Raw genomic sequence first — 121,896 nt, forward strand, 5'->3', positions numbered from 1 at the left:
ACATTTTATTTTTGGCTATAAGGAAAGGGCCTCTGATTTGACTCTTTACAAAAATAGAAGCCAAAGTTTAGGCTTAAAGTAGTTCCGTGCCTGGGTTAAGGAGGCCGGCATTTACCTGGCATGCATCTTTGCCTCCGGTGTTGAACCCGGCACAGATCATATTCTTAGTGATATATCCAGCATACGAAGCTGAGCTGTTGCACTTCCGAGTAGCAATGATGGGGAGGCGGACACTGCGCAGGGTGTCGGAGGTCCTCCCCCCAACGGGGGTGGTGTAGCCCCAGCCAGAGACTTGGCAGAGGCGACCATCTCTTACTGTAGTTCCTTGCTGGGGAAGAGGCACAATGGAGACAGAGGAGCTGTAGGATACTGGCTTGTTCAACTGTTTTGAGGAAGCAAAACAGGAAGGACAGATTTCAGTAATATAATTAAATTCTGGCACTCCTTGGACAGAAAAGAGTTTGCCTTGATCAACAAGGCCTTTAGAACAATTAACTTTTGGTCTCTGGCCCAAAAGCTGTCCAGCTGTACTGAAGAAAGGCCTTCTCGGCTTTGGCCCCAGCCTGATGCAATTTTGCAGGACCTGTAAGACAGAGCTGTTCTGCTAGGCCAGTGATGGCGAACCTATGGCACGGGTGCCAGAGGTGGCACTCCGAGCCCTCTCTGGGGGCATGCACAGAGTTCATCGTGTGGGGGGAAATCGCCCCCTCCACACACACATCTAGGCTGGCCTGGGCTGCTGGGCTCGATTATTAGCATTAAACCTAAGGCCTAGTTTTGAGGAAGCAGTATAGGTAACCCTGTTAAGCACTGTTAAGCCCCACTGATTTTCATGCAAAGAACTAAAGCATGATCCTTTACCTTGGAGTAAGCTGACAATGTGCTGGCAATGTGGCTTGCTTCTGAGTAAACCCTCCTAGGGTCATGATTCACTCGTTCAAAGAATTGCATGGTTGCTTCAAAGCAAAGCCAACAACTACCACCAAGCTTACTCCCGAGTAACACACGCCTCAGAGCCAACCATTTTTTCTTAACTAAAACCTCAGTATTCAGGTTAAATTGCCGTGTTGGCACTTTGCGACAAATAAGTGGGTTTTGGGTTGCAGTTTGGGCACTCGGTCTCAAAAAGGTTCGCCATCACTGTGCTAGGCATATGGTTGATAAAAGCCACAATATCCCTCTAACTGTCCTCTTTCCCCCTTCTCGTCCTTTCCCTCTTCCTCTCCCCACCCCCTTCTTTCCCCTTTTTCCTTCCCTCTATTTGTATGAATGTGGTTTTTAAGGGCCAGTGCTCAATTTTAGTGGTATCCCTTAGGATTAATGGCACCAGGATATATTGTGGAATTTTATTGACTTCTGGATGTTTTCATTGGGGAAGGGAAGCCTATAAAATGAACAAACAAATAAAATATAACAAATTTTGGGCAGGATGCACAGTGAAGACATTTTGGGGCTTCTGTTGCCTCCCCCCCCCCAAAAAAAACCCCTTGCCTGAATAACAACGATCAAGAATTCATCCCTGCAGTATACTGTTTTGCTCCTAATTGAGCCTGAGGCCCTTTATTGTTGTGCTGTTTCCTGTTTCTTTATATTCGTTTTGTTGTCATAAAATGCACAAGTTTTTACAGTTCTTCTCCCCCCCCCCCCCCCGCACTTCCTGTTTCCTGTGAAAATAAAAACCAAACAGCAAAGTTCCTCAGGACTCCTCGCTCATTGCTTTTCACAAATTGAACAGAGTGAAACCTGTTGTCTGTTGCAGTGTAGATAGTTGAGGACATTTTGCAAGAACACACTTCTTCCGCTGCTATTCTTTGGGCTCTGGTTTACCCAGGATTAATAAAGGGAAGGATTCCAGTTCTGCGTCTCAAAGTGCACCATGAAGACAAGTCAGTAGGCACAGAAAGAAATTAGACAGGAAAATCCAGAAGGTTAGCAAAACCTATAGCCTGCAGCTTAGGCCCCTTCTGCACATAATGCACTTTCAATCCACTTTCAATCCACTTTGCAGCTGTGTGGAATAGTCAAATTCACTTGCAAACAATTATGGAAGTTGATTGAAAGTGCGTTATTCTGCATGTGTAGAAGGAGCCTGAGAGATGATCACAAGTTTTTCTAGGGATAAATAAATGCATGTAAAGGAAGACCCACATATTTATAGCCTGAAATAACAAGAAGAGTCAAGGTCGGTAAAGGAAAGGCTAACATGGAATCAACTTGGAGATCCCTATGAAAAAGTAATGCCAAGAAGAAGAAGAAGAAGAAGGAGGAGGAGGAGGAGGAGGAGGAGGAGGAGGAGAAGGAGAAGGAGGAGGAGGAGGAGGAGGAGGAGGAGTTTGGATTTATATCCCCCCTTTCTCTCCTGCAGGAGACTCAAAGGGGCTTTCAATCTCCTTGCCCTTCCCCCCTCACAACAAACACCCTGTGAGGTAGGTGGGGCTAAGAGAGCTCCGAGAAGCTGTGACTAGCCCAAGGTCACCCAGCTGGCATGTGTGGGAGTGTACAGGCTAACCTGAATTCCCCAGATAAGCCTCCACAGCTCAGGCGGCAGAGCTGGGAATCAAACCCGGTTCCTCCAGACTAGATACATGAGCTCTTAACCTCCTCCTATAGATGACTTCTTTTCTTCTGCTTTCTTTGGTAATGTCTTTGACCTGAGAAGACGTTCTGAGCATATCCTCGGCAGCTCAGACTCAGTCACTTCCTTCCTTTGAGTCTTGAGTCCCTTCTTTCTGTAAGAGATGGACAGTTTTATTACCTTAAGAAGCATGATGTCTGCATTTTTGGACGTGGCACTGTAATCAGGGTGCACCACCATCCGGGCGGGCCGGAATATCTGTTCCGTGCCTTCGTAAGTGGAAAGAGAATATTCCCCAGCGACGATCAACATCTGGTTGATCCTGAAAGAAAAAGTCAGAGGAGAGATAAAGCAGCTTTAAAAACAACAATAATTGTTTTTGCATGTATTTAAAACCTTGTCAATAAAATTACCTGAGGCTGTTTTGCAATAAATAAATAAAAGCAAGAGGCCTTCCCTGTTTTCTTTTGAGAATTTTTCACTGTAAATTTATACAAATGGGTGCAAACCACTCTTATGCTTATTTATGAGGAAAGCTGGGATAAACATATTATAAACCAACATTTCTCACAATTTGGAATTTATACAGTGTCTCCTGCTAGAGTTCCCAGTTTACTTCCTATTTTAAGTTTTCCAGTGAATCTGGCTTATTCCCACATATGTTGTGATCTTTTGGGGGGGCCTTACCCAGTTCTGCAGTGTGCCGCAGTGAGGACCCATCTGCGACTGACCAGCGCTCCCCCACAGAAATGGGAGCCGGTATTCCTCTTAAGAGACACGAGGTACTTGGAAGAGCGGGGGGCGACGATGTATCCCCCAATGATGCGCTGGACATCACTCTCTCCATCTGCAAAGTGCAGAGAACGGTCATAGAACAGCTACCAGATCTAGCAAGGGCAAAACCATAGAATCATAGAGTTGGAAGAGACCACAAGGGCTATCAAGTCCAATCCCCTGCCATGTAGGAACACACAATCCAAGCACACAAATCAAATGCTACATGGTGGGTCAGGGCCATGCAAGAATGGGATCCCACAGGTCAGACAAGTTAAGGCTTTGTACATGTAACCTGTTTCCTATTTCCTTTGGTTCCCACCCAAGAAGCAACATGAAAGGGATAACTGTGATCTGGGAATGGAAGATTATCCACAGTTCTGTTGTCAGACTATTCATTCTCTGGCAAGTTTTAGACTTACAGGAACTCAGAGCTTCTGCTGAGGTGGAGGACCAGTCAGGAGAATCATTCTCTGAAGGTTGATGGATCCTGAAGATCTCTTTGTCCTCAGGAAGTTTCCCAATGGCATGGCTGACACTTTCGTTGAAGTCTTGGTTGAGCACTAGAACACAGATTTCGTAGGTGACACATTGTACTAAGACATCTGTAGTCACTGATGAGAGAGAAATTCACTCATTGGGTAACAGGGTGGGGGCATTGTGGTGAATAGGGTTGCCAACCTCCAGGTGAGGCCTAGAAATCTTCCCACTGATCTCCAGACTGCAAAGATCAGACCCCATGGGGAAAATGGCTCCCTTGAAGGATAAAACAATCAGCATTATGCCCTGTTGTGGCCCCTCCACAAACTCTGACCATTCCAGGTTCCACTCCCAAATTTGCAGGAATTTTCCAGCCCAGAGTTGACAACCCAGTAGTGGCTAGAGAAACTCTCAACGCAAGCACACTTTTTTATTATTATTGCTGAGATCATGAGAGTTAGCAATATCAAAACAAATCTTTATTGTGGTCATAGACCAGCATAGCAATATGAGATGCCAGGATGTCCAAGTGAAATATAATTCTATGTTTAGCCAGTCTCTCCATGAGCTAACCTGCATTTCCAAAGGGCCAGGCTTCATCTAACTGTTCTTTGCTGATGTTATGGGCACTAGCCAATCATCCTTTATGTGTAATGGACTGCCTTTTGGTTCTGACACTCCTATCATTGAAATAATTTCCCTGGGCATGAATGAACTTGCAAGGTCTACAGTTGTGTACCATGTGAGCTCACTTACACAGCTGGTTACCTCAGATTAGCTGACATGACTAAAACCCAGAAAACATTTGTGGGACCGGGGAGGGGTGTTCCTGCCACCTGGAGTTGAAGGTCCCTGGTTTCTAGGTTGCACCGTTGGCCAAGGTGGCTGGGCAGAGATGGATATTTTAGTTCAAAAGTTTTGCCTGCAGTTTTTTTGGTGTGTGTGTGTGTGTTTGCTATGGATTTTCTGTCATTTAATGCAGTTGCCTGTCTGTTCTGCTGCTTAGGGCAATTGTTAAACTAGGACCAATTTCAGTCCTCTATGTGTCAGATAAAAAGCTTAATTTCTTGAGTAACAAAGCCTTTGTGTTCACAGCAGGGGCGGGATTCGGATGAGACTTTTATGTACACTCATGAATGCCTTGGCTCTTTTCGCTAAGAAGGAAAGAAAGAAAGAAAGAAAGAAAGAAAGAAAGAAAGAAAGAAAGAAAGAAAGAAAGAAAGAAAGAAAGAAAGAAAGAAAGAAAGAAAGAAAGAAAGAAAGAAAGAAAGAAAGAAAGAAAGAAAGAAAGAAAGAAAGAAAGAAAGAAAGAAAGAAGGCAGCAGAAATTTGGTAATCAGATGTCCCATTTTTTGTTTTAATTTCAAATCAGCTTTGGGGAGGGGAAGGCAACTCAGGTGAGGTCACTGTGCTATATCTTGCCTTAATCTGTATCCTGTATGAGTGGTGTATCCTCCCTGCACTCAGATGCGATTTGCATAAGAAGGGACGTATAGGTTACATACAGCATGATGTTGTATTTCAAGTCTCGGATTACGATCTGGGAGATCCTGGTTCAAATCTCTACTCTGCTGTGAAAGATCACTGGATGCCCTTGGGCCAGTTGCTACTTCTCACCCTACCTTGCAGGGTTGTTGTGAGGATACAACTGAGCGGTGTGAATGCTATTGGAAGCTGCTTTGGGGCTGTATTGGGAAGAGAAAGCGGGATACAAATATCTAAATAAATAACATATCATATCTCTACCTCACTCTTTCTCTACAGAGTTCAAGGCAGTGCAATCCCCACCCCTCTGAATCCACGCAGCAGCCCTCTGATGAAGGTTAGACCAGATCATGACCGCACAGCCCAGAAAATCCTCAACAGCTAGTTGATTTCGGCCGTCAAAGCCTTCAACAATACATTTCTGGCATCCCTTTGGCCCGAAGCATGATTTGACCCTGGCCACCCAATCCCTGCCTGATGCTGAAACCACTTTTCCATCTTGCTCATTAAAGCAGCCATTTCCAAACTGAAGACGCTATGTCTTTTTCAAAGCCCGTTAGAATTTTTTTCAAGAACCATTTTCAAAGAAAAATGACTGCAAATTGTCAACGGTGGCTGACAAGAGTTGAGAACAAGCAAATTAATGTTCCCTTAAGTGCAGATAAGTATTCTGTTATGCAGTGCTATTTTCTTCGGGAAGATTTTTTTAAAAAGTCTTCTCTAATGTTCGTGGTGACTTGCAGTTCTGATTTGCATGTTCTTTTAGGGCGCAGATGAGAGATGCCCTTGAACATGTACTCTGGGAGCAAGTCTAAAAGCAGCATTAGGCAGTATTCAGTGTTGGACTCGGCTCGGGGATACCTATGTTCAAATCCTGCATCCAAAGAGAGCCAGCGTGGTGGTGTGGTTAAGAGTAAGTTGATTCTAATCTAGAGAACTGGGATTGATTCCCCACTCCTCCATCTGAGTAGCAGAGGCTTATCTGGTGAACCAGATGTGTTTCCACACTCCTACGTTCCTGCTGGCTGACCTTGGGCAAGTCACAGTTTTCTCAGAACTCTCTCAGCCCCACCTACCTCACAAGGTGTCTGTTGTGGGTAGAGGAAGGGAAAAAAGCTTGTAAGCCACCTTTAGTCTGGTTCTGGTGGGTTTTCCGGGCTGTGTGGCCGTGGTCTGGTGGATCTTATTCCTAATGTTTTACTTGCATCTGTGGCTGGCATCTTCAGAGGTGTATCACAGAGGGAAGTCTGTTACACACTGTGTCCCAGTGCAGGCAAAACATTAGGAACAAGATCCACCAGACCACAGCCACACAGCCCGGAAAACCCACCAGAACCAGTTGAATCCGGCTGTGAAAGTCTTCAACAATACACCTTGAGTCTCTTTACAGGAGAGAAAGGTGGGGCATAAATCCAAACCCTTCTACTCTTCTTCTTCATACCCACTCCTCTATGAAGTTCACTGGGTGACCGTAGGCTCCTGTTTCATTTTATCTTCACAACACCCCTGTGATGTAGGTAAGGCTGAGAGACAGAGAATTATTCAGCCAATGAACCCCTGCAGAGAAAGCTCTGACCTTTGGCCTGTTCAGTAAACAGGGGAAAAGCTTATCAGGGCCATGAAGAATGTAATATCCAGGCTGGCTGATGTCCAGGTTGCAAAATCCAGGGTTTTTTGGCAGAGAATCTGGGTCACCTTGGAGAATCTGGGTCACACACACCCTCCACTCCCCCCCAAGATTACACTGTTCAGGATGCGGCATTTTCTTGTAAGCAATTAGCCTTTGTGTCCCAGTCATAAATTCTGGACTTCCTTTACGTCACCTGTTGGAAGCCGGAGAGAGGGGGGCAGATTCAAAGGGCTCTCCTCCCTGCTGTTAGAGTAAACACTCCAAGCATTCCCCGTTCCTCCACCACCAAGCAAGAGGGACAGGAGTGGTGGTGGATGGGTCTTTGGGGACAGACTCTAATTGATCTGATACTCTATTATCATCTTCTCCCTGACATTACCAGGATGAGAGTCATAGATTATTCATGGAGCTCTAGACACGATTTCTCCAGGGGTCATAAAGGAATGAGCAATGGAGAATCTAATTGTTTTTCACGGGGATTTTAATTACTTGATGCCAGAGCAAAGGGACAATAAGCCGTAGAATTATTGAGGCTGCAGAGGATACAGAGGGCCGCTCCTGTCCGGTCCTGCAGTCCTAAGCATTGGTTCCCCGCCCCCACCCTATCGACTTGAAGCCCATTCATTTTGCTCCCAGAATTTCAACAGACATCCAAACAGCAGAGATTGTTCTTCCAAAGACAATGGCTGCTATGGGATGTGGGGACTCTCTAGTACAGTGGTGGCGAACCTTTGGCACTCCAGATGTTATGGACTACAATTCCCATCAGCCCCTGCCAGGACGGCCAATTGGCCGTGCTGGCAGGGGCTGATGGGAATTGTAGTCCATAACATCTGGAGTGTCAAAGGTTCGTCATCATGGCTCTAGTAAAATACTGTGGTAAGGTCCCTCATCTCCCCAAAACCCATCTGTCCCAGACTCCATGGCCTGTTGTGTTCCCCACTCCACAAAGTCCTCCCTCCTCAGGCTCCACCCCCAAATCTCCAGAATTTCCCAACCCAGAGTTGGTAATCTTACCTAGAAGCACATCTGGAAACAGTATTAGTGAACCTTTGGTCTGATCACAGGAGGCTCTTCCTCTTCTGTCCTGCCATTAGTGTCTATCAGGTTAATAGGGTTGTTAAGTCCACATTAGGAAATTCCTGGAGATTTGGGCATGAGACCCTTTACGATTTGACATCCCTCTGCCCCTTCAGCTCATAAATTCTGCATCAAAGCTGTACGGTGTACGTCCACAACACAAGCAAAGCTAGCAAAGTAATAGTTAAAAGAGGAGAACCAAAATAGTTGCCGAAAAAGATAAAGGGATATGAAAGGGAACACAATCAGGAAAATTCACTAATCTCTAGGTTACAGACACATTCCGTGCTGAAGAGTTCTGCAAACTGCAAACATAAATCCCGCAATTAGAATAATTTATGCAGATGGAGCCCTAGTGAAAATATCAACCAGAAAACAAAGTTTTGTTCAAAAAGTCACATTTTCTCCATGGGATAAGAGCAGGCAAACAAACTTGAAACATCACCAGTGGTTGGATACTCACCAATCCCGGGAAGGAGATTTAGAATAAGCAGAAGTCTGTGGTTGCAATGCTCCATCCTGCATTTGCTTTCTATTCCTGTTTGCTCCAGATATTTCTGTTTGCTCCAGATGAAGGACAGCTGCCCTGGGGATGAAGTCTGGCTGAATCGTCTTCTCCCCTCATGCCCGGGTCTCCTGGTTCTCCTTTCCGTTGCTATGACAACCCAAACCCCAGAGAGAACAGTCGGTTATTCACCAATGCCCTTCAGGACACCACTGCCCGGCGGCTTCCTCCTCACCTTGCGTTCTCAACTTCCACGTCAGGATGGGTCACAGGTTGTAACCGCCACCCCTCACAAACTTGGACGACGGCTTCTCAAGTTTCTTGGCCGCTTCTGTGGGCCAACGGCATGAGCATCTTCCTGAATGGGCCTCGTCTCTCACCTCTTCGTGCAGGGCATCAGTCGCATAGCGAAAGGCCCCAACTGGGCAGGATGCCCGAGCCGATCATTCGTAACCTCCAACGGGAGAGGATCCAGCTTCACGATGCAGCAGCCACATCAAATCCTCAGGGCAATCCCTGAAGAGAAAAAGCACTCTTTGCTACCTTGCTCTGGACAAAGCTGACCTGTTGCTTTTGTTATATCTAGAAGAGGTTGCTCCTTATTGGTACACTTGAAGATACCTTCAACTGAGTTAGACCACTACTCAAGGCCACTACTGTCTACTCTGGCAAGCCATGGCTCTGCAGGGCCTCAAAAAGAGGTCTCTCGCATCATAGAATCATAGAGTTGGAAGAGACCCCAAGGACCATCAATTCCAACCAGTGGCGTATCTGCCTAGGGACAAGGGGTACCCCTGGTCCCCGGGCGCCACTCTTCTGGTCACATGGGGGCGCAAAATCGGCCCCCCACGTGACCAGGAAGTCCAGCTGTCTCGTTATTTTTATGTGCCTCGACCCCATCTGAGCGCCCTCAACCCCACCCTGGACTCCCACCTCTCTTCAGAAGAGACTTCAGGCTGCTGGCTGGGAACCCAGCCAGCAGGGGAGTGGGGGGGAGGTGGGCACCCTAGACCTTGCCCATGTCCATGGTGACATGGGCAGGGTTGAGGTCAGTGGGGGTGGAGCCTGGGGGCATCAGGGGTGGAGCTAGGGTGGTGGGGGCAGAGCCTGGGGGTCATCCTGGAGACAATTTGTCTCTGGGCGCCATTTGCCCCTGGTACGCTTCTGATTCCAACCCCCTGCCATGCAGGAACACACAAGCAAAGCACTCCCAACATACGCTCATCCAGTCTCTGTTTAAAAACCTCCAAAGAAGGAGACTCCACCACTCTCCAAAGCAATAAATTCCACCATTGAACAGCCCTGACAGTCAGAAAGTTCTTCCTAATGTTCAGGTGGAATCTCTTTTCCTGCACCTTGAATCCATAACTCCGTGTCCTAGTCTCTGAGGCAGCAGAAAACAAGCTTGCTCCCTCTTTGACATACTCAAGCCATTTCCACATGATCCAAATATCCTGGGAGGGGCAAGTAAAATATTCCAGTTTGTGCAAGTTTTCTGCACAGGCCTTCCCCGGTGTTGCCCTGAGATATTTCCCTTTGCCTGGGATTTCCAAAAATCGCCAAATTGGTGATTCTTTTCAAATATCCTGGGGTGACCCTGGTGCCATGCAAACACTGCAGGAGCAGAACCTGCAGGTTTATTTTTCCTGCCTCACCGCTCTTGACCAATCAAGAGGCTTGTGCATGAGGGGATGCACTTGTGGTCATGCACGTAGGTAAGGGGGGGGGGTTCTCGGGTTTGAACCCCCCCATTCATGTCCGAAGCTCCGCCCACCCATTTGTGGGTTTTAAAAACATTTAATGCTTTTTAGGTTCTTGGCCTGCAGGGGGCGCATTGTTTGGGCTAGCAGCACCAAACTTTCAGGGATTGTTTGGGGGACTCTCCTGATGATACTACCCAGGTTTGGTGAGGTTTGGTTCAGGGGGTCCAAAGTTATGGACTCCCAAAGGGGGTGCCCCATCCTCCATTGTTTCCAATGGGAGCTAATAGAAGATGGGGGCTAGAACTTTGGGGGCCATAACTTTGGACACCCTGAACCAAACTTCACCAAACCTGGGATGTATTATCAGGAGAGTCTCTTATTGATACCACCCAGGTTTTGTGAAGTTTGGTCCAGGGGTCCAAAGCTATGGACTCCCAAAGGGAGTGCCCCCATTGTTTCCAATGGGAGCTAAGAGAAGCTGGGGGCTAAACCTTTGAGGGTCCATAACTTTGGATCCCCTGAACCAAACTTCACCAAACCTGGGTGCTATCATTAGAAGAGGCTCCTAAAGATACCCTGAAAGTTTGGTGCTTCTAGCTTAACAATTGCACCCCTGACAGCAGGCACCCCCCAAATTTTTCCAGATTCTCATTTTAAATCCACCCTCTTCGGCATGGATTTAAAGGGAGAATCTGAGGTCCTCAGTTTAGAAGAAGAAGAGTTTGGATTTATATCCTCCCTTTCTCTCCTGTAGGAGACTCAAAGGGGCTTACAATCTCCTTGCCCTTGCTCCCACAACAAACACCCTGTGAGATGGGTGGGGCTGAGAGAGCTCCGAAAAGCTGTGACTAGCCCAAGGTCACCCAGCTGGCATGTGTGGGAATGCACAGGCTAATCTGAATTCCCCAGATAAGTCTTCACAGTTCAAGTGGCAGAGCAGGGAAACTCGGTTCCTCCAGATTAGAATGCACCTGCTCTTAACCACTACGCCACATTGAAAGTGATGCTGTTTCAGGGTGGGGGTAATCCACCCCAAAACAGCATCACTTTCAATGTTGTTTAACTAGGGGTCCCAGATTCTCCCTTTAAGGTGGATTTAAAAGGAGAATTTGGGCTGTCTAGTTTAAATGCCATTGAAAGTGATGCTGTTTGGGGGTGGATTCCAGCATCGCAGCAGCTGCCCGGGGGGGGGGGGGGGCACAAAACTCAAATTTTGCACCAGGCTCCATTTTCCCTCTATGCCTCTGCTCAGAGGGGAGGGGCAGGCAGGGCAGGGCAGGGGAGTCTGCCATCCCCGACCTCGGAGAGCTGCTTTTATAAGCGCTAGGCCAGGGGCGGGGCTTGGGGAGGCGTGGCCATGCATTAGGGGCGGGTGGGGGTGTGGCCCCACCCCCGAACCCCCCCCCCATAAAAAATCTATACCTACGTCCCTGCTTGTGGTGTAAATACAAAAAGACCTGGGCTTGTACAGAACAAACTGGAGTATTACCTCCCAGTCCTAACTTGGCTCCTTTAAAGAAGCAGGCGGCCATGCAGGGGGAGAAACCAGGATAAAATAGACCCAGGTTAAAAAAACCAGTGGTACACAGGTATAATTTTACATGTGGAAACAACCTCAGTTGGAAGGGGGGAAATGCATTGCTTGCACTTGGCTGCTGTTTCTTTTGCCAGCTTCACTGATTCACTGTTCCGCACAAGATCTTTTTTGCAAGCTGAGAACATGTGCACAAAATACAATGGACCCATGAAGGTCAGGGTTACTGACTCCCCTGCTTTCAGTCACCCACTCCTGCATGCATTGATTGCACATAGATTTTCAGGATGCGCTGAAATAAAATACACTACAGAATTGCTTATTGAAGGTACCATAGTTTGTAGCTTTCATGGTTTGTTGTTATATCGATTTTCACAGAAGTGTAAATGTTGTAAACCGCTCTGAGCTTGTTGGGACATGGAGAGGGGTCTAGAAATCTAATAAACAAACAAATAAATAGAGTAGAACTTTAATGGACCAAAGGTTTGGATGGTGCAACACAGCTTCATGGGGAATGCTGAGGATTGAAAGTGGAGCTTTTCGCAGGATTTCAACCCTGTCTCCAGCCCAACCCTCGCATCTGCTGAGGCTTGCCTTTGGGCAGACCTCTGGCCCTGCCTGGCATCTGCTGAGGCTATATGAAGGCTGCCATCTTCTCCAAGCTACTCCAGTGCTGGATCTTACACTTACACCTGGTGTCCTTTCTTGTTGCCCAGCTGTCTCAGTGGGGGGTGGGTTGCTGTGCCCCCTACAGGCAGCATCTCTGGAGAACAGGTTTCTGTGAAATTGATTCTTTGGTGCTATCAGTGCCATCTTATGTAGTGTTCTACCCAGGGATGTACCACCCAGGGGCACATATGAGGTCAAATGTCCCCGAGCTGCGGCCATTTAGTCACATGGGGGTGGAAAATTGCCCCCCACACCTCCTCCTCCTCCTCCCCGCATTTGTGAGTTGGGGCATGTTCTATAATGTGATGGTGACTTAGGTCGAATCCCCACTACCGTCTTAGCCAGGTTTCAGAACACAAGCTAACCAGGTTTGAGGGACGACTTCCCTGGTTGAATCCCCACTACCGTCTTAGCCAGGTTTCAGAACACAAACGACCTCAAACCTGGTTAGTTTGTGTTCTGCAACCTGGCTAAGACGGTAGTGGGGATTCGACCTTAAAGATGACCTGGTGCAAAAAAAGTTGTTTGGTCGTGGTGCGGGAGGGTGGATGCCCATACAAGGCTGGTGTGTGTGTGGAAAATTTAGATTTTGCACCATGCTACATTTTCCCAAGATACACCTCTGGTTCTACCCTTAAGGCGCCAACGCCCAGGTGGTGGCAGGAGATCTCCGACTGTTACAACTGATCTCCAGGTGACAGGGATCAGTTAACCTGGAGAAAATGGTCCCTTTTGCTGTGGTAACTGCTGCACCCAAGGCAACATTTCTTTTAAAAATCTGCCTAGTCAAATCAAATCCACAATAGTCAATTGACTAACTGGCCCTGGCCACCCCTAAAAACACTTTGTGAGCACCACAAAAACTGTCAGCAGGGTGTCATGGCACCCATGGGTGCCACATCGGGGACCCCTACTCTACAGAATCACAATCCTGCAGAGCTCCCTCCTCAACTTCTGCCTTCTTTCAGCTCTGCCCCCAAATCTCCAAGAATTTCCCACGGTGGAGCTGGCACCCCTACCTATTTTGCCTAGGTGGCAGGCATCTCAATTCAGACCAGAAAAAATGTTTGCTTCAACCTTGGGACTGCTGAAAGGGCTCACGTTTAAAATTCCCCTCACTGCACACAGCCGTTAAATGTTAAGGAGCCCTGACAAATCTCCGAGCTGTGGATGTTTCCAGTTGCAATTTAATTTAGGAAGAGCCTTTTTATGGCCCTCAGTAAAATATTGGCTGGCTGCTCGATCAATAAATCTTCTTTGGGAATAAGCAAACAATATCACAGCTACCAAGCAAAATCTTGATTTGTCCGGTGCTCCTGGTTTTGGACCAATGAGGAGACGCAGAGAGACAGACAGAGGACAGAAAGAATAGCGGGGTGGGTGAGTGGGTGGGAGCTAGAAATAGGAGTGTGGTATCTTTTAAAAGAAAAGGAGGACGGAGGAGGAGGGGTTTGGATTTATACCCTGCCCCACTCTCCTGTAAGGAGTCTGAAAGTGTAACCTCAGCTTGTGGGTTCTGTGGGGCAGTACTTGGAAGGAGTTGCAAAGAACCAAATTTTAAAAACACCAAAAAACAGCTTTACATTTTACATTTCAACAAAATAACACTTTTAAAACATTTAACATTTACACTTTGCAGTCCTGTTAAGTTTGCATTTTCAAGTCCTTATTTACAGTCTACTGATATTGCCAAGTCCAATTCTTCTTTGCTGGTGGTTGGTTTTGAAGACTTCTGAGGCTTGGTGAATGGGCTTCAAGATGATGAAGGTTCCCAGAAAACTCTCACCATTTACATACACAAAAACCCTGAAACAATAAATTCTAACATTTACAATATAGCAAAAAAATAAACTCCCTTCCCACTAGTTCCCCACAACATTGCAGTTACCTTAAACAAGGTGTTAAGGGCTTAATAAAATCAATCAAGGTCCCAGCCTGGTAGTCTCGCTTCCTCCAACCTCATGAGTTCTGCAGCATTCTACTTCATTTCAGACTCCACCCCTTTCTGGGTCATCCCATTCTGACACAGGGGTTACAAAAGCAGCTTACAATTCCTTCCTTTCCACTCTCCAGAGCAGACACCTTGTGAGGTAGGTGGGTCTGAAAGAGTTCTGAGTAAACTGTGACTAGCCCAAGGTCACCCAGTAGGCTTCGTGTGTAGGAGTGGGGAACAGGGCTGTATCTACTTAAAATGGTGCCCTTGGCAAGCCAAGCAACAGCACCACCTCCGCAGCTGCAGTCCAAAGCCGGCGAGCAGGGCTCGCCCCCATTCGCAATCTCCACATGAAGAAAACACTCTTTTGTATCTTTGTGAAAGTCATCTTCCCTTCTAGGGTTGCCAACTCTGGTTTAGGAAATCCCTGGAGATTTAAGAGTGGTGTTGTGGTTTAGAGTTATCAACTCCATATTAGGAAATTCCTAGAGATTTGGAGGCAGTGCCTGGGGAGGGCGGAGTTTGAGGAGGGAAGGAGCTCACCTGGAATGTGATGCCATAAAGTCCGCCCTCCAAAGCTGCCATTTTCTTCCAGGGAAATTGATCTATGTGGTCTGCAGATCAGACAAAGTTCTGGGAGAACTTCAGCTCCTGCCCGGTGGTTGGTAAACCTATTCCCATTGGACGATAAAACGGATGCTCTAAAACTTCTCATTCCTGTTCTTTCAACCAGAAAATCCCTGTTTTGATACTGTGGGACTCGAACCTGTGATTTAATAAAAATATATACAATTTTCTGTTTCCTGTGCAATATAAACATTTTTAATGCTACATTTCAACAATAATCCAGCTTTCTCATACTATGCACGCCTTTATCATTACAAATGTACACTGTACGTGTAAAATGGTAGCCACTTGAAGTCTAAGAAAACAAAGTGCAGTACAAATATTTTCAACAAACAGGATTCTTGTAGCATCTTCAAGTTTAACACATTTCTTAGGTGAGAAATTCTATCGATGGTTTGGCTGCCCCAGACTCAAAACTCTTACAGTTATCCCTGTGAAATCATAACAACAATATAAAAATCTCATGCACTACATAAACAGTCTTTTAAAATCCGCAAAGCCAGCAACAAAAAGCAGAAAATGTTGGGGGGAAACTACATACAAATACAGAAAGGGAACAAGATTTTGCACACCCTTCTACACCAGTCCTGGAGACATGAGCATGTCAGAACAGACATCAATCACGGGGCAGCCAGCCACAGGAGAAAGGTGGATGACTGCAGAATTCGTTGTAAGCCTCCCTTTTGGGTAGCCAAAGCACACCTGCAATCTCTCATATTTCTGGCACTGTGTCAACTCGTCTTCTCTGTCTGGAGATGTAGCTGCGCACAAGCAGCGCTATCCGTCCTGGCTCGCTGAGTGGTGCCATGGCAGGAATCCAAGCCTGGCTCAGTAATGAAGGGTACTTTGTTCTTCTCCTCTCAAGCCAAAAGAAGCCACCCCTGATCCATAAAGGGCCTTTGGCGCGAACAGGGAATGCAGGCACACAATCAGACTTTAGCTAAAAGGATTCTAGGCTAATCTATACCCAGACACACCTGCAGAGGTGTATCTACGGAAAATGTAGCCCGGTGCGGCCGCCTTCCTGCACCATGACCAAACAATTTTTTTTTTTGCACCAGGTCATCTCAAAGGAGGAGGGGTGTGAGGGCGATTTTCCGCCCTCCACGTGACTAAATGGCCACAGTCCAGGGACATTTGACCCCATGTGTCCCCTTGGGCCGTACGCCCCTGCACACCTGTTAGGAGAAGAGGGAGAATCATGCATGCTACCTAAACTTAGAGGGGGATGAAAAAAAGCTATGGGCATATTCTGAGCAAGAACAAAATTTCCTGTCCTCATTCTGAACTGACTTGGTACCATAGCCAAGTCTGGTCCCATCCTGGAATGGCAGTCTCCTGTTCACAAGTGCTTAGAGTAATTGCATTGCACAATCAGTCTGTATTGTCTATTATCAATTGCCATTGGCATGGTAGATAGAGGAAGAAGAAGAAGAGTTTGGATTTATATCCCCCCTTTCTCTCCTGTAGGAGACTCAAAGGGGCTTACAATCTCCTTACCCTTCCCCCCTCACAACAAACACCCTGTGAGGTGGGTGGGGCTGAGAGAGCTCCGAAAAGCTGTGACTAGCCCAAGGTCACCCAGCTGGCGTGTGTGGGAGTGCACAAGCTAATCTGAATTCCCCAGATAAGCCTCCACAGCTCAGGCGGCAGAGCTGGGAATCAAACCCGGTTCCTCCAGATTAGATACACGAGCTCTTAACCTCCTACGCCACTGCAGCCAGATAACCCTCCAGTTATCAAGATTCATACTTGAACATATGAATCTGCCTTATACTGAACCAGACTCTTGGTCCAGAGAGGTCAGTATTGTCCACTTGGCCTGGCAGTGGCTCTCCAGCATCTCCGGCAGTGGTCTTTTTCATCATTTTGCCCGGTCCTTTTAGCTGCAGATGCCTGGGATTGAACATAACAACTTCCGTATGCCAAGCTCTTCCACTGAGCAACGGCTTCTCCCCCGCAAAAATGCTAGCGTTTTTGCATTAGGTCTGAATATTTATTTGCACGGGAGAATATGAGAATTATCATCCATTTTTATGCGCTGCCTTTGTCAAAACCATAATTTTGTGCATTCTTGAACATGGTGCTTTGATACAAGAGCATTTATGCCAAAATGTATTTTTACCTTCAAACTTTCAAATGGATGGAGGAACAGGACTAGGTAGATACTAGGAACCAGGTGGAGCATTCTACAACAGAGGCCCTTTCCCCACTTTCCTTAAGCCCCGCGCTACTCTCCTCAAGTAGCGCGGGGTCCAGCTGCCTTCCCCACTTCAGGGGCGGTGAGAACGCAGCCGCCCCGACACTGCCTCTCTCCCGCCCCCTCGACGTGCGGAATTCCTGGCGCCTTTTGAAATGGCGCCTTTTGACGACCCCGCACAGAGCGCGGGGTCGTGGGGAAGCCAGGGGGCGCCAGGAATTGCCCGCAGCAACCCTCGGGCAAAGGTGAGTGGGGAAAGGGCCAAAGAAGGTTCTGCGTGGTTTGTTCTGTGGTGAATATACAGTCTACTTACATCTTTATGTGGAACAGAGTACAGTCTGTCACAATCACAGCCAGTTTTTGAAGAGGCTATATGGCCGATTTGTGGCTGTTCAGCTGTTTGCTTCAGCACCGTCCTTCCTCGCTGTACAGTGCAGCTCAGTTGGCTCTTTGTGCATCCATTTTCTTACCATCCAGATGGAGTCCGTCCGTCCGTCCGCCCCCCCCCCCCCCCGCAGTCCTAGCTGCATAACTCACTAAGCAACTGTTTAAACAGTCGGTTAAATCAGTCACAAATCAGATAAACCCATCAAAAACAAACACTGTCCTTAAGTCCTTCCAATTGGTGCATGGCAGATCTTAGCGATGTGAATGGCTGCCAATCTGAAATAATTTGGGCTGCATTGGCAGCATCCCTAATATACGATGCTTTGAATGCTCACCCCTCCTCACTTGATCCAGAACTTTTTCACAATGCCTCACAGTCCCAGGAATACGGCCAGGCATGCCCTATATAGAATGATCAGAGCTGGGGAAATTAAGCATATGAATCCCCTCCTAAGTCACGTCCCGAGTCATTTCCACTCCTAAGAGATGTTCAACATTTCAACTCTGCCCAATCAGATAACGCAATACAGTTGTTAGTCAGATGTAGGGTTTGCGTAGATAAATCAGAAGGGCGGTCGACTCCTAAAAACTAAAAAGTTGCTGATGCTTGCCATCTGGTGGTTAATCCATACTTCTGTATTTTACGCCTTTCATTTTTTCGGAACAGAAAAGCTTACTTCAGATGGAAGGTTGTCTCCACGGGTCCACCTGTAGTACCATGAGACGACGTTCGGGCTGTTGAGTTCGTAAATGGGAGCTGGTATATCTTTGTAGGTTCTTCAAATGCTGATCTTTAGAAAAGTGACCACTAACGGGGGGACATGGAAGAAGTTTAGAAAATTACCTTCTGTGCTATCTCTCGCTGCAAAATGTCCTTGAGGAGTGAAAATACCACATACTAAAAGGCTGGCTTAAGTACAGACCGTGGCCCATCAGCGTAACACTGGTGGCAGCGGAGCTGGGATGCTGGCGCAGTGTTCGTGTTCCAATGCCAGGGAAGGGGGTGGTGATTGCCGCCTGCTGGCAGGATTGCCCCTCCACCAGGGTAAGTGCTCCTGGAAGGGCAAATCTGCCGGCACGGCTATGCACCACTCCCTGAAGTGGATTTACACGCATACACACACACACACGGCATTTGGGCCCACACAGAACGCAGGCTAAAAATTTACAAGACAGAAGATACATTTGGCTCCAGTAAGCTCTTTATTATGTTTATTATGTTCTTGGTTGTTGAATTCGGTGTTGAATCATCGAATTATTCTGCTTTCATCCCCTTTTAAAAACTTTTTTACGTCGCTTTCTTCCCCCAGTGCATAATTTGCTTGATTTATTCTTCTGCAGGCATTCTCCCCCTTGGCCTACACAGCTTGCAATCTGTTGTTTTTTAATGAATTGGTTTATTTTGCTGTGGCAATGAATCATCTTGGACACAGACTGGACAGGCAGGGTATAAATATATTTTGGGGGGAAATGTAACAACAAAATGTCAAGATTCTGAGAATACTCAGATGTGGACTCTGGGTGAAAGAAAGAGAGGGAGGCAGGCAGCATTTATGGGCTGAGTTCAAACAGAGTCTTTGTAAAGCCCTAGAATGTATACTATGCCAATGAGTAGTCTATTGTGTACTAAAGAATTGGTTAATAACAGTAGTGGGTTGTTACTGGCAACACATAGCTAGACATGAACTAAATGCAGAAGGTCTCAAGTTCAGTCCCCAGTATCCCAGTTAAAAGCAGGAAGTGATGTGAAAGGCCTCCACCTGGGACCCTGGAAACCATCTGTCAGTCTGAGTAGACAATGCAGACCTTGATAGACCAAGCGTCCATGTGATTTAGTACCAGGCAACTTCATGTGTCTGATGTAACATGTAAATCGCCTTCAAAACTAGTCAGGACAAATTGTGTTGTTATGTTAGTCACTCTTAGCAGGTTCGCTTTGAAGACCCTGCATAGAAAAGAGGTGGCAAAGATTTAAATGGGTACAGCCGCCTGTACGACTTCAACAGGTGGGGGATGTCGTATTCTGGGATGCTCCCCTTTGTTAAAAACTCCCTGCAATGCAGAATGCGAGACTTCCCCCCCCCCCCTCTGCTGTAGTTTTCTGTTTGCATGGACTTTAAAAAAAAATAAATGCAAAGAGAGCCTTAACACTGAAACCCATCTCCAGCCGGTGTGAACCCATTCTCCTGCAGGTGTGAACTAGCTTGTCGCTCAAATAACAGTCCCCTCTCCATGCTCAACACTTCAGGGTGATTCTGAAAGCCCCCCCCCCCCCCGTCTCATGAGTTCATCCCTCTTCCTGAAACATTCATGCCAATTAAATGTATACATGTTTCTAGCGACATTCGCAGATATTTTTGCAAGCACTCCACAATAGCATGTCAGTGACCCCCACCTGCCATGCATCTTAAGGGGATTCTGTTATTCACCAATAAAAAACGCAGGCGCTGCAGATCCGTTCTTCTAGAGGCAGCTCATGACCAGCATTCTAAAAAGGCCTTTTTCAAGTTTTATGAGCAAAGAGCAAAAGCAATAACCTCCTTTCCCAAGCCGGAGTTCTGGTTCTAGCGGCCGGTTGTCCCTGCTCACCCAGATTCTGTTCTCTCCCCAAATATTATTGCCAATGCAGAGGGCAGAAGGACAGAGGCCAACAAGGGAAGCAACGGAGCGTATGAGGACAAACCGCCCACTGTTCTTGGCAGGTCAGAGAACCTTGGGTTCTGAGGGAGAGTGTAGGGGGAGGAAAGAATGCCTTGGACATTGTCCACCAATGGGCAGCTTGGATGGCTGAAGATCAAAGATCAGAAAACTTCATGCATGAAAAATTAACGAGGCTTTTTACAGAGAGAAGAGGAGGAGGAGGAGTTTGGATTTATACTTTGCTTTTCTCAGCTGTAAGGAGTCTCAAAGCAACTTACAAACTCCTTCCCTTCCTCTCCCTACAACAGACACCTTATGAGGTAGGTGGGGCTGAGAGGGTTCCAACAGAACTGTGACTAGACCAAGGTCACCCAGCGAGCTTCATATGGAGGAGTGGGGAACCAAATCCAGTTCACCAGATTAGAGTCCGCCACTCCTGCAGAGGCATGAGGAATCAAACCCAGCTCTCCAGATAAGAGTCCACTGCTCTTAACCACTACCCCACGTTGGCTGTGGCCCGCTTGCTGGTTCATGCATACTGCCACCCAGTCTGTGCGGCCATGTTAAGGAGGGTCACAGAGGTGACTGATTCTCAAGCTTACTGCCATGTTAGGAAGGTTTAATGGTGTTATTCCATACTCTAAAAGATCCTGCAGATGTGGTGCTAACAACCAACAATTTTCAGATTTGAGAGCTGACTTGATTTTTCCTTTGCTTACACCGAACTCTCCCTCTATAGAAGCCAAGTTTACTTGACTCCTAGTGAAGACGAACAAGGAATTTTCGGTGTGGCTAAATTTTCGGCAACCGTGACGAAATCTTGGAATTGAAATATTAAACTTTTCATTTCCTTTTCAGATTGGCACGGCTTGCTGGTTAAGACTTTTGTCCAAAAACAGTGATCAAGAAGGAGGAGGCATTTCACTGCCACGTAAACGTATTGAAGGGTGTGAGAGTCATCCTTTCTGTGCACATACTTCCTTCCTCCTGGTTTAGGGTCAAGACGCTATACAAGAACACACCCAAGTCTGAGAATGGCTGAAAAGCAACTCGGTTCCCCTCAGGACACTCATCCCGCTGGAAGCTCTTCCACAGTTCGATCCGATCAGATTCAGCGCCTCTTGGACGCGTGCAGGGTAGCGAAAAGCTTCGCCTACTGCCCTTACAGCAACTTCCCGGTGGGGGCCGCAGTCCTGACTTGGGATGGCAAGATTTTCTTGGGTAAGTGGAGGCATAAACTTCCAGACCCGGCAGTTGCACCAATGGGCTGTCATCTCTGACTTGGGAAATGCCTGGAAATTTGGAGGTCAAGAGGGTCAGCCTTGGGGAGGAGAGGAGCCTCAGTGGGGTAGACAGAATGCGGGGTAGAAAGCTGCCATTTCCTCCATTGTGGGCCAGGTAAGAAGAGACCTGAATCTGTGCTGATCTGTGCTCTTTTCAGGCTGCAATGTTGAAAATGCATGCTATAGCCTGGGTGTATGTGCCGAAAAAGCCGCCATCCAGAAGGCCGTGTCCGAAGGATATACAAAATTTCAAGCCATGGCTCTTACTAGGTGGGTATGCATTCTGTTTCCCCTATTTATAAGCCACTTTAAATGCTCTAAGGTAGGGGTGGCCAACCTTTGGTGCTTCAGATGTTCATGGACTACAATTCCTATCAACTCCCCGGCTTTGCTCCACTCCAACCCACAAAGTGGTGTTGGGCATTCCCCACAGCCACTCTAGGGAGCACCCATGCACAGAATCCAATCGCCCTGTCCCAGAATGCTGCACGTCGCCATGTTTTTTTTAGAAGGCTTGCTTTCTCTTTCCTCTTTCACTGCATTAGCATGCTTTACTGACTGGCTCCTGAACTCTGACTTGGTATTCTATCCCCATAGCAATAAGCAAGAAACGTACATCGTTCCCTGTGGATCTTGCAGACAAGTGCTGAGAGAGGTAAATGGTTTTGCTTGTCGGCTTTTCTTTTCTTTTCAGAACTTAAGCAACAACACTTGTCATTATTTTCTGACGGTTCTTTCGAGACTCGCAGTGCAAACATTTAAAAATCCCAAATATTTTTTAAATAAAACACGATCGTTATCAGACATTACTCGATATTAACAGCCGGAAGTTTGTCTACATAATTTGTTTTTTTCAGAAACTTAGGTCATCACATAGTCTTTTGCAAGTGGAGGGCAGACCAAAAATAATATTTCTTCAATTAGCTCATTATTCGTTTACAGAATTAACTGTTACAACACAGTGTTACCCTAAGGAGAAAGTCTCCTCTTTTGTTGGGGGAATTAGCTGAAAACAGAAAGCAAAAGGGGAATAACTGGGATCAATAACGTATGTATTCCAGGATAGTTCTGGTTAAAACCTCTTAAATGAGCAGGCGATTGTATAATCAAAATGAGTTTTATTAAGGAATAAAAATAGTAAAACAAGAAATATATTTTAATCAATGAGCACACACAAACAAAACATACATGAGTTGACTAAGGGAAAAGGAAGGAAGCCAGATAGTGGCCCTCTCCCCACTTACCTTAAGCCCCGCGCTACTCGAGGAGAGTAGCACGGGGTCCCTTGGCACTCCCCACTGAGAGGGGCAGCGTTAGCAGCTGCAGTCAGCCCCACAAGCCAAGCTGGCAGGTTGTCGCTTCCTCAGTGCGAGAGGCATTCCTGGCGCTTCTTCAAAGGGCGCTTTGATGACCTTCCGCCAGAGCGCTGGGGTCGGGGGGACGCCAAGGCGTATACCAGGGGATGCCGCTGGGCTTGGAATTATACAGAAAGCACAACCCTCGGAAAAGGGTAAGTGGGGAAAGGGCCAGTGTCTTGGGGGTGGGTGATAGTTAACAGTCTTGAAGGGATGTCCCAGGAAATCAGTGCTGATGAAGAAAATGACCAGCATTTCCAGGAACAAAGAGAAAAACCCACACATTCAGAATGCACTCAAACACTACAAACGGCCAAAGGACCGATATTTATACCCCAAAATGATGCTGAGGTGGTATGAGATAAGCTGGCAGGAAAGCCAGAGACAAAGAATTGATTGCTTTTCCAGGGTTCCAACCAAAAAGATAGGAGAGGCTTTATGAGGACTAAAGACCCAAGAGAATGCTGGGACTGTTCTCTTGAATAGTGATTGATTGCTAGGTTGGGTGCAGATAAGGTAAGCAATGGTCTGTTTGGAGCGCTCATTAAATCACCTTAGGGTGACACAATGGAGATTAGCTAGTCCCGTTGTCCAGCAAGGCAAACCCTTAGGGCCAGGGGGAACGTTCAGCTGGCAGCCTCCTTCCTGTCTAATCTTGGCACACAAGATGGATTCCAAAACTCTCTGAGAAGCATCCATTTGTGGGGAGCAATGTCTTGCAATGCAATGCAAGTCTTTGGCCCCATTTGCCTTCATGGCATCCTTAACAGGAAGAGAGGTCTGACTGCTCACCACAGGGCCATGTCCACTGTCTTAGAGACATTTTAAAAGGGGATTGGGCAGATTCTTTGAGGAGGAAAAGTCCACTAGTGGTTATGAAATCCCCATGGAACTTCCATATTCAGAGGCAGTATACCTTAAATGCCAACTGGTGTGAACATACAATGGGAGGGCTGTTGCCTTCATGCTGAACATGTAGGTGTTGCAAAAGTATCTGGCTGGAAGCAGGATGCTATACTAGGGGGACCTTAGATCTGATCTGGTCGGTAGAGGTTCCCAACCAGCTAGGTGGGGCCTGGTGAACTTCTGGAATGACAACTGACCTCCAAACTACACAGATCTGTTCCCCAGGAGAAAATAGCTGCTTCAAAGGGGGAATTCTATGGCATTATATCCTGCCAAAGTCCCTGCCATTCCTAAACCCAACCATTCCCAAAGTCCACCCCAAATCTCCAGGAATTTCCCAGTAATCTAGATCTGGCAGCCCTATTGGTAATGCTCTTTGTAGGGCCTTCATTGAAGTCCAAAGGTTGCATCAGCGAATGATTTACCAGCTGGCTACAGTTTAACAGGCAGCAAATAATTCCATGTGGCCAACAGTATAGTCCTAAGGAAAAGATCTTCAACAGAAGTCAATGGGTGTACAATGGCATATGTCTGCTTAGGACTGCACTTGAATCTTCATCATTTATTTATTTGTTGTCGAAGGCTTTCACGGCCAGACTCAACTGGTTGTTGTGGGCTTTCTAGGCTGTGTGGCTGTGGTCTGGTAGATCTTGTTCCTAACATGCCTGCATCTGTGGCTGGCATCTTCATAGGTGTATCACAGAGATAAGTGTGTAGTGTAAGTGTAACACACTTCTCTCCGTGATACTGAAGTTCCCAGCCACAGATGCAGGCAAATTGTTAGGAACGAGATGTACCAGACCACAGCCACGCAGCCCGGAAAGCCCACAACAACCAGTATTTATTTGTTTAAAATATTTACATCTGGTGTTTTCAGCAGCATAAGGTTCTCTAATACTAACTCTAGTGTATTTGAACATATCAAACCCCCAAACATGACAGCTAATACGATATTCTATTAATTTATATTTGATTATTTGCAATTTAAAATAAAAAAGTGGAACAGCAAAAGAGGCACACAGCCGGGGGAAATTTCAAGTACTGGAAAACACGAGGCATCAAAATGCCAAGCTTTGCAATCCCCAGCAGAAATCTGGCTCACTGCAGGGCAGACAAGCGTCGTTCAATTAAAACGGATGCACTCGAAAGATAATGAGATTATTGCAATTGTCTGATAGAATTCTCTTAGTGCAGATCTGAAGCATTGGTGAAAATCCTGATGTAGAAACCAAACCCATCTTCCCAGGTGGATTCATGTGGTCCATACGGTTGCCAACTCTTGGCGGAGAAATTCCTGGAGATTTGGGAGTGGAGCTGGGAAAGGTAGTGTTTGAGAAGGGATGGGATGCCACAGATTCCACCCAACACTCAGCATTTGTTTTGTCCTGAGCCACTGATCCTTTTTTAGGCTCCTTCCACACATGCAGAATAATACACTTTCAATCCAATTTCACAATTGTTTGCAAGTGGATTTTGCTATTCAGCACAGCTTCAAAGTGCATTGAAAGTGGACTGAAAGTGCATTATTCTCTAAAGATCTATTGTATTTCTGGAAGATCCTCAGGCCTACTTGGAGGCTGGCAACCCGATGCTGCTGCCTTGTAAAAAAATTTCTTCCAATAATCCGCGGTAATTTCACTTTAGAAGGGCAGATTTTTTACAAAGTTTGTCTCGTGTGATTCTCTTCTAGTTTGGCAAACAGTGGGACCTCTATTTGACCAAGTCTGATGGGACGTATATAGTGAAGACTTTAGAACAACTTCTTCCTTACTCTTTTGGACCGGAAGATCTGAAAACACTCTGAGGAGGGTGAGGGGGTTGCTTAGAAGCAGCGCTTCTAAGATTTATCTCTACTCCATTATTTCAAATTCTTTTTGTAATTCCTAAGCCAAACTGAGCAATGGATCCCTCCCTGAATTATTTCCCTATAAGTGGTGAAGTGCAATTAAGGAACAAATGTGCAAATCCTCTCCGTGCCCACCACCTAACATCCATACAGGCATAAAAATGGTATACTGCGGGGATAGGGCGGGATATAAATCAAATCAAATACATAAATAAAATAAATACAACCAATATCTGTGATGAAATCTGGAACTGCTTATGTGATCTGCCTATTTTTGTTTCGGACAAGCAATATGATCCCTCCGTTTTATCCTCACAACAACCGTGCAAAGTAGGATGGTGATGGAGAAGTGCCATCAAGTCACAAACAACTCACGGTAACCCTGCAGAAGTTTTGAGACAAGACACGAACAAGAAGTGGTTTGCCATTAAGCTGAGAGAATATGGCTGGCCCAAAGGCATGGTATGAGCTTCACAGATGAAACTCAGGTGCCCTCAGTCTTAGTTCAACACTCTATCCACTATGCCACATTGGCTGTACACCATGTATGCCCTGTTTTAATGCTGCATTTCCAGGAACACTGGAGTCACAGCAGGTATGCCAGGTGAGTAAAAAGGGCAGTTGCATTCTCCGTATCTGGCTTCTCTTCTAGTTCAGGCTTTTTTTCTGTTTCTTGCACAAGAAGAAAGCATTGCAGCATTATCCGTCCCAGGCGCAACATTCTCATGCTGATCACGGCGTTTGACTCAGTGAAATGCCATCCAGGACTATATACCATAAGCTAATTTCCCAGTAATTAAAGATTGCTATTTACGAGCTTGCTATTGGCACCTTAATTCCATTGCTCCGTTCCAATCAAAGGGGAATACCAATGATTGGTTCTTCCTCCTGATATGCTACAGATGAGGATAATGTTTGCACCAGAGAAATTCATTCTGACAAATTCGGCCGTATGGAACCAGCGGCTTCTGCAAGTCACGCAAAGACAAGGCGGGGGAACAATCTCTTCTTTATTATATAGATATTTCACAAACAATCCGATACACAAACCCAGCATACAAACACATAGAGCTACAGAAAACTGCACAATTAAGCAAACAACTCATAATTGTAATTCAGAAATCCTACAAGGGATTCTTTAACCCATCCCCTATCCCTATGTCTCAACTGGACAATTTCTGACAATTTTGGCAGGTTAGTTATTTTTGTTTATTTATTACATTTATATCCCGCCATATCTCCAAAGACTCAAGGCGACTCACAGTATTTTCTAGAATAAGGGCGATCCTATTATTATTGATGTGCGTGAAACGACCCAGGATCTTTGTAAATTTTTGTTTGTGATGCCTTGGAGAGTCTCAGTTGTTTTTAGAGCCCAAATTGTTTACACATTTTTTAATCAGGACGATCCAATAATATTATTGGCAGTTTGGGTACTTTCTAGAATAAGGGGGATCCTGTTATTATTTATGTGTGTGGAACGACCAAGGATCTTTCCAAGTTTTTGTTTATGATGTCTTGGGAAATCTGGGCTGCTTTTACAGCCCGGATTGTTTATACACTTTTATCAGGATAATGAAGGCAATCCCATAATATTATTGGCAGTTTGGCTATTTTCTAGAATAAGGACGATCCTATTGTTATTGATGTGCGTGGAACATCCAAGGATCTTTGCAAGTTTTTGTTTATGCCTTGGGAAGTCTGAGCTGTTTTTTGAGCCCGGATTGTTTCTACACTTTTGTTAGAGCCCAGATTATATCTTTTTATCGGGACAGTGAAGGCAATCCCATAATATTATTGGCAGTTTGGATATTTTCGACAATAAGGGCAATCCTATTATTATTATTGATGTACGTGGAACCACAGAGGATTTTTGTTTATGATGTCTTGGGAAGCCTGAGCTGCTATGAGAACCCGGATTGTTTGTGCACTTTTTTGCAGGATAATAAAGGCAATCCTATAATATTATCAGGACAATGAAAGCAATCCCATAACATTATTTCAATTTATGGATCGAGCTACGAAGAAAGCGAAGCGAAGGCAATTGCACTGTTGTGACTCTGCTAACCCGCACATGCACAATAGCGAGCGGTCACTCTGCGCAGGGTCGAGGGCACGGCCGGGGCAAAGCGTCCCACCGGCCGGGCCTGGCCGACCCCACCCACTCCGCTGTCAGCCTCGGCTCCGCCTGACCCGGCAGTTCGGCCGCCCGCGGGGGGGTGGCGTCACCGCGAGCCGCCGTCCACCGTCAGAAGCTCCGGCGGGGCCCGGCGCGGCGCGGCTGATCCAGAATGGCGCTGCGGCAGGCGCTGGGCCAGGGGCTGCGGCTGGCCCGGGGGCTGCTGTCGCGGTGCTTCGGCGCGGGGCCTCCCGTTCCTGGGCCTCCGCCGCCGCCGCCGCCGCTGCGACAGGCCGTTCTCCTCCGCCAGCCGGCGCCGTTCCGTGCGGGCTTCCTACGCGAGGCCGCGGGTCGGCTAGGCCTCAGGCGGGTGCCGTTTCGGCAAATCGCCACCCGCGTAGCGACGGGGCCTTATCACCGCCGCCGCCTCGGCTTGGCCTTCAGCCTGGGGCTGGCGTTGTTCGAGCCGGCGCTGGCTGTGCAGAGGCAGGCGGACGAGGCGTGCAAGGACATCCAGGTGCGGGAGGGCGAGCTAGGCCGCGTTGCCATGGCGACCAGGAAATACTGTGGGCATCCATGGGGGAAGCTTTCTTCCTTTTCTTGCACCCGTGGGGCTGAAATCCTCCCTTCTCCCCCCACCCCGCACCCCATAATTGGAGTGTCTTCCCAGTGAGGCGGGGGGGGGGGGACATATGAAAAGCCCCACTGGATCAGGTCATGAAGTCTGTCCAGCCTGCAAAATAAATATGATGGGTAGTAGCATCCTCTTTTACACAGGGGCTACCCAAAGGAATCCCAAAAGGAAGGCATGACCCTGGCCCTGTCTCAGTTACTTATGCCTTGTCATTTAAGTTGGCAAAGGTTGACTGCCTCTGAGCATGGCATCTTCATTTAACTTGTTGGCTAACAACTGTGGATCTGTCCCCCCATTGTGTATTATTACTGGATCATGCCATCTAGTCCACCAGTTATTGAGTGTCATCCCAAGGAGTGTCATCCCAATGAGGGGAGAAACATATACAAAAACCTCACTGGATCAGCCTATCCAGTATATCCAGTCTTCAAAAAAATATATACACAGGGGCTACCCAAAGGAATCCCAAAAGTAAGGCTACCCAAAGGAATCCCAAAAACAGTCCCGCCCCGTCTCAGTTATTTATGCCTTGCCGTTTGAGTAGGCAAAGGTTGACTGCCTCCAAGCATGGTATCTTCATTTCACTCTGTTGACAATAAACTGTTGGTCCTTAAGCATCTGGTTGGCTGGGATGTTGGAACCGATCATCCTGAGGTCTGATCCAGTTGGGATCTGACTATATATCTTGAAACTTCCTGCCCATAAGGTCTGGCAAGGAAGATACCAGTGGGACTTACTGCTGTTTCCCTTTAATATCAGCATTTTGTCAGCAGCACAGTATTTATTAATACTGTAAGCATAATTTTGTGACCTACGTTATCTGTTCCCCCCAGATGATATTTACCCGAAGGAACAGGATCCGGAAAGATCCTTCGGGCGTATTCCGCCAGCAGGGCTTCAAACTGGAAGAGTACTCCATTGGCCAGCCCCTCGGCAAAGGCTGCAGCGCTGCAGTATATGAAGCTGCCATACCTTCATCCGCCTCTTCCAAAGCAAGCAATGACCCAAACTCTGAAGATTGTAATCAGTATGAGCATGGTGATATCCAGGCTGCAGATTCTCACCAAGACCATGACTGGAAAGCTGGCTTCCCACTGGCTATCAAGATGATGTGGAACATTTCGGTGAGGATCCAGTCTTGGGTTTGCTACTTGGGGTTTTGTGTTTTTTTTTGGAGTGGAAGGTTTTCTTTAGGAGTCAGGTTTGCTTTTGTTTTTTTAACAGAAAGTTGAAAGAAACTGGAATCAAAACCTCAAAGCAGTCAAATTATGTTAGAGTGTGTGTGTGTGTGTGTGTGTGTGTGTGTGTGTATGAGAGAGAGAGAGAGAGAGAGAAGTGCTGTCAAGTCACAGCTGACTTATGGCAACTCCGTAGGGTTTTCAAGGCGAGAGGCATCCAGTCGAGAGGTGGTTTGCCATTGCGTGCCTCTGCAGGGGCTGAGAGAGTTCTAAGAAAATTACTGGCCCAAAGTCACCCAGCAGGCTTCATGTGGAGGAGTGGGGAATCGAACCTGGTTCTCTGGATTAGAGTCCACTGCTTTTAACCACTACACCATGCTGGTTGACACTCAGCTTGTGAAAGCCAAGCCAGTTTGCTTCTGGGGTGTGTATTGTTTGTCTGAGTGGTTTGGTGGTTTGAGAAGAAGAAAATACAAAGAGCACCTTGATGTGGTTAGAGTGTTGGACCTGGGAGGCCTACAATCAAATCTCCACTGAGTCATGGAAGTTTGCTGGGTGATTTTGGGTGAGTCATTTTCTCCCAGCCTAACCTACCTCACAGGGTTTTTGCGAAGACAAAATGGAGGAGGGGGGAATGATGTAAACGGTTTTGAATCCCCATTGGGGAGCAAGGCACACCTTCAGTTTTCAGGTGCTATTTATTTATTTTACCATAGTTTATCCTACTTCTGGGCTGCCAAATAGTTCCCTCAGCTGCTGACGTCAGTTAAAAATCAATGCAGGCGTTGCTCTAACTAAAGGAAAATGCTTGTAGAAGGGATTTAGAGCAGGGGCTCAGCCTGGGTATGGTAAATGGGATTTAGCAGAGGAATTTGAACTCGAAGAAACTAATTTTGTTTGTTCCGCCTATGCTTGCCTAGGCTGGTTCCTCAAGCGAAGGCATCCTCCACACCATGTCTCAGGAACTCGTTCCAGCCCGGAGCTCCGCTTTGTCTGGAGAATTTGGAGCACTCGCCTGCCCCAGGTAGGATGTATTGAACAATTGTACACTTATACCCCCCAAATCATTTAAGTTTTGCTTTGAGGAAAACAGAATCTTCAAAGAAAATGTCAACAGCTGCCCTCAGTGTTGTTTTGGTTCTGGTTTTTTTGGGGGGGAAAGATTCCTGTGACACTGTAAGGTAATTGGCAAAAAAGTGAAAAGAGGTAAAAAGCAAAAAAAAAACCCCAAAACCCCAAGATTCCCTGACGCTATTTAGACATGGAGCTGCAAACCAAAACAACCCTGTTTTATATATAGACCATTAAAATCATGAGTGGGACTTGCTACTGCCCCATATCTGACTTCTGTTACCTTTTCCAAGTTTTGATGGGCCTTTTCCAGAGGGCTTTACCCTGTCTCTGTTCTGTTCTTGAACTAGAGAAATTAGGAGCCTACCTCACAGGAGGGTTCAAGAGAACAAGCATAACAAAGACTATAAAAGCATTCTGCCAGGTGAACAAAATGCTGTCACAGTGATAAATGAACTATCTTTAAACAGGAAACTTGGCTTTGGGAAGAAGCAACTGAAACCTCACCCAAACATCATCCAGGTTCTCCGAGCATTCACCTCTCACGTCCCGCTTCTCCCTGGTGCAACAATAGACTACCCAGATGTTCTGCCTGCCACTCTGAATCCCTCTGGAATTGGACACAGCCGCACACTCTTCCTGGTGATGAAAAAGTAAGTCAAGAAGAGAGCAGGGTTGTAGTATTCAGCGTATTTGTTAGCTTCTAGCTTTCATGATTTTGAAGAACAGGTAGGCCTCTACTTCCAAGGTTGCATTTGGCTGCTGTAGGAGCTGATGCGGTTCTATTTACACCCCCATCTTCATTCCTGTAACAACACACTCCTAGACACCATATCCATTACATTCTACTCTTCCTAGAACCCTATGCTCCCTGCCTTCTCTGAGGAGGGAGGGAGGTGGTGCTGGACATGACACAGGAGCTAGGCAGTAAGAGCTGTGCACAGCTGTGAACTTCCTTTCTGCTTTCCCCACCCAGCTATCCATGTACTCTGCGCCAGTATCTCCGTGAGAGGATTCCCGATCCCCAGCTGGGCATCATGATGATTTTGCAGTTACTGGAGGGGGTGGACCACCTCGTCCAACAAGGAGTGGCTCACAGGGATTTGAAGTCAGACAACATCCTTGTCGAATTTGATCCTGGTATGGCCCAATTGCGCACTCCCTGAAATGATTCAGCCTGTTCTCCCCCCCTCCCCCCCCCCCGTCCTTTTCTGGGCAGCTCCCTCCCTGCACATTTATGTGGTTCAAAGCTTCCTGCCAAACTCTCCTTTAACTCCTTTTGCGTGAAGCTTTTGCCCATTCCCCCTCAGTCCTCTTCGGCATGCACTCACGTGAATCCCTCCCTTTCATTCTCTAGTTTCTCTTAGGCCTCCCTATTGTTTGTTTCACATTGGAAGCTTCTTGGGTCAGAATTGCTGTGATCTGACCTCTCATTCCAGCCTATAACAATGGCAGAATTTCTAGCTGGATTTTGTCCCGGTCCCTGATCTCTGCTGGTTATGGTTTTCCTGGCAGCACAGAGGCCCTGTTTTAAAAGTCCTACAGTGAAAATAGGCTAGTAACTCAGACCTTGTTAAGCATTCAGTGATAACTAGCAAAAAGAAATGGTCTTTTAGAGCCAAAAGCACACTCAAGTCTGATGGGCTTGAATGAACAGGCAACAATGAAGATACCGGCTGCTCTGCGGGCCTGCTTGAACATCTACTCTCTTCCCTATTGCTTGCAGTGGGACGTCCATGGCTGGTGATCACAGATTTCGGCTGCTGTTTGGCTGATGACAAAATTGGCTTGAGGCTGCCTTTTACCAGCTGGTACGTGGATCGTGGCGGCAACAGCTGCCTCATGGCACCAGAGGTAAATCCTGACTCTCTTCTGGGGCTGTTCTTACCTTCCATCTCTGCACGTCACCCTCCGGTGCAGTCTTCTAGAAACAAAACTGGTCTTGGTTGCAGTTCAGAAATGCAGGTGAATCGGAAACTTCAGAAAGAGCTGAGGTCGCACCTTGCCCACTTGAAGCATGATATTGTAAGCTACTTTGGGATCGCATTAGTGGGGTACCAATGACTAAATATGGAAAGTGGGGTACCAGTGACTAAATATGGCAACTTCAGAAGGGCCAAATTGACAGTGGGGAGGTTGGGATTTTGTCTGCTGGTTGCTTGATCCTCCTAAATAGGGAAGTTCCTTTTACTGGAGCTACAGATCCGTTGAGACCTCGAGATTTCCCAGACTCCATTTTTCCCAGGCACACGACAGCATCTTCTTCCAGTCCGGGTCATTGACGGGGCCAGTGCAGTTGATCTCACTCTGGGGAGCATGCAGACAGACCTGGGATTACATCAGCGCACACTTGGCCATGCTTAGCTCTCTTTGTACATCCCCTCTCCCTCGCCGTTCTCTCTGCAGGTGCTCACAGCTTCCCCCGGCCCTAGGGTGGTGATCAATTACACCAAAACAGATGCCTGGGCTGTCGGAGCAATCGCATACGAGATCCTTGGCTCACGTAACCCATTCTACGGCAGTGGGGGATCGTCCCTTGAAAGCAGGAGTTACAGGGAAGAGCAGCTGCCGCCCTTGCCAGAGGCTGCACCCCTGGAAGTGAAGAGGCTCGTCCGGGCGCTGCTTTGCCGATGTCCCAAGAAGGTGAGGATGCTTTTCCTGGGCGCTTCCAGGCTTTACCTTCCTCAACATGTGTTGGACCAACCCAGAAGTTAGTGACCTGCAAAAAGCACTCTGATTCTCAGGTAGTGTAATGGGCCAGAGCTGCCTGCTACTGTGTTTGCTGGTGCCTGCCTGCTCCTCCTCCACATTAGAAGGGGCTCCCAGTCAAAACCCAGAAAGCAGCACAGCAGAGGTCCCTGTCTGAATACTGTTATTAATGTTAAATGTAACATCCTTACATTTTTGCTGCAATCTTCCTCCCAGGAGCTCAGAAAAGCTTACATTGTTCTCCCCTCCCCTTTATCCTCACAGCAATGCCCCCCCTCCCCAAATGAAGCAGGCTAGGCTGAGATAGAGTGATTGGCCCAAGGCCACCCAGCAAACTGGACAGTCAAATGGGGAACTTGATTCTGGGTCTCCCCAACTGTGATCCAGCATCCTAATTCACCCTCCCACTCACAGTAGTTTCAGCTAGATCCATTTATTCCCCATTTCTCTTTCAGAGACTTTCGGCCAGAGTTGCGGCCAACATACTTCATCTGAGCTTGTGGGGTGAAGGCATACTCAGCCTCAAGGACCTGCGACTTGACAAGATGATTGGCTGGCTTCTTCACCAATCAGCGGCCACCTTACTGATGGATGGACTTGGAGATGGAAACCGCATCGAAACCAGGCTGAAGAAATGCTTTTTAGCAAACCTGGAGTATGAAGATCTCTGGGAGGCGGCGGCCCTCCTTTGCTCCTGGAGAAACGTGGCGGCAGGAAGAGCTCTGATCTGCGCCCCTTGAAACTTACAGTAGTATCTTCATGTTCCACTAAAAGCATTCACCTGGCCAAGCGTCTCTTTCTTTTGCAAACCTAGATATGTTTTAGAAGCAGCTTTCAAGAGATGAGTTGTTTTAGGTGCTGGTTAGGTTCACTCTCAGAAATTATCTCTGTGCCTTCTGTGTTTGGCTTTCAAGCAGGCTGGGTGATTTGTTTCTTACTGCTGCGTTGGAACCAGAATCTCACTGTTTATTTCCTTTTCAAGGTAAAGCCATCTTGTAAGACGTCTTTGTAGCAGGGGTGAAGATGGAGTTCTGTAGATGTGCTTTATTTCAATTTATTTTCATGAACGAAAAACCCTCCAAAGAGTCAGAGATCTCTTAGACATCTGAGTTTTGTCAATTCGTTTTGGTTCCAGTTACACACCAGGATTTTCCCCAGGACGTGTTTCCAAAGAATTGAGAGCCTGTTGAGCCGTACCCCATGTTTGATTTGATCAGCGTCCTGCGTGCAAGTTAATACCTTTCATAAAGTGAATCTCACCTTCCAAAATGCAGACCCTGCCTGAATTAGTGGATCTGCTGGCTTAGAAAGGATTGTTAGCAGCCAACGTGCTCATAAGTAGGTGCCGCATTCCAGTCCCAGCTCATGAATAGAGACCACTGACTAGGAAGGTTCCTTCCAACCGAAAAAGGGTTCTTCCTAGTCAGCCAGTTTGCACCCTGAAAAGAAAAAAGGACTGCAACGGCTGAAGGAAACATGAGAGGCAGAAGTCAGCTGGTCTACTTTTGAGTCATGGTTTTGCTTCATATAAAACTGACTGGGCTGTTCATTCAGTCTGTTTTTCGCAGGTGTGAGTGGCACACCCCCAAGGGATGGAAGGGGAAGTAGCTGTGGACGAGGAGTGGGACTAGCTTCATCACTCCTGGCTTTTGAAAAGAGAAACAGCTTGGTGCACTCATTGAGTGGTTAATATTTTTCGTCCATTTATATTTCTGAACGGAGCCCTTAGAGACATCAGAAATAACAAAAATGTTGAGCAGCCAAGAAAACCCAAGTTGCTCCACCCAGTTTCTGGGATGTAACACTGAGCGTTTGTCTTTCATGCACATGGGGAGTCAGTTGTGTTCTTCGAGGGGGGCATGTTGGCCCTTGGGATCCGTCCCATTTCAGCTGACAGCAGGAACAGATGCTTCAGAAGGGCTACAAGGGAAGAGGCAGAAAGAAAGAAACTGAGCCAGCGTTTGGCAGAGAATATTTCGCTAACCTTTGGCATTACTCCAAGCTAAAAGCATCATTTCTCATCTGGAGAGGATATCAAGGTGTTGATGTTCTACAGATGAGTTGCTTTGAGTTTTTAATTTAGCCCTCCAGGGATAGGGCGGTATAGCAAGTTTAATAAATAATAATAATAATAATAATTATTATTAGCCAGCAGGGAGTGTTTCTGACCACAATCTTATTAGAGCAGACTTTGTAGCTCATGAACTGTGAAGTGTGGTATGGTTAGTTATTGGGGAAGTTAATTATTTCAGCCTTTTGGCTCAATAAAATGTTGTCTTTCTGTTGCACTTGAGAGAATTTGAGCACTCGGTTCTGTTTTGGAATTAGAAATTTGTATCCTGAAGAAGAGCGATTTCTGGGGCACACCCTAGATGGAGCCACATCTCTAATCCACTTGGTCATAGACCGTCTTCTTCAGTAAATGGAGGACTGCCATAGACAGGGCAACAAAGAAAGGACTGGGAATTCAGTGACTTCCTGATGGAAAGTTCTAGAAGATTACTTCAGCTTTCTGTATTTTCCCATCTAAGATTTGTTAATGTGAAAAGCATGGAAGTTGAATTTTCCTTTGCATTGTTTTATTCAAACGCTTTGTGTGTTTCATTCGGAACTTTTTGCTTCCATAAAGACCATCCTCCGCAAATAAATAACTTCCTTAAGTTATTCCATACTCCTTTAGGTATAGTAATGAGGGAAGATCATTTAAGCATTGACAAATCTATCCGGAACCAAGAGGAATTTTGTGGCAGCAGAACTGGGCCGATCAAGGGATGGAGGCTGATGTTTGCCATTCCACTTTGGGGAGAAAGGATGTCACCCTGGCTTTAAAAGAGAACAAGAAATAAAAGAGTTTCACTAGTCACTAGGAATTAAAAATAAAACCAAGACCAAATGGACCAAAACAAAGCAAATATGTATTTTATTACTCAGTTGCAATTCCTTGCACATTTCACCCAAGAAGTTTCTGTGAGGGCATCTGTTAGTCTTGCAGCGATTCTCCATCAAGAGTATAAGATCAATAGCTACTTCTTTTTAATCTGCAGCCGCTGCATCACAAATTATAACTTATTTCTTTTGCTTGTTCAGGATTCTCAGGGCAAACCAGTACTTCAGGTTGCGGGTCACTGGTTCCACTGGGCCCACCTAAACTGTGACCTTATGGTTCATGGGAAGGGTCTGTTTTGGAGCTTCCATAGAGATGTTTCCAGTTGCTGGTAGCCTAATGTAAATGTTTGCACACACATCAGTTTCAGTTCTGGAGGACAGAATTCAGCTTCCTGAGAATGTCAGCTTTCATTGAAAATGAAGTTATTAATGCAAGAACTGAAAACTCTGGCCTATGCCTGATGAGAAGACAGGAACAAATCAAGATTTCTAGTGGGTTTTTTTTGTATAGTGTTACTGATCTCTTACTCATCTCTGCCCATCCTCAAGACCAGCAAAAGGAAGATAAACTTATCCAGGCTCAGGAGACATCTGAAGTCCTGATTTTTGTTATAAACATGGCAGAATTCAGATTACTTTGGCCATGGTCTTCGCTCAAGAGCCAAGCTGTAAATCGAACCCAGCTCGTCTTGGCTGTTTGGCACCAAACTCAGACATCAAGCTGAGCAATCGCTGTACCTGCACAGAAGGTGAAATTGATTTCCCCCATGGCCACATCATGGATGTACAAGTCAGTTAATTAAATGCAAGCTACAGTTGCAAAAAAATTAAGCAGTAGGTGTTGGCTGAGGATGGGTGGGGAGAAGTAGGCAATGGAGTGGATTGGAGCAAAGCAGAACAACAGCGGAATTAGGGGCTGGCGGGAGGGTGGATTTCCTGGTAAATCTTTATGCAGTCCCCCTTCCCACTATCCTACAGACAGCATAATTATAGTAAATAATTAACACTGGCCAAGGTAGAAGCAGAGTTCTCATGGTGCTGTGCCAGACTGTTTGTGTGCAAATAGCTGCAGATTTAGGCAAATCCACAGTTGTTACCATGGAATAGACCCAATTGAACAATATTTTCAATTAAAGTTCCTTCCTGTTCTTTTTTAGGCTGGGGGGGAAAGGCTTTGAGACCAGTGGCACCTTTAAGGCCAGCACAGTTTTATTCTCGGTATAAGCTTTTGTATACATGCAAACAAACAAAATAAACACCCACAGGAGAGCCAGTAGTGGTGTAGTGGTTAAGAGCAGGTGGATCCTAATTTTGAGAACCAGGTTTGATTCCATACTCCTCCACATGAGTGGCGGAGGCTTATCTGGTGAACCAGATGTGTTTCTGCACTCCTACGTTTCTGCTGGGTGACCTTGGGCTAGTCACAGTTCTCCAGAGCTCTCTCAGCCTCACCTACCTCACAAGCTGTCTGTTGTGGGGAGAGGAAGGGAAAGGAGCTTGTAAACCACCTTAAGTCTCCTTACAGGTGGGGTATAAATCTAAACTACTACTACTCTCTTCTTCTGAAACTTGGCTGGACTTAAAGGTGCCACTCTAACTTTGTCCTGATGCTTCATCCCAACAAAGCTACCCACCTGAATCTATTTTCTTGGGGGGAAATATGTCTAGAGGAGTTTCAGAAGGGAATCGTAAAGAAGAAAAAACAAACAATCCGTGCTTAACAGCCGGAAATCCTGGAGTTGGAAGTCCTAGTATAAAACTTTTTTTTTCTTTTGGCATACAAAGGTTTTGCCCTTTGAACTTGCCAAGGAGGAGAGAAGCAAGAATAGGCAGTGCTGGATTGGCTGGGCAGCATTTCCCACCTGGGACAGATGCCAGTGCATTTATACCTGACAACCAGACACTGCTTCACTTCATGATTGTATTACCACCCCGCAGAATGGAGGCTCTCTGTTTCTCTGGGTGCAAAGTCCAGTTTCTGGCTCTGGTTTGCAAAAATACCTCCTTTTTTGGCATTCGGAGGCTCTCTGGAATGTGCCTGATTGGCAAATTGACCTGCAGCCATACCAGCCTGCAAGTCCGGGTTGCGGCTGGTTCAGCCCGGCCTGCCTCCCTTCTCGGTGCTCTCAGCAGCTCTGGTTCAAAAAGCTTCTCCTCTGGGAGGTTTGCCCAACAGTGTTTTTACTCTGACTTCAACGTACCTCCCAGTGCTGAATTTGTGGCTCGGCCTGTGGGGATATGTTCTCTCTTCAAACTGCCCATCCGGACCTCAGCGGAGGGTCTCGATGCTGCTTTTGTGGGAATCCCCCTTGATACTGGCACTTCCAATCGTCCTGGGGCCAGGTAAGCATGGGTGTGCGTGTATTCTGGGCAAAGGGACATTCATGTTTGCTCAGAGAGCTGTGAACTCTGGGTTCCAGTGTGTGCTCCCCTGCTGAATCCACAGCAGAAAACACCTGTAAACAAGTGCTTGAATCCAGCAGGACAGATCTGCATGATTTCATATGTGCAGGTAATATGAAGAAGAGAAGAAGAGTTGTGGATTTATATCCCACCTTTCTGTCCTGTAAGGAGACTCAAGGTGGCCGACAAGCTCCTTTCCCTCCCTCTTGATAGGCACAGGGCAAGGCACTGTCCACAGAGTAAAGGCTCTGACCGGTTACAAAAATAACCACCCACAAGCTTCTTCAGTGTTCAGAGATTTATTGTTTCAATTCTGCGCAGAAGAGGGAACTCTCCTCTGTTAGCAACAGGGAGGAGGTTCAAAGGGGCTGTTGCTTGTGTAACATAATTTATACCCTCTTACAAACATCCCTCCTTGTCTTCTGACCATTGGCTAGATTTGGAATACGTACACATTTCCATTTGAATCTCCACTCCTCTCCAAAGCCCACCTTGCTTTCTACAATTGGGCGTGTATTCTCTATGTCATCTTGCCCCGTTCAGAGATCTCGGTTGCTATAGTACTTCACCCTTATCTCTGTGTTTGTGAGCTTCTGCTAATTCCTTATCTCCTTGGTGGGGCCCTGTTTTCCCAAATCAAAGCTCAGTGTCAGGCTGCTCTATGAGTTTCGTTTCTTCCAACGAAAGTAAGTTTTTGAAGTGATTGGTACCCAGTGAATTACACTCATATAACTTATATGATTAAATACAATGGCTTAAAACATTATAAACTATATGTTCATATCACTCTCCCCACACAACAGACACCTTGTGAGGTAGGTGGGGCTAGGAGAGTTCCGAAGAACTGTGACTGACCCAAGGTCACTCAGCAGGAACGTAGGAGTGCGGAAACGAATCTGGTTCACCAGGTAGGCCTCTGCCACTCAGGTGGAGGAGTGGGGAATCAAACCCGATTCTCCAGATTAGAATCCACCTGCTCTTAACCACTACACCACACTGGCTCTCTGAGTGTGGATCTGTGCCGTGGCCTTCCCCAAATCAGCAGGATGCAACAATTCAATGTGGCTGGAAGAGCTCATCCCATTTGTGAGTTATTTATTTCACATGGCCTGAGATGACAGAAGTCTGCAGCCCACGGCTCTAAAGAACCAAATACGGCTCTTTGAAAAGAAAGTGGAATGTCTTCATTTAGGCATATTGGAGAGGAAGATGAGATGCTATAATAACCAATAACGGCTATTTACCCCACTAAAGAAACTACATGAAGTGATGGCTTATGTGTGCCTTTTCCACAGGAAGACCAAACCTGGGGCATCGACCCTGCAATCGCATGCTTCCAGAGTCAGGTATCACAAGCAATTGAGCTGTTTTTCTTCCAGGTTTGGTCCTCGGCACATCAGAGCTGAATCAGTGATGGTGAGGAGATTTAACCCAAGCACCAGAACGGATCCTTATCATTCGCTCGTAGTCGCTGATATTGGGGATGTGGACGTCAACCTGTATGACTTGAAGGACAGCTGCGGGCGAATCCGAAAAGCCTTCCAGACGATCGTGGCAAATGGCTGCTTCCCCCTCACGATGGGTACGGATGCTGGCCAGAAATTGATTGGAAAGCAGTCTGGATACCTTGGGGACAAAACTGCCCGATTTAACAAGGACGCCATTCGAGTGGCCAACCAATTTATTTCCAGACAACAGAGATCAGTTTCCCTGGAGAAAATGGCCGCTTTGGGGGGGGGGGAGGTGTCTGTGGCAGTGTACCACGCTGGGGTCCCTCTTCTCCCCCCCCCAAACCCACCATCCTCAGGCTCCACCCTGTCCCCCAAATTTCTAATAGTTTCCCAACCCAAAGTTGGGAACACCCAACCCAAACCCTAGCAGAGCTGAATAAATAATCTATATTTGATTAGCTCAAATCAGTGCGAATATGAAGGGTTTTTTAAATGTTCAGATCCAAAACAGATGTGACATCTAATTCTTGGCCACCTCAAGGACATGGGGTCAATCACAGCTGCGGTGTCCCCATGGGGTGCCAAACGGGTCAGGTTTGTATTGAGACAATGGCATAAAGGGAGAAGGGAGTTCCGCTGACCCGGCACCGTTTTCCTGAGTCGAAACAGCAGCCAGCTGTACTCTTACTCCTTTGACTTGGGGTCTCTGTTGCCAGCAAAACAAGAATGCTGCCATAAGCAAGCCAAAACAAGAATGCTACCATAAGCTGTCCAGGAAGAGAGGCCTTGCTTGAGAGACTAGCATTTTCATGCCATCTGTTCCCTTGCAGGTGGAGACCACACAATAACGTACCCCATTCTTCAGGCCGTTGCAGAAAAGTGAGTCACAATGAGGGGCAGCCACTGTGTAGCTGTGGGCTTGAGATGCTCTGCGTTGCACGCCAAGGGGTGTGTGTGTGTGACATCTAATGTTTGCAAGCAGGAAACCCAGGGACTGAACCAACATATTGTATGTGTTCAGAGACTCAAGGTTGTTCAGTTGTGTGTTGCTATCTACTGCCGTCCCCTAGAAATTGAGTGTTATTCAGGAGTGGAATGAAGTTCAGTGGCTCGCTGTCTCTTACACGCCTGTGGCATCTCTTTCACCTTCTCTTAGGCATGGTCCTGTGGGGCTGGTGCATGTGGATGCCCACACAGACACGGGAGACCAAGCATTAGGAGAAAAGATCTACCATGGGACGCCGTTCCGGCGCTGCGTGGATGAAGGGCTCCTGGACTGCAAACGAGTTGCTCAGATTGGGATCCGAGGCTCCTCCTACTCACAAGATCCTTATCAATATTGCTGGGATCAGGTACCTGTCTCAGATCTTCCAGTTGAGACTGTCCTTAGCGCACTTATGTGCAGACTTATTTGAGGTGCCATCTGTTGGTGCTTAACCTTGCTGCAGCTCAGTGAGGCTCATTTTGAACTATTGATTATTTTGAACTATTAAGTCTACTATCATAACAAAAGTTATACTGAAGGTTAAATTCATGTTTAGGGGAAGCGAACTTTGCAGTGAAGGATGCAGATTCCAGGAGCCAACCATTAGGGGTGCCAGCTCAGGTTTGGGAAATATCTGGAGGTTTGGGGAGAGGGAAGAGGGCAGAGTTTGAGAAGGGGAGGGACCAAACGGATATAATGCCATGGAGTCCACTTTCCAAAGCCTCCATTTTCTCCAGGTGAAGTGGTCATGGTCACTTAGGCAGCAGTTGTAATCTCAGGCAATCTGCAGCCACCAACTGGAGTATGGCAACTCTACCCACGATCCTAGATGGGGAGAAAGCTTCCCTGCAATAAGCACATACAACACCTATTTCTGCCATAGCCTTCTGAGTAGGGATCATGTGCCAAATCTCATCCGCTGTGGGAAGAAATGGCAATTAACAGATGCTACAAGGAAGAGAGGGAAGACCTCATCCCTAAGACGCCAGATGGCCCTGAAGTTTCACTTCAAAAACTTTCGCTTTCTCTCTCTGAGAATATGCTACTGTTGCCAAAGCAGCCAAACTAACTAATCTTGTCAATCGATGCTCGAAACATGAATCTGATGAGAAATGGAATTCTTATTTTTTATATGTATCTGAATTGATTGTGTAAATATTAAGATAATTCAAGCATTAGAAATTAATAGTATCTTATAATTTGAGGAGCAAAATGTCAGGAAGGGTCTTCCTGACATCAAAGGGGTCTCTGTCACGTTAATGGATCTTTGTTTCCCTTTCTCACCTTTCCTTACTTTGTAACGTCCAGAGTTTGGCATTTGTTTACAGATCCAGGGCTTGACACAAAAATACTTTGGGCAAACAAATGACAAAGATTAGAAGATTTTATAAGGTCTCTCCAGTAATCAGAAAATGTTATACTGGGATTCCATTATGTAATATGTACTTAATATAATGGTTGTGCCGTAGCGTTTACTACTTTCTATTACTTTCTTTTTCCTTCTTCAGACCTGTTTAATATTTATTGGAAAATAATTTAAAATTTTTTGTAAAGCTTTCTCTTTCTCATCAGGGCTTCCGAATAGTCTTAGCAGAAGACTGCTGGATGAAGTCGCTGGTTCCTTTGATGGCGGAAGTGAGGGAGCAAATGGGAGACGGGCCTGTCTACATCAGCTTTGATATCGACGGAATCGATCCTGCCTATGCTCCAGGCACTGGGACCCCAGAAATTGCCGGCCTTACTCCTGCCCAGGTAAAAGAGAGACTGCCGTTGCAAATTGATAAGCAGGACATCCTCTGTATAAAAGGAACATCTCAAGGAGGAGAGGAGTTTGGATTTATACCTCACCTTTCTATCCTGTAAGGAGACACAAGGTGGCTTACAAGCTCCTTTCCCTCCTCTCCCCACAACAGCCCTCTTGTGAGGTAGGTGGAGCTGAGAGTTCAGAGAGAACTGTCACTAGCCCAAGGTCAACCAGGAGGAATGAAGGAGTGTGAAAACACATCTGGTTCACAAGATAAGCTTCTGCCACTCAGGTGGAGGAGTGGTTCTCCAGATTAGAATCCACCTGCTCTTAACCACTACACCAGATGTTGTTGAGGTTGCCTTCACAACTTTGAGACTAGACCACCACTGCTACCACCTCCTGTCCCTTCCCAATTTGATAACTTGTCTTCTGTTCCTTTCAAAATAGGCACTGGAGATCATTCGAGGCTGCCGAGGACTTAATATCATTGGTTGTGATCTTGTTGAAGTGGCTCCCATGTATGATCTTACTGGTGAGTGGATGGGTCAGAGTATTCTTCAGTTTCTCCCAACATAAGCATGTCACATATAAAATGTCCCCTCCTTCCCGCAGTAGATATTTATAGATATTTATTACGGCCTTTTGGCCAGCCAGTCCTTGATTGTGAGGGCGATCTAGCTGCGACATCTGTCGCCCCATTGATCGCCAGGGTTGATTCGGCTGATCTGGCTGGCTAGGTGAGTGTCCCCTACCTCCCTCACCGCTCCATGTGCGTCCCTCCCAAAGCTGCGCGCTCAATGGAAGAGGACGACCATCCCAGATAGAAGGAGTGTACCGTTCTTCGGTCAAGGGTATACGATAGCTGCGCTCCCCTGCTAGAACCTCCAAACAAGCTCAAGGTCCTTCCCGCAATCTTTGTGGTAGCACTAAGGGTGCTCAGTCAACACACTGAACTAGAACTTTAAAGGTAAACCGTTCCCCCAGTGATGATCCCTTGCTCCACCCACTTAGCACCAATGTTGGTGTTTTAAAATGCCATTTTGCTTCTATAAGCAAGCAGTTAAATGCTCTAAATCCAGTTTATTGGGGAGGGGGGAATGTCTCTCTTTCAAAGTCTTGCAGCTCTGAGTGGTAAGCTGCAGGAGTGCAGTCAAAGCTCTGCTCACACCCTGAGTTCAATCCCGACGGAAGTCAGTTTCAGGTAGCCAGTCCAAGGTTGACTCAGCCTTCCATTCCTCAAAGATTGGTAAAATACGTACCCAGCTTGCTGGAGTTAAAGTGTAGATGGTTGGGGAGGCATTGGCAAAATAAATATAGTCTGCCCAGTAAATGTTGTGATGTGATGTAACCTCATGGGTCATAATGACCCAGTGCTCACACAGGCTTTACCTTTTTCTTTCTATCTCTGCTCAAAGGTAACACAGCTCTCTTGGGAGCCAATCTGCTCTTCGAAATGTTGTGCGCCCTCCCTGGAGTGAAGTCGACATGAGTCATTCCAAAGAAGTTTCTCATTCATGTAGAGGATGCTGCCAGCATCCAGGTAGACATCTGCAGGGTAGCTGACCTTAGAACATCTCCTGATCCTTGTAACTTTCCTTTTGATAACAGCCGCCTCTTCAGACATCTATGACGTAAGCCCTGACAATCTCAGCTTTTCACAATGTGACTGTTTCTAGTCCTCATTGTTGCAGAGAGAGAAAAAAAAGTTGTGAGCAGCTAGCCTTGAGAAACCAGGTCTGGAGATCTCCAACAATTGCAACTTATCTCAAAGCTATTTTGGAGGGTGGACCATATGGCAATTATGTCACACAGAACTCCCTCCCTAAATTCCACTCTACAACAGCGGCAGGAATTTAGTTGGCAACCCTAATTTCATTTAGTGGCAACCAGCCGTCCCATACTTGGGGCCAGCTGCAGAGCCAATCAAGTTTCCTCAACACAGAATGTAGTATTTTGCACAGCAAGCAATCATGAAAGCGTAGATGAGTCTGGTTTGTTTCCGAACATGCAGGAAATGAGAAAGGAGGCAAAGAAATGCATTACTGCAAAAGGGAACAGGGGAAAAGATCAGTGGTGTCCTACGAGGATTCTTTGCTCCCCACTCAGGAAATTTAGTTTGGAGGTCGCAGTGGGTCAACGGCTGGCAAAAACTTCACAGGCCCGAGCACCAGGATCACCAGCGTCATTGTAAAACTCCACACCACCACGTGGTCACACATTAAAATAGTTTATTTCAGTTGCGAATCTGTAAGTCTTGAAAGCAAAACAAACACACAAAAAATCAGTGCCTGTTCACAAGCCCCCCCCCCCCCCGCCCAAAGAGACAATTTTGCCCAATAAATTATTTATATCCCCCCTTCCCTCGAGTTATCAAAAGTGCAAAATGTTTTTCGTCTTCTCAAACCAATCCTGCCTGGGCGGATTCGGACGAGTTCCCAGCAATGTTTGACAGAAGACAAAATGGACGCTGTAAGGCAGCTACAGGGATTATCACATCTATGTCAAATGAAACAGTAAACGGCACATATGGAATCAAGACGCTAAACCCAATTCCTCCCCTCTGCTTTTTGAAGGGGGTTCACTTCGGATTCTGGGGGGGTTATATGTTTGGGATGCAGACACCGGAAGCACTTTGTTCTTTAGCTTGTGGGATGTGATTACCGAAGCGGTGAGATCGGTTAATTCTACGGATTTGCTATAAATTGGCAGAAGGTACAGCCCTTTTGGCAAAAAAGGAAAAGCGGGCTTGAGTTCCTGAATTCCTGGCAATGGTGCTTCGCTTTGTAAGGTGGGGGAGAAAGCCTCCATTTCCTCTCTTGCCAGGTGAGTTCAAATCAGGCACTCCAAACTGGGCCTGATTCCTCCCTAGCATCACCCCCACTTGTACCCAAAACAGAAAGAGCAATTTGTGCACATGATGTGCAATTAATTGTCAAGGCGGGATGCCCGATTCCTTTGCAGAGTTCTTTGGGCCTCAGCACCCCATAAGGGTCTGCCACTGATTATTGTGATTCAGAACTGTAGCTCTGCTCAGGTAGGGAGTCAGTAACAAATGGTGGTAGCAGCTGCTGCTGCTGCTGGCAGGGTAGAGATATGCTGTAAATGGCAGGGGTGGGGAGGCAGAAGCCCACAGGAGGTGGTCCCCCTGAAGCAGGCTCTGGCAAATCCAGTGGAGAGAGGAGCCTGCTCCATTATGCGAAGAGAAACACCACCATGAGAAATGTTTGCATTGGGGCTACAAGGACCTTCATCTCCCTACTCTGCATAAGCAAGAGCTTCTCCTCTTACTGAACTGCCACTGTGGCAGAAGGCAGGCAGGTAGTCAGTTCCCTTACCCACACTGGTTAGGTCACAAAGTCACATGCTAGCTCCATGCCAGACATCCCTGACAGAGATTGTCTTGATTTTCAGCATTCGGGAGCTTTTACAATCCTTCGCTTGACTACTGTCCTTAGATTCTCCAGGTTCCTCTCCTGGGAAACCTAAAACTGTGAAAACCAAACACATCCGGAAGCTATTCCTGTTATTTGATCCTGGCAGATTATATTATTATTGCGGTATCATTTGCTAAAAGGCCTCTGCAGCTCCTTTGCTGGAAGAGGATCCTACAAATGAGGCATACAAGTGTCCCCTCCTGACGACAAATGGCTCATAGTACCTGGTTCAATTACTTCTCACTGATGCCTATCTGGCTGTGTTTGTTTGGATCTTTACAGAGCCTGAACAGCTGGGTATTGTTTGGGTACTGTTTCAGCTATCTCACAGACTGATGCTTCAAAGCATCTCTTTCTTTCCTGAACTGTATCTTCTTGCTCTCCAGTTTGGCTGTTGAACAGAACTGGCCTAACCTGTTTACAAGGGTATCGGCTGCTGCAGAGGCTGCTCCAGAGCAGTTTAATAAAAACCACCAGAAAGAACTTTACAGCTATATGTCCACACCAGGGGCATGTGTGCTGAGAAAACAGCCTGACCCTGCAATAAAAAGCAAGGTTTTTCTATCACCTTGATAACTGGGCAGCAGTTACATCCTTAACAAGGGACCCGGGGGGGAGGGGGGGTGGCGGCGGCAGATGTATAACCAACTTGACAGATGTGGCAGATACCGCCATGCCTCTTCAAGTATAACTGCATAATTGTTAAGAATTGCACATTACTATTTCACAAAATATAGGGAACTGGAAAGCCCCGCCCCAGTACCTGCCAAATCTGGTTTACACCTGTGAGAAAATGAGGACATAGAATTCTGGTCTTCAGACAGAGAACTGGCTTTAAGTTAAAAAAAATACTCTGCTAGTTACAGTAAGAACTAGCATTGCAGTGGGAATTATTTCACATGCAAACGACATTCAGAAATGCTATCCTACGCCCACATAGTCCACTTTCCCAAACTTATTCCCCCTCCCCACTGCACAGGTGGATTAGTCCAGGGCTGAAAGCCTATCTACTTGCAAAGAATGAAGGTGCAGAGTTCTAGGCTGAACCAATCCAAGCCACAGGAGGGGAGTGCTTCAGTGGCTCCTACATTAAAAACAAAACATCCTGTATTTGCTGATCTTACACAACAAGAACAGGGCCATATTTCATCTCTTATCTTATATGGGAGGGATTTCAGGGCAGTCCAGCAGCTGAGAAATAGACACGCTTGTTTCTCAATCCAAAATTGGCTGAGAGACTGGTTTTTGAAGTATACCGAATGGTGTGATTTCTTTTGGAAAGCGTACAGTAGAGATACCATCTTACCATTCAGTTCAAACAAATATCCGCATCTAGACCAAAGCAGCTGAAACTAAACAAGCTGAGGGCAGAAAAACTTCACAGAAAACTTTTGAAAGCTGGTTAAACCTTACTGGTCAAACTGTAGAGAGAGACGACAGGCTTTCTAAAGTCCCTTGAAATCAAGAGAAGGGGGGTTGAATTACTGCCCTAGAGATGAACCGTTGCTGTTCTGAAAATGGTGCCAGGAGAGCTAGTTGCATTAAGGGATTTTATGTTTTTCTTCCACCTGTTGGGCTCAAACCAGGCGATATCTTGCAATCTAAAGACCGGGTTTTAGGGTTATGGCTGTACATTCTTAAAAATAAAGTGAGACGCAGAGAGCACCCAGGAAGGCCTCAGAATGTACGCTTGAAATGGCTCATGGTCAAAAAGGGTATTCACACCTGGGGTGACCTTCCTGCATTTCCCTCCCTGCTGATGGCTTAGCTGGTGAATTCCATATGTGGGATTTATTGCACAGGGGGCCAGAAGGGCATGCATCAGCCAACCCCCCCCTTTCCCAATCTTGCTACCTTTTGGTACAAAAGGGAGATACCCCCAAACACATTCCAAATCACTTACCACCTAGGGGGGAAGGTGGGAAACCACAAGGTAAGAACTCTTGATACAAGATGCAGAGCGCTCTCTGCAGAACAGGCCCTGTAAGATGCATCGCAGCCTAAGCACGGGAAGAGCAGGACCCCGCAGCCCAACCTGCTTTTAAACAAGGCTCACTTAAGTAAAAACACAAAAACCAAATGATTTTTTTAAAAAAATCAGTACACAGAAGGAGCTCCCATAGCAGCTAAGCCAGAAGTTTCCGCCAACAGTGGAGAAAACCCCAGAGGTGGAACCGAAGCAGGCTGGGAATGCGGGAAAGAGGGTCTGTCACTGGCTACTGTCTGTCTTCGGTTATGTAGCTCCCAAATGTTAGAACCATTTGGTACCAGCGTGGAAGTCAGTGCATTTTTTTTTAATTTCCATCGCTCCTAGGTCAAAAAGACATGGGGAAAGAGGCTTCTAATTCACTGGGCCTAGGAGAGTCTTCTCTAAAAAGCTACCGTCTAGTCGACACAATGCAAATTCCCAGAAAACAAGATGGTTACGGTTGTCCTCTGTCAGAGTCTGCAAGCAGTGATAAGATCCTTTTCTCCAACCCCCTTTTTATTTTCAGTCTAGCGCAGGCCACGATGGGATATAAAACCGCTGTAAGGAACCTTCTAGGAGTCTCTCCATCCATAAGGATAGCCTGTCAAGTTTGCTTTTGACCGAGCCAGGCCGGCTACTGTAAGAGGAGGATTTTCCCCGGCCTTCTGCCAGGTCAGAATCATCACAGTGCCCGTGGGCGTTTGCGTCCTCTTCCGAGGTTTTGCGAGGCTTGAAGAGGCAGAAGTACTTTTTGTGGCCGTTCAGGGCCAGGACGTAGCCCGTGTAGTCACGTTCTAGAAAATGTTTATCGTACTGATTGGGGATTGGTGCAGCATCTTGCGCAAACTCCAGCACGTACTCCAGCCATTCCCGGTGCTTGTCCAGGCTGAGAAAAGAAAAGTGGATGCAGCTGCTCCTGGAGAGTGGGGAGGAGAGGAGAATAAGATGTTGACTGACTGGTCCTCATGAAGAAAGGCAAGAGAGAAGAAACACAAGTCTTAAAAACAAACACACAACATGCAGAAAAGACTCAGGCTGGTCATTATGGGCTTTCCGGGTTGTGTGGCCATGGTCTGGCAAATCTTGTTCCTAACATTTCGCCTGCATCTGTGGCAGTGATGTCACAGTGAGTGGACACACTATGTCCAATGAGAACTAAACATTCCCTTCTCACTAGTCACAATGTGTAACACACTTCTCTCTGTGATACACCTTTGAAGATGCCAGCCACAGATGCAGGTGAAACGTTACAAACAAGATCCTGCAAGGAAACTCAAAGGGGCTTTCAAACTCCTTTCCCTTTCCCCCTCACAACAAACACCCTGTGAGGTAGGTGGGGCTGAGAGAGCTCCGAAGAACTGCGACTAGCCCAAGGTCACCCAGCTGGCGTGTGTTGCAGTGCACAGGCTAATCTGAATTCCCCAGATAAGCCTCCACAGCTCAAGCGGCAGAGCAGGGAATCAAACCTGGTTCCTTCAGGTTAGAGTATACCTGCTCTTAACCACTATGCCACGGCTGCTCCTCTGTGATACACCTCTGAAGAGTGCAAGGAACAGAAAGGAATTCTGCCACATGACTGAAACAGAAGGAAATCTTGGGAGAATCATGTTTTTAATGGGGCTGGGTGTGGATGACTCTCCCCAAGTTCAAATACATAACAATGTGAGAGGGATGTTGCAAATTTGTTCTCAAGCCAGTCAATCTTTCCTCCCATGGCTGGAAAAGAAAATGACTGTGCCTTCTCCATGCTGTGCAATTAACTCATGGGGAGAAACCATCCTGTACCCACCCGGTGAAGGTGTAGACCTCCAGGGCAAACTTCTGAAGCAAAGACGTCTTTGTGGCGTTCGAAAGGATCAGCACCACGTTCATGTGCCCCGGCCTCAGGCGCACCAAGTTGCTCATGTAGGTGATATCTGTTAGTTCCGTCACCTCCACAAACCCCTTCTTGGGAATCCTGAAAGAACAGGAGACATTTTATGGGGTTACTGAAGAACTGCACTTCAGAAGTACAATGAATGTCGTGTATGAGTCGTAGGGAGCCGGAAGCAAGCGAAAAATCAGTCGCCCGACGAGTTGTGGAATTTAAGGATAATGAAGATATGCTCTTTGGAATGCTTAATAGAAGGCGGAGGGGTACAGCTGGCAGGCTGGGAAACTCCTGAGTTTTGGGGGTGGAGCCTAGAGAGGACATGGACTTCAGTGGGGTACAACGGCATAGAGACCACCCTCCAAAGTATTCACTTTCTCCAGTGGAATTGATCTCCGTACTCTGTAACTCTGGGGGATCCCAAGGCCCTTCCTGGAGGCTGGCATTCCAACCCGTGGACTGGCCAAGGCTGGGCAGAGCCACCAAGGGCTGTATCTTCTTGTCCATTTCTTGCCTAGTGCCATTGAAACCTTCCCTGTCTTTGCCCTGGAGAAATCGGAAGAAGTATTCAGAGGGACCTGTTGTCTTTGGTGAAGCCTGTGTCGTTCCTCTCGCTCTTTGAAGGGGGTTCGTCTTTCTTGGGAGGGGGCGAATCTCTCTCATCGCCCGTGTCACTGAAGAACAAAACAAAAAGCAAAAAATTAACATCGATTTGGGATTGGAGATCAAAACGAAAAGAGCCAGAATAGGGGAAGAAGAGTTTGGATTTATATCCCACCTTTCTGTCCTGTAAGGAGACTCAAAGAAGCTTGCAAATTCCTTCCCTTCCTCCTCCCACAACAGACATCTTGTGAGGTGGCAGGGGGAGAGTTCTGAGAGAACTGTGACTGGCCCAAGGTCACTCAGCAGGCTTCATGTGGAGGAGTGGGGAAACAAACCCAGTACTCCAGATAAGAGTCCACCGCTCAGGTGGAGGAGCATGGAATCAAACCCAGTTGTCCCGATTAGAGTCCACTTGCTCTGAATTCCTACACCACACTGGAAGGGGAAGAAGGGGCTGCTTACCTGAAAGCTTGAATAATAACCGTCCCAAAAAGAATGAAGAGCGCTGAGAAGATCAGAGATAAGAGGGGCATCATTTCCCGCCTGCAAGAGATGCCACAAGTGAAGGTCAGCCCACTGGCGTAATGCCCATTGGGCAAGGTGGGCAGCTGCCCAGGGCATCACCTTGTGAGGGGGCATCAAAATGCTGGGTTCGTTTTTGGGTATTTTAGTGGTTTTCCATTTTTGGCCTGCAGGGGGCGCAGTTTTTAGGCTAGCGGCACCAAAATTTCAGCGTATCATCAGGAGTCTGTCCTTATGCTACCCCCCAAGTTTGGTGAAGTTTGGTTCAGGGAGTCCAAAGTTATGGACTCCCAAAGGGGGTGCCCCATCCCCCATTGTTTCCAATGGGAGCTAATAGGAGATGGGGGGGGCTACAGTTTTGAGGGTCCATAACTTTGGCCCCCCTGAACCAAACTGCACCAAACTTGGGGGGTATCATTAGGGCAGTCTTCTGATGAGACCCTGAAAGTTTTGAGACTGTGCCTTCAGAAATGTGCCCCCCACAGCCTGCAACCCCTGTTGACAGCAATGCAGAAAACTCAATGCAGAACAAAGATTCTTGGGCAAATTTCTAGGATGTTCCTGCAGGGGGTGCATTTTTGGATGTATTGGCACCAAAATTTCAGAGTATCATCTGGAGATGATGGCACCCCCCAAGCTTGGTGCAGGTTGGTTCAGGGGGGCCAAAGCTATGGACCCTCAAAACTGTAGCCCCCATCTTCTATTAGCTCCCATTGGAAACAATGGGGGATGGGGCACCCCCTTTGGGAGTCCATAACTTTGGACTCCTTGAACCAAACCTCGCCAAACCTGGGGAGCAGCATAAGGACAGTCTCCTGATGCTATGCTGAAATTTTGGTGCTGATATGTCTCCAAATGCACCCCCTGCAGGCACCAATGTCCTGGTGCAAAAAGAAATTTGGTCGTGGTGGAGTGGCCGCCCGGGGGGGGGGGGGGGCATCCAACTCAGGTTTTGCCCAGGGCTACAGTTTGCCCAGGGCTGCCTCGTTACGCCCCTGGGTCAGCCCAAGATGGGCACCCACAGCTTGCCCCGGCTTGGTCCAGGAACACCCTTTCGCCCGCTACCTGCAGGATAACCATCAAGCTTCCAAAGGAGGGTGAAATGGCGCCAGCTCAGGGATTAGTCCCCTTTTGCGCCTCTGTAGGCACTCGCCTCATAACAACTCCGCTTCCTTCTCTTAATCTCCCAAAAGCTTTGCACCTCTACCTTGACAACTCATCTCGGTTGCTTTCTTGGGCAAAGGCTCTCAACTTCTCCACTCCTTTCCTATCCAGCCTGATTTTTGCAAATGAGGCCAGAGGTGCAAGAAGATGCCTGCTCAGTGGGGACTTCTACTAAGCTCTCCCCCATCCAAGCCAAACAGGAAAGCAGGCCGGAGGTTTGGCAGGGACGAGGCGAGAGATGCTCTCCTAGTGACAACTTGGAGCAAGTGTTGTAGAAATAGCTATTGCTGATTAATGGCTCCCCCGAACCTCCCCACCTCAAACACTTCTAATTCTAACATAGCTTTGCGATCCACAAAGCTGAGACCCTTTGGTCTTTAATTTAGGTACTTCTCAAGGCAACGGAGCTCCAATTTTTCCTTCCAGCCCCTCCCATGCTGCTTAAATATCTTGGGCCATTTTCTGGATTGTGCAGCAAAGATGAAATTCGAAAGCAGCATTGGAATTTGAACACAGAACCCATACCAGTTGCTATGGAAGAAGCCGTCCCAGCTTTCCGAGAGATAGTCAAAGGCAGAATAGATCCAGCGGAGAAAGAAAACCTGAGCCGGAAGAGGAAAAACATTATTAGCGCCCCAAAGTGCACTCTCCTCTCTGGATACACAACTACAGAGAAAACTTTTGGTTATAAAAAGAGTTTGGAAGAGTTTGGATTTATATCCCCCCTTTCTCTCCTGTAAGGAGACTCAAAGGGGCTTACAATCTCCTGTGAGGTGAGTGGGGCTGAGAGAGCTCCAAAGAACTGTGACTAACCCAAGATCACCCAGCTGGCATGCGTTGGAGTGCACAAGCTAATCTGGTTCCGCAGATAAGCCTCTGCACCTCAAGTGGCAGAGCGGGGAATCAAACCTGGTTCTTCAGATTAGAGTGCACCTGCTCTTAACCTCTATACCACACTGGCTCTCAATACCATCTCAATGATGAGGACTTAGCAGTGGCTACTATTGCACTTGTTGGGCAGCACAGCAAATATGCCACATACGGAGTTGTGAACCCATTAACTCATCCTTGGCTGCAGAATCTAGAGCTTTTGGGAGGGGAATTCATAGGGCCACCATCCCTGCCCCGAGGGCCCTCTCCCAATTACATTCACCGATGTTGGAACTGTCAGTGTGACTCACAGGAGCAAGCTCGTCATTCAAGTCTGCCAGGACGGTATCGGAAGAGAGAAATCCAGGGTTTGTCCTTAACTGGTCCAACATATCCAGAAGGATGAAGTTGTCTTCTTTGCTGCCACTCCAGGAATTGTCCAGAGCTTTATAGACCACCCGGCCAGCGTTGTTGCGCCTCTCCAAGATGACCACCTGGACCAGAGACAAAAGAGCAGACATGGGGAAGGCTACATGCACTGAAAAACCACTAAAGGAAACAGCCAGGGGCAAAGGAGAAAATCATTATCAGTCCCCCATCAAAACCCAGCAACACAGGGTAAGTTCTTTAATGGGGTGGGGGAGCCTCAAGTTTTGGAGTGTTCATGGATCGCACTGCCTGGAACAGGAGCTTGCAGGAATCCTTAGTCCAAGACAGAAGAGGAAGAAATGATACATTGGGTTTGCTGTGGCCTCTCGGATAATTAAAGACTCGCTCCTAGAATCCCTAGAATGCTTTGATTATGTGTTCCTGCATTGCAGGGGGTTGGACTTGATGGTCCTTGTGGTCTCTTCCAACCCTATGACTCTATGATTCTATTCCATCCTAGTGGCAATGATAGCCTGGCCAACCTTACAAGAGTGACTATAATAATCTATGTGAAGCATTCTGAAGACTGGAAATACAGTATTAATACTTAGTACAATAAATAATAACAATAATAGCTGGCGTTGGAAAGCGCTGTCAAGTCACAGTTGACTTACGGCAAGCCAGTAGGGTTTTCAAGGCAAGAGACTTCAGAGGTGGTTTGCCATTGCCTGCCTCTGCATAGCAACCCCAGACTTCCTCACTGGTTTCCCATCCAAATGCTAGTCACAGGCCACCTGCCTTAGCTTCCTAGATCTGACCAGATCAGCCCAGCCTGGACCAGATGAGTTCGTTACTGAAGCATTAGTCTCATGGCACAGTGTGTGGTTCCCTTTCTATTTGATGTTATTTATAAGCTTGCTTGCTTGCTTGCTTGCTTGCTTGCTTGCTTGCTTATTTATTTATTTATTTATTTTATTTTATTTTTCAATTTCTATACCGCCCGATCCCCGAAGGGCTCCGGCCAGTGAACAACACAATTCAAAGAACATTAAGCAGGAGCAAATCATACACAATACACTAATACATAAGCTCCATCCTATTAATCATCAAAACATCCTATAAACTCATATGAAACAGCGGATAACAATTAATAAATAAATAAACAAGAAACGTCCAGAAAACCCCAATTAAAACCTACCCCAAGAAGGGGGACGGCAGGCCCCTCAATATGAGGGGACCCTGATGTAACAGTGCCAGGGCAAAGAGCAGTGAGGGGGCACCATATCAGCGGCTGGACACTCCGAAGGCCTGGTGGAACAACACGGTCTTACAAGCCCTGTGGAATTCACTGAGGTCCCGCAGGGCCCGGACAGTTGGAGGAAGGGTGTTCCACCAGGCCGGGGCCAGTGCTGTAAAAGTCCTGGCCCGTGTGGAGGCCAGCCGCATCATTGAGGGGCCGGGGACCATCAGTAGATTGGCCTCTGCTGCGCGCAGAGGCTGAGTAGGGACATATGGGGTAATGCGGTCCCGAAGGTACGAGGGTCCCAGGCCGCGTAATGCCTTGAAGGTCAAAACCCACACCTTGAAGATGATTCGGAAGTCAACCGGGAGCCAAAAGACACAGGGCAAGTTGAGCTAAACGTTTAAAAACAAAACTGAAGAGTGAGTGTGAGTCAGCTGGGCTGGGCAGACAAGCAGAATACTCACAGCAGACTTCCCCCAGGACCTGTCGTCATCTGGTAGTAAGCTCTGGACAAACTCCTGCTGGCTGTTCCAATAGATATGGACGAACCTCAGGGTGTCTTTGGTGTTCGCCGTGGCAAAGGCCAGAAATGCTTCGTAGCTCGCCGCAAACTTGTCAACCTCGCCAGTAATCAGGACCACACAGTACCTGTAATCCCCATCGAGAAGAGATTCAAGATCTCCCAAGAGAAATGAAAGACTGGTATCCTTGAAAGAGCTGAGTCGGAGGCAGTTGGATATCAAGGGAAGTTCGATCCCTTCCATGAGCAACCAAACTGGGCTTGGAAGCAGAACTACTTGTGAAGCTGCCTGACGGACTGAGGCCCCTTCCACACATGCACAATAATGCACTTTCAGTTTACTTTCACAATTGTTTGCAAATGGATTTTGCTATTCCGCACACTAAAATCTAGCTGCAAAGTGGATTGAAAGTGGATTATTCTACATGTGTGGAAGGGGCCAGAGTCAGATCACTGCTCTGTCAAGGTCAGTATTGTCTGCTCTGGCAGGCAGCAGCACTCTGGGGTCTAAGAGGATTTTCACGTCACTTACAGCCTGATCTTTTTATTGAACTTGCGATGCCAGGAACTGAACTGGAAATCTCTACCATTGAACCACCGCACCTCCCAACTACCAAGTCCCCATTTAGGTCAAGAAATGGTTTAAGGAGCCACTAAATATAAAGCTAAATAAAAGGGCCTTATGGGTCAAAAAAAAATGTCCCGTAGGACTGCTCTGTGTATTGTAATTGTGATATTGTGTGCTTAAGGTAGGCTATTATGACCATTTACAAGTACAGTTGATTTTGACTTGTAATAAATACATATGTGTTTTTGATATTTAGCAGTTTTATATTTACTGCTCCCTTAAACAATTCCTTGACTTTTTTAGGTACTTAATTTCTAGTTTTGTAGGGTTTCATTTGTTACTCTTTTTTGTTTGTGCGTATCAAGTTACCATTCAAGCAACCCAGGATGGTCCTTTGGTTAGCCCTGCAGGGAGGGGACAAAGCTCTTTTTAGCAGCAAAGTTCTGAGAAAGCCTGGAGGCCATTTTTCTCAGCATTTCTGTCCAATTGCCCCGGGTGTAGAATGGCATCAGCAGAGACCTACACTCTTGAAAGCCAGACAGTTCCCATTCTCAGTGCTGAACGACTCTTGACACATATCCACTGAATTCTGGGAAGCCTAGAGGACAGTACAACACGAGCTTGGAAAACCAGTCCTGAGCGGTGAAGTTCTTGAGAACAGCCCTCTCCTTTGATGAAAACACACACTTAAGATGAAAACACACACACACACACACACACTCAAATGCAGACGCTTCATAAACTTGCTACGCGGAGCTGTCCCTGCCAGGTGTCTTACTTGCGCTGCCGGTGTGATTTTTTCACCGGACACAGCTCTTCGAACAGCTTCTGGCTGGTGAGCCGAGACGCCATCAGGAACTTGTTCTGGGAAAGGAAATCATCAATCAGCTGCTTCTTCATACTCCGGGCCTGGAAGAAAGGAAAATTGGTAAAGACCGGTCGAGACTGGAAGAGGGGGACAGTGACCAATTAAGAAACTTTGGTTGTGCCTTTTAACAGATTTAAATACTCCTTTTTTTATTGCTGACAGGTCACTGCAGTCTTTATCGTAACCTCATAAGGTTTGGAAGGCAAGAGAGGCTGAGAGGTGGCTTGACATGGCCTGCCCCAGCTTAGTGACTCTGGTATTCCTTGGCAGTCTCCAATCCAAGCACAAATCACAGCCAACCTTGCTTGGTCTCTGAGATCTACATTGCTACAGTCAAAGCTCTGTTTACAACCCAGTTTCGATCCTGATGGAAGCTGGGTTCAGGAAGCTGGCTCAAGGTTGACTCAGCCTTCCATCCTTCCGAGATAATAATAACAATGACGACCTATTGATGGTCAGAACTGATTGATGTTCAAAAGTTATACACAGTCATGCTTTAACATCACAACCTGCACAGCTTGCCGTTCATTACTTTGCAACCCCCACTTCTTAGGGAGGGGCGAGGCCTTCTACATATCTGCCAGTTCAACATATATCATCACACATTTGGCTCGTGAAAGCGTCCACTACGATAAAGGCAGATCTTTCAGGAGCCACGAGACTCTTGGATTTCGACTCCAATGTGGAGCAATACCTGGACGACATCGGCAGGTTTGTCAATCTGTTCCTTGAAGACCATCATGGTGGGCGTGTAGACGTTGATGTTGTACTGGCTGGACAGCTCTTCGGTCCCTCGGAGACCAACATACACGTATCCAAAGGACAAGTAGTCCCTGTACGCAAAGGCAGTCAGCTGGAAGGAATGACATGCAAACATGGGCTAATGCAAAACCTTTTGGGGCTCCAATACATGGATGAAAGGGTTGGCTGCTTTTCTGGTCTTATGTAGATGTTGACACAGAAAAGGGAAGGAAACCCCAGGCAGAGTTTGGAATTTGCATAGTTTGGATTGTGTTTTTTTTAAAAAAAACACCATATACACACACTTTCAAACTGCATTACTGATGATAGAGGATGCAAAAAGAATGCAGAACTCTAGGCTGTGACGCACTCCCAGTGTGGCCCTTTGTGCCCTTCACCCCAAATCACACTTTGACATGAACCAAGGTTTGTGAACACCAGCCAAATGAACTGCTGGATGTGGGGCAAGCAGCGGGAGGGGAAAGAGGGGAGGCATAAAGGAGGGCCTGGAAGCTGATCTGTTCCTAGTCCATGGTGATATTAGGGAAGGCCTCTTTGGGATTTCTGGCATCTTTAGCCCTAAAGATCACATCTCTCAGTTCCAAAAAGGAAGTCAAAAAGGTCACTATTCCTATATTAAAAGGCAGCCCCTCTTGCTCCCTGAAGGTGGCGTCATGAAGCTATACTGAACGATGAAACTCTTTTTACCTTATACAACAGTGGAACAAGAGGCATGTGGTCAAACAGAAGCACGTGTGGCTTGTTCTCTTTCTTCCAGTTTGACAGGAATCTGATGTAGTTTTTATCTGTAATCTTTAACATAAAACAGAAATATCAGTTTCCAAACACTGAGGGGAGAGGAAGGCCTGATTCAGTACAAGCAAAATTATGTGTGGAAGTATTTCTGGGTCAGCATGGTGTAGGGGTTAAAAGCAGGTGGATTCTAATCTGGAGAACCAGGTTTGATTCCCCCACACCTGCACCTGAGTGGCAGAGGCTTATCAGGTGAACCAGATGTGTTTCCACACTCCTACGTTCCTGCTGGGTGACCTTGGGCTGGTCACAATTCTCTCTGAACTCTCTCAGCCCCACCTACCTTGCAAGGTGTCAACTGTGGGGAGAGGAGGGGAAAGGAGCTTGTAAGTCACCTTGAGGAAAGAGAGGTGAGGTATAAATCCAACTCTTCTTCTTCTTCTCATAAGGACTAAATTAATCTATGGAATTCTCTGCCACTAGATGAAATGACAGCCACTACTCAGGTTGCTTTAAAAAGGGACTAGACAAATTTGTGGAGGCCCATCCAGAGATAAATGAAGCCTTCTTGTTTAAAAGCAGTTTAAATACTGGATTCTGGGAGAGAGAGCAGAGGAGAGATCTGTTGCCCTCACCCGGGCACGTGAACTTCTTCAAGATGCCTGGATAACGGCCACAGAAAACCAGCAGCTAGACTCAATGGACCTTTCGGCCTGATTCAGCAGGGAAGTGCCTATTAGCAGCCTCAAAGAGCAAACAGCTTAATGCAAATTACCTTCTCCACAAGGTTCCCAGGAAGAAGATTCTCTACAAACTGGCACAGATTCTCCCGCACGACCGCATTGTGGAAAAAGGTTATCCTCCCATTGATGAGTCCCAGGATTGAGGGGGTGCTGTGGGCTCCTAGGTGGTGTGCCAGGCGCCTTTCATAGCCAGCATGAATGACGCCAATTCCCACTCCTGAGAGAGGCAAGCGAGGCCAGTCACAAAAGACGTCCCAGAAAAAGCCAGACTGGGTTTGTTATCTCGGCTGAGCTCTTAACAGAGGCATCTCTCGAAAAACATCGAGACTGGAAAGCTGGGATTACACCCTACATTGCAAGATCTGATAGGTTCAAAGGAAAGAGACTGCAGGGAAAAGATTATTGCATGAACCACGGCTGCCACTCAAGACATTGTAGCTGCCAGGGCATCACCCGCCTCTCTGCTTTACATAAGTTCAGCTACACAAATAGGAAAATGTTCCCGATTTGCATTTTCCCCCCCAGGTCTTTCTGTCCCTCTTGGGGCGTGTGTGTGTGTTGGTAGGGAACAAAAACAAAGAATGTTGCAACACCTCAGAACCCTGGCAATGGGGCACAGCAGTCCCTTACACTTCATAAATCGGTGGCAAGTTGATAGCAAAAAAACCCACATCGTTTTAAGTACACCATCCATCAGTCGCGTAGCTATAGTAGCGACATCCAGGGACAAATGCCCTGGGGGCCCCCCTGGTGAGTCACAGGGGGGGCCCAGAAAATCGCCACCACACTTCTGACCCACCCACCACACAACCCCTGACAGGCCTCAGCTGGTCGGGCAGAGCGAGAGGGGGTGAGCCGGCTGGGCTGGCGGCCGACCCTGAGGCTGGAGCCTCGACTGTGCGGCACCGGCTCAGGTAAGTGGGTGCCGGGGGGGTGGGGGGGGGGTTCGTAGCTACCATGGGACACGAAGGATGCGTAGATACCATGGGGCGCAGGGAGCACCATTTTGCCCTGGGCGCCATTTTCCCCTGCTACGCCTCTGCCATCCGTGCACGCAAAGGATCGCAAACAGGCATTTTCAGTGGCTGCCCCTCAGACTCTTCCTCCTCTTGAGAGACTGAGCAAATCAAGAGCCTGCGTGTCACTTGGCAGAAACACAAGATGTTCTGGAGGCAAAGGATAAGACAGCCAGGAAACGCAAGCGTTAAACCCAATCAAACGAGCTGGCCCTGCTCCTTCTCTTACCGAGCGCTTCCAACTCATGCACCACCTCCTTCCAGACAGGCTCAATGTGAATGCAGCTGAAGCACCAGTCGGATGTGATTTTGATGAGGTAGGGCTTCCTGAAGCTGTCGGGCACGATCTCGTTGACGTAGTGCGAGAAGTGCAGCAGGTACTTCTCGTCCGAGGAGTCCCGGCGGTCCGAGTTGAAGGGGAAATGGAAAAAGGATTCGTCGAAATAGAAACTTTCGTGGAAGTGGTGGAACTGGCGCTGCTGGTGCTGCTGCTGCTGGGGGTAGCCCTGGTTCTCCCCCACGTCACCGTAGCGGTCGAAATTTAATCTCTTCTCCTCGTTGGAAAGGAGCTGGCCAGAGTGGAAAAAAAGGCACTCTGTTAGCCTGGATCTCTGGTAAAGACTCTGAATTCGGATAGTATAAGCTAAACATGTCTTTATAGTTGTCCCAACAGCTCAATTCATACTGGCCTTTCCTTCACAGTAGAAAGCCCCAAAGAGGAAAATAAAAACCCCAACACCCAGTGAGAATTTCCCATAGGAGATAATGGAGAACCATGAAGGAGATAATGGAGAACCATGAAGAACCTGGCATATTTCCGGGGCCGGCTCCAACGAAAGTCAGCTCCATCCCATCCCACAGTGGACAAGGATGGGGGATTTTTTACCCACTAAAGGTGTTAAACAAGGCTATTAATGGAGATCGTTAATTCATAAAATCACCATAACTTGGAAGCACCTTGACTGCTTATAACACACACAGATGTTAAATATCCCTGGTATTCACAGTCAGTTACAGGTGTTAACTAGCTTTGCAAAACTGATGAATGGCCTTAATACTTTCCTTGATCAGAGCTGATTTTTCACAATTATTTTTTATAAAAAGAAGAGTTGGTTACGTTCCTACTTTCCTCTAACTTTAAGGAGTCCAAAGAGAAGAAGAGTTTGAATTTATATGCCCTCTCTTTTTCTCCTGTAGGAGACTCAAAGGAGCTTACAATCTCCTTTCCCTTTCCCTCACAACCTGTGAGAGAGCTCCGAAGGACTAGGCCAAGGTCACCCAGCTGGCATGTGTTGAAGTGCACAAGCTAATCTAGTTCACCAGATTAGCCTCCACAGCTCAAGTGGCAGAGCGGGGAATCAAACCCGGATCACCAGATTAGAGTCCACCTGCTCTTCACCACTACACCATGCTGGTTTTATTCTGTACTCTGCAAGGGTCCTGTGACCCTGCTACCTGTTTTTTTCCAGATGCGCATGCCATTTCCGAACGGGGCCTACTGCACTGCATCTTTATTAGCTGGCTCTGGTCCATTGGAATAAAACTATGTTAATGGTTGAGGTGCCTCTGGACTCCTGCTTATTTTTAACTAGGACAATTCTCCCTCCCGCCCCCCAACCTCCCGCACCCACCCGAGCATTTAATACCTCATAGGCCTTGCTAATTTGTATGAACTTATCTTGCGCTCCAGGGTCCTTGTTTTTATCAGGATGCCTGAAATACAAGCACAAACGAGAAAGAGTCAGCAGTCTGATCCGAGGCTGCCAGATTTAAGTTCAGTCTTGGTGCTGCTGCGGGGGACCACAGAGGCAGAACTGACATTATGCAAAGCTTAATCTCTTTGAGGTTCGAACGGGGCTTATTATTGGGGGCTTATTTCCTGTGCTTCGAGCATTGCGCACAGGAGAAAAACCACTCTTTGAGAGGAGTTAATTTCATATGCAGATGGCTGACTGGAGGCAGAAAACAGAGACAGGGAATAAGAACTACCTCTGGGCAAAAAAAAGAAAGCCTTGCGTAGTTCCCTTATTGTGTCTGAGACCCAAACAGATTTTGCCTACTCATTTCTCTGTGGCTATTGACAGCTGCATGGGCTTGAACCACAGTTTGGTTTTTCTTTTTAACGCCCCCAGAAATGCCAATTACTGTGTTAGAAGCAAGGTAATGCCATATCAGAGCATCATACCGTCTTGCTCAATACCGTCTATTCTGACCGGCAGTGGCTCTTTGGGAGAGAGCCCTTCCCCAGTTCCTGCTACTGGTGACTGTTTCACGCCGATGACACCCACGCCGATGACACCCAGCTATTTCTATTGATGGACAGCCACCCATCTTCCACCATGGAAAAACTGGCCAAATGCTTGGGAGCCATGGTGGAGTGGCCCAGTGGAAAAGGCCTTGTGGAACAGCTCTGTTTTACAAGCCCTGCGGAACTGAGACAGGCTCTGCAGGGCCTGGATGCTACCAGGAAGAGCATTCCACCAGGCTGCAGTTTAGGACTCCTTCTCTTTCAAAACTCCAAAGCCTCTCCCTGTCCTTATGTTAGCCGGTCTTCCCACAATCAAAGCATTTTGCCCCCCACAGGTGAACATAACAAGACAGCAAATGCTGACAGGCCTTGCAAGCAACAGGCTGCCGGTTTTTATCCCAGAAGCTAGAACAAATTATACTTCTCAACTCACGTACCATTCCCGGGCAAGCTTTTTATATGCTTTTTTAATGTCTGCCTGGCTGGCCAACTTGCTGACTCCCAGGATTCGATATGGGTCAAAGTCGACAGCAGATAAGATTTGCAAGGCCAGGATGAGAAACAAAACCAGAACCAGGGAGATGCTTAACCTTTTCATTTCCATGTTGCTTTCCTTCAGAGAACCTGCGAAGAAGTTTTCCCACAAGTTTAACAGGAAAGGGGTGAAAGTAGGAACCACATATGTTAGTTGTTAGTTTATTACAATCAACTGACCCATACAAGCAACCGTGTATGAATTACAAATATGGTACAACGTGAATCAACTAAATAATAAATAATTTCTGTAAATTAGAATAATGGAATTAGAAGAGACCACAAGGGCATCAAGTCCAACCTCCTGCCATGCAGGAACACAATCAAAGCACTCCTGACATATATTCATCCAGCCTCTGTTTAAAAACCTCAAAAGAAGGAGACTCCACCACTCTCCAAGGCAGTGAATTCTACTGTTGAACAGCCCTGACAGTCAGAAAGTAAAATGAATAAACTATTAATACAGGAAGTCAGCTTCTAGGGTTCCCTGATTTTTAATTCCGAATACCTTTGCCAAAAATTTTGCTACCTCCAGTGTGATCCTGAAGTTCTTGTCTTCTAATGGATAGTAAATGCAAAACTGTCCTGAACTTCCTCTAAGATTTGTCAATAGGGGAAGAAGCCTTTGTTGGCAACACATACGGAAAAGAGTGGCAGTCAGTTCCATAGGTCCCCTCCCGCTTCCCTTCCCCATCTTGGCCACAACTTCCTCAGGAATTTAGCAATGGATGCTATGCTAGACAATGTTAAAAGGAGACAAATTCAGAAGACAGGTTTATCAACGGCAGTTCAGAGGCTGCGTTTCTGAATACTATGAAAGGGGCCTAAACCAGCTCCTTTTATTAGTGTGCAAAACTATCAAAAGTGCAAAACTAGAAAGTTTTGATGCAAATATCAATGAAGTTAGGAACCAACTGTAGACTGACAAGGGAGCAGCAAATCTCATTCCAAACCCAAATATGAATACAAATTTAGCCAGTGGGGCACAGAAGATGTAACAGCTGGACTCATGTTCAAATGTTACAAATGAAGAAATGTAATAAACCAATTTCTTGAAGCCTGGGGAGTGGGGAGGGGCAGTGATTCCTAGAAACCAGTCAATATACTGTGAGGTGACACCGTGAAAAAACGTTTTAGGTGCGAACCACACATTTCTAAACAAGAGCAACTAGGGACTTCTTGTACCCTGAAAAGTCACATGGCAGGCTGGGTCTACAGAGGCTGAAAAACTACGAGGCAGAATGGAGTAGAAACTTCCAGTGCCAGAGTAGGACTGGGAGATCAGGATTCAAATCCTGACACTAATATGAAACTTGATGGGTGAATGTGTGCCAGTTGCACATTCCCAGAAGGGGTGTGAGCAGAGGCAGGTAATGGCAAACCACCTCTGAAAGCTTCTTACCCTGAAATTCCTATAGACTAGGCCAACTGATGTGAGAAAGCATTTCAGGTGTTTGATTGATCTGCATCAATATCCGCCCCTTCCCCTGCTTCGTCTGAAAGGAGTAGTGAGAACAGACCACATCATCTTTCAGAATTAAACACCACTTTTCTAGAGTTTGCATTTTAAGGACACTGTAAAGGTGGTCAGGATAAAGCACTATACATCTAAGCTGAAAGGTAACATGAGAGCAGGTACAAAATCACAAGAGGGACATTTATGCCCGACACTGGTACAGAAGCGAGAAAGCATGAAGTGGGATGCCATGCCACCTGATCAGCAAGACGCACACCACAAAACATGACATAAAATGATAGAATCTGGATATTTCCTGGGAGGAATATCACGATTAGGGACCTGTTCATCACACAATTACTTGAATACGCCATGGAATTTATACGGAGACATATTTCAGAACAGAAACATTTATTCTGCAATCTTGTCAACCACTGAAAAATCCTTGAGTATCTGCTAGAGAGCCCTGCAGGTTTGCAAAGCACATTTTCTTGTACACAACCAGTCAACAGAGTATTCTGGCTAGACACGCAAGGCTTTGCTCTACCACCACTGACATTATCAATAAACTTCAAAGAAGCTGCAGGGCTCTTCAAACTAGTTTGAAAACTGTAGAATCATAGAGTTGGAAGAGACCACAAGGGCCATCAAGTCCAACCTCCTGCCATGCAGGAACACACAATCAAAGCACTCCCGACACATGGGCATCCAGCCTCTGTTTAAAAACCTCCAAAGAAGGAGACTCCACCACTCTCCAAGGCAGTGAATTTTACTGTCAAACAGCATGTGCTTTGAACACTAAGGCCACCACAGAAAGTCACTTTACTCAAAATGTAAAAAAGCAGTCAAATAAGATTACTCCAAAGTCAGGTCCAACAGGAGGGGTATAAGGAGAACCTCTTTGGTTACAGGCAGTCTACCACTGAGTTCCAGGTGCTAAACTGTCAGATAATCTACTGTTCTGGGCTCGGAGACTAGTTTCATGCTACATATATTATCTGGCTGCTTAGCAATGGAACTCAGTGGTAGACTGCCTGTAACCAGGGAGGTTCTTCTAGTACCTCTTCTTCACAACTGCCCGAGCTACCCATGGACATGCTTCACTCTCCCTGGAACTAGATACATGTAAAAAGCTGGAAAAGGCTTCAAGCCCAGCTCCTAAACATGCCCCTTTCTACCCAGGATGCTCCCTCATGTATCAGTGCTTCCCAACGTGCAAATGGTTCTCACCAGAGGGGCACCCCCCTGCAGACAGGCCTTCCTATAGCCACTAGGTATCGTTGCCTGCCCTCCTCTTCACCCCTTGAATTGATCCTGAGGAGGAAGGACTCACCCCCCGCCCCCAGGTCACAATATTTTAACAGCCGCCTCCCCGTTCCCAACAGCTCACGAAGGGCTCACAATACCCACCCTGTTTGCTCCTCTCTCCCCGGTCCCCCCTTCCGGCATGGAGGCCCGCCCCTCGCCGCCGTCACCATAGAGACGGCGCTACGAATCCCTCATTTCCGCCCGGCGCCGGAATAGAAAACAAAGCTCCGCCTGCCTTGACCGGAAGAAGCTTACGACAGCCGCTTTCTTACCACCAAAATGCCCGCCCGCATTAAAAACTACGTTCGCCCCGCGGGGAATAGTGCAGTGTTGCATGATGGGTAGGTGCTTTCTGCGCATGCGGGGTCGCTTCTGACAATATGTTCAATTGTTTCGTTGGTTCACGGCGTTCCTGGTTTTATTGCTACGGCGTCTGAAACGAAATTAAATAAGGAAAAATTAAATGAAATTAAATAAGAAAAAAATCACATACGAAAAAAAGTCATATTATCAATTATAATGAAATGTCTGTATTTTTAATGTCTATATTTTATACTGTTTTTATATTATTGTATTGTTTTATTTATATGTATTTATGTAAGCCGCCTCGAGTCCCCTGGGAGATTGGTGGGGTAGAAATGTAATATGTAAATATAAATAAATAAATAATTAAAACATAACCGCTCTCGAAATCCACATTTAGAGATATTAACCAATTCAGCCAAACAGTTGACGCTTTTCCCGTTTAAAGTTTTTATTAGCATTTGAACAGCTAAACACAAAAGACAAAACCCGCAAAAAAAAAAAAGTCATTTACCGTAAGGACTTCCAATTTCATCTGTGCCAAGTATTAACACTAAAAATATTACCATTTGCTCTATAACAACATGAGTAAATTGAATCTTTACAATTACCACTGATAAGAGTCACACTTTTTTTTGTTAAATTTTAACAAAATAATAAAAACTACTGAATGGATTAACCTCCAAAATCCCTTCGTTGATGATAGACCACTTTTGCACATGCAGAATAAGCACATTCAATCCATTTGCACAATTGTTTGAAAGTGGATTTTGCTATTCTGCACAATAATCCAGCTTCAAAGTGCATTGAAAGTGGATTGAAAGTGTGCATTATTCTGCATGTGCAGAAGGGGCCATAGTTTGATCAGTTGAGATGCAACAATTGAGAAAGTTGTATCATGTATGCTTCTGCATTAGAGTATAGTCCTGGACAAATATGAGAATTATCATTCATGTTTATGGAGGGTGGGGGAGGAGGGCTTGGTAGGCACCAGGACTCAGGTGGTGCATTCTGCAACAAAGAAGGTCCCCATGCTTTGTTCTGTGGCTGAGGAATATACAATCTACTAACATCTTTATGTGGAACAGAGTATAGTACGGCCAGTCCGAAATCCACTCCTTACCAGTCAAACCCACAGACATCCCAAAACAGAAAGCTGACAGCTCCCCTCTGCTTCGCCCTGCCCATATGCCCTAATATGGACTGTGTGATGCTGGGGGCGTGGCTTACGGGCGGGGTTCCCCGGGCCGGTCTCCCTTCGCGGAAGGAGTGTTGTGCTTGTGGTAGGTGTGTCTCTGCTTGCTACCTTGCCCGGGGCGATGGAAGAGGCACAGCGTCAATTGCTGCAGCGTTCGCGGGTGCGCCTGGTGGAGAAGCTGCAGGTGGAGCCTTTGTGGGACCTGCTGGTGCACCGAGAAATCTTCACCCAGGATATGATCGAGGAGATACAGGTACCTGGCTGTGCTTTAAGAGATCAGTTACTTCCTTGTCTGCCTAAAGGATCCACTGGGTGGATTTTTTCAGGGCTCCTTTGTATCTGGGAGAGGGGCAAAGCATCCCCCGCCCTCCAAAGCTTTCTGTGCTTTCTCTTTTTCTGTCCAGGCATAGCAATCCATAAGAAGTTCTTCCAAGAGCTTTCAGTTTCATGTGTGCCAATCAATTCAAAAATCAAGAATAGAAAGTAGTATTTTCTTGGTACTGCCTAGTCCACAGCAAATCTATTGCCCCTTCCACACATGCAGAACGATGTATTTTCTTTTATGTACACTGAGAGCATATGCACCGGAGACAAATTCCTTGTGTGTCCAATCACACTTGGCCAATAAAGATTCTATTCTATTCTATTCTATTCTATTCTATTCTATTCTATTTCAGTCCACTTTCACAGTTGTTTGAAATTTGCTATTCCTCACAGTAAAAAATTCAGCTGCGAAGTGGATTGAAAGTATTATTCTGCATGTGCTGAAAGGATCTGTCTGATTTCCAAGTGTCTTTCCTTATCCCCACCCCCTCTCTTGTGGAATGCCAGAGGTGTAACTATCTTTGCTGCCCTAATAATAATAATAATAATAATAATAATAATAATAATAATAATAATAATAATAATAATAATAATAATAATAATAATATTTATAATAATAAAACTTACACGATACGAGGATTTAAGGATTGAACTACAAAGACTCTGGCACAAACCAGTAAAGGTGGTCCCAGTGGTGATCGGCACACTGGGTGCAGTGCCTAAAGATCTTGAACGGCACTTAAAAACAATTGGCGCTGACAAAATCACCATATGTCAGCTGCAAAAGGCCACCCTACTCGGCTCTGCACGCATTATTCGTCAATACATCACACAGTCCTAGATGCTTGGGAAGTGTCCGACGTGTGATGTAATACAAAATCCAGCATATTGATCTTGCTTGCTGTGTGTAACTGTTTTGTATAATAATATTGAATTATGTTCCAATGCCATTGCATATTAGTTTTCTTGTGACAGAACTCTTGTTGTACTGCAAGGAATAGATTTAGTAAAGACTGCCACAAGTCCAAAATATCCAGCTACGGAGGAAAGTAGGAGTCACTGCTCTGATCTCCTACTACAGCCTGATTGATTGGTTGGTTATATTTATATGCCATCCTAACCTTTGTGGGCTCAGGGCAGCTTCCAATCAAATAAAATACACCAAAATACAAAAATGTAAACAATTAAATATCCTCGCTCTAAAACAGATGGCGACTCATATTGTAACTTATTATAGTCTGTTCTCATCTAATTTTGGGGAGGGGGTTAAGGGGGTAAGAGACTGGGAGGCCAGGTTGATAAACCGTTGCTGCCTCAACTGTAAGTCTGGGGGATCAGCTCTGGCCCCTTCCGCACATGCAGAATAATGCACTTTCAATCCACTCTCACAATTGTTTGCAAGTCGCTTTTGCTGTTCTGCACAGTAAAATCCAGCTGCAAAGTGCATTGAAAGTGGATTGAAAGTGCACTATTCTGCATGTACAAAAGGGACTTTTGTCTCACAGAGTCTGCATAATTGCATCAGTTTATCTATTTAAAACATTTATTAGTTGCCTTTCTTACTTATGGAGCTCAAGGGGGCCTACCATATAAATAAAACACATTTTTAAAAGATTACATGAGAGGACATCACATTTAAAATCTCTGGGGTTTCAAATGCAAAGGCCCAGAGCCTATTCTCTGTGTTTGTTGGGCATCCCAGAAGGAATATCTTGTCTCCAGAGAGCAGGTACTCGACGGGATCAAGCCAGGCAGTTGATCACAGATTTGCAGACACGAGGAAAAGCAGCCCTCCCCACCTTCATCTGGTGCCTCCGCAAAACCGGACAGGAAGACCTGGCAATTCTGCTGAGCGAGGGATGCAACCGACCACAGCTGCAGCCAGTCCATATAGAGTCAAATGTGGTCCACTCACATGCTGGACAAATTGACCCAGGTGTGTCCAAAGTGGGCTGATTTTGGTTCAGTTGGATCAGGGACCTCTGCATTCGGGGTTTGCTTGTGGGGCTGCGTGAATGCATTCTAATGTATCTCACACGTGATGACAGTTATTGGGTATCTCTGCTCATGCATGTGAGCTCATGTGTTTTGAGAAACGTCTTGGCTCTGCTCAGGACGAGGCTTAGGAAATCCAATTATCCCATACTTGCAGGTGTTGAGACAAGTGAATATTTACCTTCCCCAGCTCAGGAGAGATTCCAAGAACCAAGTTGTGAAACAACTGAGGGTAAGAACTCAATTATTTCCTGCTCATCTGCTTAAATTTTGCTTGTTCACCATTTTAACAGGGTAGGTGTATAAAAGGTAAAACACTATAACAGATACTACACCTTGGCGTACATAAACTCAATACTTGAGTCATAAACAAATTATTTACAATTGTGACAATTGATTTATAATTCAGCTCTCTGAATAGAACCTGCTGACACAAGAGAACAGCTTTAGGTCTTTAAGAAGAGCCTGCATTTGAAATATCAATTTATTTCAGGTTATTGACATAATCTAATTGGCAACATTCAAAATGAAACCATATCCGGAGGTTTTATTGCCTCTAAAAGGCTCTTGTCACTTCACTTGTTGGATTTAAATATCCCTGGATTTATCATTAAATCTTGCTTCAGCATCTCTCTTCCTCCGTAGGCTTATTGATCAATCTGGGTAGGTGTGTTTTGCTCCAAAATACTAGAATATATGTGAATGTGTAATTCTTGTTTTGGGGTCTTTGAAAGAAACTCTTTGTGGGTGAGGATAGATGGGAAGTTGGTACTTATTCTTCCTTTGTGGGGGATATATATTAGACATCATAGAGATCCCACATTGAGCATCTAAGGACTAAGCCTTGCCTTGAGGTAATGGACTGGCATGTCATTTGAGTTTCCTAATCCTGTTTTTTTTTAGGTCCTGTAGAAAAGAGAACTTCAAGAAACGATGACATGGTAAGTTTTTTTTAAATACATATCTTGTGTGGTTTCATTTTCAGAGTTTGCCAAATGGAATTAACTTCAGCCTTGCTTTTCCACAGGACAGCAAAGTAAATTGAACAGTTTTATTAAAGGGAAAATAATAAAAGTACAAGCACACAATAATCAAAGCAGCAGAGTACACAAACAATCCTAGGATGTGAGCAGTGTTGAGGGGATAGGTTTGGAGATAGACGGAGGGAACTGGGGATTTTTTAGGGGTAATACTGTACCAGATCCTGAAGTGGCTTTAGGTCCAAGAAGCAGAGTCCAGGGCCCAGAAAGCAAATGGCACACAGCACAACTGAATCCAAAGGCAGGTTCAGAAGTATTGGGTGCTGAGTGTCGGGGAGGTGCTATTTTATAGGGAGAAACAATGATGCAAAGAGACCCTTTCTCACTCAGCACAACCCTTGATATATCAAAACCACAATGGGGAAAGTTGTAATATGGAACGGATAACTGTACAACATTAATTGGGGTCACCTGAACCAGTTGCATATATGAGAACCTGCATTTTAAAAGAACCCAGAAATTAATTCTTATGTTGCTTTGTAGGTTTATGTCTTGAATTCTGACCCCTGTGGTTACTGCCTTATTATCAACAATGTGACCTTCTCCAAAGAATCTGGCCTTTCCACCCGTACTGGCTCTGATGTGGACTGCAAAAGATTAGAAGAACGCTTCGGAAGTCTCCATTTCCAAGTCCTGACTCGACGAAATCTCACACGTCAGGTTGAGAACAAAGGGAGACAACTATAAATAGCAGCCTACCCATTTCACACAGATCCCCTAAAACATTTTAAAATGTTTTCAATCCCCCCCCCTTTACAATGATATATGTCTGTACATGTCTGTATTCACCCTTTTGAAATGATTCCTGGCCACCATTATGTGTTTTTTCCCTTTTAAAAAAAGTTCTGTGTTGAATTTCTGCTGCAATGCTTCACAGCCTTATCCTACGTTCCATACTCCTCGTATACTCGATGCTTCAAAGATTGGTCTCCCCCCCGCCCCAATAATAAAAGAACAGACAGAGAAATGCTGCAGATAAACAGGCAAGGGGGAATTGAGTGAGCTCAGAAAATGCTCCAAGGAGGAAGTTCAGGAAAGCAGAGAAGTGTGGTAAACCAGTCTCACAGGCCCTTTCTGCACGGGCCTCTATGCGCCCTCACACCGGCAAGAATTCTGCCGGCGTGGGGGTGGAGGCCGTTCGCACACAAGCGTGCAAGCAGCTGCAGGAGAGGCCGGCGCAGGAGAGGCGGCTCCGTGCGAGCCGCCTCTTCTCCGTCCCTCTCCCATTTACCTCGTCGCTGTCGTCGCCCTGCTGGCCTCCCAAGCCCCACCCACACTGCCCTCCGACCTCCAGGGGTCGGAGGACAGCGAGGGAGGGTCTTAGGAGGACAGCAGGGCGACGACGGCGACGAGGTAAATGGGAGAGGGACGGGAAACAGTGTGTTCCCGGCGGTGCTGTTTGCACCGCGCCGCCGGGAACACGCTGTTTACTCAAAAACTACCCTTTAAATGGGTGTTTTTGAGGGCGGCCTGACGCCGCCGTGAGGGAGGGAAAGGGGAGCCAGGTCGGCGCTGCTGTGTTTCAGCAGCGCCGCCTGTGCGAACAGCGGCCTGGGGACGGCGTTTTTGCCGTCCCCAGGCTGCCGTTTTTGGCCCGTGCGGAAAGGGCCACAGTCAACTATAGATGACCCAGTCAACTATAGATGACCCAGTCAACTATAGATCGCATAGCAGCTGAAGACGTTTTCAAAGCATTTCAGCCAGAGAATTGTTTTAAATTTAAAACGTTTTGAGCATGGAAATAAAACGTTTGGGGGTGAAAAACAATGCAGGACTCCGTGGAGGAAATGTTTTATTTCCTGCCTCAGAACGTTTTAAAAGGCTTGTACGGAAAGAACCAGCATATTTGCAGTGGCTATTTCTAATAATTGATCACAGTGATGTCAATAAGTCTGCATGTGGCTCAGTTCAGATGTCATGCACGACTATGGTTTAACTCAGTTAATTTGACTATGGCCCCTTCCGCACACGCAAAATAATGCGTTTTCAAACCACTTTCACAATTGTTTGCAAGTGGATTTTGTCATTCCGCACAGCTTCAAAGAGCACTGAAAGCAGTTTGAAAGTGCATTATTCAGCATGTGCGGAATGAGCCCAGGATTCAACTGACATGCAGTCATGTCACCAAATGCTGCCTGAAATTCACTTTACTGATGCAAGGAAACAGCTTTCATTTTCCTTTCTCCTCGTTGCAGTTAATGGCATGAATATGGTCATGTTTTCTATATACAAAGAGGAACTCTTGTGATTGGGAAGCCCCAAAATAATTCTGCCTTATATAGGGGGATTTTTCCCTAAGAAAATGGCAAGATCTGTTGTTAGCTCTTTCCTCCTTTTCTATCCTTGAATCCAAGTGCCCTAGGCCGTTTCCGCACGGGCGAAATATGACGTCGTGGAAACGGTAAAAGAACCGCCATAGCGAGAGCGTTACGACGCCAAGAGCGGCAGAAGTCGCGCATTCGTGCCGTCATGAACGCGGCGCGAAGGCGCCGTATTCAGACACGTTCGTCCCTGGTGCTTTCCCTGCATGGCCAAGCACCTTTCCCAGACCCATGCACTGGGACTGACAGTAGCTGGGAGGGGAGGCACTGACAGATGGGGACGGGCAGGACATCAGGGCAGTCACGTTGTCCATCGCACTGCTGCGTGGGCATGACGTCGGGCCTGCACGGCTTCGCAAGTGCGCAGGCGCAACATCGCGAGACGCCGCTTCCGCAGCGCTTCAGCGCGAACCGTCACATTTCTGCGGGGCTGCGGACGCCCGCAGCTCCGCCTGTCTGTGTGAACGCTTTTTTTCGTATGCGTCGCAATTTGCGACGTCATCGCGTCGCTGCTTTTGGCCGTGCGGAAACGGCCCTAGATTTTGCTCATCCTTCATTCAAATCCTTTTGTGATTAAGAAGGCATTGATTCCCATCAGCCCAGCTATGCCTTTCAGGAATGCATGCTAGTTTCCAGTTTGTAAACAGGAAAAAAGAAAGCATACATCAACACAAATGTTTTTAATGTGAGAGGGGCATTGTTTTGTTTTTGCAAATGTCTGTAGGAAATCATCAGGGAGTTGCAGCAACTGGCTGGCCAAGACCACAGATCTCTCGACTGCTGCTTGGTTGTAATCCTTTCCCATGGCTGTCAGGTAGGCTTTGGAGTGCCCGTTTGTGCCTTCAAACCCCTTGGGGCCAACGTGTTTTGCTTATATTACTCTGTATTGTGCCAAGTACGTAAATGTCTTTGGCATGTGGCTTTAGTAAGAGCTGGGTTTGTTTGTCCCTTGACTTTTGTTGGTTCCCAGGTTCAGCTGGCGGATTGTTTCCTTTCTTGCAGACCAGACACAATCAGTTCCCTGGCGGGATCCTCGGGACGGACGGGAAACCCATTGCAGTGGAAAAGATTGTCAGTTGTTTCGACGGGTCTCACTGTCCGCCCCTGAGGGGGAAACCCAAACTCTTCTTTATTCAAGCTTGTGGAGGAGGTGAGTGGACAACCACCCTGGCTCTGTTCCTTTTCCCCCATACCAGTGCAGCATAGTGGTTAGAGTGTTGCGCTAGGATCTCTAGGACCTGCATTCAAATCCCTGGTCTGCTGTGGAAGTTTGCTGGGTGACCTTTGACCAGCCACATGCTGAGACCTCCCAGTGTCTTTCAACATCTCCATTTTCTGCCTTGTCCCTCTGCTCTTGCTTGTTTCAGGTTGTTGCCTCTGGGAACCGGGGAAAAAGCTCACCAGTCCTTCCCCTTTCAGCAACAGGAGTCTTCTGACTGCCTCCTGGGCATTCTGGTGTCTCCTTTATATATGATCCCCCATCAAACATGTGTGCACATTGAACTTCCTGTTCAAGCCCATTCTTTAATCGGTCAGGCTGAACCTCTTCTAGTTGCCCCTGCAGCTGCAGGACAGGGCATGCCACAATTTCCTTCCAATCTTCTTAGCAATCTGGTGAGCCAATGGGTCATAATGGTTAAAGGGTCAGACCTGGGAAACACAAGTTCAAATCCCCACTCTGCCATGGAAGCTTGCCACGTGGCCTTGGGCCAGTCACATGCTCTCAGCCTAACCAACCTCACATGGTTGTTGTGAGGATAAAATGGAGAACAGGACAATAGTGTAAGCTTCTTTGGTACCCCACTGGGGAGAATGGTGAGATATAAATGCATAAATGTAGCAAGAGGCTGAGGAAATGATGTTTACTTCAGTGCTGCTAATCCTGGTTTTCAAAATAGATTTCCATGGGAGTGCATTAGAATACAACCAGTCCTTATAAAAATTAAGTGTATATAGGTGTTGAGGATTGGGTTAGCTAATTCTTAGGACTCCAAATGTTGCAATGTGGTTTAAACCCGACACTTTGGAGACCTCTTGTAGGCAACATTTGCCTAGAAGATCTGTGTTCTCCTACTTCAACTGGTGGTGGAAGAATGCTGTTTATGGTTCAGAGAGCCAGTGCAGTATAGTGGTTAAAAGAGGAGGACTCTAATCTGAGTCCTCCCCATGAGCAATGAACTCTTTATCTGGTAAGCTAAATTTGTTTCCCTGTTCCTGCACATGGAGCCTGCTGTGTGACTTTGGGCCAGTCACAGTTCTCTCAGTACTCTTCCAGTCACATCTACCTCATAAGGTGCCTGTTGTGGGGAGAGGAAGGGAAGGCAATTGTAAGTTGCTTTTAGACCCCTTCATGGTTGAGAAAAATGAGTATAAAAATCAATTCTCTTTCTCCTCCTTTTTCACATGGCATGTGTATTTACCTTTCTAGAGCAAAAAGACCGTGGGTTTGAGGTGGAAGTTGACCCATCTGTCAATCAACAACATGGAAGCACACTAGATTCTGATGCAACCCCCTTCCAGATAGCTGCGGGAGACTCGGATCAGCCGGATGCCATAGCCATCTTGCCCACCCCAAGTGATATCTTAGTTTCTTATTCAACTTTTCCAGGTGAGCTCCAATTACATAAAATGTAGCTTGGCCTCACACAGATGCAAGTTCAATCCCCACCAGCTCCTGTTAAGGATCTCTGATAGGGGCCATCTTTCTCTGATTTTTCCATGCTTGTGTTAAGAACTAGGAAGTCAAGATTCTCAGGAATCTAAATCCTGTGCCCCAGACCCCATTTTGTGAGTGTTCTGCCTTCCTGGGGGATAAACACCAGTCAGAGTGAGAAGGTTGGTATCTTATGTGGCTTTTCTTTCTTCTATTCCAAAGGGTTTGTATCCTGGAGGGATAAAAGTAGCGGTTCCTGGTATGTGGAAACTCTGGATGATATCCTTGGCAAGTTTGCCCGTTCTGAAGATCTGCTTGTCATGCTCACCAGGGTAAATCTATCTCGTACACACAAACTATCCCTTTTGCTATGCAGATATTTACTGTACACCGCCCAGAGCCCTTCGAGGGTGGGCAGTTCCCAAATCTAACAAACAAACAAACAAACAAACAAACAAACAAACAAACAAATAAATGTTACTGGCACAGCTGTCTATACTGGAATGGTATTTTCCTAGCTGGGATTCCAAACAGTATTAAAAGAGCCCTTTCAACAGTTCTTTGGCATACTGATTTTACAAATTCTGTTGCAGGGCTGCTTTTTCAAAGATAACTCTGTTGGGTCTGGTGTAACCTTTTAAACATAAAACTCAGGAGACGGGTGAATTAATTTATGGCATCTTCTTAGGTCTTCTTTATGTTGAATTCTCCATCTGGTCCTAGTGCCTGCCTTCACTCCACTCCACCGATTCTCTGGGAGCATTTTGAAACCTTATTGAAGCACTGCTTCTGTCAAAACTGTTACAACCTGTACTGGAAACATAGCATTTTGGTAAAATAGCATTTATATTGCTCCAGATTCCATGTTATGGACACTTCCCATTTTCTTTCCTGGAAAACAAATGGCAGGCACCACTTTACAAAAAGGAAAATATCCATAACAGGTGTCTGGATCAATATAAACGTTTATTTATCAAATTGCTACGTTACTTGGTACAGCTAATAATAGTTTGCAAGTAGCACTTCAATAAGATTTTAAAACGCTCCTAGAAAGTTGTGCTACTTTACAGTGTGGGCGCACGCTGCTCTGACTTCCACCGGAGCACGCATGACCACACTTAGTTCTTTTTAGTTGAACGGAGTATAATAACTGACCGCTAATAACTAACCCCCCTTAATTCAAAAATAAAGCGGCCCAGTCTCATAAGTTCTAATAATTCCTAAAGACAGAAGCTGTCAGAGGTATTTGTAACTAAGAGGCCTTGGTTTTTTCCCTTTCTTTCAAGAGCTTGTTTTGTCCTGGGGTAAGTTGGAGGCAGAAAGTCTCTCCTCCTTAACTCTATCTTTTTGCTTTCTGTAGAATACTGTTTTGTCTGAATAAAATTAACAGCGCTCTTTGTTCTAGCATCCCCCCAAAAATCTGTTTGGTACAATGGAAAGGTAAGAATTGCCTGTTTTTAAGGGACCTCATAGGCTGTCTCTCTGCGTGAGTCCCTGTTCTCAGCATGCCTCTGGATTGAAAGGAAGCCAGAAGTGTGACTCATGTAGCAACATAATCAGTGGCTTGGCTGGTATAGTATATTTGAGGATGTTTGTGTACGTGAAACCACAGCTACAAATAGCAGGGCTATTTTCTCTTCCCCCAGGTCCAAAACTCTATTTCTGCAAAAGACAAGTATAAGCAAATGCCCGGCAATTTCAACTTTCTCCGCAAAAAGTTCTTCTTCAAGGCAAGATGACACCCCAACCTAATGGATTGTGTCTGGATGAAATAGTTGTCCCAAAAAAGACCCTTGGAAGATGTCCTGTGCTGGAGTGCAACTCATGTGGAATGGATGGGTTTGTCTTCTTACCTTACCTTTGAAGAGTGAGACTCATTACTGTGAAAAGACTCCTCTTTTCCTTAAAATACAAATGATTTCAATGGACCTTTGGTGCAGATGGGAGAAGTCTTGCACAGATCCCAAAATAAGTGCCTGTTGCTTTGATTGTTGCCCTTTCTTTGTCCTTCCCCTTGAGGGAATCTTTTGCCCACTCTTCTTTGTTTCACTCTCAGCTGCCATTCCACATATTTGGCTTCTTGGCCCCAATCTCCAACCGGCTTTAACCTAGATTAATTGTCCTGGCTGCCTTCCCCTCTATCTTGAACCACAGAAATTACAGGCATACTTACTGCTCAACCTGTCGGAGACAGCTAGCACATTCTTAGCATCTCTGCTGAAAGCACCCTGAGAATAAAACCAAAGCATTACAAATAAAAGCCTGTGACTGCAGAGTGTTGGTGACTTTATTGATGTTTTTCTTAAAACAGCCTGTTTTATTCTTGATGATGTTGCCAGCAGGATCACGCTGTTTCATAGTCCTCAGTGGGTTAATAGCTTTGCATCACCTATAGAGCATTTGAAAGAGAGAAAGGAAAAAGTGATATTGATTGTTTTACTTTATTTATACCCTGCTTTTCTCCCAGTGGGAATCGACAGTGGCTTACATCCTTTCCTTTCTTCCATCTTTTTTACTTACAAGAGCCCTGTGAAGGAAGTTAGACTGTCCCAAGGTAACCCAACAAGCTTCTGTGGCAGAGTAGGAACTTGAACTCAGGGAATTTGAACTCCCAGATCCTAGCCTGACAATCTGACCGCTACATAGAGTTGCCAGATCCAGGTTGGAAAATACCTGGAGATTTTAAGGGGGGCGGGGGGGAGGCCCTTGAGCCTGAGGTTTGGGGAGGGAAGGGACTTCAGTGGGGTATAACGCTATAGAGTCCAACTTCCGAAGCAGCCATTTTCTCCAGGTGAACTGTTCTCTGTCACCTGGAGATCAGTGGTAATCTCAGGAAATCTCCAGCCACTCCCTGGAGGTTGGCAACTCCACTGTAATACCACCGTGTCAGATGTCAGTTAGCAGGAGGTTTGGATTTCTTTGCATTTTTCTTTTTGTCTTTTCTTTGCTTAAAATATGTAGGTATCCTGCTTTTCTCCAAAAGCTCACAACTACATGAAAATTACCCTACAGTACAAAAACAGAGGCCCCTTCCGCACACGCAAAATAATGCGTTTTCAAACCACTTTCACAACTGTTTGCAAGTGGATTTTGCCATTCCGCACAGCTTCAAAGAGCAGTGAAAGCAGTTTGAAAGTGCATTATTCTGCATGTGCGGAATGAGCCAGAGCTAGGACTCAGGCATAAGAAAGCAATTGTTGTTCTACTTAACAATCCTAACAATTTACAAATTTGATTTCACCACTCAGAAACACATCTCACTATCACCATCCAAAAAACCAAGGACTCTCTTGACATTCAATCTGTTTGAACACACAAAGATGTGTGCCACCTACCCATTCCCTCAACGACGCGCCACAAACATTTACCTGAGTGATCCAGTCATTGAAAGCCGAGACTTGAGTGAAAACAGAAGGCTTGCGGACGTAGTTGCAACCGAGAGAGGAGCCGAAACTGACCACCCCGTGTACCTCCCACGTTGCCCGATTTGCAGTTGAGCGGACCACCAGAGTCCCCCTGCAAGCAAACAGAAGCCAGCGTCAGTTGTGGGAAACAATCCTTTGGGGACCATTGTGTTTGAACAGGAGAACTGTTTGTACCAGTTGGGTGTGAAGGACATCTCTGTCCACCCAGCTAGTTAGATTGGAATAGAGAACCTGTCTCTTCACTTTTCCATCTAGATCTCCTATAAAGACTCCTTCTATTATTTTGAAACTGCAAACTCACTTCAAGTTTCTTTTGTTGTGAGTGCACAGTCACAATAACCTTCCCTGAGTCTGGCCTCTGTATGCTCTACTGTAATGCAAAGGAATCTCATGCCAGAGACACCAACAGTTTATGTAGCCAGCATCCAACAGCACCAAGACAGAAAGCACCCCCCGCCCGCATCTGATGGGGGAACCATGAAACATCTCTTCCTGGAAGCATCTTTACCAATTTAGGCTTTTCCCTCCACCTCTTAGGGGCAGGAGGTGCTTTAAAAATGATACCAGGTGGCATTTACCTTTGAATCTGCAAAGATTACTCGTTCATAATGCTCCCTTGTAAAAAGATGCTTGGATACTTTTCAAAACCTTTCAAGACTGAGGGATGTAATTGTACCTCTTTATTCTGCATTGGTTAGACCTCCCCTGGAATATTGTGTACAGTTCTGGGCACCACAATTCAAGAACGATATTGACAAGTTGGAATGTGTCCAGAAGAAGGCAACCAAAACAGTAAAAAGTCTGGAATCCATGCCCTATGAGGAGAGACTTAGGGAGCTGGGCATGTATAGTTTGGTGAAGAGAAGGTTAAGAGGTGACATGATAGCCATGTTTAGATATTGGAAGGGATGTCATGTTGGTGAGGGGGCAAGCTTGTTTTCTGCTGCTCCAGGGACTAGGACCAGGTGTAATGGGTTCAAGGTGAAGGAAAAGAGATTCCACCTCAACATCAGGAAAACTTCCTGACAGTAAGGGCTGTTCGACAGTGGAATGTACTACCTCAGAGTGTGTTGGAGTCTCCTTCTATGGAGGTTTTTAAAGAGGGGCTGAATGGCCATCTGTCAGGGGTGCTTTGATTGTGTGTTCCTGCATTGCTGGGGGGTTGGACTTGATGACCCTTGTGGTCTCTTCCAACTCTATGGCCCCTTCCGCACATGCAAAATAATGCGTTTTCAAACCACTTTCACAACTGTTTGCTAGTGGATTTTGCTATTCCGCACAGCTTTAAAGAGCACTGAAAGCAGTTTGAAAGTGCATTATTCTGCATGTGCGGAATGAGCCTATGATTCTATTATTGTTGTTGTGAACTGCCCCAAACCATGCCCAGAAAATCATCCAGTGCAAAACTGGTTCTTTGGCATGCTGTAGCCCTGTTTATGAATGTGGCCTTTTGAGATGCAGATTTGGGCTTCCAAAACCAAATGATACTCACATTGCAACTAGAAATGATGCCATCACCGCCCGCGCAGACCATACTGGTTTTCACTGTGTTGCCCCACCAGCTGGACTGGGAGCAGGTCGCGTGGTTCACCACAAGCAGGCGGCCTTGCTGGAGGACTTTTGGCGATGCACCATTTGCTGCGAAGAGTCCAAAACCGAAAGACTTTAGGTGCAGTCAAGCAAGATGGAGTAGTATCTATAAATCAGCAGGGCAAAAAGCAATTCTCTGGATTGCCGTTTCAGGCTGGAAAGACCACACATGGGAAAGCCTTGGACCTCTTCTTGCTTTGCACTGTGATTCTGATCTAAACCAAAGCAGTGTACACCTGGGAAATCAGTTCTGAGCATGAAATTCCTTGGTCTGATAGACTAGATTGGGGAGGGCCCACAAGGATGTAAGGACTGCGTAATGTGTGGATTAGGCTGGACTAGGTGGTTTTGAATGCAATCCAGACTTCAAGATATACCCAAGGTTGCCATGAAGAGAAGATACTAACAGCCATTCTGCCTTTTACACCGTCTCCTACATCGCCCACTGTATGCTACCTGCTGTTTGGTGGGAATTGTTGTTATCCTCTTCCTTCGATATGAATTACGAGCTCATTGTTGATGAGATCATTTTGCCATCTGAACTGGTTTGATAGATTTTAAATGAGTCATTGTTCTATATATTCATAGTCATTTTACTTCATTTTGTTATGGATGGTTATGAAACACCCCAAGCCTGGAAGGGGTGGTGGTGGTATAGAAATGTAATTAATAATAATAACTATAAAAGCTCTCAGATTTTTCACTAGGCAGCTGCCCTACAGTCTGTTGCTTGTACCCCATGTCTTGTTTACTGAATAGAACAGAACAGAACAAAATAGAATAAAATAAATAATAGAATAGAATAGAATAGAATACTTTATTTACGGTCAATGACCAAATATGTCTTGTTTACTGTGGAGTAAGGGAAAGCACCCCAACTAAACAAAGCCTATGAAATGAAGAAGAGGAGGAAGAGAAGGAGAAGAAGAGGAGGAGGAGGAGTTTGGATTTATATCCCACCTTTCTGTCCTATAAGAAGACTCAAGGTGGCTTTCCCTTCCTTTCCCCACAACAAACACCTTGTGAGGTAGGTGGGGCTGAGAGAGTTCCTGTGACTAGCCTAAGGTCACCCAGCAGGAATGTAGGGATGTAGGAGTGCGGAAACAATATGGCTCGCCACATAAACCTCTGCCACTCAGGTGGAGGAGCGGGGAATCAAACCTGGTTCTCCAAATTAGAATCCACCTGATCTTAACCACTACACTGTGCTGAAGCAAGGACAATGAAAAAACAAGGATGGTTCCTTACTTTGCAGTCTTCCCCAGCCTGTCACATAACAACCAAAGTTCCCGGGTAAAATGCTGTTGGCCGGAGGCAGGCATGCCGGCTGGATTTTGTTGCTCAGGGTGACATGTCCTGAAAGTTTGATCAGCGCAATGTCGTTCCTAGTTTGGATACGGAGAGGAAAAGGACAGAGTATAGAATACACTCCAAAGTGTATTTGCCATCCCCTTATCTGGTCACTGTCCTTGGTTTGATTTTTCAGGAGAGGTTTCGACCCCTTACCCTAGATTTCTAGATGTTAAATCAGAGATGGGATAGATGCACCCCAGCTGCAGTGCATGTCCACGTAAATGCATGCATATGAACGCTAAGAGTCAAAATGACATATTGTGTCACGGCTCAGCGGAAGACCATCCGCTTGGCTTGCAGAAGATTCCAGGCTCAATTCCCAGAATCTCCAGTTAAAAGATAACAGGTGACATGAAACACCTCCACTTGAGACCCTGTAGAGCTTCTGCCCATCTGAGGAGACAATAGTGATGATGAACCAACACACTCTGATTTGGTATAACACAGCTTCATTTAATTGTGTGTTCCTGAACTACAGGGGGTTGGACTTGATGGCCCTTGGCCTTGGGGTCTCTTCCAACTCTATGATTCTAAGTTCTTATGCTCTCCAAAGCAGCCATTTTCTCTAGGAGAACTGATCTCTATTGTCTACAGGTTGGGTGTAATAGTGGGAAATCTTCAGCCCCTATTACACCCGACCTCCAGACAATAGAGATCAGTTCTCCTGGAGAAAATGGTTGCTTTGGAGGGTGGATTTTTTGTTGTTACATGTAGCTGAGGTCCCTCTCTTCCCTAAATCCCCACCCTACACAGACTCCACCCCAAAATTTGCAGGTATTTCCGGACTCAGACCTCACAGCTCTAAGCAGGACGCTGAAATGGACTAGAGCCATTTGGAATTAACTCTTTCCCTGAGATGTTTCCTTGTTGGCCCCTTCCCAAGAGTTATGGGGGCCAATTGGGAAGAAGGCCTGCAAAATGTTGTTATTCATATTTTATCTACAGAAATAGGGAATCGAGGTTAAATGAAATATTGCAGGAAAAAAACTCTCACCCAGTCCCTGGTCGAGAAAGGGAAATTTCCCATTTCAGAAGAAATGGAAATTATTCTGTGCCTGGAAATGTGGTGGGACCACTGAGCAGTGGACCTGTGTGGTGGGTACAGTTGGGCTGACTCTTCTAGTGTGGCTAGGTTGCCAGCTCCAGGCTGGGTAATACCTGGAGATTTTAGGGGTGCAGCTTGATGAGGGTGGGGTTTGGGGAAGGGAGGAACTTCAGTAGGATATAATGCCATAGAGTCCACCTGCCAAAGGAGCCATTTTCTCCAGGAGAACAGATCTCTATTATCTAAAGCTGAGGCGCAATCCCAAAGCCTCTCCAGCCGCCCTCTGGAGCTTGGTATTTAGTACTAGCAGCTCTGCAATCTCTCACAAAGCCATCAAGAGAAATGAGGAACTGGAAGCAAGCACGCTGATCCAAAGGCTGCACTAATGTGGGACACACAATTCAAACATGCAAGTAAAAATGACACTGCAAAAATTCTGGCAAGCACCCCAGAGGGAAAAGAAGAAGAAGAAAGCCAGCCCTTTCCTTCCACCCTGTTTTGTAAACCAACTTTAATCTCTAATACTCTGTTCAAAGAAAAGCTGTCAAAATACCCATTGGAAATCCTGCTTGAGTCCCATTTGGGATGCACCACGATCTTTTGCGGAGAGACTGTGCGCGATCCTTTCTCACTGGTAATGAGGTCGTATTTCCCAAGCTGTACGTGGTAGGTCCGAAAGGAGCTGGAGTAAGCAAAGGGAGAAAACAGTGAGAAATCAGGCAGGTCTGCTCTGGGCATTTTAACTCAAAACTATGTGAACACTTTTCTGCCTGGTTCACTGCCTCTGGTGATTTCAGCTATTCAGAATCAAGCCGGGACTTATTTGTATAGTTCCATGGTGGTTTCTATTCCTTGCCACTCTGGAATATGACAACTGGAGCTGATAGAACCTATCTGCTTGTTGTATTTCACCATTTGCCTTTGCGATTCAATAAACAAAACAATAGCTCCTTTGGCTGTTGTGGGTTTTCCGAACTGTGTAGCCATGGTCTGGTAGTTTTATCTCCTAATGTTTCACCTGCATGCCAACCATAGATGCAGGTGAAACGTTAGCCGATAAAACTACCAGACCATGGCCACATGGCTTGGAAAACCCACAACAGCCAGTTGATTCTGGTTGTGAAAGCCTCTGACAATACAATAGCTCCTTTCATTTAGCATTACCAAACTCCTGGTTGGGCCAACAAACACCTTGTGAGGTGGGTGAGGCTGAGAGGGTTCCAAAGAACTGTGACTTGCCCAAGGTCACCCAGTTGGCATGTGTTGGAGTGCAGAAGCTAATCTGGTTCACCAGATAAACCTCCACAGATCAAGTGGCAGAGTGGGGAATCAAACCCCGTTCTCCAGATTAGAGTGCACCTGCTCTTAGGCACTACGCCACTGCTTGAAACAAGTTGCAAACAAAGCAAAAAAGATTTGAAAACTTTCTCTATTGTGGAAACAAACAAAAGTTGCTTTTATGACCCAAAAAGAAAGCAGGAAAAGCAAAAGGAAGCTCAAGAAGCTTAAAATAAATAAATGTGGCGTGAAGGAAACTGAAAGATGCTGCAAAAAATAAAACCGAAGTGAGTGGAGGGAATTATTTTTGTTAACATGAAGGGGATATGGAACTTGCATGTGTGAGGGTTTTTTTTAAAATTGAGAGTAAAAAAAGATGGCCTTCCTTGACAGTGATTTAGAACATTCAATTTACCAGGCATTGCTTTTGTGACCCAGAAAGAAGGCAGTAAGAAAAACAAACGTAGGCAGAAGGCTTAAAATAAATAAACGAGACATGAAACATTTGAAGCGGGACAATGTTGCAAAAAATAAAACTGAAGAGGAGAGAATTATTTTTTGTTAACAGGATGGGGATATGGAACTTGCATGTGTGAGGGGTGTTTTTTTTTAATTGACAGTACAAAAGATGGTTTACTTCACGGAAGTAGGGTTGAGGGGAGGGGGGTGTTATCTATGCAGAGAGTGGAGCATTCGGAAAAGGCGGGAAGCCCAAACGCAGCCCTCAGGCGCGTCAGTCTTGCTATTTAGAGATGCAGAGAGGCAGGCTTAGAAAGGTAGTCCCGTTTATCATGGAAAAGAGGGGAGGCTTATTGAGTAAAAGAAGGCAAGGCTGCTTTCTTTGACAGTGATTTAGAACATTCAATTTACCAGGCATTGCTTTTTGTGACCCAGAAAGAAGGCAGTAAGAAAAACAAACGTAGGCAGGAGGCTTAAGATAAATAAACGGGACATGAAACATTTGTAACGGGACAATGTTGCAAAAAATAAAACTGAAGAGGAGAGAATTATTTTTTTGTTAACAGGATGGGGATATGGAACTTGCATGTGTGAGGGTGTTTTTTTTTTAATTGACAGTAAAAAAAGGTGGTTTACTTCAGAGAAGTAGGTTTGAGGTGGGGGGGGTTATTTATGCAGAGAGTGGAGCATTCGGAAAAGGCGGGAAGCCCAAACGCACCCTCAGGCGCTTCAGTCCCGCTCCTTAGAGAGGCAGGCTTAGAGAGGAAGTCCCGTTTATCATGGAAAAGGCTTATTCAGTAAAAGAAGGCAAGGCTGCCTTCCTTGACAGTGACTCAAGAAATTCAGTTTACCAGGCATTGCTTTTGTGACCCAGAAAGAAGGCAGTAAGAAAAACAAACGTAGGCAGGAGGCTTAAGATAAATAAACGGGACATGAAACATTTGAAGCGGGACAATGTTGCAAAAAATAAAACTGAAGTGGAGGGAATTATTTTTTGTTAACAGGATGGGGATATGGAACTTGCATGTGTGAGGTTTTTTTTTTTTTTTAATTGACAGTTAAAAAAGGTGGTTTACTTCAGAGAAGTAGGGTTGAGGTGACGGGAGGGGAGGGGGGGGGTTATTTATGCAGAGAGTGGAGCATTCGGAAAAGGCGGGAAGCCCAAACGCACCCTCAGGCGCGTCAGTCTCGCTCCTTAGAGATGCAGAGAGGTAGGCTTAGGCCCCTTCCGCACATGCAAAATAATGCGTTTTCAAACCACTTTCACAACTGTTTGCAAGTGGATTTTGCTGTTCCGCACAGCTTCAAAGAGCACTGAAAGCAGTTTGAAAGTGCATTATTCTGCATGTGCGGAAGGTAGTCCCGTTTATCATGGAAAAGAGGGGAGGCTCATTGAGTAAATGTAAGAAGGAAAGGCTCCCCTCCTTGGCAGCGACTTAAAAAATTCAGTTTACCAGGCATTGTAAAAACTGTCCGGTTTATCATGGAAAAGATAGAGCTGAAGAGGGGGAGGTTTACTGAGCAAAACTAAGACGGAAAGGCGTAGAAAGCAGTAGTGTGACAAGGGTTGGGGACAATTTTGACCTGGAAAGACCTAATCTTGTCAGAATTTAGAAATTAAGCAGGGTCAGTCTTGGTTAGTACTTGAATGGGGGACCACTGAGGAGGCTGATGGTCGCTATAGAAAGGATGGCAATGGGAGACCACTTCTTGAAGTCTCTTGCCTTGAAAAACTTGAATTAGTTGTGACTTGACAGGAAAAAAGTTAAAAAAATTTTTTTTAATGTTGCTGGATCTCTGCAACAGTGCAAGATGAAATGCTCTGAGACAGTCACCTATGGTAGGGAAAGATAGCCAAATGTTGACAAAAATATTCCTTATGTGAATTTGCTTGTTCTGATTCACTGTTATTGTCAACACAAATGTATTTTTTTCCTGATGTAATCATTCCTTTTCTTATTTCCTTGGGAAAACACCTTTCTGACTCTAAAAAAAAAATGTAACAGTGCCTTGTCAAACTGTCTACTTTAACAAAGCCACTCATTGGAATTGTACAGGATTCAGTCATAACAAAATATCTTTTTCCCATATAGATAGAAATGGTTTCTAAAAAGAGCTTTTTTCCCCTTCTGGTTGGCTGACTGGAGAATTCTGATAAGGGTGTGTGTTATATTTCAGAAACTTAAAGCAGATATTGGGTCTGGCAAATCCCTGTGGGGTACAGCAACCATGTGGGGGGGAGGGGTTTTATAGGTTTTTGCTTAAAACTGCACCCTCTTTTCCAGAATTTTGCAAGTGTCTGATAACAGCTGGGATTTCCAGACCTGAATCTACAGCTGACAGAACAGGTTCACCAGAATATTCAATATAGTCAGAATGAATTTCCTCAGCAAGGGAAGAATGACTATTTGAGGCAGCAGATGACCTTCAGGTGAGCATAGTTGGCAGCAGATATCAGACCTGTCTTAGGCCCCTTTCGCACACGTAAAATAATGCGTTTTCAAACCACTTTCACAACTGTTTGCAAGTGGATTTTGCTATTCCGCACAGCTTCAAAGAGCACTGAAAGCAGTTTGAAAGTGCATTATTCTGCATGTGCGGAATGAGCCTTAGATTAAGGTATTTGACTGTGATATTCCAATCAGTCACAGGATTTCAGGTACAAAGCTCAGCCCTGGAGCCTATTTTAATTTGAATGTAGCACCTGATGATCCAGTGATAAGGAAGCAAGCCCTCTGGAGAAAGCATGCAGTGCCTATTCTCTCTGGAGAACCTGTGGTCCATTTTTGTGACTGGGGAAAGAAGTGTGCAAGACTTGGAATAAAAGTTCCCAACATGGCATCTGCCAACACCCCATAGAAAAGTCTCCTACTGCCACAACTCATTTCTTGTGTGCATCTGTGCTTTGCTTTGAGGGCTGACAGTTAGGAAACTAGAGAGCATCACATAAAGCAGGCACATGTTGCAACCAGTGGTTGTTGGTTGCTGATCTCTGTTCCAAGAAAACAGCAACTCATCTCTATTGCCCCACCTATGTTCTTATTAGTTGCCCTTGAATTTATTTTCCCCTGCCCTTGCTTAACACAGCAATGGGTATTTCCTATAGTTATGTTTTGACTTGGGTTGCATTTCACCTGCCTCTGTGGCTGGCATCTTCAGAGGTGTATTACAGAGAGAAGTAACACACTTCTCTCTGCGATACACCTCTGAAGACACCAGCCACAGATGCAGGCGAAATGTTAGGAACAAGATCTACCAGACCACAGCCACACAGCCCATAAAACCCACAACAACCATATGATAAGGACTGTTTTTTAAAAAAGCAACAACCAAAACCTGCTGAACTAGTCTTGTAGTTACCAAATGTGGGGAAAGCTATAAAATTCCTCCATGGAGTGAGTTTTCAAATTTCTGGCTTCCAGGATAAGTTTTGCTATCAACTTGTTTGCTGAGGAACTTCTAATCAACTGTAAATATTCATATTACAGCATAGAAAACACATCAGGCTCTTCTCTGTTCAATATCCTCTCTCAAATAACAACCCAGCTTGGGGTTAAATAACAGCTGTGCTTCTCCTTATTTATTTTTGTCATTTGGGCATGGAAGTTAACTGCTACTAGCATTCCCTATATACGGTAAGTGGCAAACACAAAACTACAGCTTTGCCAGTAAACATGAGAGTATCATAGAAACTCAAAGTAACAGGTATTAATTGATTCAGCTGATTAAATTATTTTCAGAAGAGTGTGTCAGGAGGTATTAAGAACATAAGAACAAGCCAGCTGGATCAGACCAGAGTCCATCTAGTCCAGCTCTCTGCTACTCGCAGTGGCCCACCAGGTGCCTTTAGGAGCTCACAGTCAGGATGTGAAAGCAATGGCCTTCTGTTGCTCCCGAGCACCTGGTCTGTTAAGGCATTTGCAATCTCAGATCAAAGAGGATCAAGATTGGTAGCCATAGATCGACTTCTCCTCCATCAATCTGTCCAAGCCCCTTTTAAAGCTATCCAGGTTAGTGGCCATCACCACCTCCTGTGGCAGCATATTCCAAACACTAATCACATGTTGCTTGAAGAAGTATTTCCTTTTATTAGTCCTAATTCTTCCCCCCAGCATTTTCAATGTATGCCCCCTGATTCTAGTATTGTGAGAAAGAGAAAAATTTCTCTCTGTCAGCATTTTCTACCCCATGCATAATGTTATAGACTTCAATCATATCCCCCCTCAGACGTCTCCCCTCCAAACTAAAGAGTCCCAAACGCTGCAGCCTCTCCTCATAAGGAAGGTGCTCCAGTCCCTCAATCATCCTCGTTGCCCTTCTCTGCACTTTTTCTATCTCTTCAATATCCTTTTTGAGATGTGGCAACCAGAACTGAACACAGTTCTTTTTGAGATGTGGCGACCAGAACTGAACACAGTATTCACCAAAAACTGAGGCTCTGGGCTCATGCCTGCCTAACTGGATTTTGCTTTTATTAAGGGGACTTACTAAAACTAAAGCGGTTGCCCACTGACAATACATGATTGCTCATAGAGAATGCATGATTGCCCATAGGGAATAATGGAAAGCATAATTACCCATAGGAAATAATGGAAAGCATGTTTGCCATTACAGTTGTCCATTCCACATTGTGATTTTATTATTGAGGTCTGGGGAGGGAGGAAATGGGACTGGCCCTGGGCTTGGCTGGATCCTTCTTAAGTGGGCTGCCCCTTCTTTCCAGCAGCACCAGGCACTGCAGGGACCATGGAAGGACAGTGTTTTGGAAAGTCTCCTCTTGGGTTCGTCTTCTGGACAGCAAGATTGGGTGAGTCTGGTCCGTGAAGGTGGCGGGTGCCAATGTGTGCAGATATGGGTGGGGTAACTTATGTCTGGTCTCCCTCAGACTGAAACAGAAGCCAAGATTGCTATGTTTGCATATTTCTGCTACAGGAAGGGTACCAGCTTTTCTCTTTCTCTTCTTTTGAAAAAGAGCAGCAATTTAGATTATTTCTCTCACATTCTCTCTTATATGGTGATGATAATAATTTGTGTGCTCCTTTTGTATATCACCCTTCCTATAGCAAAAATGTAATTCTTATTTGGTCTTCTGGTACAATGGGCATCTCCTTTCTTTCCCCTGGCTGAGCATACCCACCAAAAGCAGGGTAGCTTATGATCACTGATTTTTTTTAAAGGTTTCTTAGTGATCTGTATTACTGCTCTTATTTTTGTTAAATTGGCCCCTTTTTAACTCAGATATTTTTTGGTGGGTGGGGGAGATTCTTTATTCTGCTGCATAAGGTTTGTATTGGTTTCAGATTTTGGGTTTGGTGCCTTGAAATTTCTATTTCTAAGTTAATATGCATGTGCTTTTGTCCTGCGGAGAGGCCTCCCAGAGGAAAAGCTCATTTCTTTCCACTCTGCACTGGATACATCATTCCTTTGAGCCAGTGATGGCGAACCTATGACACTTGTGTCAAAGGTAAAACACCACAGTGTTTTGGGTGACACACTAGTGTTCACCAACACATGACAATACTTCCTGCTTGAGTTTCAGGCATTTTGGAATTATTTGACTTTTTAAAAATAAAACAGATAGCACCACACATGAATGGATTGTTGTTGTTTTTAAATAAATGAATTTGTAAAAAAAACTGTGTCTTTTATTCAAGGGATGGGTGACATGGGAGCTAGTCATGTTAAGCATTTTCCAAATTGTTGGCACCCTGAGCCCAAACAATTCGCCATCACTGTGCTAGGCAGCAGTGATTCCTTGTGGGGCAAAGAGCCTCTTAGCAAAGTTCCCACACAAGGCTTTGCTTCTGAAAGGGATCAGGATCACAGGTGGTTTTTGAAGCGGGAAAGACAAATTGATATCACAGAAGCCCACCAATGCCTACTAGCATAGTGTGCTTAGGGAATCTTTATATACACACACAGCAAATGTCTGAAACACAGGGCTTGCATGCAGAATCAGGGGAAGGTCTTGGTGTCTATGGGGGTGGGCTGTCCCCTTGAGGGGAGCTGAAGTAGATGGATGAATATGATCCAGAAGGACCCTTCTCGTGTCGTGTGCTGGACCTTGCAGAAGTGTAGAGGTAAGTGGTGATTTCCATTGTATAAACCTTTAATGCTTATGAAATTTGTTGTAGTAGTGCAGGTTGTAGAGCTAAGTGGTGATTTTCCTTTTGTATACAGACACAAAACCTTTTGCTTGTGAAATGTAGTGCAGTAGTGCAGGTTGTAGAGCTAAGTGGAGATTTTCCATTGTATACACACACAAAACCTTTAATGCTTATAAAATGTATTGCAGTATGCAGGTTGTAGAGCTAAGTGGTGATTTTCCATTATATACACACACAAAACCTTTAATGCTTATGAAATATATTGCAGTAGTGCAGGTTGTAGAGCTAAGTGGTGATTTTCCATTGTACATACTCATGCACATTTTCATTTAAATGTATTTTAACCAGATGAGATTGGATTTTAATTTTATCATTGTTTTTAATTGCGTTCATTGTTATATCATCAAATTTTATGTTATTTACTACTGTAAGCCGCTCTGAGAACTTGTGGGCATACAAATTGAAATACATAACTAAATTTAATAGAGAAATTTCCCTTCACTCCCAACGGGGCTTCATGCCCTTCTATTCCCAGATTTCTCTGTTATGCATGTTTTAGAGGAATCACCCTTCACTCCCACCTGGGCTCAGACCTTTCCAGTTCTGCATTTCTCCACTTGTATGCATCTCATAGAGGAATCTCCCCTGACACCCTCCTGGACTTCTTTGCTTTCCATTCTCAAATTTCTTTGTGAAATAGCATATGGATGAACCTCTTGCCTGGGTTTCATGCCTTTCCAGTTGTGGATTTCTCTGTTCATATGCATTTCATAGAGGAATTTCCCTTAACTCCCATATTGACTTGTTTCCTTAAATTTCCTGATTTCACTTTGAACTTACATGTCATAGAGGAATCATCTCTTTATTCGTCCTCTGCTTCAATGCCTTCCATTCCCAGATTTCTCTATGGATTTGTATCTTGGAGAAGGCCCTGCCCCTGATGTCCAAGTGGGCTTCAAGACCTGCCATTCCAGATTTGTCTGGGAATTATTATCTCAGAGCAGACCGTTCCCTTGACTTCCCCCTGGACTTCATACCCAACTATTCCGTGTTTAACTGTGAATTTTGCTCACAGAGCGGACCCCTAGTGTTATAACTGGGTTACAAGCTCATCTACTCCTTATGTAACTATGAATTTTGCTCAGAGCAGACCCATCCTTAATATGTTATGTCTAGGCCAGGGGTAGGGAACCTGCGGCTCTCCAGATGTTCAGGAACTACAATTCCCATCAGCCCCTACCAGCATGGCCAATTGGCCATGCTGACAGAAGTAAGAATTGCTGGACTCCTAATTTATCTGGAAAACACCTGAGTCTAGGCTCTAAACCCCTGACTATTCCTTATTCAACTGAATTTTGCTCTGAGCAGACCTGTCCCTAGTGTTGGGTTATTGTAGCAAGTCTGGTGGTCACGTGAAGACCTTTCACAAGGTGAGTCTGTGTATTTAGGGGGGACTGGGGCTCCAGATACGTTCAGGGTGTCTGGTTGCATTTATTTTTGGAGGTGAGATGGCATTCATACATATTGGAGGGGTGTTGGTACTATTGACAAAAAGAGCTGAAATCACAGAAGATTCAAGAGGAAAATGCTGGTTTGGTGCTTTGATGGGGACAGCAGCTGAAAGGAACAGCCCTATTTCTGAGGGCCCCTCTCTACTGCTCCTGCCTGCAAGGGAGGCCACTGCGGGTCAAGACTTCCAGCGGAAGAGCCGTGCTGACGTATCATACCAAGTCCTGTAATCCAGCATAGATTCTTGCACCATTAAATAAATGAGTTAAAAAAATAGGTATTATTGACAAAAAGAGCTGAAATCACAGAAGACTGAAGAGGAAGATGCTGGTTTGGCGCTTTGATGGGGACAGCAGCTGAAAGGAACAGTCCTACTACCGAGGACCACTCTGTACTACTCCTGCCTGCGAGGGAGGCCACTGCGGGCCCATCTATTCCTTATTTAACCTTAAATTTTGCTCAGAGCAGACCCGTAATTTCAGCTTTTTTGTCAGTAGCACCAACACCCCTCCAATATGTGTGAACGCCACCCCACCTCCAAAAATAAATACCCCTCGAATGTATCTGAAGCCCCATTCCCCCCTGAATACACAGACTCACCTTGTTAAAAGTCTTCACACGACCACCAGACTTGCTACAATAGCCAAGCAAAGCTGCCCCCTTAGAAACCCTCCAATATGAATAAATTTCCCACCACCAACACTAAAACACCCCAGAGCAGACCCACCCTATAGTGTTATACCTGGGCTACAGGCCCAACTATTATTTAACTGAATTTTGCTCAGAGCAGGCCTGTCCCTTGTGTAATACCTGGGCTACAGGCCCAATTATTCCTTTATTTAACAGGTATGCTTCTGTGGCCGGCACCTGCACAGGCGTAGCAAAGAGAGAAGGGCTCCAGGTATGAATTTCATAATTTAAGAGTGTGTTGTAGTACCATGTTTCCCTGAATATAAGACATCCCCTGAAAATAAGACGTAGTAGAGGTTTTGCTGAAGTGTGAAATATAAGGCATCCCCCAAAAGTAAGACGTAGCAAAGTTTTTGTTTGGAAGCATGCCCGATGAACAGAAAACAGAAAAATAAGACATCCCCTGAAAATAAGACACAGCGCATCTTTGGGAGCAAAAATTAATATAAGACACTGTCTTATTTTCGGGGAAACATGGTAATTCACTTCCATTCATTTTAAGTGGGTGACCCTCTGTTCTAGTATTATGGGGCAGAAGTATTTATGTTCCCTTTATACTGTTTTAATCTTTATCATGCCCCTTCTTAATTATCTTCTCCGCCTTGAGATTTTTGAGGTAGGGAACATTTTAATCTTGCAGCTTTTCTGTTTGCCATACCTGCAATCCCTAAAGCAGAATATTGCAGGAAATTTATGCTGAAAGGGTCATTAGTTGTAAATATATTGTTAGGGGAGCACCTATGCATTAAGTACAATTTATGGTGCCTTTTCCTTTCGATCAGTAGGATGAATGAGGGTAGGGGGATGTTCAACAGCTGAGTATTAATAAACATATTTGTGACCTAAGCTATTTCAATGTGTTGAACATGCCATAAGGTTGCCACAGTAACTTCTCTGACATATTTCATGTACATATCAAGACTAATTCAGCTTCTTGTAAGTATCAGATTTGGATAATTTCTGATACAATTAGCATTCCAGGACAAAATGTTTCCTTGGACTTGGTTGATTCATGGGAGACATTCTCCTTATACTTAGAAGCTGAACTTTGTTTTCCATTTTGAAGGGTCAATTTCGAAGAAATCTCCACCCAGTTCCACATCTCGGCCTCATGGCCCATCCATGTAAAGCCAAGACTTCAATGGCCAGAAAATGCAGGAAGAACAAGAATCGCTCCACGTTGGTTTTCCTCTGGATTAAGAAGATAGCTGAAACAAAGAAACAGTGCCCTACACTGCCTGGACTTTGTGCTTCTCTGTCCTCTGCAAGCAACCCACCCCATATCTCCCCTTATTCCTCAAGGAGCAAAACCCAGTCTATACCATGCTTCAGACTTCTCATTTTGCTCAGAGTAGACCGGTCCCAGTGAAATACCTGGGCTACAAGTCCAACTGTTCCTTATTTAACTGAATTTGGCACAGAGCAGACCTGTCCCTGGTGTAATACCTGGGCTGCAGGCCTGACTAGGAATCATATCACCTAGGCTTCATGCCTCCCCAGCCCAGATTTCTCTTATTATGTGAATGTCAAAGAGGAATCATATTTTAATATCACCTACGCTTCATGCGTCCCCAGTCCAGATTTCTCTATTCACGTGAATCTCATAAAGGAATCATACTTTAATATCACCTAGGGTTCATGCCTTCCCAGCCCAGATTTGTAGTTTTATGTGATTGTCATAAAGTAATCATATTTTGGGGTGCTGTGTGGTTTCCGGGCTATATGGCCATGTTCTAGCAGCATTCTCTCCTGACGTTTCACCTGCATCTGTGTTTGGCATTTTCAGAGGATCTGATAGTAGGAAAGCAAGTGGAATATATATACCTGTTGGAGTATCCAGGGTGGGGGAAAGAACCATTGTCTGTAAAGGTGAAATTGGCAAGCTAGATTGACATGTGTTGAGTGGGAGCCACTCATTAGCATGTGAGTAACAATGAAGATAGCAAGGTCAATAGGTGAGGGCATCTGAATAGAAGTAGCTTGGCCTTTGTTCCCTTTGATTGTATTACTGTCTATAGTCATCCTGTGTTTGTGTGGAGCTGATTAGTCAGTGTCTTGACGCTAGTGTTTTTCAACACTGGTAGCCAAGCTTTGTTCATTTTCATGGTTTCTTCCTTTCTGTTGGAATTGTCCATTTGCTTGTGGATTTCAATGGCTTCTCTGTGTAGTCTGACATAGTGGTTGTCAGAGTGGTCCAGAATTTCTGTGTTTTCAAATAATATTCTGCGTCCAGGTTGATTTATCATGTGTTCTGCTATTGCTGCTTTTTCTGGCTGAATTAGTCTGCTGTGGCTTTCAGGTTCTTTGATTCGTGTCAGCGCTGCGTTTGGTGGTCCCTATGTAGACTTGTCCATGGCTACATGGTATGTGAAGTAGTTAGAGGAAACTTCTTCTCCTTTGCTGAACATAGTATTTGTTCAATTTTCTTAGCGGATCTGTAGATTGTTTGTAGGTTATGCTTCTTCATCAGTTTTCCTATGTGGTCAGTGGTTCCCTTGATGTCTTCAATTCAGATGCCCACAACTATTGACCTTGCTATCTTCATTGTTACTCACATGCTAATGAGTGGATCCCACTCAACACATGTAAATCTAGCTTGCTAATTGCACCCTTTTGCTCATTAACAGACAATGGTTCTTTCACCCACCCTGTATACTCCAACAGGTATATATACTCCACTTGCTTTCCTACTATCAGATCCTCTGAAGATGCCAGCAACAGATGCGGTGAGCGTCAGGAGAATGCTGCTAGGACACGGCCATACAGCCTGGAAACCACACAACACCTCAAAATATGATTCCTTTATGACATTCACATAAAGAGAGGAATCATATTTTAATATCCCCTCGGCTAAAGAAGTTCCCAGCCCAGATATCTCTTTTCACGTGGACCTCATGCAGAAATCATATATTAATATCACCTAGGCTACATGCCTTACTAGCCTAGATTCCTGATTTTATGTGAAAGTCATAGAGAAATCATATTTTAATGTCACCTAAACTGCATGGCTTCCCAGCCCAGATTTCTCAATTCATGTGAATCTCCTAGAGAAATCATATTTTAATATTTCTTAGGCTACATGCCTCCCCAGCCCAGATTTCTCTTATTATGCGAATGTCAGAGATGAATCATATTTTAATATCACCTACGCTTCAGGCGTCCCCAGTCCTGATTTCTCTATTCATGTGAATCTCATACAGGAATCATATTTCAATATCACCTAGGCTCCATGCCTCCCCAACCCAGATTTCTCTAAACGTGAAAATCATACAGGAATCATATTTTAACATCACCTAGGCTTCATGCCTCCCCACCCCAGATTACTCTATTCCTGTTTTGCTCAGAGCAGTCTTGTTCCTAGTGCAATACCTGGGCTTCAGGCCCGACTAATCCTTATGTAACTGAATTTTGCTCAGAGCAGATCTGTCCCTAGTAAAAAACCTGAGCTTCAGGCCCGACTAGTCCTTGTTTAACAGGTGTACCTCTGTGGCCGGCACCTGCAGAGACGTAGCACAGAAAGAAGGCCATACACGGAGTGCCTCTGTGGCTGGCACCTGCACAGACGTAGCACAGAGAGAAGGCCTCCAGGTATGTATCCTGTGGGCAGGACAAAAATGCCTCCTATCTGTTGCCCTTAATGCCAGAGTCCATTGCTTATTGGGGATGGTTTTTTAAGTGCCCTGATCCACTACAGTCTGTTTTGTTGGTTAACCTGTTGGCTTTGTTCTATTTATCTTTGGGATAATTTAGTTTTTCCCTGAAGAACCCTTTTACCTTGTTAAAACATACTCATGTCTCCAGCATGCACAGCCCCACAGAAAAGATACGAGAGGGTTCATTTTTAACTCAGAGCTGACTTGTGTTTTCCATTTTGAAGGGTCATTTTCGAAGAAACCTCCACCCAGTTCCACATCATTGCCTCATGGCCCATCCATGACAAGCAAAGACTTCAATGGCCGGAAAATGCAGAAAGAACAAGAATCACTTCTTGCTGGTTTTCCTCTGGATTAAGAAGATGGCTGAAACAAAGGAACTGTGCTCTACACGGCCTGGACTTTGTGCTTCTCTGTCCCCTGCGAGTAACGCCCCCCCCATATCTCCCCTTATTCCCAGCCCAGATTTCCCTATTCAGGTGAATCTCATTCAGGAATCATATTTGAATGTTACCTAGGCTTCATGCCTTCCCAGCCCAGATTCCTCTTTTCATGTGAATGTCAGAGAGGAATCATATTTTAAAATCATCCAGGCTTCATGCCTCCCCAGCCCAGATTTCTCTTATTATGTGAATGTCAGAGAGGAATCATATTTTAATATCACCTAGGCTATATGCCTCCCCAGCCCAGATTTCTCTATTCACGTGAATCTCCTAGAGAAATCATATTTTAATATCACTTAGGCTTCATGCCTTCCCAGCCCACATTTCTCTATTCACGTTTTGCTCAGAGCAGACCTGTCCCCAGTGAAATACCTAGGCTACAAGCCCGACTAGTCCTTATTTAACTGAATTTTGCTCAGAGCAGAGCTGTCCCTATTGAAATACCTGGGCTTCAGGCCCGACTAGTCCCTATGCAACTGAATTTTGCTCAGAGCAGAGCTGTCCCTATTGAAATACCTGGGCTTCAGGCCCGACTAGTCCTTGTTTAACAAGTGTACCTCTGTGGCCGGCACCTGCAGGGACACAGCACAGAAAGAAGGCCTTACACCGTGTGCCTCTGTGGCTGGCACCTGCACAGACGGAGCACAGAGAGATGGCCTCCAGGTATGTATCCTGTGGGCAGGACAAAAGTGCCTCCTTTCTGTTGCCCTTAATGCCAGAGTCCATTGCTTATAGGGGATGGTTTTTTAAGTGCACAGATCCACTACAGTCTGTTTTGTTGGTTAACCTCTTGGCATTGATCTATTTATCTTTGGGATAATTTAGTTTTACCCTGAAGAACCCTTTTACCTTGTTAAAACATACTCATGTCTCCAGCATGCACAGCCCCACAGAAAAGATACGAGAGGGTTCATTTTTAACTCAGAGCTGACTTGTGTTTTCCATTTTGAAGGGTCATTTTCGAAGAAATCTCCACCCAGTTCCACATCATTGCCTCATGGCCCATCCATGACAAGCAAAGACTTCAATGGCCGGAAAATGCAGAAACAACAAGAATCACTTCTTGCTGGTTTTCCTCTGGATTAAGAAGATGGCTGAAACAAAGGAACTGTGCTCTATACGGCCTGGACTTTGTGCTTCTCTGTCCTTTGCGAGCAAACCCCCCCAATATCTCCCTTTATTCCCAGCTCAGATTTATCTATTTAGGTTAATCTCATAGAGGAATCATATTTTAATATCACCTAGGCTTCATGCCTTCCCAGCCCAGATTCCTCTTTCATGTGAATGTCAGTGAGGAATCATATTTTAATATCACCTAGGCTATATGCCTCCCCAGCCCAGATTTCTCTATTCACGTGAATCTCCTAGAGAAATCATATTTTAATATCACTTAGGCTTCATGCCTTCCCAGCCCACATTTCTCTATTCACGTTTTACTCAGAGCAGACCTGTCCCCAGTGAAATACCTAGGCTACAAGCCCGACTAGACCTTATTTAACTGAATTTTGCTCAGAGCAGATGTGTCCCTAGTGAAATACCTGGGCTTCAGGCCCGACTAGTCCTTGTTTAACAGGTGTACCTCTGTGGCTGGCACCTGCGGAGACTTAGCACAGAAAGAAGGCCATACACGGAGTGCCTCTGTGGCTGGCACCTGCCCAGACGTAGCACAGAGAGAAGGCCTCCAGGTATGTATCCTGTGGGCAGGACTAAACTGCCTCCTTTCTGTTGCCCTTAATGCCAGAGTCCGTTGCTTATTGGGGATGGTTTTTTAAGTGCCCAGGTCCACTACGGTCTGTTTTGTTGGTTAACCTATTGGCTTTGTTCTATTTATCTTTGGGATAATTTATTTTTTCCCTGAAGAACCCTTTTACCTTGTTAAAACATACTCATGTCTCCAGCATGCAAAGCCCCAAAGAAAAGATACGAGTGGGTTCATTTTTAACTCAGAGCTGACTTGTGTTTTCCATTTTGAAGGGTCATTTTCGAAGAAATCTCCACCACTTCCACATCATTGCCTCATGGCCCATCCATGACAAGCAAAGACTTCAATGGCCGGAAAATGCAGAAAGAACAAGAATCATTTCTTGCTGGTTTTCCTCTGGATTAAGAAGATGGCTGAAACAAAGGAACTGTGCTCTACACGGCCTGGACTTTGTGCTTCTCTGTCCCCTGCGAGCAACCCGCCCCCCCATATCTCCCCTTATTCCCAGCCCAGATTTCCCTACTCACATGAATGTCAAAGAGGAATCATATTTTAATATTACCTAGGTGTCATTCCTTCCCAGCCCAGATTCCTCTTTTTATGTGAATGTCTGAGAGGAATCATATTTTAATATCACTTAGGCTTCATGCCTTCCCAGCCCAGATTCCTCTTTTTATGTGAATCTCATACAGGAATCATATTTTAAGATAACCTAGGCTTCATGCCTTCTCAGTCCAGATTTCTGTATTCACGTGAATCTCATACAGGAATCATATTTTTATATCACTTAGGCTTCATGCCTTCCCAGCCCAGATTTCTCTTATTATGTGAATGTCAGAGAGGAATCATATTTTAATATCACCTTGGCTTCATGCCTCCCTAGCCCAGATCTCTCCATTCATGTTAATCTCATAGATAAATCATATTTTAAGATTACCTAGGCTTCATGCCTGCCCAGCCCAGATTTCTCTTTTCATGTGAATCTCATACAGGAACCATATTTTAACATCACCTAGGCTTCATGCATCTCCTGCCCAGATTTCTGTATTCATGTGAAAATCATACAGGAACCATATTTTAATATCACTTAGGCTTCAAGCCTCCCCAGCCCAGATTTCTCTTATTATTCGAATGTCAGAGAGGAATCATATTTCAGTATCACCTAGGCTTCATGCCTACCGAGCCCAAATTTCTCTATTCACGTGAATCTCATAAAGGAATCATATTTTAAGATTACCTAGGCTTCATGCCTCCCCAGCCCAGATTTTTCTATTTACATGAATCTCATACAGGAATCATATTTTAATATCACCTAGGCTTCATGCCTCCCCAGCCCAGATGTATCTTATTATGTGAATGTCACAGAGGAATCATATTTTAATATCACCAAGGGTTCATGCGTCCCCAGCCCAGATTTCTCTATTCATGTGAATCTCATACAGAAATTATATTTTAATATCACCTAGGCTTCATGCCTCCCCAACCCAGATTTGTCTTTTCATGTGGATGTCATAAAGTAATCATATTTTGGGGTGCCATGTTGTTTCCGGGCTATATGGCCATGTTCCAGCAGCATTCTCTCGTAACGTTTCGCCTGCATCTGGGTTTGGCATTTTCAGAGGATCTGATAGTAGGAAAGCAAGTGAAGTATATATACCTGTTGGAGTATCCAGGGTGGGGGAAAGAACCATTGTCTGTAAAGGTGAAATTGGCAAGCTAGATTGACATGTGTTGAGTGGGAGCCACCCATTAGCATGTGAGTAACAATGAAGATAGCAAGGTCAATGGGTGAGGGCATCTGAATAGAAGTAGCTTGGCCTTTGTTCCCTTTGATTGTATTACTGTCTATAGTCATCCTGTGTTTGTGTGGAGCTGATTAGTCAGTCAATGTGATGCTAGTGTTTTTCAACACTGGTAGCCAAGCTTTGTTCATTTTCATGGTTTCTTCCTTTCTGTTGGAATTGTCCATTTGCTTGTGGATTTCAATGGCTTCTCTGTGTAGTCTGACATAGTGGTTGTCAGAGTGGTCCAGAATTTCTGTGTTTTCAAATAATATTCTGCGTCCAGGTTGATTTATCATGTGTTCTGCTATTGCTGCTTTTTCTGGCTGAATTAGTCTGCTGTGGCTTTCGGGTTCTTTGATTCGTGTCAGCGCTGTGTTTGGTGGTCCCTATGTAGACTTGTCCATGGCTACATTGTATGCGGTAGACTCCTGCAGTAATTAGAGGAAACTTCTTCTCCTTTGCTGAACATAGTATTTGTTCAATTTTCTTAGTGGATCTGTAGATTGCTTGTAGGTTATGCTTCTTCATCAGTTTTCCTATGTGGTCAGTGGTTCCCTTGATGTCTTCAATTCAGATGCCCACAACTATTGACATTGCTATCTTCATTGTTACTCACATGCTAATGGGTGGATCCCACTCAACACATGTAAATCTAGCTTGCTAATTGCACCCTTTTGCTCATTAACAGACAATGGTTCTTTCACCCACCCTGGATACTCCAACAGGTATATATACTCCACTTGCTTTCCTACTATCAGATCCTCCGAAGATGCCAGCAACAGATGCAGGCGGAACGTCAGGAGAGAATGCTGCTAGGACACGGCCATACAGCCTGGAAACCACACAACACCCCAAAATATGATTCCTTTATGACATTCACATAAAGAGAGGAATCATATTTTAATTTCCCCTCGGCTAAAGAAGTTCCCAGCCCAGATACCTCTTTTCACGTGGATCTCATGCAGAAATCATATATTGATATCACCTAGGCTACATGCCTTACTAGCCTAGATTCCTGATTTTATGTGAAAGTCATAGAGAAATCATATTTTAATGTCACCTAAACTGCATGGCTTCCCAGCCCAGATTTCTCAATTCATGTGAATCTCCTAAAGGAATCATATTTTAATATCCCCTAGGCTACATGCCTCCCCAGCCCAGATTTCTCTTATTATACGAATGTCAGAGACGAATCATATTTTAATATCACCTACGCTTCAGGCGTCCCCAGTCCCGATTTCTCTATTCATGTGAATCTCATACAGGAATCATATTTCAATATCACCTAGGCTCCATGCCTCCCCAGCCCAGATTTCTCTTATTACGTGAATGTCAGAGAGGAATCATATTTTAACATCACCTAGGCTTCATGCGTCTCCTGCCCAGATTCCTCTTTTTACACGAATTATTTACAGGAATCATATTTTAATATCACCTAGGCTTCATGCCACCCCAGCCCAGTTTCTCAATTCATGTGAATCTCCTAGAGAAATCATATTTTAATATTTCTTAGGCTTCATGCCTCCCCAGCCCAGATTCCTCTTTTTACGCGAATTATTTACAGGAATTATATTTTAATATCACCTAGGCTTCATGCCACCCCAGCCCAGTTTCTCAATTCATGTGAATCTCCTAGAGAAATCATATTTTAATATTACTTAGGCTACATGCCTCCCCAGCCCAGATTCCTCTTTTTATGTAAATGTCAGAAAGGAATGTCACAGAGGAATCATATTTTAATGTCACCTAGACTTCATGCCTCCCCAGCCCAGATTACTCTATTCACGTTTTGCTCAGAGCAGTCTTGTTCCTAGTGAAATACCTGGGCTTCAGGCCTGACTAGTCCTTATTTAACTGAATTTTGCTCAGAGCAGAGCTGTCCCTAGTAAAATACCTGGGCTTCAGGCCCGACTAGTCCTTATTTAACAGGTGTACCTCTGTGGCCGGCACCTGCAGAGACGCAGCACAGAAAGAAGGCCTTACACAGAGTGCCTCTGTGGCTGGCACCTGCACAGACGTAGCACAGAGAGAAGGCCTCCAGGTATGTATCCTGTGGGCAGGACAAAAATGCCTCCTATCTGTTGCCCTTAATGCCAGAGTCCATTGCTTATTGGGGATGGTTTTTTAAGTGCCCTGATCCACTACAGTCTGTTTTGTTGGTTAACCTGTTGGCTTTGTTCTATTTATCTTTGGGATAATTTAGTTTTTCCCTGAAGAACCCTTTTACCTTATTAAAAACATGCTCATGCTCCAGCATGCAAAGCCCCAAAAGAAAGATCTGAGTGGGTTCATTTTTTAACTCCAGAGCTGACTTGTGTTTTCCATTTTGAAGGTCATCATTTTCAGAAGAAACCTCCACCCGAAGTTCCACATCGGTTTGCTCTACTCTTGGCCCATCCCATGACGCTGGCAAGCAAGGAGCTTCAATGGCGGAGGAAAATGCAGAAAGAACAGGAGTTAAATAATCACTTCTTGCTGGTTTTTCCATCTGGATTTAAAACGCAATGGCTGAAACAAAGGAACTTTCGGTGCTTCATACAGAGGCCTGGACTTTGTGCTTCTCTGTCCCCTGCGAGCAACCCCCCCAATATCTCCCCTTATTACCAGCTCAGAGTTCTCTACTTACGTTAATCTCATAGAGGAATCCTATTTTAATATCACGTAGTCTTCATTCCTCCCCAGCCCAGATTTCTCTTATTATGTGAATGTCAGAGTGGAATCATATTTTAATATCACCTAGGCTATATGCCTCCCCAGCCCAGATTTCTCTATTCACGTGAATCTCCTAGAGAAATCATATTTTAATATCACTTAGGGCTTCATGCCTTCCCAGCCCACATTTCTCTATTCCGCGTTTTACTCAGAGCAGACCTGTCCCCAGTGAAATACCTAGGCTACAAATCCCATCAGGACCTTAGTTGTATTGCTAGTTTTGCTCAGAGCAGATGTGTCCCCTAGTGAAATACCCTGGGCTTCCTAGGCCCGGCTTAGTCCTTGTTTAACAGGTGTACCTTCTGTGGCTGGCAGCACCTCTGGGGCTGCTTACAGAGAAAGAAGGGCCATGCACGAAATTACCTCTGTGGCTTTGGCACCTGCCCAGGCAGTTAGCCCTGGAGAGAAGGCCTCCCAGGTATGTATCCTGTGAGGCAGGTGGACTCAAGCCTTCTGCCTCCCATCTGTTGCCCTTAATGCCAGAGTGGCTTATTGGGGATGGTTTTTTAAGTGACCAGATCCACTACAGTCTGTTTTGTTAGGATTGTAGCCTATTGAATGCTTTTGTTCTAACATTTTATCTTTGGGATAAAATTTAGTTTTTTCCCTGAAGAACCCTTTTACCTTGTTAAAACATACTCATGTCTCCAGCATGCACAGCCCCACAGAAAAGATACGAGAAGGTTCATTTTTAACTCAGAGCTGACTTGTGTTTTCCATTTTGAAGGGTCATTTTCGAAGAAATCTCCACCCACTTCCACATCATTGCCTCATGGCCCATCCATGACAAGCAAAGACTTCAATGGCCAGAAAATGCGGAAAGAACAAGAATCACTTCTTGCTGGTTTTCCTCTGGATTAAGAAGATGGCTGAAACAAAGGAACTGTGCTCTTCACGGCCTGGTCTTCTCTGTCCCCTGCGAGCAAACCCCCCCCCAAAATCTCCCCTTATTCCCAGCTCAGATTTCTCTATTTACATTAATCTCATAGAGGAATCATATTTTAATATCACCTAGGCTATATGCCTCCCCTCTTATGCCTCCTCTCTTATTATGTGAATGTCAGAGGAAGAATCGTATTTTAATATCAACTTGGCTTCATGCTCTTCACGGCCTGGACTTCTCTGTCCCCTGCGAGCAAACCCCCCCCCCAATATCTCCCCTTATTCCCAGCTCAGATTTCTCTATTTACATTAATCTCATAGAGGAATCATATTTTAATATCACCTAGGCTTCATGCCTTCCCAGCCCAGATTCCTCTTTCATGTGAATGTCAGTGAGGAATCATATTTTAATATCACCCAGGCTATATGCCTCCCCAGCCCAGATTTCTCTATTCACGTGAATCTCCTAGAGAAATCATATTTTAATATCACTTAGGCTTCATGCCTTCCCAGCCCAGATTCCTGTATTCACGTTAATCTCATACAGGAATCATACTTTAATATCACCTAGGCTCCATGCCTCCCCAGCCCAGATTTCTCTATTCACGTGAATCTCCTAGAGAAATCATATTTTAATATCACTTAGGCTTCATGCCTTCCCAGCCCACATTTCTCTATTCACGTTTTACTCAGAGCAGACCTGTCCCCAGTGAAATACCTAGGCTACAAAGCCCAGACTAAGACCTTATGTTAGCTGAGATTTTGCTCCAGAGCAGATGTGTCCCTAAGTGAAATACCTATGGAGCTTCAGGCCCACGACTAGAATCCTTGTTTAACAGGCCTGGAATTGTGTACCTCTGTGGCCGGCACCTGCAGAGTGGCAGTACTTACAGAAAGAGGCCATGCACGGGTGCCTCTGTGGCTGGCACCTGCACAGGGCAGTAGCACCAGAGAAGACACTCCAGAAATGTATCCTGTGGGCAGGACTAAAGTGCCTCCCATCTGTTGCCCTTAATGCCAGAGTGGCTTATTGGGGATGGTTTTTTAAGTGCCCAGATCCACTACAGTCTGTTTTGTTGGTTAACCTGTTGGCTTTGTTCTATTTATCTTTGGGATAATTTAGTTTTTCCCTGAAGAACCCTTTTACCTTGTTAAAACATACTCATGTCTCCATTATACACAGAAAAGATACGAGAAGGTTCATTTTTAACTCAGAGCTGACTTGTGTTTTCCATTTTGAAGGGTCATTTTCGAAGAAACCTCCACCCAGTTCCACATCATTACCTCATGGCCCATCCATGACAAGCAAAGACTTCAATGGCCGGAAAGTGCAGAAAGGACAAGAATCACTTCTCGCTGGTTTTCCTCTGGTTTAAGAAGATGGCTGAAACAAAGGAACTGTGGCCAAAGTACCTGGACTTCGTGCTTTTCTTTCCTCTGCGAGCAACACCCCCCCTAATATCTCCCCTTATTCCCAGCCCAGATTTCCCTACTCATGTGAATGTCAAAGAGGAATCATATTTTAATATTACCTAGGTGTCATGCCTTCCCAGCCCAGATTCCTCTTTTTATGTGAATGTCAGAGAGGAATCATATTTCAGTATTACCCAGGCTTCATGCTCAACCGGACCAGATTCCTCTATTCACGTGAAACTCATACAGGAATTATGTTTTAATATCACGTAGTCTTCATTCCTCCCCAGCCCAGATTTCTCTTATTATGCGAATGTCAGAGAGAAATCATATTTCAGTATCACCTAGGCTTCATGCCTCCCCAGCCCAGATTTCTCTGTTCACGTGAATCTCCTAAAGGAATCATATTTTAATATCACCTTTGCTTTATGCCTTCCCAACCCAGATTCCTGTATTCACGTTAATCTCATACCGGAATCATATTTTAAGATCAACTTGGCTTCATGCCTTCCAGACCGCGTTTAAATGGAATCATATTTTAAGATTACCTAGGCTTCATGCTTTTCCAGCCCAGATTTCTCTTATTATGCCCAGATTTCTATTATTATGTCAGAGGAGGATCATGGAGAAACTAAATATCCTCCTAGAGCTTCATGCCTCTTTTTCAGCTATGTGGGAAGGAATGGTGGCTTTCCTATCAGCTGGGCCTTGGGACCTCCATGAATTTCTCTGAGACAATGGAGGAGGAATCATATTTCAATATCCGCTTCATGCCTGCCTATCCGGTTCTCTATTCCATTTGGGAGCTCTTGGGATCATATTTCAATATCAGGTGGCTACATGCCTTCCCAGTCCACATTCTCTATTTAAAGCTTGAGATCTCATTCAGGAATCATATTTTAATATCACTTCCAGGCTTCATGCCTCCTATGAATTTTACTCATCCTATTATACGAATGTCAGAGAGGAATCATATTTCAATATCACCTTGGCTTGATGCCTTCCCAGCCCAGATTTCTCTATTCACGTGAATCTGTTAAAGGAATCATATTTTAAGATCACCTAGGCTTCATGCCTCCCCAGCCCAGGTTTCTCTTATTATACGAATGTCAGAGAGGAATCATATTTCAATTTCATCTTGGTTTCATACCTTCCCAGCCCAGATTTCTCTATTCACGTGAATCTCATACAGCAATCATATTTTAATATCACCTAGGCTTCATGCCTTCCTAGCCCAGATTCCTCTTTTTATGTGAAAGTCATAAAAGAATCATATTTTGGGGTGCTGTGTGGTTTCCGCTCTATATGGCCGTGTTCTAGCAGCATTCTCTACTGATGTTTCGCCTTCATCTGTGGCTGGCATTTCCAGTGGATCTGATAGTAGGAAAGCAAGTGAAGAATATATACCTTTTGGAGTATCCAGGGTGGGGGATAGAACCATTGTCTCTTAACAAGCAAAGGGTGCAATTAGCAAGCTAGATTTACCTGTGTTGAGTGGTATCCACCCATTAGCATGAGAGGAGCAATGAAGATAGCAAGGTCAATAGGTGAGGGCATCTGAATAGAAGTAGCTTGGCCTTTGTTCCCTTTGATTGTTTACTGTTTATAGTCATCCTGTGTTTGTGTGGAACTGATTAGTCAGTGTCTTTACGCTAGTGTTTTTCAACACTGGTAGCCAAGTTCTTTTCATTTTCATGGCTTCTTCCTTTCTGTTGGAATTGTCCATGTGCTTGTGGATTTCAATGGCTTCTCTGTAGTAGTGTGCAAAACAGTCAGGTTTGCATCAGAGTGGTCCAGAATTTCTGTGTTTTCAAATAATATTCTGCGTCCAGGTTGGTTTATCATGAGTTCTGCTATTGCTGCTTTTTCTGACTGAATTAGTCTGCAGTGCTTTTCGTGTTTGATTCGTGTCTGAGCGCTGCGTTTGGTGGTCCCTATGTAGACTTGTCCAAAGCTAAGTGTTATGTGGTAGATTCCTGCAGTAGTTAGAGGATCCGTCTTATCCTTTGCTGAACGTGGCATTTGTTGCAGTGGGTCTGTAGATTGCTTGTAGGTTATGCTTCTTCATCAGTTTTCCTATGTGGTCAGCGATTCCCTTGATGTCTTCAATTCAGATGCCCACAACTATTGACTTTGCTATCTTCATTGTTATTCAATGGTTCTTTCACCCACCCTGGATACTCCAACAGGTATATATACTCCACTTGCTTTCCTACTATCAGATCCTCCGAAGATGCCAGCAACAGATGCAGGCGGAACGTCAGGAGAGAATGCTGCTAGGACACGGCCATACAGCCTGGAAACCACACAACACCCCAAAATATGATTCCTTTATGACATTCACATAAAGAGAGGAATCATATTTTAATATCCCCTCGGCTAAAGAAGTTCCCAGCCCAGATACCTCTTTTCACGTGGATCTCATGCAGAAATCATATATTGATATCACCTAGGCTACATGCCTCACTAGCCTAGATTCCTGTTTTTATGTGAAAGTCATAGAGAAATCATATTTTAATGTCACCTAAACTGCATGGCTTCCCAGCCCAGATTCCTCTTTTTACATGAATGTCATACAGGAATCATATTGTAATATCACCCAGGCTTCATGCCTTACCAGCCCAGATTTCTCTATTCATGTTAATCTCACAGAGAAATCATATTTTAATATCACCTAGGGCTACATGCCTTACCAGCCCAGATTCCTGTTTTTATCTGAATGTCATAGAGAAATTATATTTTAATATTATCTAGGCTACATTCCTTAGCAGCCTAGATTCCTGTTTTCATCTGAATGTCACAGAGAAATCATATTTTAATATCACCTAGGCTATATTCCTTACCAGCCCAGATTCCTGTTTTTATGTGAATGTCATAGAGAAATCATATTTTAATATCACCTAGGCTACATGCCCAGATTTCTCTATATCATGTAGGCTACATGCCTTACCAGCCTAGATTCCTGTTTTTATGTGAATGTCATAGAGAAATCATATTTTAATATCACCTAGGCTACATGCCTTACCAGCCTAGATTCCTGTTTTTATGTAAATGTCATAGACAAATCATATTTTAATATCACCTAGGCTACATGCCTTACTAGCCCAGATTCCTGTTTTTATGTGAATGTCATAGAGAAATCATATTTTAATATCCCCTTGGCTACATGCCTTACTAGCCCAGATTCCTGTTTTTATGTGAATGTCATAGAGAAATCATATTTTAATATCACCCAGGCTTCATGCCTTCCCAGCCCAGATTTCTCTATTCACATTAATCTCATAGTAATATTTTAATATTACCTAGGCTTCATGCCTTCCCAGCCCTGATTTATCTATTCATGTTAATCTCATAGAGGAGTCATATTTTAATATCACCTAGGCTACATGCCTTCCCAGCCCAGATTCCTGTTTTTATGTGAATGTCATAGAGAAATCATATTTTAATATCACCCAGGCTACATGCCTTACCAGCCCAGATTCCTGTTTTTATGTTAATGTCATAGAGAAATCATATTTTAATATCACCTAGGCTACATGCCTTCCCTGTCCCAGATTCCTTTGTTCGTGGAATCACTGAGGAATCACTTAACTCCTAGCTAGGCTTTATAACTTACCAGTCGTAGATTCCTCTGTTCATGTACACTTAATAGAATCGTACTTGACAACATATCTGGTACTGAGGAGAATAAAGTGTGTTTCTTGTTGGCTGATGTTTTTCAGGAAGTTACACATAGGGTTGCTTCATTCATGTTCCTTTCTACTAAACTTAGAATGCAGAAAGGTTGTAGTTTAAAGAATAAGTTATAAACTGGAAGATCTGAAACTTTGTAAGAAATGATGTATGTTCTGAAACGTTGTAAATTCTTAATGTCATGTTACCACCATGTGTATATAATTTGGTTTTAATATGGTTTCTGTTTTAATTTGTTGATCTGTCATGAAATTTGAAAGGCCTATGGCTAACAAATAAAGACTGATGATGATCATCATCATCCTTTACTCCCACTACCAGTCCCAGATTTCTGTGTTCATGTGTCTTTAATAGTGGGATCATACTGAACTCCCATTACCAGACCCAGATTTCTCTGATCATGTGTATTTAATTGTGGAATCATACTTAACTCCCAGCTAGGCTTGTTGCAAGTGGTATAGATACAATTGGGAGATATGAGAACTTTTGCTGCGGGCGGCACTATTGTAGGTCACAAGGGGGGGGGTGCAAAATGCCTCTCCACAAGGCCACACTTCCCACCTGGGCCGAGTACAAGTGCCTCAGAAGCCCAGGCTACAAAAAGCCACAGTGGCTCTGTATGTTAACAAATTTTGTTTTTTTTAGCAGGCATGGTCCTGCCTTTGGGCTATCTTTTAAGTAATGGCAAGCATTTTTAAAGTTATGATTTTGAACTATAATGTAAGTTTAACATGTTGTTGCCACCCTGAGCCCTTCTATGAGCCTTTAACAATTTGCATATTTAGCAATGGCTTATGGGTATGCTGTTAAAAAAAATTAAATTCATTTTTATTTTTAGCTTTATACCTTGCCTATCCCAGAAGGACTTAGCACAACAACATGTTAAATCTACATTACAGCTAAAAATCATAATTTAAAAAATGGCTCTGTGTAGCCATTTCTGAGGCACTTGTGCTCAGCCTGGCAGGCGGGCGTGGCCTGGCCTTGTGGGGGCACTGCCTTATAGGAGGCGATGCAGACAGGCCTGGATGCCATTTTGCCCCGGCTCTGGTTCCCTTTCCTACGCCTCTGGCCTGGAGAATTCTCCTGGAATTACAGCCGATCTCCCAACTCATAGAAATGCTGGAGGAAATGGCAGCTTCTGATGACATATTCAGTGAAATCATATCTTCATTCAATTTCCTACCTAACCTATGCTCTCGACTTCCCAGGAATGACCCCCAAATCTCTAGGAATTTTGCAAGCTGGAACTGTCAACCCTGGTATCAATCCATCATCTCCACAACTCTACCTCTCATCCTTCATAAGCCGGGACTGAATCTTCACAATGAAAAGTGCAATTGCTTAGTTTTGCACGGATCAAAGAACACAGAGATGAGTTTGTGGCATAAAGGCCAAACTAATCGTGTCTGAAAGAAATTATCCCAGGGGGGAAAAAAACCTCTAGTGGATCTGATTGGTCCAAACAGCAGAAATATCTAAAAAACGAGCAGTCCAGAAAGGGCAAATTCTAACACTTGTTGGTACATTGCTAAATTCTATGCCTGTTTCCATTATGAGTCATCCTGCTATTACCAAAAAAAAAAAAAAGATAAATGAAAAATAAATTAATCCATGCCAGAATTCCGTTTCTCTTACCAGCATTTTTGCATGGATACTGAAGTGGGGTCTGGAGGAGGGTAAGAGACAGTGTGGTGCAGTGGTTAAGAGCAGGTGCGCTGTAATCTGGAGAACTGGGTTTGATTCCCGTTCTGCACTTTAGCTGTGAAGGCTTATCTGGTGAAACAGATTAGTTTGTGCACTCCAGCACATGCCAGCTGGGTGACCTTGGGCTAATCACAGTACTTCAGAGCTCTCTCGGCCCCACCCACCTTACAGGGCGTTTGTTGTGGTAGAGGGAAGGGAAAGGAGATTGTAAGCCCCTTTGTGTCTCCTTACAGGAAAGAAAGGGGGGGGGGGATATAAATGCAAACTCTTTTTCTAATTCTGACTTGACTACATTTGGAATTTGCCAACTTCTCCCAAGTTTCAACATTTTATGTCCAGATTTACATACCTGATACAGTGAGCGGCTGTCATGACCCAGTTAGTAGCGATGAGGGTCCCCCCGCATGTGTGATGCCAATTGCCATTGGAATTGTATTGGAGAGAGGCCTGGGAATGACAGAAAATATTTGCATATTGTTGCAGAAGACCACACTGTTTCTTCTGAGCTCTGCACACGGCCACCACATTCAAACCGAGGGGCTGTAGTGTCACATTTTCAGATCAGAGCCCAAACAAAACTGGCTGTTGATATTTGACAACACGATGACAGCTGGCTTTGATGTTTCATTTCAGTGTTTGAAATTCGACAGACTGTATTTGACAGCACCTGATAGTCAATCTGCAATAATATTTAATAGCATTATGAGTTTTGCTGTCGCAGTTCACTTGAAAACCATTGTTCTGGTTTTTGCCTGTCAGACTAATGGATAGGCAGAAGCTTTACAAAAGAATATGAAATGTTCATAATTGCTTGGGAATATTTTTCTTAATGGCTTGGAAATCCCCCCCGCCCCCAGCCTTGGGACAGAGTTGCTAATGAAAGAAGTGGAAAAGGCAGAGAAACAATTCATATGTAATGGAAATATGGCAGAGCTGGGGGGTTTCTCTGAACTGGGAGCCAGTATGAATAATAAAAAAAGTAAAAAGATGATAATTTGTCATTATGATGTACATTTTGTAAGCAACATTAGAAACTAATTATAATAATCACATATCAACACTTCTTTCTTTAATCACTGTATTTATTAGGATTTGCTTACAATATTTTAGAATATTGTTTACATAGATGTGCTGGCTCTCTGATGTTTAGACATGCTTAAAAGGAGATCCAGTGTCTTTTCTGTCATCCTTATTTTCTTTCTGTTTTTCTGTTATTGAATTTTTTAAAAAAATATATTTTTAAAAAAGAGGGAATGGCAGCTGGAAGGATAAATTGTTGTCTGGGGAAAGTTGGAGATCTGATGCAGGAAGGGGTGTTGCTTTGTGCTTTTGTAGCCAATTGGATGCTTCATTTATAAATTTACAAACAGAATTCATATTGGTTCTGGTGGGTTTTCCGGGCTGTGTGGCCATGGTCTGGTGGATCTTGTTCCTAACATTTCGGCTGCATCTGTGGCTGGCATCTTCAGAGGTGTATCACAGAGGGAAGTCTGTAACAGACTTTGTGATACACCTCTGAAGATGCCAGCTACAAATGCAGGCAAAACATTAGGAACATGATCCACCAGACCACGGCCACACAGTCCAGAAAACCCACTAGAACCAGTTGAATCCGGCCGTGAAAGCCTTCAAGAATTAATATTACCAGGACACTATAAGTCTTCAGTGCTCTCTCATTAGAAGGAAACACAGCTCACTGGAATGCTCATGGTTCTGGGTAGGTTGGAAGTCCTGAAAGGCACTTAGATCAAATGTGCCCTTGGTGGTGGTGTTATCCATCAAAATCTGACAGATGATGTGTCATCAAAAGTGGTTCTTAATATTACTTACCAGTTGTCAGTTTATGACAGTTTCATATCCCACACCACCTTAAAACCAGTAACCTCAAGGGACATATGAAAAGTACTGATATTGAATTCTGAGCTAAAATGTCCATATAGGTATGCCAGACCAGAAATATTGGATCCAAATGGTGAGATCAGAATGTAATTTTCTGCTTTCCTTGGAAGCTCTTTTAACACAATAAATTTCCCTCAATAATAATAATAAGAGTTGGATTTATATCCCCCCTTTCTCTCTTGTAAGGAGACTCAAAGGGGCTTACAAACTCCTTCCCCTTCCCCTCTCACAACAAACACCCTGTGAGGTAGGTGGGGCTGAGAGTTCTGAAGAACTGTGCCTAGCCCAAGGTCACCCAGCTGGCATGTGTTGGAGTGCACAAGCTAATTTGGTTCACCAGATAAGCTTCCACAGCTCAAGTGGCAGAGCAGGGAATCAAACCCGGTTCTCCAGATTAGAGTCCACCTGCTCTTAACCACTACACCACGTATGGATGCCAGTGATTCATGGCTGGGATATCTATCCCATAATACTCTGCCAGGAGGACAAAACCATGGATTTCGGACTCCCTGCATTTGCTCTTTGGATATTTTAGCACAACTATAGCCCCTTTTGCACATGCAGAATTGTAGTAGTGCACTGCCGACCCAGCAGTGCCGTAGTAGAACGTTGGGACGCCAACGGACCTGCGGCCTTGCCGGTCGCATCGCACCCCCACTCCTCATCCCCCCATGAGTCACGGGTCATGAACTGTCTGGCTCAATCACCGGGCGCAGGGACAATGGTCTTGCCCCCAGGTGAGGGAGATTAGGGCTCAGATCAGCCAGTGCACGGCTCCTCTCCGCGACGTGAAAGCCAGATGAGATCATGCATCACATGATGATCTCCCGACCTCCCGCTCTCCCGGAACTCCCCCCAGTCCTCCCTCCTACCGCCCCCAGCCATAGAGTAGCAATAAAAGGTGCCAACCCGGCAGCTGGCAGACGGAGACTTCGCTAGGAACCGCGGACCTCCGGTCTCCCGCTGCTTGGCGCATCTCCACCAGATGTTATCTCCGTACGCGTCGCTACGTCGTTCTTACGCTTGGCCAGCGTGGGTGCGACTACAAGCTGTAGTGCTGAAACCGGGAATCCTCGAACCCAGCCTCCACCCCTGCTACCACCGTGCATTAAAGCCTGGGAAGAGGCAGCGATATCGAGAATCCAGCTTTGGATCCGGCGCGATCCAGGGGACCACCGTTCGACCGCCATACAATACATATCTGGATCTGAGCGCGATCCAGAAGACTGTAGCGTCCTAGGACACTCTTCTGCGTCCGGCCGGAACACCCCGGTGAGTATGGGGAGCTTGCAAAAGCAGGGCTTATGACCAATGCGATTGTGAACTGAAAAGCGTTAGCGAAATCGCGGCGGAGGTCCCCGTTAAAGAGAGGGCAGCTGCGCCAAGTGGTTGAGAATTTGAAGCTCAGTGTCCATATGGTACCCAGAGGACGGGGACACCAATCTTAAGGACTGCAGGGGAAAACATCGCGAGCTTTTCGCCGCTGGGAGCCTCAGCGGCGCCGATATGCCAGCTGCTACTAGCGATGGGGAACAATGTTTGCTGTAAGCCATCCCAGCCTGCAGACCTCACGGACTCCCTTGCTGGTAGAGCCGCCCTCGCTTTCGATCTTTCAAGCACCTTCAATTTCAACCCGGAATTTTCTCCTATCCACTAGAATTGGACGCCTGTCCTCCTTCACCGCCCCCCCACAAGCTCCTTCACCCATTTCAAACTCTCCCGCCGCTCAGTCAGCCCCTCCTGCTCCGCCTTCCTTTTCTCGGCACTCGAAGCCATCTGCTTGCCTCCGTCAGCGCCCGCTATCAGTAATGGCGGCGGGTTTCCAAACTCTGCATAGAGCGTGTGGCCACGATCTGCAGAAGAAAGAAACCCTGGCCGGAGAGCGATGCCGATTATTCTCCTGCATTGTGCCCCCATCCACTTCACAGATACGGAGGAGGATGGCATAGTCTGGCGGAGTTGTATGAGTACGCCTCTGAGCTATAATATCCTTAAAGGCTCCGCCAGCAATCACGGGGCGTAGATCCACTAGCCCCTCGTAGAGGCATGCTGGAAGCCATGGCAGGAACCACCTAATGGTTTCCAGATGAGCTGGAGAAACCACTGCTTCTTCTCCTGGAGCTCTGCCAATTTGTAGTCCTGGGGAAAGTAGAGTTCCGCCAGCGAGGTGCTTCAACAGGCAGCCTTCCACCTCTAGCGCCCTACACGCCATGGCGCCAGCTTCTACGGTTCGATGCTTTTGCCAATCCCAGCGATCAGATTGTCCTGCCTGAGGCCACCCTTACGGTCAAAGCCTCTGAGGTAGCGCCTGCAAGGCGACATCCAAAGTCCCCAATGCCGGCCATTTAACCAGCAGAGTTTCTCCTCCATCCGGCCAAAAACCCCAGAGCCTATGCTGGTTGTGGGCAGGCTCCAGGAGGCAGCTCAAGAGGCAGGTAGATGCCGGCGAGGAGGCCCAAAGCGAGGCTCCTCATGTAGCCTGCGCCATAGGAGAAGCAGCTTCCATGGAGTGCCGCCAGGGCAATCACCGGGCCTGAGCAAAATCCTGAACTGGCGGACATGCTTAAGGCTTGCCGCGGGACATTGGGTCCCTCCGCCCACCAGAAGCTAGCCTCCTGCGCGCCAGCGCACTCTCCACCGTGCGGAGACAGTGTCAGGATGACTGCTTTAACTGCAAGGCAGACCGGGCACTTCCGAAGGGTTAGTGTAAGGCAGCCCGGTGGGGGGGCCACAACCCCGATGGAGGGTCCTCCCCAGGAGGAGAAGGCCACCTAAAACCGGTTGCCCACGTTGCCAGAAGGGGCTTCCATTGGGAGAAAGCTTGACGCTGCCGATCGTGGAAGCTCCAGCCCGGCGTCTCCCCTAGCCAGGACCAAGGAGGAGAGTACTGAGAGGCGGGCCCAAATGGCGCCAAGGCCCTGCCAAAACCACCCCCCTCTCGTGACATTGGCATCTGGCTGCGCATGCACCCAGCCCATCTCCTTTAAGTTCCCCCGCGAGGGTTCTTGTAGCCCCAGCGGTAGTGTAGCCCAGGCCGCCCTTTCACCGGGTTAGTGGGCTGGTGCTGCCCAAAGGCCTCTGCAGCTGAACAGGGGACTGTTCGCCGTCCCGGGTAGTCGACTCCGCGCGCCAAGGACCCATCCCACCTTCAGGTCTGGACCGACATCCTGAGGAGCTGCCACGGGGCAGACTGCGCTCAGCTGATTCTCTTGCCCCATCGCGGCTGCCCGCTGCGGACCCAATAAAGGAGACTCACGAGCCCGGCAGCCAACATGAAGCCAGCCCTACACCACTGCGTCGCTTGGCCGGTGGAGGCGGCCTATCTCGGGAGCTCCCGTCCATATCTGGGCTTCAGCCATAGAAGGATGTAAGTTCAAGGGGCCTGGGTGGACACCGGGCGCTGATGTTACCGTCATCAGAGCAGCCGAAAGTGGCCCGACCAGTCGGCTTGACCCGAAGGCTGCCGCAGCACATCTGGGGGGGGTGGGGGAGACAAACCCTTGAGGCCAGACATCCATGCCAGCGCTCCGCGATCCAACAGCCCAGGACTCGAGCAGCAGCTGATCAGTCCTATGTCATTTTGGACATCCATGTCAAATCTCTGGGGAAGGGACCTCATGAGTCAGGTCCAAAAACGACTCTTGGTCTGGTGACGGGTAAAGCCGTCACCCGGTCGTTGATCCCAATCTTGCCCTCTCGAAATTATTTTTCTGATTTCCTTGAGGAAAGACTGTTTCCCTCTCCCCTCCCCTTTTTCCTTCTGTTTTTTCGACCTCAGTAAAGGCGCGGAGAGGAGCCAATTGGCTGACTAGCCCTCCCTATGGATTAAAATCTGGGCCACGTCCACAATCACCATTAGCACTGTCAGGACAGGCCCCAGTTTAAAAGAGGCTGCCGCCATTATGCCGCTAATACCCAAACCCGTTTGGGTTATGAAGCACCAAGCGTAGCAACTCTATCAATAATATCTCATGTTAAGGCCAGTAGCTTAGCGATAACCGCCCTTTAAGAATTGGTTTTGGTCAAGGGCTATTCCCCAAAGATAATTCGATCACCAAAATTTTAGCTTTCCATCCAGCTTCCGCCGTTAGCCACCCGAGTCCCTCGTGAAGTGCAACTCCCTTGCAGTTAAGAAACCCCCCCGCTTCCTCCCTTTCTCGCCTTTGTGGCCAATGCGAGGAATTTGCCTCTAATCGCCTGAGTTGCTTCATTCCCTCGGATGCACTCCCATCCCCAAAAGGTGCGTTTCCCAAAGCCCCCCCTTTGTGTTGCTGATGATTAAGCATGCATACCCACAATCCCCCCCAGGACTCTCGCCTGTTCCCTCCCCCACCGAGGCTCGGACCCTCAGCCTTGGACGCACCCTGGGATGACGCTCTGAAGCCCAATTCCCACCAGGAATTAGCATACCTCCCTGCCCTCCCCTGTCAAATAACTAAAAGAAAGAGGAGTGTAGCAGGCTCCCCCCTTGGTAGAGGTTGCATTAAAAACAACCTTCACGAACTTGCAAAACAAGCCTTCTTCCTTCCCAGGCATATTAGAATCCTAAACTGCACTAGCTCTCGATCCCAATCTCATCCCCCGCCATCCGGCTCATTGGGAATCCTCGAGCCTGGCGGGACTCGAGCCAGTAACCTGGGAAAGGGGGGTGTGTTTCAGTCCCTCTTCCTAGCAGGTGGTTCCCGTGGACTCCGATTAAGCCATGACAGGCCAACCCGGGTAGATGCCAGGGAAGGCTTCGTGAGGAAACTAACCCCCATCCCCGGAGATGGAACAGCGATCTCTCTAGGGAGGATCCGTAGCCCAGCGATCCCAGCTAGAACCTTGCCCGATTCATCGCCTAACGCTAAAGGAGCCGACAATGACCTGTGGGAGGCGTCAAAGCTGACCACCAGCCAGGCCCTAAGCGGCTGCCTGCCCAGCAAGGAACCACCCGAGAGACACCGAGAACCTCTGTACCGCTCTCTTTCGCGATAAATGCGCACCACCAACTCTAGCTGCACTCACTCATCGCTTTTGCCTGCTCACTTGCACTCCCTGCCGATGGCTATGATCGGCCTGCACCCCTGACGGTGAGCTTTCACCAGACCAACATCTGGGGAGCAGTTTGCTCGCGCCCACCAGCGTCCTTACATCTTTCTGCCTGGAGCCCAGTACTCTGGGAGTCGAGGAGCCTGCTGAGCTCCTTGCCTGCTCCTCGTCTACCGCTTCCGGAGACTACAAGCGGAGTCTGGGCTGAGCCCCTTCATGAATGCCTCATCCATCAGGAGATACTTTGCATATGGCCGGCTGGGGACCTGTCTGTCCAAACCTCCGGCCGGCTCTCTCCCTTCAATCACCAAGACTGCTTCGCTAACCACGGAAGTCTCTTCCATCCCCGGCGCCCAGCCGGCGAGATACCGACCTCAATTCGGCCCATTCAGTGGCTTTCGGCCGAAGTTGGAACCAAAAATTCTGCACACACATGGAGTGACATTCCCCGTGTTGGAGAAACATCCTGCTCCCCAGGGGGCTGGTTCTCAGACCTCGCGGGGAGAAGGGCGTTCTAACTTCATCCTCGCTTCGACTTGCCTGGAACTCTTTCTGCTGCCTCGAGTATAGCCTCACCGTGCCAGTCCCTACCCCAGGCTCCACCTCGGGAGCCCGGACGCCGGGCCTTGCCCGCTAGCCCGGCTCGCCCTGCCTTCGACCCCACCCTCCTGTCCGGACGGCGGTCGCCCTCGGCGGGTAACGTCTCCCTGCACCCAGCTTCCTGGTGAGTCCGGGACTCGGCTTCCCTCCCAATGCCTAAGACTATTGGCCGGCTGGCCTGTGCCCTTCGAAGTCCATCAGCTCTACGCCTCCACGCTCTGGATGCTGGCGCCGAGCAGCGAACTCGTCAGCTTAACCCTGAACAATGCGCGTGTTGCCATTGATTTGTTGTTGTTGCATCTGCAAGGTTGCCAGGAGAATGTACATAATATGTATGTTGTTTTTAATCTTTCAGATAATTCCCGTTTGATCCACATGAAGTCGCGTGAGCTGCAAGAAGTTGTATCTATAATCCTGAAATTATGATGTTTTGCTCCCCATTGGTGGTGTAGCCCTCTGGAGCTGGCTGCCGGGAGGATATAGTTAGACTGCTCGCGTACAGCTCTTGCGTTCCAGTTTAATTGTATGTCATGCTATGGGATCTTGTTTCGTCTCAATGGTATCTAATATTGCCTGTAGCATTGTAAGAAACCCCTCGTGCATTTTCATACCTTCATAACCAAGTTCTAATGTTGCTTTTCAAGCAGCTTGGAGTCAGCAGTGACCAAGCGGCCAGAGGAGACCAAGCGCCTTTAAATAAGCCCCTTTGCGTTTATTTAGCTTTCTAAAATGTAAAAGGAGGAGATGTAGTAGTGCACTGCCGCACTCCAGCAGTGCCGTGGTAAACGTTGGGCGCTTAGCGGATATAGACTCGCGGCTTAGCGATTCGCGCCAGCACTCCCCACTCCTCATATCCCCCCCATGGCAAGATCCGCGGGTGCGTGGAACTGTCTACTGGCTCAATCACCGGGCGCAGGGACAATGGTCTTGCCCCCAGGTGAGGATTAGGCTCAAACGCGTACGCTCCTCTCCGCACGTAGCCAGATGAGATCATGCATCACATGATGATCTCCGACTCTCAGCTCTCCGCTGAACTCCCCAGTCAATAAACCTCCTACACGCCCCCAATAGAGTAACAATAAAAGGTGCCAGGAACCGGCAGACGGGAGACTCGCTAGGAACACGGACCTCCGGTCTCCCGCTGCTGGCGATCTCCACCAGATGTTATCTCCGCGTCTCGTCTCGTTCTTACGCTGACCGCGTGGGTCGACTACAAGAATGTTGCACGTTCAGTTCACAATTGTTTGAAAGTGGATTTTGCTATTCTGCACAGTAAAATCCAGTTGCAAAGTGCATTGAAAGTGCATTATTCTGCATGTGCGGAAGGGGCCTATGTCAAGCTCTGACTCGGCTTTGGAAGCAGACTGCCTTTTGTGGGGAAGGCAAAAGCAATATATACTAAAACAACACACACATTTTAAAAGAAAGTGCCTGCACTAGAAATGTCAGAACTTTGCAGACTTTGTATCCAGCAAATCACAAGAAAAACAGGGGGGAAAACATCTTGCTTGGATTGGGAGATGGCTACTTACTTGCCAGGGCCAACTGTTGGGTCGGACAGCTTCTCCACCCACAACTCTGGCGAGGTTGGGCTGGTAGGTTGGGACCCCACACCCCAAAGCTGCAAATGACACAAGACAGGTATTGTGGAACACTGTGGTAACTCAGTATGCAACCTCTGTTCAAAGTTTCTGTATATTATTGCAGGTGCCCCTCTCCCCCCAGGTAATAATCTCTGGTGGCTGCCGCAGGAATTTAGGGGGTGAAAAGAACAGGGTTTTTTTTTTCATCTGGAATAAAGCAGAGTTGCAACATGTCCCTGTCAGTGCCAAGCAACATTAAATGCCTGAGGAGCAATGGGAAATGCCCATTTCTCTGTGTTTCTTGCTATATAGTAACAGTGGTATATATTAAGAGCATCTGTTTCACGGAGCTTCCCTGAGACATTCTAAGTGGCCTACGAAAACAAGACTGGCAGAAAGAATGGAGCTATAGGTAGTCAACCAACTGCACAGGGCTACAAGTAACCGACCCTCAAGGATGAGTTTCTCAGACTTTCTCTGCATGACAGTCTCACTCCTGACTGAACAACTCTGCTTTTAGCAAACATTTCTCTCTTTCTGCATCTGTTCTTGTCCTGTCTATGCCCTGTTCTTGTGCAGGTAGAACATGCATGATGATATCTAACCAACCAGCTGTCAATTCCTACTAGCACTCCCAGATGATGATGATGAAGAAGAGGAGTTTGGATTTGTACCCCATCTTTCTCTCCTGTAAGGAGATTCAAGGTGGTTTGCAAGCTCCTTTCCCTTCCTGTCTCCACAGCAGATACCTTGCGAGGTAGGTGGGGCTGAGAGAGTTCTGAGATCATTGGCTAGCCCAAGGTCACCCAGAAGGAATGTAGGAGTGCAGAAACACATGCTCTTAACCACTACATCACACTGGCTCTCAGATAGATTTGCAGGATCAAGTCACCCGTCTTCTTGTCCAGGACTGATTCTCCAACAGCAGGCAGAGGGATGGCCCCAGAAGCAGAATATGATGGAGGTGTTGCTTACATAAGACGCAGGTATACTACCCCTGCCCGAGAAGGTTCAGTGTTCTGCTAGCATTGCGAACAACTGAGGGTCAATTCAGCCTCCAGAAATTTCCCTCTAATTTTTAAAAAATCATTCATGGTAGAATTAAACATATTGTGGCACCAATGGATTGTGGAAGCTAACAGCATCCCGCATGACAAATAATATTTCCTTTTGCTCATGATATGTTGGAATCGTACCCGCAGAGGCCAACCCAAGAACAGCAAAGAGGACCCGGATCATTGTCGAGCGCAGGAGAGCTAAGAACACCACTCTCCAGCTGCTTTATATCCTCGGAGAGTTTATCGCTGGCCAGGTTGTCATCATCACTCAGGAAAAGTTTAAAACCAAGCCTTGGCACATTATGCTGATAGGTACCTTGCCATCTCCACCTTCCATGGGGCAGGCTAAATTTGCTGATAGGTAGATCATACACCTGTACATTTTCTCACCCAAAGGCTATTTTTAAGTGGTAGAAAGAGCTGTCAAGTCACAGTCCCACACACACACACACACACACACACACACACACACACACACACACACACACAGGACTTTCAAGGGAACAGGTGGATGGAAGGCACTTCCTTGGTGGTCTCCCATCCAAGTACTAGTCAGGGCCAATGCTGCTTAGCTTCCAAGATCTGATGGGACCAGGCTAGCCTGGGCTATCTAGGTCAGAGCAGACAAAACTATCATTGGACCCCCACATGTGTTCTTTGGTTGCAAAAAGGAGCATGGGGAGGGGTTATATGGATCAGAGCCATAGACTGGGGTCCCACTCCCCCCACTTTGACTCTCTGTTGCATTCCTCCTTTCAACTTGCTCCCTCCTTGGGTGTACAGTTAAAGAGATCAGTGTCCCAGCTGCATCTCAGGAATGTAGCAAATAACTTGGACCTCACAGGCTGTGTC

At 45.9% G+C, this 121,896-nt stretch overlaps 7 protein-coding genes across 11 annotated transcripts in view; 4 read left to right on the plus strand and 3 right to left on the minus strand.

Moving 5' to 3' along the window:
- LOC125445632 (trypsin-like) overlaps positions 1-8,888 on the minus strand; it is a 13,699-nt gene extending 4,811 nt beyond the window's left edge. Inside the window, exons 1-6 of the mRNA XM_048518806.1 lie at positions 8,765-8,888; positions 8,488-8,679; positions 3,772-3,912; positions 3,263-3,422; positions 2,756-2,897; positions 116-382 (exon numbers count right to left, since the gene is read on the minus strand). Coding sequence (XP_048374763.1) covers positions 116-382; positions 2,756-2,897; positions 3,263-3,422; positions 3,772-3,912; positions 8,488-8,542 — 765 coding nt within the window. The 5' untranslated portion in view covers positions 8,543-8,679; positions 8,765-8,888. The remainder of the gene's footprint in view (positions 1-115; positions 383-2,755; positions 2,898-3,262; positions 3,423-3,771; positions 3,913-8,487; positions 8,680-8,764) is intronic.
- An 11,597-nt stretch (positions 8,889-20,485) lies between these two features.
- On the plus strand, positions 20,486-25,833 carry CDA (cytidine deaminase). Its single transcript, XM_048518810.1, has 5 exons — positions 20,486-20,542; positions 21,081-21,443; positions 21,664-21,775; positions 22,103-22,160; positions 25,457-25,833. Exons 2-5 carry the CDS (start codon positions 21,257-21,259, stop codon positions 25,568-25,570), a joined length of 471 nt encoding a protein of 156 aa, XP_048374767.1. The 5' UTR covers positions 20,486-20,542; positions 21,081-21,256; the 3' UTR covers positions 25,571-25,833.
- A 1,875-nt stretch (positions 25,834-27,708) lies between these two features.
- PINK1 (PTEN induced kinase 1) lies at positions 27,709-35,987 on the plus strand. The gene is made up of 8 exons (XM_048518801.1): positions 27,709-28,248; positions 29,199-29,489; positions 30,464-30,567; positions 31,085-31,267; positions 31,591-31,754; positions 32,341-32,468; positions 33,021-33,257; positions 33,779-35,987. The coding sequence occupies exons 1-8, from the start codon at positions 27,904-27,906 to the stop codon at positions 34,061-34,063; spliced, it is 1,737 nt and encodes a 578-aa protein (XP_048374758.1). The 5' UTR covers positions 27,709-27,903; the 3' UTR covers positions 34,064-35,987.
- A 2,161-nt stretch (positions 35,988-38,148) lies between these two features.
- Positions 38,149-45,031, plus strand: AGMAT (agmatinase). Its single transcript, XM_048518805.1, has 7 exons — positions 38,149-38,552; positions 39,992-40,194; positions 40,894-40,942; positions 41,220-41,415; positions 42,621-42,800; positions 43,243-43,327; positions 44,211-45,031. The coding sequence occupies exons 1-7, from the start codon at positions 38,149-38,151 to the stop codon at positions 44,282-44,284; spliced, it is 1,191 nt and encodes a 396-aa protein (XP_048374762.1). The 3' UTR covers positions 44,285-45,031.
- DNAJC16 (DnaJ heat shock protein family (Hsp40) member C16) lies at positions 45,007-65,725 on the minus strand. Of its 3 annotated transcripts, none has more exons than XM_048518798.1 (15): positions 65,697-65,725; positions 62,734-62,920; positions 61,695-61,761; positions 60,278-60,617; positions 59,065-59,249; positions 58,245-58,349; positions 57,490-57,648; positions 56,706-56,836; positions 55,304-55,487; positions 53,539-53,721; positions 52,883-52,959; positions 51,134-51,214; positions 50,647-50,742; positions 49,988-50,155; positions 45,007-49,114 (listed from the first exon to the last, which is right to left on the minus strand). In XM_048518798.1, exons 2-15 carry the CDS (start codon positions 62,898-62,900, stop codon positions 48,721-48,723), a joined length of 2,337 nt encoding a protein of 778 aa, XP_048374755.1. In that variant the 5' UTR covers positions 62,901-62,920; positions 65,697-65,725; the 3' UTR covers positions 45,007-48,720. The 3 variants fall into 3 exon arrangements, with proteins under 3 accessions (XP_048374755.1, XP_048374754.1, XP_048374756.1); XM_048518797.1 differs by lacking the exon at positions 65,697-65,725 and adding an exon at positions 65,517-65,613; XM_048518799.1 differs by lacking the exons at positions 61,695-61,761; positions 62,734-62,920.
- A 1,236-nt stretch (positions 65,726-66,961) lies between these two features.
- CASP9 (caspase 9) lies at positions 66,962-77,701 on the plus strand. Of its 3 annotated transcripts, XM_048518802.1 has the most exons (10): positions 67,128-67,348; positions 69,142-69,355; positions 69,572-69,646; positions 70,318-70,355; positions 70,938-71,114; positions 73,500-73,589; positions 73,778-73,925; positions 75,204-75,383; positions 75,651-75,760; positions 77,075-77,701. In XM_048518802.1, the coding sequence occupies exons 1-10, from the start codon at positions 67,217-67,219 to the stop codon at positions 77,165-77,167; spliced, it is 1,257 nt and encodes a 418-aa protein (XP_048374759.1). In that variant the 5' UTR covers positions 67,128-67,216; the 3' UTR covers positions 77,168-77,701. The 3 variants fall into 3 exon arrangements, with proteins under 3 accessions (XP_048374761.1, XP_048374760.1, XP_048374759.1); XM_048518803.1 differs by lacking the exon at positions 69,142-69,355 and having other exon boundaries at positions 66,971-67,348; XM_048518804.1 differs by lacking the exons at positions 69,142-69,355; positions 69,572-69,646 and having other exon boundaries at positions 66,962-67,348.
- An 8-nt stretch (positions 77,702-77,709) lies between these two features.
- On the minus strand, positions 77,710-121,225 carry LOC125445633 (chymotrypsin-like elastase family member 2A). Its single transcript, XM_048518807.1, is given in 9 exon segments — positions 77,710-77,817; positions 78,797-78,905; positions 78,907-78,944; positions 80,346-80,491; positions 81,692-81,828; positions 83,395-83,523; positions 111,223-111,320; positions 119,936-120,024; positions 121,183-121,225. Coding segments are annotated over 9 exon segments (807 nt in total). The 3' UTR covers positions 77,710-77,799.
- Between the last annotated feature and the right edge of the window lie 671 nt (positions 121,226-121,896).

The sequence above is a fragment of the Sphaerodactylus townsendi genome, linkage group LG16 (genome assembly GCF_021028975.2).
Source record: "Sphaerodactylus townsendi isolate TG3544 linkage group LG16, MPM_Stown_v2.3, whole genome shotgun sequence".
In the NCBI taxonomy this organism is placed as follows: Eukaryota; Metazoa; Chordata; class Lepidosauria; order Squamata; family Sphaerodactylidae; genus Sphaerodactylus; species Sphaerodactylus townsendi.

Excerpts from the sequence above, each read along its gene's own strand:
- CDA (XM_048518810.1), top strand. The coding sequence starts at position 21,257 with ATGGCTGAAAAGCAACTCGGTTCCCCTCAGGACACTCATCCCGCTGGA. Across the intron at positions 21,444-21,663 it reads GGATGGCAAGATTTTCTTGG|GCTGCAATGTTGAAAATGCA; the intron begins GTAAGTGGAGGC and ends TGCTCTTTTCAG. Across the intron at positions 22,161-25,456 it reads GCAGACAAGTGCTGAGAGAG|TTTGGCAAACAGTGGGACCT; the intron begins GTAAATGGTTTT and ends ATTCTCTTCTAG.
- AGMAT (XM_048518805.1), top strand. The coding sequence starts at position 38,149 with ATGGAGGCTCTCTGTTTCTCTGGGTGCAAAGTCCAGTTTCTGGCTCTG. Across the intron at positions 40,195-40,893 it reads CTGCTTCCCCCTCACGATGG|GTGGAGACCACACAATAACG; the intron begins GTACGGATGCTG and ends GTTCCCTTGCAG. Across the intron at positions 40,943-41,219 it reads CTTCAGGCCGTTGCAGAAAA|GCATGGTCCTGTGGGGCTGG; the intron begins GTGAGTCACAAT and ends ACCTTCTCTTAG.
- DNAJC16 (XM_048518798.1), bottom strand. The coding sequence starts at position 62,900 with ATGGAAATGAAAAGGTTAAGCATCTCCCTGGTTCTGGTTTTGTTTCTC. Across the intron at positions 59,250-60,277 it reads GCATGAGTTGGAAGCGCTCG|GAGTGGGAATTGGCGTCATT; the intron begins GTAAGAGAAGGA and ends TGCCTCTCTCAG. Across the intron at positions 52,960-53,538 it reads TGAATGACGAGCTTGCTCCT|GTTTTCTTTCTCCGCTGGAT; the intron begins GTGAGTCACACT and ends CTTCCGGCTCAG.
- CASP9 (XM_048518802.1), top strand. The coding sequence starts at position 67,217 with ATGGAAGAGGCACAGCGTCAATTGCTGCAGCGTTCGCGGGTGCGCCTG. Across the intron at positions 73,926-75,203 it reads TATTCAAGCTTGTGGAGGAG|AGCAAAAAGACCGTGGGTTT; the intron begins GTGAGTGGACAA and ends TTACCTTTCTAG. Across the intron at positions 75,761-77,074 it reads TGCTTGTCATGCTCACCAGG|GTCCAAAACTCTATTTCTGC; the intron begins GTAAATCTATCT and ends CTCTTCCCCCAG.
- PINK1 (XM_048518801.1), top strand. The coding sequence starts at position 27,904 with ATGGCGCTGCGGCAGGCGCTGGGCCAGGGGCTGCGGCTGGCCCGGGGG. Across the intron at positions 28,249-29,198 it reads AGGCGTGCAAGGACATCCAG|ATGATATTTACCCGAAGGAA; the intron begins GTGCGGGAGGGC and ends TGTTCCCCCCAG. Across the intron at positions 29,490-30,463 it reads AGATGATGTGGAACATTTCG|GCTGGTTCCTCAAGCGAAGG; the intron begins GTGAGGATCCAG and ends ATGCTTGCCTAG.